Source organism: Pipra filicauda, unplaced genomic scaffold (assembly GCF_003945595.2).
Source record: "Pipra filicauda isolate LSUMZ 115617 unplaced genomic scaffold, ASM394559v2 scaffold1_size10287979_pilon, whole genome shotgun sequence".
NCBI lineage: Eukaryota > Metazoa > Chordata > Aves > Passeriformes > Pipridae > Pipra > Pipra filicauda.
Window position 1 is genome coordinate 4,051,334 of NW_024104310.1, and position 121,896 is coordinate 4,173,229.

Consider the following 121,896-nt stretch of genomic DNA (forward strand, 5'->3'; position numbering starts at 1 on the left):
CATTTCCTATGAGAAACAGTGTTGAAAAGTCCTTGTTATTGAACTATGGAATTCTGTCACATACATTTCTTCCCAAAGTTTCATCATCTAGAAATTTGTCATGACCACTATAAAAACATTTTTTTGGACCTGCTTTTCATGTAACTGGTGAAGGTAAATTTACTTGGTTTTGTTATATTTCTCACATATAAATGTTAGCAGTCAGCAGGACTGACTTTCCTGTTATATGACCAATGCAGACAGGAAAATCATATTAAATAAATAACTGCTATGAAATGTACAAAATTTGAACGTGTTCTTTGGCTCATGTTTCATTATTTTTATATATCGAGTACCAATAAAATCTAACTTGTGTTTATCACTTCTGCAAAAAAAAACCCCAAAAAACAGATGACTCAAAAATTTTTATACAGTTTTTTCTACTTCAGCTGCAAATACTACAAAGAAAGAACCAAATTCTGTCTTAAATTATCTCTGTGTGATACAGAGTAGCAGCACATTCCTTAATTTAATAGAATAATATTGATAAGTACTGAGATGGTGTACCTATTTTGCAAAGTTATGCCTAAGGCTTTGTTCCATTATAGTTAGATAAAGTGTGTTACACTAATGTGCTTAAACCAACAGACCCTTTTTACATTTCCAAGCTGTAGGGAAGAAACTTTAGTAGTGCAGAGCACATTGTTGTAACTGCAGACATATTAGTCCCAGAGAAACACACAGCACACTTGAGCTAATGCAGAGACTTGTGTAGATGTGACCCAAGTTACTGCTACTGCACAAATTATGACACCAGCATTGCTCTATGTGATAGGAATAACAGGCCAATCTCTCATCCACTGGCCAATGTATAGTCCACAATGGGAAACAAAGACACACTTGTCAACCCATTATAGTGCAAAAGTTACACAGAAAAGGAAAAATTGGGGTGAGTTTTCCAGAATTTGGAAATAACTTTAGATTCTGCTCTAAATTAGTAAGGATTATGTGTATATACTTACTTGCTGCTTCATTTTATTAACCTCTTCCCCTACTACGTGCCAACATCAGGCTTTCTTCTGTAGGAGTTTCATTTATCAGATAAACCAAGATATAATAAGAGAGGGAAAAAATATGTCCATATACTTTATAACCCCTTCATCAAGACTTCAAGAGACACTATTCCTCATTACCTTTACAAAGAGGAATTTACTGGTATGCCATATCCTTCCTAGGGGATAATCCCATGCCAGGGGCAAAGCTGAATGCTACAGAACATCACACCCACCTGTTTCTCTGAACAGCAAACATGGGTACCAGCACTTTTCAAAAGGGCTGCCTGAAAAGTGCACTTCTCACCATTGCATTTCTTCAGCTTCTTCATATCAGAACTTCAAAATACAAATTTCAGCTAACTACTTTCCCAATAGCTACTTCACCTGGCTCCAGGCATTCATTTAGAAGGTGCTTAGCACCTTTTGGTCACAGAATCCTTCTGACAATAGATTTTTTTCAATTTTGTTTCACAGGCCATCTCATCAAAGCCACCAGGGAAAAAAAAAATTTTTACAGAGCAGCTCAACACACCAGCAGAAAACTCAGCCTTTCTTTTCTGAGAGCAGTCAGCTCAAAGAGGTCACTGCAAAAGAAGGATAAATCTGGCAGCCGGTGCTTACTGTCATTCTCCAAAGGCAAGAGGATGTCTGCCCTTCAAAGGAGGGAGTTGTTTGTAAAGAATCCTGCTAATGACACTTAGGATAATCAGTGCAAACAGGTCTTTCTACTTCTGGGCTCCATGCCATCTGCTCGTTCAGAGGTCGATAGCTGAGGGCAGGGCACTCCAGGGTTTTGCTGCTTTGGGAGGTTCAGGTGGGAATACACCTCGGGGATGGGAGGGTTTATGATCAGGGAGAGTGATACAACCTTTCATTTGAAAAGCGTGAATTTAGCAAACTTGGACTCTTTATGGTGCTACATGTAAAGTAATGACTGGCTCCAACTCTGAATCTCTTATGAAGTTTCCCTTCAGATCTTTCTAAATGAGAGTTTGCCTGTGTGATAATGAGGTGAAAACTGGATGATGGTCCACTTCTATTGCTGAGCTTGTAAAGGCCTGGTGCAATGGGGTCCTGGCCTGCTTGGTTGGTATTTCCGCACCATATGTTCCTAAAAACAAGCTTCCTTGTCCATGTTCAGTGAGCTAGGTGCTCTACAAACTAGTCACCGTGCACTCAGTGGCACTGCATGCTCACATGTCTCCCAGACAGTATCTCCTGTCTAGTGATGTTCAGAGCCATGGACTGCTCTCTCCTGTCACTTCATGGCCACTCATCTGCACCCTTTCTGCAAAATGGTGTGTCTGTGCTGCAGAGTTCAAGTGCTGTTGGTGGTCTCACATCAAAGAGCTGTATCTGGGAACACAAATAAAGGTTCAGAAGACTGACCGGGGACACTGGCTGTGAGACTCTCGAGCTTTGATTTCATGCTCTTAAGGCAAAGGAACTTTCTTTAAAGAGTCAGTAAAGCATTTTGGTGCAAACAGGGCATGGGGAAAATTCCCAGTAACGGAGTATAAGGTATCCAAGGTACAGGGATATCAAGAAAAACAAAAGAATATCTTAAGATTGGAGTTTAAAGCCTGAACACCAAAACCCTTGGGGAAAAAAAATAAAAACAGCATAGCTGCTCTTCGGACCTTCTGGAAGTGTTTTACTGGTAAGAGCAATTCCAGACTCCAGGCTACATCAGAAAATCCTGGCCCTTCAACTAAGCTAATTGACTTAGTATTTTGGCAAAGTGTTTACTCCCCTTTTTGCCTCTTTTACTACCTTTTCTATTTCGATGCTGTAAAACTCAACTAACTTCTAAAAAACAAAATCACTTTTTTTTCCAGTGTTTGTTAGACCTTCTCCACCTACTTAATGACTGGCTGGAACAGCAGCAAGGCCAGGAATGCTTCATGCTCTGGGCACTCACTAATTGGGTTGTTAGCAGACTAGAGAGACAGGAGGAGATGAGGAAAAGCACTGCTATTATAAGCCACTGAGTGTAAAGAAAAAGAAAGTGAAATAAATATGGAATTGTTATGTTAGGGAAATTACGGTACTTAACGCCCTATTTTTCTGAAAAAATAGCTCCCTCGGGACATCTTGCAAGCACTAAAAGCAAAATGGACCAGAAATATAACTGGTTTTATTTTTTATAGCAAACTGAGGGAAAAAAAAAAAAAAAGATACATTTCCTTTTAGAAAACAAATTGTCTGCCCCCACCCTTCTCTCATTTGACGATGGCGGAGGCTGAGGCTGTGAAGAACCACTTATGGCATCCCGGCTCAGTTTGGGTTAGCTGGGAATGCTGGCCAGCCGAGTCCTTACAGACACAGCGCCAACATGGTGTTGTCAGTACACTCTCGCCTGTAGTTCTTGCTGGCTGAGTGACACAATGCAGGGTCCAGTGTGTTATTTTTGTGCTCCTAAGACTCAATGAAAGCTCAGTGAAGGAGCCACACTCCTGCACACCACTCAGGGCTGCAGCACCATCTGCATGCGCTGTTGCAGGAGCAGAAGGTTAAGTTCTTTGGAGAAGGGGCCACAGGAGCCTGTGGTCCAGGGGACATGTGAGATGGGTGCAGATCAGCTGTGTTTGCAAGCTGTCTGCACAGTGTCTGTGAAAGCACATCAGCCACAAGCAGGTGTGATGGGCTCTCCACTGGCACTGCTAGGGAGACTCCAGGCTGGACACATGTAAAGCTTCGGGAGTAAGACAAAGTGACAGGTTGGTTCATGCCACAAGAAGCACACAGCACCAGCACATGCTGCTGCAGGGCCAGCAGTCAGAGACACCTAATCGCCTTGCTCACTGCACCCCTGGAGCTATGGTCATAGAATCATTGCATGGTTTGGGTTGGAAGGGACCTTAAAGATCATCTGGTTCCAACCCCCACTATCATAGGCAGGAAACCTTCCACTAGACCAGGTTACTCAGAGACCCATCGATCCTGGCCTTTAATACCTGCAGGGATGGAGAGTTCACAGCTTGTGGTCCTTTGCGCCGAGGGAGCCAGCCCTGGGGCAACCAATGCATGGCCAACAAAGCAAAGGTTTTCTCCACTCCCTATCCCTCCTCATCACCCAGCACCAGGAGGGCAGCAGGAATCGGGACTCATTTGGGGGGAATCTTATCCACTCACCCCAGGCTTCCTGATGTTACTGCATGATGGGCTTTGTACACGTGTCTATGGGGTTTGTGTGCCTATAGGTGCCTATAGATGTGTTTGTATGGGCTTGTGTGTCTATAGGGGTGTGTGTATAGGCACACGTGTTTACTGCCAGCCTTCCCTGGCCCCTCTACAAGGTGTGAATTTCACCTCAGGTGAATTATTTCTCCAGGGATTACATAACAAAGTGATTGTGAAAATACCATCGTCTGTGTTATAGAAACTTAACAGAGCCCCTGGAGTCTTTAAATTAAAACATTGCACTCAAGTGTTTTTTGCCATGTATCTCCTCCTACACACGGCTCATTCTAGTCTGAAAAATAAAAGGGCAGGACAGCTTCCTACAGGCTTTCAAAGAGAAGATCCTACCCTAATTAACTATAATCTTGTTCAGACGGCATTTTCCTTCAAGATTCAAAGACTAGCAGGGGGCTGGGGCTAGGCAGAAAAGGAGATTATTAAAACTTTAATAACATGAGCCTTTGAACCTTTCAAATTCTTTACAGTTTTCTCACATCTCTAACCCAGATGTCTGCATTTAAAAACTGTGCCAACAAACATGAACTTTTTGGTTTGTATCTTTCAGTGAACAGCCTTTTTTAAAATGATAGGAAACATCATGCTTGCAGTTTACAAGTCCGGATGACAAGGCTAAAAGATTAAAAAAAAAAAAAAAAAAAAGGAAAAAAAGACAAAGAGGGTTTTGCAGGCACTGTTTCCAGAAGGTGAAGCTGTTTCAGGAGACACAGGCAATGCCTCCACAGAGCTCCAGGCAAAATTGGAACAAGAAATGGTTTTCCTGTTCGGTAAACAATTTTAAGAGTTCAAAAATGTTCTCATGCTGCATCAGAGCATAGCTGAGACCTTGGGAATTTTTTTTTTTAAAGGAAAAAAAAACCCTCTACACATGCCTGTGAAAAAAGTGTTCATAGAAGTTAGCACAGTGCAACGAAGGCTGTTACAACTGATGTTTCTCCAGAGTCATGATAAGTCCTGAGATGTAATATGGGCAAGTTTCCTTCTCTAGGAGACTCTTGTTGCTTCCCAAGGGAAGAACAGCCTCAACAGCAAAGCTGTGGAAAGGCACCTCCAGTGGCCCCAGCAAGAAGGACCAGGGCCACAGGCCTGTCCCACCAGGAAGCCATCAGACCCACCCCATCAACATCATTTCTGCAGAATGATTTTTTTCTGGGCTGGATCTGATATTTCCTTGAGTAGAATTGAGTAAAAATTGGCATGCTGCCATCCAAAAGCTTCTGAATGCTCTTCTGTCCAGTGCTCTCTGCCAGCTCCAATTGCAGTTCAAGAGAAGGACCAGAATCTCACTCATGCTGTAAGGTCCCAAACCCAACGTAACCCTGCAAGATCTCACCAAGAAGAATAAAAATGGCAGCTATTCTGACAGGCACTGCACTGCCAGCTTTTCCAGAAGGCTAGGAGGGAAAAAACCCTTTCCTTTCTTCAAGGATTGCCCTGGAATCCACTAGCCAACAAGTTCAAGTCATCACAATCACTCCAGCTTTTGAAAACATGTAATTGTTCAAACACAAGTATTTGTTATGACTTGCTTCCCAATCCCACAGTAAGAGCAAGGGAATGAGCTATTTGCTAGCCAAAACCTCAAGGTAGCCTCTTTAACACTGCTAGAGCCTGCTGTTGGTCTACGTGCTGGTCTGGCTCCAAGTGGCCAGGGTCTGCAGGGCTTTGCCAAAAATGTAGCAAACAACCTCAGACCTGGAAAGTGCCTTTTCTTTGGGCCAGAGATGGGAAGTTTGAGTGAAGATCCCAAAAAGGGCTCTTAGAACACATCAGGCAGTAAATCCTTCCTGCTTCCCTCAGATGAGCACGGACAGGCGCCCTCCAAACTCCTGACTAGTCACCATGCTGCTTTTGTCAGAAACATTTATTGCTTCACCTTTCGCTTCTGTTTCTTGTCATTTAAGGAACAATGTTTTCAAAATCCAAAAGGTCCCTAATGACAGGACTCCTTGGCAGAGCACATGGCCAGCAGGCACAAGGCATTTTGGCCCAGGGAGAGCTGGAGATGGCAGAAGTCAACAATGTTCCCAAGAAAAAACCTTCAAGTGGGCTTCAAAAAGACCATGCCCACATCCAGAAAAACTGTTCATATAGATCTCTAGTTTAATGGTATTTAATCTTTTCTCCCTAATGATAATTTTCCAGTTGTCTCTCTAAACTTAAACAAAAGAAGTGAAATTGATTTGTTTAACTGTTTCTTTCAGAATATGACTGGTAAAATATATCTGCCAGATATGTGTAAAGATACCCTTTTGTGGTTTCTATGCAAATAAACCAAACATGTTCAGGTTTAATAATGCACCCAAGCAAGACTGAAGTGGGAAGTAGAGTCTGAGTGCTGTGTCCCTTCAGAATTCCCTAAGCAAGTGTTATTGACCTGCACATATACCAGCACCCAGAACTGCAGCAGGGTTTGAAAAAAAAAAAAGTGTTGTGACTTGCACCTCTATGTTTGGACCATTCTGAGTTCAAATCCCAACATGCAATGCAGTAACTCATGGGTACCAGCTCTGTGGAAACAGTGTCATTGCACTCACACTGCAACACCCAGGATCCCCAAAGCCTGCAGCTCAACTCCTGACTTCACTGTTCTGCCCCCAAATTTCCCCCCTCAAAGGAGGGATAATAGCACTTCTGTCCTTACAACAGGTCTACAAGGAAAAAGAAGTTCAAGATCCTGATGAAGGGTTCGGTTGCCACAGTGATGGGGCACTATACATCCCCAAGGGATCATTCTTTCTTTCATGTGCAAGACAAAATATATTGAGAACCGGGGGGCCACCCAGGAGGTCATGGCTGATCAAAGGGTGATTTATTTACCCCTTACTGCAGGGCTGCCCGTGGTGAGACCCAGGTATCTGGTGCACACAAGGCACGGGGTCCTCACCACTCATGGCAGTGGGTGCCAACATCAGTGGCAAAGGAGGGGGAAGGTGACCCAAATGATGTCTGAGTTGAAGCCAGCCTGTCAATCAGAGGTGGCCCTCAAGCACATCAGGAACATCAGTGTTTGCTCCTGCCATAGCTTCTTCCTTTCCTTTTCATCCTGCCATAGCTCCACTGAATCAAAAGGAATGAGAAAATACCCCTGTGCCCATGACAGGAATACCCGTCCCTGCCGTCAGCAAGAGAGGTGAAGGGCTGGGAAAGTCACTACAGGGGATTTGACTGAAAGGAGGAGCAGAGTGTTGCAGCAGCTCCTTGTGAAACCCCTCTGGAGACACATGGTCGCCGCAGCAGCCCAGGAACCTGAGAGCCCTCACAGACCCTCATCCCACAAGGCAGGAAGGATGGAACTGGGCAACACCCCATAGAGGAGTGAGAGCTTCCCATGCACCCATCCAGACTACAGAAGCACTGACAGGCCTTAAAGTATGTGGATTTTGTTCTGAATTTACTGAAGATGAGCAACTGCCCAGGAAGCACTGCTCAAAAGGTGTCATTTGGCTCCTCACCTAGGTTCTTCACCCAGAGAGTGGTTGGGCACTGGAATAGGCTCCCCAGGGAAGTGGTCACAATACCAAGCCTGACAGAGTTCAGGAAGCATTTGTATGATGCTCTCAGGCTCATGGTGTGATTCCTGGGGTTGTCCTGTGCAGGGTCAGGAGTTGGACTCAATGATCCTTGTGGGTCTCTTCCAACACAGGATATTCTATGATTCTATGATTTCTGTGGCTCTTAGAATGTTATATTGTAAACAAATTCATGGTTGGCAGAGAAAGAAAGGGTTCTCTTTTTTTTTTTTTTTATGTTGCTACTGGATATTACACAACTTGGTCCTGAATTCATTACCTCGGGCTTTCAGTTTAAGTGGCTCTTCCAGGCAACCTCCCAGAAAAAGGAAAGCTCATTTCTCAGATAAAATGCGTGACACGCTCACACCAGCCTACCCCATTACATACCATATCCCCCTTAGTGCGAGACATTAAGGCAGGGACAGAAAATCCAGTCCAAGATTTATTCTGCTCTAATCAGCTCAGGCTTTGAGAATGTCCTTGTGGATTTGAGCCTGTGTTCAGTAGCTCATTGACTGCTGTTTTAATACTGAAGCCTTTCCAACCCAGCTGCAGTAATTACCCCCACGGAGAATGAGGAATCTCAGTTATAAACTAGCTGGCAAACTTGCAAGAATACGTCTCCTAGAGGACTTTAGGATATTTCTTTCTGAAGTTAACCCTGTTAAATCATTCCTAAGCTGTCTTCAAATAAAGAATGAACTTTCAGAGTAACCCTTGCTTTGGTTTTAAATACTCTCTTTTCCCTTTTTAAGTCAGATGATCTTTGGAGCCTTCAAATCTATCAAAGCTACTTCAGTTAAATAACCTCTAGTTCTCCTGAAATGGTGCAAACATTCAACAGGAAAGTTGAGGAGAGACGTGAAGAGCTGTTAGACTCTAAGTCAAAGCTTAACACAGCTTGTGCAGAGAATACGTCCTATTATACTTGGCCAGACAGGATACTTTCACTTGGTTTGTATCAGAGAAGCTTTATTGCACAGCAAACACTATCTCAAAGCCTTGGTCAGCAGATCCAAATTCAGCTTTGGCATTCGTGTTCAGCCAAAGTTGGTGCAGGTCTGTCACTGAGTAGAAATGGCTGTGCAGCCTTTCTGCTTCAGCTGCCTAAGTCCAGTCTGGCTCAGAAGTGACTGTGACCATTTGATGACAGCCTCAAAGTAGCTGTGGAAAGTGTGATGCCCAAAAAGCATGCAGTCAAGTGACTAAAGCCATGATACAGCTAATACCCTCCTTGTTACTCAAAGGGGAGAAGAGATGGGTGAGGAACACATACCTGTATGATAATCTGAGTCCTGCAGTCCTGGAGACAACTCCATCCAGGTAAGCACTGAAACCTCCCTGGCTAGCACAGAGCTAATGCCACCCAACCCTATGTTGTGCTTCCACTGCAGAAGCAGAGCTCTTGAAGGCAAACACTACTTAGAAATGTGCACCTGGCCAACTTGCTGAGGAGATGCAGGTTGTAAAACACTGCAGGACTTCCTTCAGAAGTGATTCATACTTATGACTTTTTAAAGCCTTTTTGCTTTGAGCAAGTAACTGAAAATTGAACAGTGTGTTACCTAATCCCATTGCTAGCTCTGGTTCTTGCATATGTAAACTTGACAAGGCTGGAAAGTTCCCTAAGCACTCTGGGCAGCCTTCAGCAGGAGGCAGTGGGGGCTTCAGAGATGTCCAAGGAGAGGGAGGCTGCACAGACACCCATGAAGAAAGAGCTAGAGATAAAATGTCTTCTTCCTACTCAAGCTGCTTTTAAATACAGGCATGGTAAGTTTGGCCATTGATGTTTTCAGATTGTCATACAAAGAAATAGAAACAATTTAAAATTGCTCTTTTCCTATTTCTGCAAGTGAAAAAAACCTGTATTTTTCAAAACATACCCTTTAGTCACTATTAGGGAAAATTCACTAATACTAAGGACAGGTAGTTTTACTGTCTAATGGAGAGGTAATGTTATTGTCTTTTCCAATACACTTTCTTAAGCTCGGTCCCCCAGCATCCTCCACAGCTACCCTCTCTGAATTTGGACAGACTCTATATTGACCTGTGTGTTTTTCCCACTGGTGGACTTCACAGAGAGCCAAGGATGGGATGAGTAAGCAACAGGGACACTAGCACCACTTGTAAGGCAGCTGAGGGGTGAGGAGCCTCAGGGCCACCCCTGATTCTTATACAGACCTGTCAGGAAGTCTGAAGACTTTTCCAAAGCAACATAACTTATCAAACTGTAGAGAAGTGGTTGATAGAAAAACTTCCTGAAAAATGACTAAACTCTTACTTTGTGGGGTATCCAGCATCAGTTATCAAAGCTCTGTAACAGGCAGTGCTGCTGAGAGTGAACTAGGAAAATAAGTCACCAAATCAGCCACACTTAGTTATCTTGGCCCTGCAGCTTTTTGCCAAAGTCAGGAAAGTTTTCTTCAACATGCCAAAAAACCCTTTCTATGTCAAAGAACATCTATCCTGACCCGAAGGGATGGTAGGAAAGATATTTTTCAATTAAAAAATAATAATTAAAAAAATTCATATACACAAAGCAAAATACCTTCTGTATGAATTAAGCAGTTCCTAAGAGACATCTTAGAGCAGCAAGGGAGCTTGGTAAGCTTTAATAAGGGAATTCTTCAGAGACTGGAGCTTTGCTTTGGTTGCTGGCTGCCTCCTGGGGAGAGAAAACACTACGGAAATGAAATATGACCTTGCACCATTGTCACAGAGCATTTCCAGTTCTTTCCCTTGCCCATGCGAGTAACCCTTCCTTGTGTAAGGAGCTCCATTTAGCAGATACCTGCATGGCAGTGCTTCACCACAAGTGACATTGCTGCACTCTTTTGCCTGGCACACACCAGCCTGTGAGCTCTAACAAAACTACTTATTTTTCCCAAAGATTTGAAGGATGTAACCAACTTATGGCATTTGCTCATGGCATCAGAAATTTCACGCAAGTCTGAGTTTTGAGATGAAGCTCTGCACCCACTGCCTGCTCACACATGCACTTCCCAGCCACTCCTGCATGGCATGTCCTGCCAGAGCCAGCATGCACCAGGAGAAGGGTCTCACCCCAGCCAGCCCATGCCCATGCTGCAGAGCTCACCCTGGCACTGCAGAGTGTCCTTGCCAGGGGGCACTGGGACCAAAGTATCCAGTCCCAAGGAATGTGGATAGAAACCTCTACCAGGCCACCTCTCCAGCCTTCCTCCTGATACAGTAATTTCCAGCAATTTGGTACTCTTTTTTACTTTTTTAATCATCCTGCCTAAAATAATTAAAGGGGGAAAGCATTCCCCAGGTAAAAATGTCAACAACATCTGAGCTTCCCCACTTTAATCTGTACCCCTCTGACAGCCCAAGACCTTCCTATTAGCACAGTGCCAGCGTGTGATTTAGTTAAATGAATAACTGATTGTAGAGTAATTACAACCTTCCCTGGGCTCATGCATTTTTTCTGTTTGTTTTAATTTCAATTTCCACAAATGGTGGGAAGTCCCTTTTTTTGTTCCTGCCTCACTCTGCTGTGGTCCTTCATTCCCAATCACAGATTTTTTTCCCCCCCGGTGAAGGGAGGGTTGGATCACACTTTGGTGTAATTCCCGCCTCAGTCATGTGTAATTTCATACAGAATGAGTAAATGTGCCTGTAATTTCACCGTGCAGCTGTCTACCGTCTGGATGGCGGCACCACGATACCGTTACCTGTTTACCTCCTGGAGGTACAAGTACTGCTGGCAAGCCCCTGCCCATCGCTGTTTATGTGCAAGGAGTTAATACCAGAGCATTACAGTGCCCCATGGTGAAACTATAATTAGGCAACCGTTTTATTTTACTGCTTGTGAGCACTCCCTGACAGCACAGCCACTGGGTGCTTTCCAAACTGCTCCAGTTTCAGGTCCCAACCTGAAATTCTCATTTAGAGGATGACTTTCACTGCTGCTAATCCCTCAAGTACCTCTCCGAGGCCCTAGCTTGCATGGGGGTGCCAGGGCATGGGGCTGGACCGGGCAGGGTTGGCACATGACAGGGTAAGCCTCTCTGCTCTGCTGGCTGTGTGGTGGCAGGACAAAGCCCTGGAGGTACCCGGTGATGCTGGTGGGCTGAGCAGGCAGGGCAGGGGGGTGCAGTGCCCCAGCAGCAGTGCTCCTGGGGCCAGCAGGCTGCTCAGGAGCGTTGATATGGGCACAGCAGCTCCACGTCCAGCAGCACCATTGTCAGGGGAAGGAAAGGAGGAGCAGCTGAACAGCAATGCTCTTTTTGTCAGGGGACCTATTTTAAACCATCTTCTTTTTGGTCAGCCCTTTTGGCTCCCAAGAGTGTCTGAGGCAGAGGTGTAGAACATGTTGGAGGGCAGAACATCAGAGCAGCACTCCAGGAGGACAAACACAGTCTGTCTGCTGGAGCACAGGCTTGCGCAGGACTGAGAGGTGCATGCACACTTGCTCATCTGAAACTAAAGGAACAAACATATCCAAGGCCTCTGTAGTTACCTCAGAGCTCCTGTTAATAAGGCATTTATTTGGGGTTTTTCTCCTCCTTCCGACACCAAATGCCCCTTTTCTCACACAATTTCCATGCAAACCATGGAAAGCTGCATGGCCCAGAAGAACACCAGCTCACAAGAACCTAATAAAAGAGAAACTGCTCCAAACCACTGATTTTATGACTAATCAGATGATAGACAGATAAGCACAGCATAAGCAACTATGGAGGAGAGTTTTTGGCAAGAAGAGTGTCGCTAAATCTTTTGTCCACAGTGATAGAAGGAGGAAAGCCAAGAGCAAGGCAGGGACAGACTCTGAGACTGCAGGCAGCCCTGTAGTCACAAAGGTTGCCTAGCCTTGGTGAAGCACCTCTGCCACCTTAGTTGGACTCATGTCATCACTTGGGCACCTAACAGCCCCTGGCCAGGGCCTAAAGTCTCTCATAACAAGACCAAGGGCTGGAAAATTGGACGGGAAGGGTAGAACTGAGCTCTTGAGGTGGGTACAGCTGCCACCCCACAGCACTGCCTGGGGAGCCCAGTCCCCCTGTCTCAGATGATGCCCACAGTGGTGGGACATCTGCTTCCTCATGGCATACTGGGCACTGTAATCCTGACACAGGCCATAAGACCTTCACATATGGCAGGGGGGGTTGGAACTAGATAATCTTTAAGGTCCCTTTCAACCCAAACCATTCTGTGATTCTATCTTGCAGTTCAGCTTTAGGCACAGTCAACCTCATGGCAAGGCAATTCCCAACTTTCAAAAGCCTGTCAGATTGCGTTTCCTTTTCGCATTGACTCATAGAAGTGACTTACATTTTTGGTATATGGGTGACACCCCTGGCTGTCCCGATAAAATATGTCTATGCCTTCCCATCTTCAGCAAAGAGTGAAGGCATTTCCAGCATAAGGCAGAACTGCAGCAACTTCTGCCTAAACTAACATTTCATTTCTTCGCTACAGCTCACTTCTATTGTCATCACTTTCATGCCTCTAATTAACTTGCATCTGTTTCGTGTTTGAAGTTTGTAACACTTGCCCACTTCGGCTACAGTAGTTTATAACCCAATGCTAAACATATGTTTATGTTTACTGCACACTAGCTCTGAATCTTAGCTTTGACTTAGCATTGTATCAGTTCATTATACCACTAATGGAGAGATTCTGAGACAGGGCTGAAGCCTTTAGTGACAATAAATTGGGGAATCATTTGGAAGAGGTTGAAGGGAGGTGGTCAGTGAGGACATGCCTGGCCTGACATCCAGAGGTGTTGAGCACTTGCCACCCACCCTGTGACCACTGGGATTTTTAACACCTCCAAACTTGAAACCACAACAGCTTTCAGCAAAACTGTCATCTGGATCTCAAAGAAAAGACTTAAATCCTTTGCCATCTTTGCTCCAGAGGCCCTCAGCACATCCCACCTACCTATAAACTAATTGGCCATTGACTTTGTATTAGGGCTAATGAGTTCTTCAAAAGGATTTCAGATGGCCAAGAGGGAGGGGGCCTGTACAATGTATCATATTACATATACAATGTATAGTATATTGCTAAGTTATACTTAACACCTGCTCTAGCTGCAAGGTAACAGGCTGGTGTTCTGGCACCAGATGAGGTGAATATTAAGGTCCAGTTGGCCATTCAGACCAGTTTTACATGCATTAGCATCAGCAAAGCTTCTTCTGTTTTCCACCAGGCATGATAAATCATGCCAACATCTGGGTGAAGAAAGTACACCACCACGCCATAGCTGGAGCCATTGAGGTGATGCCTAGATTAATGTGTTTATTTTTCATACAGACAACAGGATGCTCCTTAGAGCTAATAAGTATTTACTTTCCCTTTCATTGCTATTATCTCCCTCATTGAGAACTGTAATTAACATTATTGATCATTTGTGTAGTTTGCCTTCTAATCTTTTTTTTGTGTTATGGTTGACTGAAACTGCAATGTGCATTACGTCAATACAGGAAAAATTATGTTTGGTGTCTGTCTTTACACTGGACTGATCTACCTGGGAGCTGTACATAAGCTGTTCCTATGACACACCACAATACATTACAGTGTACCTCCAATTTAAAAGGGACAATCATGCAACAAAACTACCCTGCCTCCTAAGATTATCACCAAACACTTGAATTGGCTGCTTCCACTTCTCTCATGGTTTCTTGATGGGGATAGACAGCCACATCCGGAGGTTCTTTCTGGAGCAAGTTTCTATCACCAATCCAAAGGGCAGGTGGCATACAAAGTGCTGGAGGTGAAAGGATCTTCCTCTCACTCTCCCTCCGCACAGATATTGCTCTCAAGAGATGGTTTCAGACTGGGTATTTTCTGCAAAAACGTGATCTCTGTCTGACAGTCGAAAACATCAAAAGAGTCTTCCTGTTATTGACTATGTACAGCGAGGATTAAATAAAGCCACTGCCATGACGCATAAAGACATGCCCAGTCACAGCACCTGAGATGCAGAGATCGGTGCTGTCTCGCTGAAGACAATGCCACAAAGCTGGTTTGCAGCAACACATATCTGACCAAGCATCTCTAGGGCCACTGTTCTTCCTGTTTGGGAGAAAGCATCGGTTTACAACCAAATACGGTCATCCTTTTTTTTTTTCTGACAGCCAGAGCTACACAAATAGTAGATTTCCAATAATAAAATTTGTGCAGTAAATTGGCCTGGAAAGTAAAATACTCTGCACAGTTTGGGTTTTTTTCTGGTTCCCATACCCCCATATAGGCGTGAGCACACACTGAGAGGCACACTGTGAAGAGTCTCTGCTTTCCAAAGGGTCTCTGAGGAGAAAAGCCATCCCTGTTATGAGAGCCATTGCAGAAGGACCTCAGCATCCTTGAAGTCTGGCTGTAAAGGATGTCAGCTTTTTCAACATCCCCCTGCAGAAAGGGCCATCATTAGAGGACAACCGGGCCAGTCATGGCATCACCTAATCAAGGACAATCCAACCTAAAACAATGAAGCTTCCCCTCTGTACCTGGCTGTGTGTGCCTTACACCTGGGCTGCTTTTCACTAAGAAGCAAGTTGGAAAAGTCACTCCAGGTTTTGCTGCATCTACCTGCATTATTTCCTAGCCTACTAGAAATCTGGAATGGGAAAGACTCCTTATTTCTTTTGTCTTACTTTTCTCTCATCTTGTTGGATAGGAAACACCCAGACTCTTCCCTAATTTGGCATAAATTCAATTCACCTACTCTCAAACCTTCAGAGTGGAGAAGAATCCATTAAGCTCATTTCCATTTGTTCTAGCAACAAATCAGTATATGGAGACATGAAGAAAATAATTTTGAATTACTTTTTCCATTATCTGGTTCTCACTTCCTGCCATTTCCCATTTGCTTACCCTGGCTGCTTTATTCTCCTTACACCCTGCCCATAGCAATTATCTCGATATCTAGGAAAAAGCATTAGGTTTTAAGATCTCAGGCTCCATTTTGACAAAGGCTTTGTGATCCAGAGACACTAAGGGGAGAGGATTAAACTTCCATCTGTTTGCCTTGAGGGGGCAAAGCAGAGAAATCAGAGAGAGGTTTCAAAAGATGCTCGCGTGATAACACTGCACGCTCAGTAGACAGGAAAGTATCAGGTAAGACAGATCTGCTTGGGAGTCATCCCAGCCACCAACTGGAACAAATTCTTTAAAAATCGCTTTATACACAGCAGGCTGGAAAGATTCCTTCAGGTCCCTTTCTCCAGAGTACCTAATTGCCTCTCTAGACCTGTGTCACCTGGAACTGCAATTTTTTGGACAGCAGTGAGAAAGTGGCTTGATTCTGCATGCTGCTGAAGCTTGAACTGAAACACTAGTGTATCTATGCCCAGAGTGAGCAGAGAGATCCCATGGAGGAGCAATCTCATGTCTTCTTATGGATGAGCATCCCCTGGTACAGGCAGGGCAGCACCGGGCCCCTGCAGCGCCCCAATCCTGGGGCCACTGTCCCTAAGGAGAGGGAGTTCAGGAGCCATTGCAGTCTGGCCCCTGCACCTCATGCTGGCACTGACCTTTCTGGGGACAGAGCTGAGTGGGGCTGTGACTCATCAGTCTCCTCTCCCTCACCAGTGGCTGGTGACTAATTGTATTTAGTCCCATTTTCATGTTTTGGGGAGAACAAACATAAACAGACTTAGCAGTAATTGTTGCTATGTCTCTACTGTTTCCTCCTCTGGCTGAGTAGGGGTTTTCCCACATGCTCATAATGTTAAAGCATCATTTTAAGTATTTTTTCTTATTTTAAAGAAGTAGTGTAGATGTTTCTTGAGTGGTGGGAAAAGAAGGAAGGAAACTTCAAAGAATAGTTTCTAATTTGGTGCAGACTCTGGGGAAAAAGTTTCTCTCATCTGTCCACAGAAGAGGGCTGGTCCCCTCTGGGTGACAACACAAAGCCACAAACACTGCCACAACACAAAGCAGATTGCTTCCCAGCACCTTGGAGGAGTCCAGGTTGGCTCTGGAAAGATCAGATATAAGGATTACTTCTCTAAGGACATGGCCCAGAAACGTGGTGTCCTTGGAAACAGGTCTCCTGGGAGGAACATCGAACATCTTAAAGGCTTTTCTGGAGAACCAGCTTATGTCACACATCCTTACGTACTTACCCACACGCCTATAGTTCCTTGTGCACACTTGTACATATGCAGGTATCATTGCACATAGACACATTTGGTGAGAATCTGCTGCTCATGTCTGGAATGGACCTGAAAAGTCCTTGAGAGTTTAAGTCTTCTCCCTAGCTGGAGAACATAAGATTGGCCAGACAAAGCAGGGAGAAAAGCAAACAATGAGCGCATGATCAACTGGACAAGGCACTCACATAACTCAGGTTCTATTGGATGTGTTGTTAATTATACGAGAATGTCAAAAAAATTGTAAAATAATTTGTATAGTACCAAAATACAAATTAATTACATAATCTTAATCCCGAGCCAGAAAACTAAGATGATTTTATTTACAAGTTTTATGAACAGATATTTTTATGTATTTTAGAATATGTATAACCCAAAGCTCAGCAAGTTGGACGCTCTCCTGAGAGACAGGAGACCTTTGGTCAAGATTTCACTTATGCAATACCCAGAGGACTGTTTAGTGACTGTTTAGTTTAGCCAGGACAGTGACAGTGCCCCAGCAAGGCAGTCTGACCCAGGCTGGCCCCGAGCACAGACTGCCAGCCTCTGCAGCCTGCAGTTAGGTGTTTAATTCAAGGTTTGAGCTTATCCCTGTGTTTTGTCTACAAGTTGGCCTGCTTAAGGAGCTGAAATCTTCCTGCTAGACACCTGCCTGTGTTGTGCACCCGGTGGCTCCCACTGCTGTGCAGCTGTTCGTGGTGATGGCTTTGTCCCTTCTGGGAGTTGTGAGTTTTGGGAGGGTGATGCCTGCTGCACTGTCCGTGAAGCACGATTCACCATGAGGCCCAAACTCACCTGTTCCACATGCTGTGTAGTACAGCATCACTGACGAGCTGTATGTAATTGAGTTGAAGCCCATACACTTCCTTATGCTGGTTGCAGCCATCTCATCAGACCCTTGCCCAGTGCAGTCATCCACAGGCTGCAACAAAAGCCAGTCCTTCATACTCCATGGGAGCACTGAAGGCTGGAAGCCAGCTCATCCATGTTGTATTACAGTGCTGTGAGGAGATCATCTGTTGGTTTTTCTGTTAATTTTGTATAACATACATGGATATTTTCAGGGAATAAAATAGATTTTTGCATGCTCTGAGCTTCCCTTTTTGCCAAATTCTGCCACCTTGGTCCAGACAAAAACTCCCAGTGACTTTCTCTGGTCATACTCCACCATCCTGTCCTGAAACCTCATGTTTCATGGCTCACAATCTCCAATTACCACTGTTCAACTGTACCAGACTTTTAGAAAGCTGTTGGTGAAACACAAACAAAAATCAAGGAAAAATTTATTTAGTATCTATAAGTCCAGGTGGGCAAGTGAGGAAAATATCTAGTTGTGGAGGAAATCAATGAGATAAGATACTTAACTAAAGACTGGAAACTATCCCTGTATAATGCATTTCTGATTCATTTTCACTCAATCATATAGGTAGCAGATCCCTGTAATCTTGCTGTTGGATGTTTCCATCAAATGATGCTGGGACAAAAACCCACTGAAAGCATCCCCAGCTGTGACTAAATAGACACCAGGACATCTGTCCTGCAGCAGCACTTTCCTCAACAGCAGACGACTCAGGCAGCCCAATACTGGCAACTAAATACTTACAGATTTGTCATATGTAATGAAGTACCCTGGAAACTATTTGTGAGCAAACAGTTCCCAGAGTATTTCATTACTCATTACAAATTTGAAAATTGCTCAGGAATAATCAAACATTAATATGTAGATAGGATACAGTACCAGAAAGGATCCACCGTTTTGATAAGAGATTAACCACGTTCAGCAGACACCCGGCCGGTGCTGTACTCAGGACTGTCACACCAGACTCATCGATTGCCGTTTAAAAACAGGAAATGTCATTGAATATTTGGCCATGTATTGAAGATTACTGGAGCATTATAACCTGCTTGCTAAGATGTGCACAGGGGAAAGTGAAACATCTCCCACACACGTGAAGAGACGCTCTGTGCAAAGAGCTGCTGAAGCCCTCGGGCGGCGGGTGCGCTGGCTCCAGCACGTGTGCAGCCCCAAGGTGGAGCAGAATGTTTTTCTGATACCATGTACATAACACTCCACCCAAGCCTCCCTGTGTAAATAAAACATAAACTCAAATTATGCCAGTAAAGAGTGGATTACACTGGTCACTGGGAGTGCTTGTGTATGTTCAGCCATAACCTACGATAAGATACTTGCCATAAAATTCCTCCTGGAGGCTGCAGCTCTCCTGAAAGCTGCAAGATGCCAGTAGAACCACCAGTGTTTTGTTTCACCAAGTGGGGACAGCAAGGGGGGCACCGAGGAATGGGTCAGAGACTCAGAAGACTGCATAAGTCCCTGGGGCCAATGAGGGGGGGGGGTGTCAATCTCTCTTGCAGGAGAAAGACAGGAGTGCTGACTGTCACCAGCAGATATAAGGGGACGAAGTTCATTTCAAGGAGGTAAAGGGTGAAAACCTTTCTACAGACAAAATTAGCCTGCAGTTAGTAAGGCACAGCAGCAATCAGGACAGATAACAGAGCATTTAATGAAGGCAGAGATCACAGAAATCCACAACCAATCCGTCCTTCAGCAAAAAGCTGCTGTAAAGCAATTTTGACCCAACCTACACACAACTAGAAATGTTATGCTTTGGTGCACAATGTTTTTAAAAGCAAAAACCGTATCACAAGTTTCATTTGCATTTTAATAAATAAATAAAAGTCTAAGCAGGTCCCAAATGTGGTGCATTTTTTACAGACTAAAAAAAAAAAAAAAAAAAATTTATTTCTGTCATCTGTTGATGCAGAAAAAAAATGTATTTCCAGCTTCTGATATAAAAGCTTCATGAAAAATCATTTCCAAGAGAGTGTGCTTTATGCTTTTTATTTACGAACAGGAAGACCCCAGTGTTTGAACCTGTCCCATCCTGAGAGGAGACTGCCAGTCAGTGGAGGCTGGTAGAGGCTGGCACTGCTCATCCACCTAGGAGCCCATCATGTGGGAACCACACTACCATCTGCTCTCCCACTGCTGAACAGGCAGGTGCAACTGGGTTGGAAGAAACATAATTGTGGCCGTCCCTACAGTCCCTTAGGGGAAAAAAAATCAAATAAGGGAAAGGTTATTGCAAACTGATAACAGCTAGGGAGGCTGGGAATGGTACCTGTTGCCAGGGAGAGTTTGCTCCAGCACAGGCAGGGCCCCCTGCACCTCTGGCCTTGCTGGGAGAGGTTGAGGAAAGGCATCCAGGGGAGGCAGAGCCTGTGTGAAGCACTGACATGAGATGAGGAGCTGAGGAGAGGTTGCAGCCAGCAGGGCTAGGGCCCAGACAGTCAGGGAGTGAGATTTGAGAAGGGGGTTTTGTGGAAAAACCATTGCATACGTTCATCTAATTAAAACCTTCATCATCATGAATTGTGCGTGAAAGATGGGGATCATGGCTGAGCACACAGCTTTGGGCACTTGGTAGACTTCAAGAGCTGGTTTTCTGCAGGCTTAGCAATCATGCTGTGATTTCTTGTGGGCAAAAGCATAAAAGGTTTTAGGTGATGGAAACGTTTTGCAGAGAGATGTAGAAAAGAGCAATCCTGCCAGCAACCAGACTGCTGCACAAGCATCCCTGCTGCTGTACTTGCTCCTTTGTGCTGCTCTTGTTTGTGCCGTGAGCATGCTCCAGAGTGAGCCCAGGGCTCCTGCATGGAGGTGCGAGAGGATGGAAATGCTTCACATCATGGTTCTGGAAATCAGTCATGTGAAGCCATGTCTTGGCCTGGGGCTCACATGCCGGTGAGGTGCCCATAAGCACAGGGCAGGGGATGGTCTGGATTTGTTGGGGGGCATTGCTTTGTGTTTGCAAAGCTAAACCAGGCATGACTTCAAAACCTGTAAACCATGCCCCTTCCTGAGCAAAATCTCGCTGTGCAGTGGAGCCAGCCCAGCACTCTTGAGCAGTCCTCCTCCCCTTTGTGCTGTCAGGGTGCTCCTTCCTACACCACCTGTGGAGCCAGGTGAGATGCCACTCTGACAAAAACACACATCTACAGTAATTTGGACCCTGAAGTGTGTCCAGCATGGGCTTTTGCTCCCCCACTGCCAGTCACTGCCAGGGCAGCCAGGTAACCACTCTGGGGAAAACACCAAGTCAATGGCCACCAGTGGTGTGACTGAACACTGGCATTAACTCTCAGCCCCCACCATGCTTTAGCAAAGCCAATGCCATGGCAGGAGGGGATCTCCCAGCGTCTGCTGCAGCCCCCCAGCAACAAGCCCACTTCGAGTGCAGGTAACCCAACGCAGAGCCCAGCAAAGCCCTGCCAGCAGCTGGGACAAAACAGCCCCTGGGACTGGAGTGAATTATGCACATCCTTAAGTATTTGCAGGATAGAAGCCTTAGTTCACTGGCCTCTGGTTAAAATACCAGAACAATATAAAACACCTCTGCCTCTGGAACCCACTGCACTTCATAAAAATGCTGGGGACCCTGCTGGAGCTAAGCCATTGTCGATAGCCATAAAAAATTGGTTAATAAATCTTCTTCCACTGATGAAATAGCTACTTCACAGCCAGAACTAAACAAATTGAGCATTTCAAAGCAACCTGCTTGACACAAGCCCTGATTTGCACACCAATAGAAGCATCCCCAGCTTGGGCAGGACCCTGAGCCAGCACTGTTCTTCCCTCCCTGTTGTCACAGCCAAGTGCTAGGGGGAGATTTAGTGCACCAATATTTTCCTCCCCAGTGACAGGAAAGGGATTTACATCTGCAACCCGCAGGCCTTTGGAGTGAAATGATCCCAAAAGCAGAGACTAGCCTGGCACACAGTGGGTGCACTGGCTACCCTGCCAGCACTGCTGGGGTGATGGTCCCCCGCCTCCCAGAGCCTCTAGCAGACAGATACCAGAAGGTCGTCATTGTGTTGCTTCTACCTTTTTTTGATTGAAAAATAGAAATGTAAAAATAAATGTTAAGAGAAAGGCAAGTGCTCATTGCCTTGCTGCTGCACAGATGCTATCCTGAAAGTTTAATCTAAAAGGTAAAAAAGCAATTACAGAAGAGGCTCCACTCTTGACAAGCTGTCACAAGTCAGTATTTTTCAAATGCAGCCGATAGCCAAGGGGAGTGAAACAATACATTTAACTCGTTTTTCCCAACTGCACAGCCATTAATATATTTAAGTAGTGTGATAACTAGAAAGAGAAAAATACTGTAACATTTTGGTTTTAATAAAATCTATTAAAAAATTAAATCACCCTAAATCCATGCCACTGTGGTTTTTCATGAAGTCAGGGCTGACTTCTCTCCCCTCCTGCCTACGGGAAGAGAGCAGAGCTTGGGGGGGGGCGGGGGGGCAGGACCTGCATCCAAGCAGAAATATTTATTCAGTGAAAAGTTGCATCTAAACATTGATGTTTCAACAGAACTTACTATTTGCTTAACTGAATGTTATAGATTTGCCTAGAGATTCACATTGGGGAATAAAAGCCACATTTTTAGTCCCCTTTTAGCAACACTGGGTGACTTCGAAAAATTTAGGATTTGCTCATCACTGCTTCCAAGCCATATGATTTGGGGCTAGATTTCCTGTTAAGTTATTAGGATTTGGATTTGCAAGACAGGTGTTTGGCATTTCTAACTTTCTGCTCCCTTTAGTACACATCAAACTGAGCATTAATCTGCTGCAGTCTTGAAAGTTCAAGTCGAGGTGGATTTTGTTTTGCTTTTCCCCCTGAAGGTCAGTTCAGGATTGAATCCTTTTGTCAAGGTTGGCTGGAGAGCAGGAGGCTCTTAATCTGCAGGCACTGTGGCTCCCTCCCAGCTTCCTTCCCTTGCAGTTTGTTTTACTTCAGGATTCACCTCCTGGGATTGTAAAGGCTGCAGATGAGGGTTAGAGGTGAAACAAAGAAAACGAGGTTGGTTGTTTATTTAGAGGGAGCCAGGATTCATAATGTTGGAGACACTGGGTCCCTCCCAAGAGATAACCATAATTTTACAGCACCTCTCTTTTTTTTTTCCCCAGAAATAAAATACAATGACAGATCCAAAATACTATTTCCCCAAGTAACTCCTAGAATCAAAACAAGGAAGAGTTTTTTCCTGCAAAGTGACCAGACACTGGAACAAAATAAACATGCTTCCAGTCACCTCCATGTGGGAAAACATCTGAAAAAAAAAATTAAGGCAATTTTGCCTCCTTCAGAGACCTTCTTCTTTTATTCAGTCAACTTGTGCCTCATTATGGTGGGGTCTTTTTTGACAGTAGTTCATTTTTTCCTTGGTAAATCTTTTTCACTTGGTAGGTAATCTTCTTATCTCCTTCCCTTTCAACGAGAAGGCCAAATTTTGCTTTCATTTATTCACAGTGGAACCTCACTGACCAGTAGCTAACAGGCACATCCCATCCCACACAGGCAGCCTGGCAATATATTTTCCCTCTTCATACTTTTAACAATCACAACAGCATCACAACAATATATTTTCCCTCTTCATACTTATAACAATCACAACAGCATCAAGGGAAGGTGCAGATGCATCCATTACACCGAAGAAAAAAACTTGCTCTTTTCCCAGGCTTTTTTGGGTGCTTGCCCTCCAAGGCATCATCCATTTGCAATGAGATCCCTGGGTTTACAACAGAACAAGTGGTTGTGCAACAACAAAAACTGGATTCCGGGGTCCTGATAAGAGAAGACAAGTGTCCTGCGATCAGACTCTGACCAGTCACCCCACCACTAATCTGGGTGAATCAGCTGACGTCAGTGGTTTTATGTTAAACACACACTGGGGTGAAAAATGAGAGTCGCGCTCAGCTCCGGCAGCTCAGCTCCAGCAGTCTGCTACCAGAAGTGGCTGCTTACTTTCAAGCTCTCTGCACAGCCTGTAATCACTCAATATTGAAACCAGATTTACAAGCTCTTTAGAGGAGAAGTTTGTGATTTCCAAAGCAGACGCATTTGGTATTTCAGAAAAAGGTCAAGCCCCCTGCGGAGTAAGGGGTTTTTAATAGAATCAGTTCAGCAGGAGTTAAGAGGAGACATACCAACCCAGCAGCTCGCAAAGCCAGGAGAGGCACAGACATAAGAAAAGCCACAACCATTAGTGTTTTGAGGAAAGAATCGAAGAAAGAGAGAGGCACGGGGTATACTAAATCGTGGACTTTTGATTTTATTTATTCCAATCCGAGAGACCTTCTCAGTTGGAAATAGAGAGAGCTGCCCTTCTTACACTCTCAGGCTTGCAGGGGTTTCAAAGAAAGGAGCGTTTGTTATTGTCTGCAGGGGAAATCCGAGAGTGTGTAGCACAATGGCAAATCCAGGCTCTTAACTCAAATGCATTTGAAAAGGACAGCCTTTGCTTACTGTCTCACCTCTTCAGCCTTCAGGCTCTGGCCAGGCTCTTCAGCTGTTAATATTTGTTGTAACACTAGGTTGGGTACAGTGGGTGTCTAGGACTTGTTCCATGCTGGTACAGCACCCAGCAGCAGGGAACATCATCAAAGACCCTACTTGTCACAGGAATACAAGTTTTCTGAATGGAAAGCTGGTGCTTCTGAGGTCTGTAGGTTACATAAGCAGCCACTACAGAAATACTAATCGGCAATGCAGCTGTCTACTGCTTGCTCCGACACCCTTCGGACTCTGCAGTCAGTAGTTTCAGTGAAAAGATTTGGGGCTCGTTCCATAACTCACATAGCTGCTGCCAGACAGACACCAGACTCATTATAATTTCTTGAATACAGAGGCTTTAAAATAAATTGGAAATCCAAATTTCATACTGTCCCGGTTTCAGCTGGGAGAGAGTTAATTTTCGTCTTAGTAGCTCAGAAGACTCATAGACCAGAAACTTCTAAGCCATATCAGCTAGATGTAACTAGATGTACTCCAACAGGTAACAGAACAACCCCAGGAGACAGGAGACGGGAGCTGCGAACTCAAGCCCCGTCCTCAGCGACTCCGTGGCACTGCTCCCATGACTGCAGGGGATGGCAAACAAGATCTTTTCTTCTTTAAAACATCTCCACAGCAAGGGGCCAATTAGAGCATCCTGGTCTTACTAGCCTTTTAATGGCAAGCATAAATAGGCCCTTACGTATTCAAATCAGCAGCAAATGAGTGGTGAAGGTCACAGGATGCTTAAATGACTATACAACTGCTCCATCTGATTCCTGGAGAAAGCACTTAAAAGGTTTAGCTATCAGATCTCCTAACTTGTCTAGTCATAGTAACTACTGGTGCAGCTACGCCTGACAGACAGTATTTGTCTCTTTCAGCATCAAGTTCCCAGTCAGCCATTCCCAAAAATAATACACTTGGTGGAGCAGACAACTGCCCTAGACTTTCAGATCGGTGCAAAGGAAGGGCAGAGCTCTTATAGGAAAGCAGCACTTTGAAAGGTCAGCCAGAAGACCACAGGCCATATTCCAAGAGAAGTTATGGCCATGTAATTTCTTAAACGTTAGCAGCAGAAGGAGGTAGAAATCAGAGAATACAATTTTTTGCATTAAAAGCAACTCTACAGGCACTTTGAGGAAGTAAAAAGGGTCAGCAGCTTGAGGTACACAGAAGAAACTAATCCTTCTAAACTGCACTTTAATATTGCAAACATGGGCACGGTGGGACCTTGGCATTCCCGAGGCTCTCACTGCACTTGGCTGGTGTGAGTGTTTAACTGTAGGGGTAAGTTTGCAATATCAATACCTCTGTTTGCACAGCGAAGTGACCAACTTATCTCCAACAACAACCCTACTGCATAGTTTAAGTGTACTTTCAGGAACGCCAGCTTATGACTTAGAGGGACAGATTTTCCTTGCTTACATCCCTTTGCATTACAGGCTGCATGTCCCAAAGGAATCTACCACAGTAAACAGTACTCAGGATCAGAGCATTGCTGCAAGGTTGTTGTAACCCCGTGTGTGCCATTCCCTTTTTCGCTCCTGGCAACAGTAGGAGCTCAACATCACAGCCAGAACAGGAGGTAGAAGCACTTCTAAAGCTGTTTAAAACATAGATGAATAGTAGACTCCTGCCAAGTTTTATCTTCTGCAGCAGCATTTTGGATGCTTCTTTCACCATGATGTGGCATCAGCCTTTTAAGCAAATCTACTTTAATTACTGCAAAGTCTAATAAAGCAAGAAAAATAAATACAATAAATTCCTTGAATAATCCAGAGGTTGTTTGTTTTTAGCAACAAAGCATTGAATAAATGAAACGATCAAGTGAAGCCAACTAGTTGCAGGAGTAAGAAACAACTAAATGCACAAATATTGGCAGGGAAGAAAAGCCACCTATGCAAGAACATAAAGGAGGAGCCAGAGATTAAAGAACACTGTTGATACTTCAGTCCCACACAAAAGTAGCAGCATGTGATACTTAGTTACACGACAGAAGAGCAAGGCAGATGCTTTCCACTACGCCCAGAAGGGCTATAAACAGGGGGAAAAGAAAAGAAAAGAAAAAAGCAAACCACAGCTGAATAGGCAGTGTGGTTTTGGGGTTTCCCTCTCCTCCCCCCAAAAGTTCGAGTGTAAAACGTGCAGAAGGAAAACAGATCATAGAAACAGGAATAGTGAGACAAGGGAGGAAAACCGGCTATAAAGAATTAGGAGTCTCTTTCTGACATGGTTTGCACAGAGAAAGGAAGTCTTTCTTCATCAACAGAGAAGAAGAAATAGTTATCACACAAAGCTTTGGAAGAATTCATTGAGTTTATGAACAAAAATTCAACAGCCAGGAACTGAGGATGTAGGTTCACTGTTACTTGAAGTATTAAACAATATAGTTGCCACCTTCGTTCTGGAATAACCACCTAATTTCCTTCATGGAGTAGAAAAAGAGTCTGTTTTCAGAATCTAATTGTTATGCACGGCATTACCATGCATATGACCTTGATTTGTTTCCCACTACCACCCCAGAAAAAAATTGTTTTCCAAAACAAAAGCCACAAGCAAGTTTCAGACAAAATATATATATTTTAAAAAAATCTTTACAATAAGTCAGGAAACATAGGAGCTTGCACACAGTTTATTATAATAACTCGGTTCTCAGCTCCCTACAGTTCAGATAACCCTGGTGACAGTGTTTACAGCTTCTAACTTTTGCTTTCATAACTTTGAAGCAAACAATACATTTGAGTGTATTTTACTCTGTGCAAATAAGACAACTTTTGGAATCCTTCAGAAGAAATATCCAAGTTTCTGTTTGCGAGGTCCTTTGTTTCTCAAAGATGATTTATGAGAGTTTTTGTTTTAAGATAAAGTGCTCCTGTCCAGCAGAACCCAAAGGCCTTCTTCTAGAGTTCAGAGAGCAAGTTCAGCTCAGATTAAAAAATAATTGGTCATACAAATTCCAGCTTCCCATGTCCGCTGTACATTCCCCAGTGGACTAGCGAAAGAATTTTATCATTGCTGAGGTCTGAATGTCTCATTTTATCACAGGTCATGCAGCAGTTCTCGTGACCAGTCACAGGCACCATGCATTCCAAGTCCAACTTTGCCACCTGCCCTTTTTTCGAATGATGTCCATGAAAACTATAGTGCAAACGGGAGAGCATTTGCTGTCGTTGATCTTGCAGTCTCTTGTTTTCACTCCTGAGCATCCTCAAGGCCAGCATGATAAGGAGCACCAAGATCAGCCCACCAGCTATAGGAACAGCAATTACAGCTGCCCTGAACCATAACTCTTTTGAAGAAGTCAGTTCCTGCACCTTGGTGAGGAGATTCCTGCTGCTGTCATGTTGGTATCTGCTCCCTTGTCCTGAAAAGGGGAAAGATGTGAAGCTTATTTCAGGATTTATTTACACTGGTTTACACATAAGCAATTCCCCTAAATCCCACACTGACAAGTTTAAGGAGCAACAGCTACACTCTGCAGTATCTACAGAAAATATTCCTGGTAAAGAAAAAAAGATGAGTTTCTAAGGCGGCTTATAACATGGAATTTCTTACTCCAAGAGCTGATTTCACAGTGCAAATCACTGTCACTGATTCTTAGAAATAATGTCAAAAAAGTTGGCAAGAGAGAATTCTAACGGCGGAGGGGGGCAGACAGAATGCTCTTAGGTCAATGTGATCAGGCAAAATGTCTGCTTTATTAGAGGGAAGACAACTTATATGCTGTTTGTGACACAGAGACGTGATTCTTTTCCAGGTTACATTGGATACATAAGGAAAACACACTGAGCTGTACAGTACCAACTGGACCACAGCAGGTGTCCATAAAACTTGTTTTCCTGCCAAAATAACTCCTCCTTCACCTTGGCACAAGGCCTGCAGCCATATTAGTGGCGCAGTATTTTTTTTACTCTCTGCACCCAGCCATGCCAAGGCAAAAGGTCGCAGAAATGCAATAGAAATTGTTCACACAATTTCTGCCCTCCGACAGACTTCCAATATTAACGCAGATAAAAAAAGCTAATTGGCCGAGATGCTCCCCCGCATCCAGCCACCCACCCCTCTCTCTGGTGTCTCTACTTACATTAACAACTAAATCAATAACAGCAGACACACAAGGGTTAGCCTGTCGCCAGCCTGATGGCCAGAAGAGAGATTTCACTGAAGCTTTATTGCCCTACCTGAAGTATCGCCCCTGGAAGGAGACAAAACATCATGTAGTCCTCTGTAATTGCACATATCTTCATGACAGCATTCCAATGTGGACATGGTGGTGGAGCCAGAGTGGTTTTGTGCTTGTTTGGCTTGGCAGATATCAGCTGTGCTTGCAATAGAGTCCAAGCAGCCATGAGTAAGCGGGGAATGTGTATTCTGAGGATCAAGCAGTCTGGAGAAGCAGGCACTAAGCTCAGATTTGCACATATAGCCGGTTGCAACACAGTGTGCAGCATCACAGTAGCATCTGATCTCACCTAAAAAAAAAAAAAAAGGTGTAAGATAGGTAAGAATTTGGTTCCCTAAGGACACCTCACTAGATATTCTTATTAGCCACAAGAATCACACAACCAAACTCAGTGCCAGTTTTGAGGTACACCCAGAGACTGTAGATCCACAAGAGCCTGGGTTGTTTCCTTCCCATCACTGTACAGTGCTTACCTCGTTGTAACCTTAATCCCTGCAAGTGCCTTGGGGCACTCGCTTTAATTACTAGAACCACGGTCCTTTGAATTAAAGCAAAAGCATTTCACTAAAACAGGGACTTGGGGGAGAGTTGGGGCGGGGGATGTTACAGTGGCTTTTTTTTCGAAGGTAAATAACTAACAAGACCATTTTATAGCTACTTCCACTTGCTGTCAGCAGTTGCATTTAACCGCATTTAAAGCGAAATCCCAGTTCTAAAAGCAACACACACCTTCAGTCCTAGAAGAAAGTCACATCTATGTTTTAACCATTACTCCAGGAACAGCATTCTATTTTTATAAAAGTAATATTTTTTTTTAAACCGGGCATAAGCACACAACAAAAATACCAGGTTTAAATATTTATGTGACAAATGAAAAAAAAAAATTCGGAACTGCTGAATTCTTTATTACCTCTCAATACTGTGCCAAAATTTAACAGGTTTAGCTAACACCTTATAAAGCTATTAGCTAGAACCATTACCATCCAAGTCTCCCAGTCAGGAAGGTTTTTTCTGTGTGAAACTGAGCAACTAGTTGTAATTTCTCCAGAAAGAAAGAAATTATTTAAGTAGTTATTCATGCAAAACGGCTCTTTTATCAGTATTATAAAAAAAAAAAAGGTTCCAGTTTACAGTTATTCTGTTCAGAGGCAATGTCTCTCAACTCAAATTTAAAGTCATTAAATGGGGTGAAATTACAAGGCTAAAAGCTCCCCCTTTCCTCTCTCCAATTTCACATGCAATCCAACATGCAGTCAAAAAGGGGAAACACTTGGATTGAAAATCCTCTACCGGCTCTATGAAAAAATCTCAGGAAACCTCAAAAATTTCTGAAGGAAGCGATAAAAAGGTTCCCTTCATAAAACTCTTCATTTTGTGCTCTCCAAACTGCTCTGGTACGAATTAAACATGTCCTGTGCTGTAGTGAAAACTTACTCTTTCTAGGCAAGTTGCAACTCAAACATAATTCAATGCGCCATCGAGCCAAGGTTTAAGAGGAAGCCAGATTTTGGAGTCATCCTTGGAAGAATGGACTTAAAACTACTTCTGATGTGCCCGCTGTACGTGCCATTACAGTGGCACCGAGGCTTTTAAAGTCGATCAAATTGTCAGATTTCTTCCTTCTACAGTCAGCAATTCAAAAATCAAACTACAGGTTTCCCAGCTGCCACCCCTTCTTATGATGCTACTTACCACCTATACCTAAAACAAAACTGTTTCTGCAAGATGTTAAAAATCATCCCAACCAAGTTAGTTTCCCCTCATTGGGCCACTTTAATACTTTCTCCAAAATGCTACTGCAGGCTCCAGGCCTTGAAGTTCCCGCTGCTCTTTAATAACTCTGCTTAATAGAAGCCAAATGATGGAGTGTCTCACTGTCTCCAGTCCAATTCCCTTGGGCTTTTAGACTAAGTAACCTAATTTTTCATGAATTCACACTCACTGTCATCCAGCATGTTACAGAAAAAAAGACTCAATCGTTTTCTAAGCATTCCATATGAGGTCTTCCCCCTACCCTCTCTGAGAAAAATACTCTTCATAATTTTCTCACTGTATGAGAGTCAAAAGTAAGATGCAAACATGGCACAGTACCAGAGCTGACAGTCCTTTCATGAGTTTCAGCACAGCATGGGAATAAAGTGAAACAATATACATATTTTCTTTTTAACTGCTTATACAATCACGTTTAAAAATCTATGTTTTATTGACTTAAGACAATCTTACGAACAAAATCTGACAGGCTAGTCATCAGGTTAATTCAACTGCTTTTTAATTAAAGCCACGTTTTCAGTGAAACAGAATGGACTTTGTATTACTGTATTAAAACTGTATTTCTGTCAATTCATAAAGTTTCTTCCTGTTCTATGCAAAAGGCCAGAAAGGGTATTTAGTATTTTGAAACAGTGAACAATGCCCTTCTGTTCCCTCCTCTTTCTTGTTACTGTATGTAGCTATTAAAGAAAAATGTCTGCTTTTAGTCAAGATGGCTACAGGAGAGACTGCAGGCTTCTCTTAAAGCTTTTGAAGTCAACAGCAGCCAGAAGTCTGTGATCCCCTAATTATATCATTATCAGGCACATAGTTTCAGTATCTGCGACTTCACATCACTCAGTCACTCCCTGTTCTGCCCGCTTTGATGGGGCCAGCAGGCTCCCCCCTGCACGCTGCAAGGCTGTTATTTAGGGTTAATTACAGCCTTCCTTCCAAAATAAATAAATACTGTCGCACATCACCACCGCGCTAACTTATCCCTTAACCTCCTCCCCGGAGCATGGCGATTACCGGCAGCCAGCGGGTCGCCTCTGCCCCGGGAGGGCGCTCCCCGGGCGGCCAGACCACAGACCACAGAGCCCCCACAGCCCCCGCGACCACAGAGCCCCGGCGGGCCGCGACGGGGCCGGGCGCGGCCGCCCCTCCGCTGCCGCCGGGACACCCGCGGGGCCGCGCCCGGACTGACCGGCACCGGCGGCCAGGTGGGAAGGGAGGGCAAGGGAGGGACGGGGCGGTAGGCGCAGACCCGGTGGCTCCTGCCGTCAGCAGTGGCTCGGCGAGGGGCTCCCGAGACAGCGTCGGCCCGGCTGCCCTCGGGCAGCAGCAGCCCCCCGGGCACCCCGCTCGCCCCGGCGCGGCCTCCTCACCCCCTCACCTCTGGTGAGCAGGACGGCCATGGCGCACAGCTCCAGTTGCAGCCAGATGAAGATGTAGCTGGAATGGCGATCCATTTACCCGGCGCCGCTCGCCGCAGCCCGCAGCGCAGGCACGGCCGAGCCGTCGCCCGCCCCTGCCCCACCGGAGCGCCGAGGAGCCGCTCGCCCGCGGGCAGAGCCGTGGCGCGGCCACCGCTGCGGCGGCGGGCCGGGGGAACGGCCGCGGCTCTCTGCCTTCCCTCGCCCTCCCCTCGCCGCTCCGGCCCGGTCCGCAGGAGCGGCAGCGCTGGGAGCGGCCGGCGCGCCGGCTACGCCAGCGAGTGTTGCCTCACTGACACGGCGGCGCCGCCGCCGCCCGCCCTGTAAATACGGCCGGGCCCGGCGCGGGTCGCCCCGCCCCCTGCCCCGCCTCTCCTCCCCATTGGCTACATCTCTCGGGAGTGGGCGGGGAGATCGGCGGGCAGGAAGGCCCGGCACTTCCCTATTGGCTGCGCCGCTCGGAGGTGGGCGGGGACTCCCCTCGCCCCGCCCCGCCCCGCCCGCCCGGCCCGCGGCGCCGCGCGCTCCCCACCAGCGGCGCCCCCGGGCGGCGGCGGCGGCTCCGGGCTGGCCGGAGGGGCGGGGGTGAACCCGCTGAACTCGGCTCGGGGATGGGCGCTATGTGCGGGTGCTCGGATCCCCGCGGCACTGCGGGGAAAGCGGCCGCTGGCGGCCTCGCTCGCCGCGTTAGGTTTGAGGCTCTCCCGGGTCCCCGAGATAGTCCTGTGCGGAGGCAGCAGCGCAGGGTTCCACGAGGAAATGTCACGTCCTGGCTGCGAGTTCAGCGGAGCTGCGATCAAGGGATGGATGGATGGATGGATGGATGGACGGATGGATTGGCAGCTCCTCAGCCCCGGGCTCTTGATGACGGGCAGCGCCGGAGCGGGTCCAGGCGGCGGCCGAGCCCTCCAGCCCGCTCCTGCCGCCCCGGGGCTGTCGCCAGCCCGGCCCTGCCTGTCCGCTCCCGACCCCCGGGGCTGTACGAGGTGCAGAAGTGTTGCCACAGCGGGGCCGCCGGCAGTTCCATTACAGCCGGGGCTTTTTTTCCGAGGTTGTGGAAATCTTGAGTTAGGGCTTGGCGCAGTGCGGAGCTAACAGGCGCCGGCTGGAACTGGGGTGCAGCTGGGATCTCCATCCCTGGCCCCACGCCGCTCTGGAATACACCATGTGGCTCTGGGGGCTTCTGTGCTTCCCGCTCAGCCCCGCAGGGTCTTACCTGCTGCTATCACATCCAAGCAGCAACAGCAGGTCCGTGGGACCGAGCCATTAGCAAACATACCCCGCAGTAACTCAGAATATTCTCTTTCCAGTATTTCCTTTCCAAAAACAGCTACTGGGGATGGAAGCATAAGGTGATGTTCTACCACCGAGCTCTGACACAGCTCCTGTAGGTCATGTTAAGCTTGGACAGTTTTCTTTCACGTGTTGGTCCTGAAAAAAATGTGTCCCTTAATTAAAATTTGTTTGCTAACTTAGTTTTCTTCTTTCTATTCTCATTACATTTTATAAGCCCTGGTTTCTGCAGCACTGACTTTTTCCCATTTATGGGCAGACTGCTTTAAATATTTGGGTCCGCTGCTAGAATTAAAGCTGTTGGATGATGTGCCAATAATAAGTTAATAGCAAAAATTACTTTAAAATTTTTATTTTTTGTGAGTCTTTAAAGACATTTTCAATAGAGAACATTATACCTTGTGACAGAGACATTCCTCCCTGAAAGAGAAAGGAGGAAATATGAAATCTGAGACTGAGATAACTCTAGTTTACTTTGGCAGAGAGGAACAGACTGGATCCCCAGCTAATTAGTGCTGATGCCATCACATATTATAATGGTTTTACTGTGAATCCTGCCATTTGCATATGTATAAGATAGATACACGTGTGCTGCACCACAGTCTTTACACTTATGTTATACATATTTGCACTCCACCACAAAGTAATTTTCTAATTCTTATTTCTGTTTAGAAATTACAAAAACAGCAAGAACAGCCAAGCCATATCTCCCGCTCTGGCACCAGCTATCAGACACTCATTTGCAAACATCCGAAAATATCATTCATTATAACTTAGAATCATTACAGCAACATGTGCAATTCTGTTTCTCCTGTTCCTACCGCTGGTGACAAGCGCATTTAGCAGATCTCATTTGTTACATGTGATACCGACAGACTGGAAATGGCTTTTATTCGTGGAGCCACATTACTGCAATAAGTAACATGAGAGACTCCCTGAGTATTATAAACATCCTGGCCAAGGGAGCACAGACAGACTAACCAGAGGGCAATGTGCTCGAGATCAGTTTTGAACAGCAAATTTCATTGACAGCTGTCAAGTTTGAATTGTGAGGTACAATTTACTGTAAAAAAATTGCTAATTCTGTATGCTACAAGCATGAAATACCACAAGTGAGGGAGGTACAGCAGGGATCACTGCCCAGCCTTAGTTCCCCCCAAAGAAACTAAAGACCCTTCCGGAACCCGTGGATCGAGTCAGGGTGTCAGGAGGCTTTGACTGACATACTGTGTCTCCTCAGTCACTGATACTCTGCTCAGAGAGCAGTGCAAGGGTTGTGTGGGGTCCTTTGACAGACCATAGCATAAACAAGATAATTCAGCTTCTGCAGCGATAATTTGCTTTTGTTTTAGAGGCAAGAGCCAACAGGGCCAGATTGGCCTGTAAAAAAGGGACAGGAGACAGACCCAGCACAAAGCAATAATAACAACATGTTCTGCAACCAGAAGGAATGTGGGATAATGACTACAAGGAACCATCAAGGAAAGCGTCAGAAGCCTGAGGCTGCATTACGTGTCTCCAGCAGCCATGGGAGAGCAGCCTGGAACCTCCACTTGAATGGACTACACAGCCTGTAGTCAGAGCCTGCAAGAGCATAGGGCTGCTCCCTCCTACCAGATACGGTGAAGGCCTTTGAAGACAACATGAACAGAAGGACCTGGTTGCAAAATCAGCCTCTAGGCACCTCAGGGAAAGGGACTGCTTTGGAAGCATCTCATAGGAGCACATTCTCCTCTGCATCAGCTCAAAACTCTGTCACAATGAAAAATTTTGTCTTCAAGAAGATGAAATTGCCGACTAAAAGAAGAGATTTGTCCAATGAGTCTTTGCAGGCCACACAAACGTTTGTTTGGTTCTTTTACTTCATTTCACAAGCCAGTAGTTGCAGAGCCACGATTCTGGCAGGAGGACTTTAGAACTGATGAGTCCTTCTAAAATTCAGATGCTCATCAATTCAGATGAGCATCCAGTGTCCTGAACTATTCCAGACCAGGATTTCTCCTGTCTGGCAAGCAGCTGCTCAGGACAGACCCTGCTCTCCCCTACAATCGCATTCCAGAAAAGGCTCACTATTTTCCATCAGGAGCACGTGAGCTGTGCAGCTATACAAGAGTCTCCTTCCCAATGTCAGCTGGTGAAATGCTTCCAATGAAGCGCTAAACCACAACCACCACCTTCTCCAGAAGGTCCGTGCCTCTGAGAGACCCAGCACAGGCATGAGAGGATGGCTGCCATGAGGGGTTTAGGCCTTTCCTACGTCAAGGAGGAAAATAAGACAAGCCAAGACAGAGGTCAGCGTGGCAGCACTTTCTGAGTACATAACTTTGAACAAGAGAAAAGCTCCACTCTGGCTCTGGGAACCTAGCTTTAGAAATTTCAACCTCCTCTCTTTGTGTTGCTTCTTTCATATATTCCCTGTCTCTTTTTCACATGAAATGGCATTAATGCCTCTCCCTGCTGCTGCTGCCTATTGTTTATGTGCCACTGCAGCAGCATGCCTGCAAAACTGACTAAATTAAGTTAAAACCTCAGCCTGCAGGTGCCCTGGATTTAAGTAACTCACCCTAGAAAAACAGTTTGGAGTGAAAAGTAATTCCTTCATCTGGCAGCTTTGAACATTATCACAAATTCCTCACCCCTCTATAAACTTGCCTGGTATGCTGGCAACTCACCACCATTTCCCTCAAATGATTGGATGCAACCATTCCCTCAGTCTGTATCAAACAACTGTGTTTTTGCAGTATTCTTTGCTTGTTTGAACCTTTCAACCATCCCCCGCAAAAAAAAAAAAAAAAAAAAGGCAAAAATTGAAGTGGATAACAGCTGTAATTTGGAAATCCTTTCTACATTCACCTCTATAGTCAAGGCATCACAGCAGCACTGTCCTGGGGAGAACCACATTCCTCAGGGAGCTGAGTATTTCCATAGTGCTGGATGTGCACACTGGCATTTGCTGGCACTGCCACATAAGATGCTCATTTCACTAGCAAGGAAAGGTTAGTACTTCACATTGGAATAATTTCAAATTGTGTCAAAAGCAACATTTGCACACCATATCTTCCTTTTTGCACCTTGCAATTATGATTCGGCTAAGAATTTCTCATTTGGAAATTACATGAAGTTAAAAGCATTGGGACTGTTTAAAGCATCTTTGGAGCAATATTAATTAGCGTAGTTTGGATTTTTTGTTAACTGTTCAACACTAGCCAACAACCAACTAGCTTTTTTCAATTATTTTGCTACCATTTTGGATATGATACACACAAGTTAATTCTACTGAATTACCTTTATTTATGCTGATTATTGCCTTTAAAAAAATAATTAAGGCTTAAACTAGCATAGCTCGCTATAAAGCCCAGGGGGCAGTGAACGTAAATGACTCTGTGCAATTCTTTTGGCTTCCCACTTCTGGGTCTGGCCATGGATTTAGTGAATCAAGTAGCCATTTCAGGATCTAAGGCTATGCAGAGCCCAAAGGCTGGCTCCTTCCCCAGCCGCTCCCCTGTGACAGACAGGCTGCCGAGCAGGTTCCCACAAGGTTAATAACTCCCAGGGAGTTTTATCCCCATAACTGGGGCAGTTCAAAGAGGTGGATGGAGGCCTGCACACTATTCCCTGCTCACTTTCAGTAGCAATTAGAGTGTCCCCAGTGAAACTTAGTTACCTGCAAAACGGGAGGAGGCGACCTGCGTTCCAGACATGATCAGTGCCACTTGTTCACATAAAATAAGTAGGAAACCAGGTTAGGGTCTGTGTCTCAGGACCCACCTTTCCATGCACATGTGATACATCATCCAGATGGCACCAATCTGCATCCTCCTCAGACACAGGACATGATAAAGAGACACTATTTAAGAGGCCCAGAAAGTGAAGCATTTCCTGCCATTCTCATCACTTTACTTTTTTTCATTTAAAACTAACCCTCCCTCCCCCAAACGAGCTGCACTCCTACTCCTCTCAATCAATAGGACGATTTGCATTTATCCTCCTGGAGGCATCGCTCCTAGGACCGGGGCCAGAGCGATCCAATCGATAGGGGGAAGCTGGAGCAAGACTGGAAAAGAAGCAGCAGAGAGATTTCCCCCAGGGAGAAATGCAAAACACTGGAGAGAGGCAACAATTATTGTAATTGAAGGTAATGAGGCCGAGGCGCCAGCTCCAGCTCTGCTTAACATCATTCAATACAAAGTGAGACACACATGAAGGAGACGGCCCGAGCCCGGCCGGCCCCGCGGCGGCCCAGCCCGGCTCCCCGCACCCCGCACCCAGCCCCGCAGCCGCCGCCCGGCCGGCTACCCGCCTGCGGCAGCACGGATGCTCCCGGGACAGGCCTGTCTCCTGCGCTCATACGTTTGGGAGAGTCACTCTGGATCTGACTGCTGCCGGGGTCCCAGAGTCCTCTTTTCCCTTTCCATAGGAGATTCCCGTGCCTGTAGAATTCGCGGGGTGTTTATCGCAACTGTGCACTGAAACTCACGCGCTGGGCACCGAATCCCTCGGCTCCTCCCGGAGCAGGACGAGCTCAGCCCCAACCCCTTAACCTTCTCCCCTCCCCTGCACAACCCCTCTCTCCCACCGCATTTCTCCTTCCCGCGGCTCCCCGCTGCGAGGGAGTGACTCCCCCGGGAGGAGAGAGGCGGTGCTGGCGAGGGGCTCCACCTGCCCTGCGGCTCTCCCTGCGGCTCTGCCGGGGCACTGTGCAGGTGGTTCGGTACCTCTAACCCTGCGCCCGGCCGACACTTTCCCTGATCCCGGAGCAGAGCTCACACCGGCTTTGAGGCAGGGGGTCCGCACTGGACACACAGCTGCGCCTTCCCCATGGATTCCTCAGGCACGGAGCCCCTCGCAACCTCGGCCGCCAGGGGGTCAGTGAGCCGCCAGTACCAGGACGGGTTCACTAAACCCTCCTTGGGATTAAGGCAGCCGGGGCCAGCACGGAGTCAGGGAGGCGGGGAGGCGGCCGCAGTCCCAGCGGCTCCCAGGGGCTCAGCGCGGGCACCTCTTGCCCTCTGCCGGCAGAGCCAGCCCTAGCAGGGGCAGCCTCTCCTGCAGCTCGCGAGGAACCTGTCCCGTGCTAAGGCAGGGCGAAAAGGTGATGGGGGAAAAGCTGCTGGGTGGAGATAGAGTGGCCTTTGGAACGGGAGGATGCGGCTGCCTGCAGTCGTAGGGATGAGTAATCCCATTGCCAGAAGAGCCAGAGTGATGTGGGACCCGGTGATATACCGGGGCTCACATCAGCTCATAGCCCCAGCCAAATCCTGCATGCTGGAATTAACATCCAGGATTCAGCCACCACCTTCTGAAGCATCCACATGAAGGTGTTACCTGTCAGAATTCATAAACGGTACCTAAAAAGTCAAGCACTGCCTATCAGATCTGAGTTATCAGGTGTCTAGAGATAAGGTATGGCAAATATTAAGAACTTACTTTAGATCCCAAGCATGAGAAACCATTAGTTACGTCCTGTCACAGCATAGTGGTCACACGGGAGAGACCTAGTGCTGGAGTCATGATGTGGCCAAACCCCTGGAAACTGAGCATCACTGTAGCAGGACGGAACATACAGTTCAAGTAACATTTCTTGCAGAAAGCTATAGTTTGGATATAGGACATGTTGTGAAACAGTCATGTTTGTCAGTGAAACCAGAGCCTCTTTTGAAGCCTACTGCCTAAGCAAGAGTCTCCGGCTCATATTTGCACATGCAAGACAGACTGTCCACGTGTCTGAGCACAGATGTCAGTTCCTTGGAGGACTTACCCTAAACCTTGGAGGACTTACACCCATTAGGCAAACCCTGGGTGCTCTGCAGGGCCTGGGGTCTATGTGAGGCTGTTCTCCACTCTTGCAAACCTATTGTCAGCAGCCCCTCCACAATGGCAACTCTAAAAGCTTTTGATGCAGATAAAGAAACTCTCCAGTGATATGTTACTCAGTCAATATTTATTGTTCAAGCTCTGTTTTCTGAGTTGCATGTTTCAGAGCCAAATGCCAGAGACAAGGCAGTCAATGGAAGTCAAGAAAGCCTATACACATTGTAATAGACTGGAGCCTCAGCTACTTAAGTAGGCAGCACTCTGCCAGATTACACCAAGCTCCAGTTCTGACAAGCATTTGCAAATGCAGTAGAAAAGAGCAAAGGCAGAGCTAGATCTCAGAGCAAGGGCCAGCAGCTTAGAGAAGATGGATATGTATCTTAATAAGGCTTTAATAATTCAGCCCCAGAAAGCTGCTGTTTGAAATAGAAGTCAGCAGAACATCTAAAGAGAGATGTGCAATAAAAATAAAACCTTAATTCTCACTGCCATGAAAAGCAGAAGGGACAAGAGTATTTGTGAGATGGGATGTGAGGAGATGTGAATCAGTAAAGGCTGTGGACTTGCTTAAATTCTAGCAGCATGTGATGGTGTGCTCCAAAGGCGCAGTGTGGACGCTTCCCTCCCCCGGCTCCAGGGCAGGATCAGTAACTGTGTCAGAGACAGCTTGTAATTCTGATAACTGTGAGTCAGAACAATTGTAAAAGGGACAAATAACAGGGCAAGAGGAGCTGCAGAGAGCTTTGGCAAATATGTAACAAGCTGGAGGCATTGAATGCCCTGTATGCCAGGCAGGGCAGCATCTGAAGACCCAAACCCACCACTTCTGGTGGGTTTAACCAAGGAGGGTGAAGGTAGTGATATCCTCAGCTTTCTACCAGTGCTCCCTGAGGGACTCCCACCCTCGAGGCAGGGACTGCAGACGGGATCACCCATCCCCATCATCCGCAGCCAGGCACCGAAGCACCCAAGGAACAGGTCTGAGCACTGTCCTGCCCCCTCTGACTGAGAGGATAATCTCAGGCAGAGGAGAAGGATACACAACTCATTGCCAATAACACCTCGAGATGCCACAGGGATTCATCTGTAGGAGCACTGTGAGATCAAAGGCAGAGGAAAGGATGGGTGGAGAGAAGCAGAGTGTTGGCAGAAAGTGATACCAAGTACAGCAGAAATTCAGATTCCTCACAGTCCAGGCCTCTCAAGCAGCAAGGGGCCAGGGGAGCTAAGTTGAGAGAGCTGAGAGTCCTGGAAGGTGGAAGAAGTGTGGCCCCTATGTTTTCACAACCGTGAGTGCAAGACATCAGAGTTACAAGGACTAAAAACAAAATTCAGAAGCCTCAGAGTAAGAAAGCAGTCCTAATTATTCTCAGGATCTTTTGTAATATTATATAGCAGAGTGGGACATTAAACTGAGGTCTTCCCCACAAGTAAAGGCTTGCAAGGCAGTAGTGAAACATGAGACTTAAAAACACTGGAGGTGAGGAGCAGGAGAGCACTGCCCAGACCCCCATAGCCAGAGCTGCTGGGCAGGCATCACCGAGCCCCTCCCCAGACTCCAGCTTCACATCTCTGCACTGCAGAACATGACTGGTTCTTGCCTCCTCCAGGCTGCCATCCTCTTCCTCTGCTATATCTCCAACATGCTGGTCTTCTACCTTTTTGTGTTCACTACTGTCACACGTTTAAGGAGGACTATTTTTCTTCACTTAGACAGAAAGGAGGTAAAAACAGGAGGTAGTGAGAGCAGCTCTGTTACGGTCTGAGAGCCAAAGTGAGATGGGCTGTGACGATAAAGCTCCAATGTACTAAAAGCAATGAAGAGACTAAACTATGTCCTTCAGCAAATATACCAGTCTGCCATAGACCATGACCATGCTGGCCAACTGCTTTGTCTTATCCTCATTGCCTTTGATGCTTATGGTAGCACTGTGCAGCCTGTGCCTGCTGCAGCCCTGTCTGCCACACGCCCCTCTCCCAGCAGGCAGGACCATGTGCTCCCAGTGGCACACCTATGAACACCTCCTTTTTCAATTAATTCAATCATAACCTTGTTTTCACTTTTATCTTCACTATCAAGTCCTAATGAAGCAAAACTCTATCCATCTCTTTAAAGACATATTCAGCCTGATATTAAGTGTGTCTCTTTAGGTCTGTGTAGAGAGCATGACAAGAAGACCGATAAAGCACTTTTTCCTCCCAAGTACAGATTTTAAATTCATCTTGTTCTAATCATGGGAGTTACAGAAGGTCTGGTATTAGGAGCCCCTTAAGGGAAACTGCTGCTGAACACTTAGGTCTGAATGGTTATTAGCATGATAGAAATCAGACACAACAATCTGCATTAATTAGTATCCCTGTTGTTAACCCTAGATACTTGCATTTCTAAATAAATACAGGTAATATTCATCTGAATTGCATTCCCATGAATAAAGCTGGACTCAAGCTCTGTGCCAAACAAAGGAGGACCCTGCAGAGCTCCTGTTTTCAGAGCAGGGGTGGCAGAGGGGAGCACTGGCACCAGCTCTGCCCTGTGCCACATCCAGCCAGCACCATTTCATTTGACCCAATCTCTTTGCCCTTCCTGAAACCCTCAGGTTAAAACAACATTGGCTAACTCATGATTCAAATGCCAACTGAAACACTTCTATTTCCAGTAGCAGGAGGTACCACTTGATTCAGCTCTGAGGAGCCTGGCGCAGGATTTCTCTGCCTGACCTCTGGCAGCTCTGCCTGTCCCCCTTGCTGCGACAGATGTCCCACTCAGATGCCCAAAGTAACTTCGTGTGCACTAGACAACCTTTTTTTTACCATTAAAGCAAAAGGGGAACTCAGTAGAAAGGTAAAGGGGAGACAGAAATAGGGGAGAAGCAGAAGGGAAAGTCACTCATGAAGACGAGAACAGTGCCAACATGGGCTGAAGATGCTCAAGGGCTGCAGACAGGAGGCTGTGCATCCTGCCAGCTGAGTCTTCCCTCAGAGCACTGCACGCTCCCTCTCCTCCCATCACTTCTGGAGAGTTAAAAGATTGCTCAGAGTTTCATCCCCTACATTAAATGATTTACTGTCCAACTACTGTTTCTCCCCTGGCCTTCTAGAGAAGAAGTTTCTACCCTCACACCTTCACCCTACCCCTTCGTTCTCTGCCTCCAGAGAAAAATATTGAAAATGCACACTGGGACTCCTGTATGAGGAGTGAAGCTCTGTCATGTGAAGTTGAGTGTGATACTGTTTGTGGTTGCTTCCCTGTCACAGGGGGACTGCAAGACATGCTGGCCAGCACAGGGGCAGCAGGGCTCCAGGGCTTTGCACAGCTCTGGGGCTGCTCTTTGCTCAGTGCCAGCCTTGTGTCCCCACCCTCAGCAGAGGGGCTGGGGAAAGTGATGAAAATATCGCAGCAGTGGCAAATGGCAAGGAGCCGAGGATAACTACCCACCTGCTTCCTTGGGCTGTTGGACACCCATGTACACCTCTGCTCTTCACATATGGTCAGCACCAAAGTTGCTCAAGATCATGCTCTTCAGGCCTCTCCCCAGAAACCTGAACTTGCCTTTATCCCTTCACTCACACTAGTTTTCCCTGTATTTACACAACACTAGAAAGCGCAACAGCAGGAAGTACTAAACTGTTGAACAATGTGGAGTGAAAATGGGCCATAATGGAGAGGAGTCCAAAAAGCTAGCAGGGAAGAAGGATGAGAAGTGAGCCACGAGAGTGAAAAGCAGCGAGTGGATCTGAGCACAAATCCCACAGTGAGAAAAGCTGGCCCTGGCACCATGCTGAGGGAACAAGGTGTGATGTGCCAGGAAAAAGAGATGTGGTAATGAAGGCTAAGGACATGCTGACTGACAGGCACTGGCACCACCAAACACCCATGTGTGAAAAACTGTCTTCACTGTCCTCTCAACTAGTTTGCAACTTGACAAGCCCAGGAGTCCAACTGGCACTGAGGCAGTGCTTGGAAGAACTGGGGACAAGGGTAAGTACAGGGGGGGCACAAAGAGGCTGAGGTACACCTGAAGTCTGAGGAGCAAATGTTTGTCAGGAGGGCAGAAGCCTTCAGGGACACCCCCTGTGTGGGACAGTGTTGTCAGGATTCCTCCCTCTGCTGAAAGGGCCCCCCTGCATCCTTCTTGGCAAATCTACAACAGCGCTCATACTTTCATTCCTAGAACCTGGTACCGTGGTCCAGAGGCACATCATTATTTCCAGCATGCTAAGCTCAGGATTTTTCACTGTGCCCAGAAAACAAGTCTCCCCATGGCCTACTCCATCCCTGAGTGTCCTACAGGAACACTTGGGTGAGGAATATCTCACTGTGGCTGACTTTTTCCTTTCTGATTTCAATGACGTAATTAGGAAAGCACAAACGACATGGCTTTTTCAGAAGGCATGCTCCTTCCCTCTTAGCTGGCACATCTGGAACAGTCCTCCCCATTACATTTGTGTCAGAGATTTACTTCATTTGTGTTGAAAGAAGGGTTTGTCAGAAATCTGGAAATGGAAACTGTTCTAGGGTCCTACCTTAATCCTTAAAACTACACAGCTGCCTCAGACTCCCTCAGCACAGATTGCTTAAGAATGTGGTGGTATGCAATGACTTACCACCAACAACCAGCAGGGACTGGCAGATAATGTGTCAGGAGATACCTTCAGCTTACAAAGCATGTTTTTTCTAGAAGATCTCCAAAGCCTAGTTTAAAAAACAGCCAGCCAAAATGATTAATTCTTGTGACATTTGATTAAAAGACCTGCACCTTCTCAACTGTGGTGCAGGTGATGATCCTGAATAGAAATGCACATGCCAACCCTCAAGGAAGAGAAATAAATGTTAATTGATTCTCTATAAATTGGGAAACACGTAATTCTGTCACCAGCCCCCATGGCTCTTATCACAATATTAAACTTCACTGGACCATTACCAAGAACAATCCTGCAGCTGATTCACAAATCACAATAACTCATTCGCGAGCTTCTAATTTCTTCCAACCTTAAGGATTAAGAGTGGGATTCTTCAGGGGAATTTAATGGTTCTAAGCTCCCGTTTTCCACAGAAACACTCTTATGTATTACCACAGAGTGATGGTTACAAACTGGGTCTGAACATGATGGACATGGGAAGCACAGCAAGTTGTCAGCAAAAGCTGCGCAGCACCTACAGCCAGAATGAGTCAGTGCATTTGCACACCCAGTAGTGACACTTGTTAAAGTATCCCCATTGGAAAAATCATACTCACTTCAACAGATTGTTCTCCCTCAGCAGGAGGCAGTATACTGTGGACAGCGTTACACTGAAGGAGTCCAGTGGACCTCCATACAAAAGACCTTCTCTTCTCCTGGCTTTCCCTTGAACAGTGCCCTCACAGGAAATCTTTAGGAAATACCAGGCATATCCCTGTGGAAATCATCAAAGACTATCTTGTTGGACTCCTTAAGAATAGAAGAAAGGAACAGAAATTAACTGTATTTCTCAATCCAGCTTCAGAAATAATTCAATTATGCAAAGGGCTGCCCTATACCATCATGCTAGATTCTTGCTTCAGTACATGAAATAATGTGTGAGACTTGTTCACCATCCCAAATTGAAGCCACTGAGATCTACAGATCTTGAAAGTTCATTTAGAATCATCCAGAAATTACAAGGAAAGATCTGCAGGTAGCAATAAAGTATCCCAGCATACATAATCACTTCAGAACCAAAGAAATATAAAAGTAATAGTTGATAAACAAGAAAAAAAAAGGTCATCAAGGCCATTCTCCTTGTCCCACCCAGTGCAGCGACTACACAGCTGTCTAGGGCCGCTCTTCTCAGCTGTTTACTTACTATAAACAGTAACCCCAGTCTTCCTCAGTGCAGCTGAAGCTGCTTATTCCTTGTCTTACCTGTCAAGGACACAGAAAAACTTACGTATCTTGCAACGGACCTCTACATATTTTAAGGTTTGCATATTACATGTTCCCCTCTTTCACCCTGAGGCTGCCCCAGGCTAAGCTACCCCTGTTTTTTCAACTCTCTCTGTCATGTCATGTTTTTGGAGACCGTTGCCCTTGTTCTCCTCCAACTCTTTCCAAACTGCAGTCTACAAATACAAACTTCATACTACACCTCAGACCTTCCTTGCCTGATTTTGCAGATTGGAACATAGTTTATACCTCTGAACTTGCTGCTTTCCTGCAACAGCAACACATTGAGACATATACCGAACAGATCTCTGCAAGGAAGAAGCTAATCTCCCTGTTGCAAATTTAGAGGCTACTCCAGAGGATATTCCTGAAGAGTTCTCTAGCTAAGGCAGTCCAAATTTCTATGTAGTAGTTAACTCTGCTGGCTAGGAAGGGAGTTTGGGAAGGCTGGCATCAGTAGGCAAGGCGTGTCTGACAGAGCCACCACCAGTACCACATCCAGCTTGTCCACAGATGGACTCACAGACACCTTCCAAAGGGCTCCTCCCCAGCAGCTGCTCCCCAGTCGTGCTCCTGCCATGGGTTCTCCCAAATGAATGTGTACATTTGTTTTTTTCATGGAGGAGTGTCATCCCATGTTTTTTCAGAAAAAATACTTTTAACCTTCTGTACATTCTTACCTTGTGAAAGAAGAAACCACACTGTAGACACTATCATCTCTTACTGCTTTTTTCCTTCCTTGGTCCATGCCGGAACCACTTCTTTTGGCATTCTTGGGACTAGTATTATAATTATTACTTAAAGGAATTACCAGTTCTGCTTAATTGCTTTTTCCTTTAGGCTTCCTCCCTGAAATTACCTACTAATTCTGATTTTACTCAAGACTTTTGCCTATAGTTTGCCCTTCTCTCACTGTGTATCCCTGAACAGGTTATCTTCACAGTTAACCTCTTTTGTTCTATTGATTAGACTCAAACCTAGAATTACTTTTTTTTATTACGTTTTATATATATGAAGAAGGTGAAAAAAATAATTTTCCATCTCATTCATGTAGGTAGGAATATACACACATATGTATGAAACTCATTATGGCAACAAGTCCTGGCATTTCTTGCCACTCTGCATCCCACTCATCCTTTCCCAGCAGACATGCAGATGATTATAGCCCTCTGTGACCATCATGTTCTGTGCTTTGGATGACATTGTTGGCTGCTGAAAGGCAACCTGGTCCACTTGATTTTCCTAGTATGGCAGCCTGCAGAAACATGTACAGCCTTAGTGCTCCTTCTTCCCGCATCATCATCACTGATAGAGCCAGTAGCTCCTGTAAGAGCAGTGAAGGGGCTCCCAGCTTTCCTTTCTTCTTCAGTGCAGCAGTCACAGATCACACAGCAGTTAAGGTGTGGGCTGTTTCCTTCTGCACTGAGAATGTTCGGTTCCCACTTTGTGTTTTGGCAATGCTCTAGTCAACCTTTCCTGTTAAGGAACAGGTGAAGAGCAACTGATTTCCCTTTGCACAGCAGCATTTCCTCTCTCACTAGCAATGTTGCTGCAAACCTTCAGCTTCCTAGCTGTTGTGCTTTCAGGCCTCTACATCCACCCTATCTGGGCCTGTGGGATGATGGTCCTTTCTCCATTGGACCTTTTCTTGCCCAGCTCTTGCACTCTGCTTCTACAGAAGTCTGCCCAGCACTACTCTTCACACTGGAGGATGTCGTGTTTGTGGTGACCATGTGGGCCTGGCCCTCATGGCTGCAGGTCAAGGAAGGTTTCAGCTCCAGCAGCACTGTGTCCTATCATTCCAGTTGTTGGCCATGTAAACCCCCTGCCCTTGTTAGCTCCTATTCACTCACAGGTGCTGGGGACTGAGGGATCATAGACCCTCTCCCAGCTCAACTGCCTCCTGCTCTCTTATTAGGTTGCAAAAAGTAGGGCAGAGATGCTACCTCTTATTAAACTGATGCAGCTGAGGAAGGAGCAGCAAATGGCTCTGGCTGGAGGGATTATGCAGCTGTGCTGGGATTCCCTATAAATTCATCTCAGTCAGACCAGCTTTCTCATGATCTGGGAAGGCTGAATAGGAAAGAGTCTTAAAGCAGTTGAGAAGAAAGGGCACCAGAGCCATAACAAATCCTTTTCATCTGTTTCTGAACAAGGTTATTGCTTCTGGCTGCCAGTTCAGCTTGTCTTACAACAACAGAAATAGGGCTGGCTGCATCAACTACAGAGATCAGCTCTTTTCACTACAAGATTGCCTTGCCAGATAAGAGCTAAGATTCCCCTTGGTGAGCTAGTGTCTCCTTCAAATAGTCACCTGCATATGTGTAAGAGAAGCCCAACATTTGAGAGACCTGTTTTTGGTTCAGTGTGCACACCATCATCTTTGTTAGCCATTAGTATGTGTGTTAGGCATTAAAAACCCTAATATTCAAAAGGAGTCTGTGTTATTTTAGCTATTTTTCTCATTGTTTATTTTCAATATCTCTGAAAACAGAATGAGGTTGGTTCTTTCTGTGCTGAACATCATGAGAGAGATGGTAACTATATCCCTCTGTTTCTTTATAGTCCATTCCTCAGACAGCTTATGTTTTGACCTACTACAGGCCACCAAGTTTCTCCAGTCTCAGAAGGACTGAGTTAAGATCAAGGTTATACCTCCCTAGCCCAAACGTGGGTAGGTGGCTAAGCATCAAGCTTACCAAAACAGGGCCATCTCCAAACTGTTTATCAGTTGAGGCCTTAAAATCACTGCCAAAGAAACAGGAATAAATAACCCAAGTTTGTGTCTCATCTCAATGTTGAAAGAAGCATCCCTACGTATTTAAGTCAAGAGATTTCTGCAAACCTCCACGTTTTTTGACATCTCCAGAATAACTTTTGGGTTTGGGTTTTTTGGGTTTGTTTTTTTTTTACTTGTAACATTTGCAGTGGGCATCTGCACTTCTCCAGGGTACCCAAAACTGCAGTTTTGGTACCTCAGCTGCAGGACCCGGGACTGGCTGAGCTCTCAGAGGCAGGGATTGCTGGGGGATGGGGGTGGGATAGTAAAGTGAAGGGAGTTTGTGGAGTTGTCACTGATGGGCAACTTGGATAAAGCTATGTAGGCCTGAGGGGGTCAGCATCCTTAGATTAGGAAATCTATCACAAAATTAGTTACTTAAATGCATGCAAATGATTAGAGAATTTTAGACAAGCTAATTCATCTAATATGCTAAGTTGTTCCAGATAGAAGTTCAAACTGAATGATAATCAAGCTAAGATACCTAGATTCCTTCTTCCTTTCCCAGTACTTTTAGTGGCTGTCAATACATCTTGCTTTATAACATAGCGGGCCATGCAGTGTGAGGGCCATTTCCGGCTTTCTGAAATGCTCCACATCCTTTCTGGGACTCAGAAGCAACTATTTCCTATTCTCAACTAAAATTATGAGGGCCATTCCCATAATTTCTCCCAAATCTAGGCAAGTTTTCATACAGCCCGAGCACTGATCAACTGTTGGCACAACCCAAGCCCACAGAAGACCGTTGTGACCCTTTCAGCTGCATGGCTACATTTGACCCATGAATGAACAAGGGACAGGATCTCCACCCAGGTCACACCCAGGGAAACGTAATGTGAGATATGGGTTTGTGGTTCAGAGGAGCTATTTTGGCAGAGAGACCAGCCTGTGTCCAAGCAGATTTGGGAAGTCTAACATACAGGAGCCAAGTCTGGGTTCTCACACTAAAATCAATCAATTACTCTCTTAATCATCTCATTGCAACATTCTGTTTATGCTGCCAAGCTAGGCTGGTCAACAGAATTTGTTTTCTCTCCAATATACCCTGGGACTATCAAAACAGGCTACAAAATCCCACGTCTTGTGGGAGCTGTCAGGGCCTCTTCCTTTGTGAGGACAGACAGATGCCAAATCAGGGCAGAGAGCAGAGCAAAGAGAACGGGCAGTCACAACATTCCCATCCTCTTGTCCAAATTTTCTGCCTCCCAAATTGCAAAGACCCAAAATAAAACAAACTTATGCAGCCCTATAAGAGGCAAAGGACACGTAGGCAGAAATGCAGAGGAGAGCTGGTGTCATGGAGCAGCAAGCTGTGCTCAATGAGAAGTTACATTCAGGAAAACAAAGCTGACTGGCAAGGTCCAAGGAGACAGTCCCACTTTATTCCCAGTATGGATATTAATCAAAACCATTTTCAAAAGCACATATTAACCTTCCTTCAATAAACAAGGAATCCCCACAGAGCTGCTTCCTCCATGAACTGAAGCACCCTGTGAAAATGTCTCTCTGTGAGTCATTCAGCCTGCAGTCCCTCTCACTCACCAGCTTTGCACTGTGAAAGCACCTCCATCAAGTGCCAGCAGGAGCCAGGGCCTCATCCCAGCAGAGGCTGAGCACTGCCACGCTCTGCCTTCAAGTTCAAATTCTAGGTTCTAAAGCACCTTAGACTTCAAGTTCTCACTGCACAGAATGCCTTTGGTACAGGCCTTTTACCACTGTGAAAGGCATTATTGTGTGAATCATCCCTGTAAGGATCAACTTAAAAAATTAAATAAATCAGATTGCAAAATAATACCTACAGAAGAAAAAGGAAGGATTTTCTTTCTTAGGTGGTGTTGCTCTGAGTAGAGCTCTTAGTCAAAAAACATTTGGAAGAATGTAGCTTTGGAGCCTGACTCTGAAAGGTTCTGAATAGCATCACCTCACCTCTGAGCTGAGCCATAAGCCATAGCCTGAGTAAATGGCACTTTGGTCAAAAAACTTTTTGATTCCTCTGTCTGTAGGTACCTTCAACCCCATGGTATATCCTCTCATGGTCAGAAACCATTAGCTTCACATCACTGTTTTTTGGCATGGTACCTCTGTAAAGAAACAGGTTGCAGCTGTGCCCAAGCATTTGGCTTAGCTCAGCACAGCAGGAGATGCTGGAAGCAGGGGGTTAACATGTCAGAGTAACCACAGCCCTTCAACTTCCCCTTGCAGCCAAACTCAGAACCTGCCAAGCGCTGCGTCCAATAAAACGCAACTCACACAATCTGTAAGTGCAATAAAATAGCTGTTAACAATTCTGTAACTCTCTCTCTCTTATAGCTTGTAAAAGCCCGAAGGTCAGCTGGAAGTCAAGCTGCATTTTTTGGGAAGAGGGCAGGCCAGTCCCGGGTGACGGGTTCCTGTCCTTTTACCTCCTCCTCTGGGGTTTCTAAAGGGCAAGCATTGTACCTGGAGCGGGTCTTCTGCCTTATTGCCACTACAGGAGATCAAACAGAGCAGAAGGCTGTCGGACCAGAGGGGAGTGGGTACCAGAGGACTTTGCCATTTTGGGGCTGCTCAGATCTGCTTTTCATCAGCGGTGACACTGAGTGAACATCTCAGTTTGGTAGTTTAGTGAAACAAGCCGATATTTCCCCTTCTCTGGACTTGATGCTGGAGACTCTCAAGACCATGGAGTGAAAAGAGAAGCCAGTTCACACCCTGTACCTCCAGGTAGGAGCAAATTTTAAAATCACACAGTGACCTCCAGGCTGGCAAACCCAAACACAGTGCTCCTGCAGTTGAAATTTAAGGTCACCAGCCAAGGGACCAAAGCAGCTCTGCCACATATGAAAGTGGGGAAGTCAGACAGATGCAGAGAGGAAGAACAAGGGTAAGGGAGACAGAAAAAATTCATCACAAGACACTCCATTTCTAGTTTGGCAAATCAAGTGAGTTTACTTGTCATCTCCAGGGTCAAAAGTCTCCTCAATTAATCACGGAGATTTGGAGGGACAGAATGTGTCAACACTTACAGTAAAAACAACCAACATGAAAACAATGTTTTCCCCAGTAATTTCCCAGTTTTGTCCCCAAGTATATAAAATTCTTAAAAGAAAGAGCATCCAGACAGGCCAGACAGAGGGCTGAGCCACACCGCTGGAGCAGCCCTGGTGAGCTGCAAAAAGCTGCCCTGGTGAAAGCTCCAGTTGTTGCAAAATGGCATAACCCCCTCCAGTTAATTAACAGTAGTGAGAGCAAAGCCTCGTGGGTGGATCCTTTTATTGTTTTAGCAAATGCTATGTAATTATATTTATATCATATTTTACATTAAAACTCTGATCATTTCAGCTAAGAAAGGAGGGACTCAATGGGGAAAAAACAAAGAAGTGCACTAACCTGCAAAACCAGTTCAAACACAGGCTTTAAGAGCAAGCATTTTTTTTCCAGGATGACATAGGAGTACCCAAAGCCCTGCTATTCCCAACAGGCTTTTGCTTGCCATTACTTTATAGCAGCTGAGGGGAGGGTCTTCAGGGGCAGATTTGGACAAGCACTATGAAGGAGGAGGAAAGGTGAGGCTGAACATCAGCAGCAGGTTGAGCATCGCCCTTCCCTCCAAGTGCTGTGAGCCCCTGTGCAGAGAGGAGATCCTGAGGTACAGAAATACCCGCAACCCTCACACAGACGAAGTACTGATTTTTTAAAACTTTTTTTTTTTTTTTTTTAAGAAGCACCCTTTATAAATTCCATTCACCAAAACATCTTTCATAGAAAGGTACAATGGCAGCTTAGGTAACAGTAAGAAGCCCAAGTAGCACAGTTTTTTACCCAGCCTGGTGTCTTCAGTTCAGCTTTAATCAGATAAAAGTCTAGGTCCCCTGGGGGTTTGGTTACAGGAAACCAGCTGTAGCACTGAAAGAAGATTGAGCTTTTCCAGAGGGAGCTGGTGAGGTTTGCGCCTGGTGAAGAACTACAGAAGTTCAAACAATTGGCCTCAAAACGAGCCTCTCTTCTGGGAAACACCACGGAAATACGGTTAAGGTGCAGGCGGTGAAGAGAAGGGGAAACCAACCGCACACGAGCCCAGAAAACAAACCCGGGATATGCCGGGCAAGACTGGCACCCTGTCACCTCCATCCGCCAGCTGTGCGAGGGGTCCCCGGCCCAGGGGGGTCGGTGGGCTCGGCTCTGAATCAGCACAACCCGCCGCGCTGCTGCTGCCGCCTCTTTCGGGCAAAGAGCCCGGGAAGGTGAAGCCTGTCCCGAGCCCGGCGGGATCCCCGGGCCCCGCTCTCGCCGCGCTGGGCCAGAGGGAGGCGATGGAGACGCGGGAGGGGCGATAGAGGCTCTGAGGGGGCGATGGAGGCGCTGAGGGAGCGGCGGAGGCGCTGAGGGGGCTATAGAGGCGCCGAGGGAGCGATGGAGGCGCTGAAGGGGCGATGAAGGCGCTGAGGGGGCGATGGAGGCGCTGAGGGAGCGATGGAGGCGCTGAGGGGGCGATGGAGGCGCTGAGGGAGCGATGGAAGCGCTGAGGGGCGATGGAGGCGCCGAGGGGGCGATGGAGGCGCCGAGGGGGCGATGGAGGCGCCGAGGGAGCGATGGAGGCGCCGAGGGGGCGATGGAGGCGCCGAGGGAGCGATGGAGGCGCTGAGGGGGCGGCGCCGCCGCTGCCCCGGGCGGGCCCGGACAGACCCGCGCGGGCAGCGCCACCAAGCGGCGCCCGGCGCCCCCGGCCGAGCGAGGAGGCCACAGCGGGAACGGGAACGCTGCTGGAAAACCAACACACATCAACAACAAAAGGAGGGCTAAGGAGGTTCTCCATACTCTGTTGGATGCGGGGGTAAACACAGTGACAAGGGATGAGGAAAAGGCTGAGGTACTTAAGGCCGCCTTTGCTGCAGGTTTTCGAAGCTGTTCTCTGCATACTCAGCCCCTAAACTGGAAGACAGGGATGCGGGGCAGAATGAAGCCCTCATAACCCAAGGGGAAGTGGTCAGCAGCCTGTTACACTAGGCCAACATACATCAGCATACATCAGCAATAAAAGGAGGGCTAAGGAGGTTCTCCAGCCTCTGTTGGATGCCAATGGTATAGTGGCCTGTATCAGCAACAGTGGGGCCAGCAGGACTGGAGCAGTGATCGTCCCCCTGTACTCGGCACTACTGAGGCCGCACCTCAAATCCTGTGTTCAGTTCTGGGCCCCTCACTTCAAGAAAGACACTGAGGTGCTGGAGCGTGTCCAGAGAAGGGCAGCAGAGCTGGTGAAGGGTTTGGAGCACAAGTCTGATGAGGAGCAGCTGAGGGAGTTGGGGGCGTTTAATCTGGAGAAAAGGAGGCTTGGGGGAGACCTTATTGCTCTGTCTAGAATGGCCTGACAGGAGGGTGTAGCAAGGTGGAGGTTGGTCTCTTCTCACAGGTAGCAAGTGACCGGCCTGAAGTGGCACAAGGGGACATTTAGTTTGGATATTAGGAAAAATTTCTTCATGAAAAGGGTGGTCAAGCACTGGAACAGGCTGCTCAGGAAAGTGGTGAAATCACCAACCCTGGAAGTGTTCAGAAGACATGTAGACAGGGCACTGGGGGACATGGTTTGCTGGTGAGCGTGGCAGTGCTGGGTTAACAGTTGGACTCAATGGTCTTAGAGGTCTTTTCCAGCCCTTAGGATTCTACATTTCTATACATGCTGTCCACTGAGAACTCCATGGGAGATTTAACCAGAGGAGGGATAAGGGAATTGCCCTTAAATAGGAGAAAGACATTGACCAAAGGAGGTTAAGAACAGCAGGAAAACAAAGCTAGGCAGAGGAAGATGAGGCCATGACAGTCAAAACTTCAGCACCAAGATCATTAGACTGCAGTGGATGATAAAATCCTACCTGGAAGAAGAGAAATTGCATATCACAGCAAGACACTTTCAGTGTAGGCATGAAGAAGGGACACGATCCCTGACCAAAGATTAAGATCACTATGACAGGATGTAGTAAAGAACTTAAGAGACATAAAAGTGGGGCTGAGAAATAAAACAAACCTCAAATATTAAAAAGGAAGAGTAACATTTCAAATAAAATGGTCTGGATGGTTCAAAATGGACAAAATTATCAGGCTGGTTTCTCAGTTCAGGGAAATCTCTAATACCACTACAGCCTACTTCTGCATGGATTAAAAGGCATTCCTAATCTCTGAGTTTTAGATTAATATTGAAAAGCAGATTCAGTTAAAACTATTTCCCATAGTTCATGAAAGTCCTGTCACTCATCCCAGAAAATTCCACAAAATGGAAAAGCACACAGAAAATGTGGTATTTAATGAAATTGAGTCCAACTTCACTGAAAACTTCAAGTCTGTGCAGAACTCAAGTGTGTAACAAAATGAACAGGCAAATCTGATTTAATAATTAACTTTTTCCTCCCCTAAGCAAAGTAATAGATTCTCACATTTTTTTTTGAATTTGGGGTTTTTAGGATACACTGTTTATGAAGACACTTCTCATTTACGCATGCTTTGCTTGGAAAAAAAAAAAGCATTTAAAAAGCACATCAAAAGCATCACAGCTATGCTAGATTCCCAGGTAGAAATACTTTCTCTTGAATAACTCTGTATAAATGAATTAATCACTCCAGTTCTAAAGAGAAAATCTTATAAAATCTAATATGAAGAGGTACAAGATATGAAGTTATATTAATATTTCTACTTATCAGCCTGGCATACCATTCTTGCTGGAAAAAACGTGTTTAACAAAATTTTCGTTGTGAAAACTCTTGTAATAATCCAAATCCCTCTGGAGTTGAACAAGGCAGCACAAGAGAATAGAACATCATTAGAGACATGAGACTTTTTTTTTTTTTAAGCAACCATGTAAGAAGTTAATGGAAGGTTTCTTTTAGGAGGTCCTCAACTAAAACTGTGTACTGCTGCACAAGCCTGAAGTTGGCTTAAGCCTCTCCACATCCCAATGTTTTCACAATAGATCTGCCAAAATCTAATGCCAGTGGGCACACTGGATGTGAGCAGGTTAATCTTGCAATATGAATAGCTTATTTAAAAACAGTAGCAGCTTTTTGGGTCAATGCTTGATAAGGAAAACCTGGTTTCAGACTACAAAATGCTGAATAATCAATCAATAGCATGCCTGAAGCAAAGTCTCTCACTAAGTACTATCCAGGGATGACATGTATCAATCCCACTCCCCACTGCAAAAGGTAGATTCTTGTGGAACTCAGATCACCATTACGCTGTACCAATGTCACAAAGATCAGCCATGTGAAACTGCAAAAGCACGTAGCAAATGCCTGTGAACCAGCTACCAGAATGTTGCCTTCTGATCAATAAACTATACAAAATTAAACCTCTAATCTCAAGTATCTTGGAACAATTTCTGACATTTCAGATTAAACAAAGTCAGAAAACTACACCCAACATATAAACTCCACTTAATCTTATATTGATCAAGGATGATCAGTACTGAAACTGGGTACTAGAGAATTCAACAAGTTCAAATATATTAAAAGAGAAAGCCATGCATGTTAGCTAGGAGAAAAATACAGAGATTTAGGGGCTTACATCAAAGATTATTCTAGTGAGATATCAGAGCCCCAAAATTGGTGACATTGATTTTTAAGCAAAAGGAACCCAGTTTCCAGAGGAACAGGGATCTGGCCTAGCATTGTCAAAATTAAATCTGAGTTGGCCATAATAGCAATGCTCGATGCAGTTGAGGTGAGCACTGACACACTGACATGCTTTTCTGAATCCTTGTTTTGTCTTGCTCTCACCCTCCAGAGCCAGATCCTTTGTGTGCGCCAGAGAGACTCCTGCACCATGGAGTTTCCTCAGCTACTATAGCACTAAAACCTCCAGTTGAGTAAAGAAGTGCCACCTGAAGCAGAGGCCATGCACTAGTCTGTCTCTGCTGAGCCAAGGGCAGCACTGGACCAGCTCAGATACCACGTTCCCCCTGCCCAAGCAGGCACCAAACAGTTTCAGCTGCCACAGAAGTGAGGCAGATTATCTGGAGCGTGAGAGAAAACACACGGAGAAAGAGCCTGTGTCTCTCCATGTACTGGCTCAAGGGCAGAAGTCTGCCAAGCACCTGAGCTGGCCCCTGAGCCACGAGAGCTCCCCAGCCTGGCAGGCTGCTCAGCACCCGCAGCAAGGGCATGTGCTTGCTCACAAGGCTCCTGCAGGGGAGCCTGCAAAATCCTCACGGAACAACCAAGGAGCTCAGGAAATGCTCCAAACCTGTCAGATGGCAGATGAGGACAGCCAAGCTGATTTTCCCTCATTCTTGAGAGAGGTTTGGTATCTGAAGAAACCATCCAGGGCAAGAATAGCAGCTCACTGCTAGTTCAGCAGGGAGTAGTAGTTGAAGAGGAATAGCATTTCCTTGGAGACACTTCTCCCTTCATATACCAAACCTATTAAAGATGCACTGTTTACTTTGAGATGGGTGCTTTGTTTAAAAAATATTAAGAACATGCTTGACAGTTAGACCCTTACTTATGCAGTAAAGGTTACCTGAAACTCATGCAGCAGTTAATAGGGCAGCTTGGTTGTTAGGATTTTGTTCAGATGCACAGCTGGTACAAATTCACAGAGACGAAATTTTCAGATGAAAGCCTACATGCATAACCTCAGAAAAACATGCCTAACGTGGAGCCGTTTCCATCCCCCAAGCCCTTCTCTCTGCACGTGTATCGAGAGTTTTAAGAGCAGGCAGTCTTTACCATCTGAGCTTACTGCTGACCCAAGAGTTACTGTGACCTGCCCTTCAATGCCAAAAAGTGCCAGCCCTGCCTGTGCTTGGCCCCTTGGTGTGATCTCCTTCAGCCTCTGAAGTCAGTGACACATTTACCAGGCAGGTTTCTGCTGAGGCTTTGCTCCCTGAACTGCTTCAGGGCTGGCAAAAAGGACTCAGCAGGAGTACCTCACCGGGAGCAGGGAAACAGTAAGGAAGAGTCTCTTCTTTTTGCAGGGAGTTGGGTGACAGATAAGCTCTCCCACTGTGCAAAGCCTCACCCTCACCGAGTAATTCTTTTGATTAAACCACCTGTGAAGCGAAAGAGAGTCCTTAAAGATCTTGTCTGATCACTGTGTTTTACATATATCGCATTCTGTGCACATCCACACCTCTGTCCCTAATTGTTCAGGTGAAGAAGGGTCAGGGGATATGAGAATAAAATACACAACAAATTCTCTTTTTTAAATTAAGTGAAATTCAGATACCACCTTAGGTCAAAGTGAACTCTGAGAATTTTTATCCTGAAAACAAAGCGGTATCAAGAGGTTCAGTTATCTGTGTTCTACTGGCAATGTTATTGCAAGCAGAAAGGCAGTTTTTATTAAGCAAGTGAAGACAGGGATGTGCTGCCAGTGGTTTAATAGCTTTTCCCTTTAAAAAAAGATAGAAGACTTACTGTGAAATTGAATCCCCAACAAGGAGTTTAATATACCTTTCAAAATGTGGAAGAAAAAGCCTTTACTCCCAGGATGCAGAGCAGCAGCTAAAGGAACTTGGGTGGAACTGATGGACATCAGAGCTCCTTGGCACCATCACGTAGTCCAGACCTGCTGACAACACATTCACCTTCTGTAGCACCATCTGCCATGGGCTTTGATCACTTTACCAAATAACTTTTCCAGTACAAGCTTTCTGCTGCTAATGAGGATGCATCCAGCAGAAGAACAGGAACCCCAGTCAAACTCTGACAGCACTCCAATTACACTGGAAAAAGACCCAATCACAGATTTTTGCCCATAGAAGTATGTAAGAGCTTGTTAGCAAATCTGCCTGGCCAGGCAGAAGGAAGCTGTCCAGGGTGTTCAGAACTCTGAGCCAACATGCTAACTGACCTCCATGTGCCAACTTTGGAAACTCGGGAGAGAATCAATTTAAGTGACTTGCACCATCCTAGCTGTTGGTGCAGATGACTGTGACAGTACTATCCACAATTAATTTTCTTGTAGCACACAGTGAAAGGGAAGATGAGCCTAACAGATCATTCTGAGCTTTGCCATATTAACAGCCCAAATTCTGAGATTTCAAACTGGAGCAAAGAGACTGATCTTTGAGCGTGGTGCTGCATGCAGGTATAGATGGCATCCCTTGGCAAATGCTCTCTGGCACCTGTGACTAACAGGTGGTAACAAAATACTGTCACACATACTGAGTAACTGCTGGAAAGATAAGGTTGTTCAGGGGCATGTTTGCAAACCTGCTGTGCACAGTCTGGTATATGCATCCATCTAGTACAGCTGCACACAACCCAGGAGCTCCAGAAGGACCTGTCTGGGATGCAACAAGACTTGCCAGGATGTTCCTAGTTCCCGTGGGAGACAATTCATTCTCTAGAAAGTCCTGGACCAAGTGGGTTAGTGTCTTTATTAGGGAAAAGTGCTTTGGGACTTCGAGATTCTCAGCTATCTGGAGCCCTAAGTGGTAGAGTCTACATCAGTCCTTTCCCTCAGTCAGGTTCTCCAAACAAAAAGCCATAGTTGGGAAATACAGGAATCTGTACTGAAGAACATCTGGGAACAATTCCAGACAAATTACTACAGCAGGAGCAATACAGGCATCCAGGGAGGTTAGAAGAATAAAGCTGATGCCTACAGCTACAAACGACTGAATCTTTTCAAGCATCTGTTCTAGTAGGAGACTGAAGAGATAGAAGAACATATCTAAAAAGAGCAATGTGTAACTGGAATCCAAAACTTCATCATAGCTGAAAACAGTATTTTTTGCAGAAGAAGTCAACATATCTATGGATCTCAATTGCAGATGAAAACTTTTGCTTGACTGACTGCAGGAAAACAACTGCCAAAGAAAAAGTTAGGCTAGGCAAAGAAACCAATTCCTCTTACATCAAAAGCTCTACTTCTTAAGATAAAATATAAAACAAGTAAGGAAACCAAAACACAGAAGACACCTCTACATATCATTAATGAGCAATGATGGGCAGAAGATGGGCTAGTGTCAACGAGATGGCACTTCGGCTCAGACCACTTCTCTGCAGGAAACTTTCAAAAGTCAATGCATTATTTTTAAAACATTCAGAATTGCCTATCATCTTACATCTGTAAATGAGATTGCTTTGGTGAGGATGGAATATTTTTCCAGGAACAGCAGTAAGGATGACGCATTCACCAAAACATCCAGCTAAATTCCAAGAACAGACTTGATATTTAACTATACACACAGTAGTCATGTGGTAATTTAGAGTAAGTGGCTGCCCCTTACACACAGCAGACTCCCAAGTCCCCTGAAGCAACGTGACAGTGACACTCGGGGCACAACACTCCTTCCCTGCAGCAGAGAACACAGTATTGGCCACTGCAGCCAAACTCACAGCAACAAAGGACTCTGCCTTGGTAAGTTCTCAGGTTGTCATCACAGGCAAGGTGACACTGGAACAAACAGGTGACAGGACACATGGCACAACTACCCAGTATTTTCTCATGTATCTCTGGGGATACTCCTGCAATGAAGCTGCTCCAAAAAGGAACGGATACTTTTTCTGAATGTGTTTTTAATTGCAACAGTAAAAACAGCACCAGCGTCTATCAAAAGGTAAGATGCTCTTACCAAAGGAGATGTAATTAATAAAACAAGTCTGAAAAGGAGGCTGCAGTTGACCCAGGTTGAGCAGTTGACCACAGCACCTTCGGATCAAGGCGAGGGCAAAATGGGAGTCCCTTGGATCAGTCATGAGGTTTTATAATTGTATTAAGCTTCTCCTGCTGTAGTCCTTGACCATACCACCACACGTGATAAAATATTGCCCCCAATGGCACTGCTTGCAGTATGATTGTACAGGCTCAGACAATCTCTTCAGTAATTCTGAAGACCATTTCTCTATTACACTAAATAGTTGTTTAGCAAATGCACAACAGGAAAACAACGAGCAACATAGGCAACAACAGTTCTTTTATCAATTTCTCATCACTTTTCCTCGACCACCTATATTAAGTAATTAATATAGAAAACACATCCCACTGCTCCAATAAACACCTTCTTAACACCTGCCTAGGAAAGGTTTGATCCAGGGCAATTTCACTTGATTTGACTTACAGGTGTAAAGCAATTCAATAAAGCCCCTTCCATTAAACAATGTGAAGGACAGTATCAGTTTCAGTATGGATAATTAATGACAAGCTGGTAATCTAGTAACAGGTCTCAGTGTACCTGCTTATTCCTTTGTTGTCCAGCTTCAGATATAAGACAGGAAGGAGAAAAATTGGTGCTTTTTCCCCCACCAAGCAATCTACAGAATGCCAGCTTCTGCTTGTCACTACAGAAACCACAAGTAAAATTAACTTGTGAAGCTCACTGATACAGGATGTTATAGAGGGCAATATAAGAATCAAAAGGAAACAAAAAGCTTTTTAGCTCACATAAATTAAATATATTTAAGTATATTAAATAGATGCAGCATATCTATTAAGATGGAAACAACCTTTGCCTCAGCAAGAAACTAAGCAGCAAAATACCTGAACTAAGGACACCCACTGGGGAGAGATCCCTTGTACATCCACGCATTGCACATGCTATTTCCCTGCGCTTGGGCGACCTCAAGATAATGAGCACCACATGACATAGGATGTAAGGCAAATACGAGTCTCAGGAAGCCTTCTGTCACTCAGCTCTGGGTCTCTAAAAATGCAGATACAATGTATGTTCAAGATTACTCCCATTTTCTGAGAAAAATCAAACATTTGCGTGATATGAAACACAACAGCACATACTGGGTTAAAAGTGAAGAACAATTACAAGTTCATCTATCCTGATTTCCCACTGTTGTTTTTAGTTAGGTATTTCAACTTGTTCCATTTGAAATGTCTTGTTAGGTCAGAGCATTCAGCTTCCACTGATGAAAACCTCATTTTTAAAAATAAGTCCAAGCTCACTCAACACAAAAATCAAGTGACATTTCTGGTGCTGAAAGTATTTGTAGGAACAAAACACATAGCATCACATGCCAACACCTTTAGCATTCTTTTTTTTCAGTATATCCCCTACAATCTTTCCTACTTAACAGACTGCTGTGACATATACACCTCTGCAAATATTAAACTAGTACTGCCATCACTCCTGTTGTTTTTAAGCAAAGAAAAAGTCACATTTATTTTGTAGTAGCAATAGTTTCTTTTTTATTTTTAATATACTTTAGGAAACAATATACAAAGCTGAGCTTTGCCACCATTTTCAAACGGTGGGTTGCTCCAATTACACAAATTCAGCGTTTTGTGATGGTTAAGAACAGCAGTCAGCACCAGACTTAAACAGTTAGCTACAACACAAACATCCTTCGAAATGAAATGTCATAATATCAAGACAGGTAAACCAGGAGTTAACATATGACAACTTTCGGGGAGGTGTCTTAAATCATTCTTGTTGAATTTTATATTTCATTAAATATTTTATACACATTTTCCTGTTTACAAGTTTTAAACAAAACCTCCCTTGAGGAATTATTTAAGTACAAAAATGTTCAACAAGAACAGTTCTAATAAAGAGTCCCCAAACAGACCAAATTTTAATGTGTTGACCAAAGGAAATGAAAACCAGTGTTTCTTTGCTTTTAACATGTTTATTACAACAGATACAATTCACATCTGACTAGCTTTTTTTTTTCCTCTTTCCCCTCCCACAACCATGTTAACATGTTCATTGGGCTATTTCCTTATATTTGAGCAAGTAATGTACTTTCAGCACACATGCCCAGCAGTACTATAAGTCCATTCTTACAGGGTGCAAATGGAAATACGTTTCAATAATTTATACAAACAAGTGGGTTATGCTCAATCACTGCAATTTTAAGCTACTGTACACAGGAATGAAAAGATTATAGAAAAAGTGCCATAGCAACAGTGCCTTAAGAAAAGAGAAAATTAGAAGCATTAAAAAGCTGGTAAAATCAGATTTAGGATTTCATGGGGAAATGGAACACAGAAGATGAAAAACATTTCTCTGTAAAACAGAAATGGAGAAGCACTGCTCTTGACTCGGTGCAAGTGTGGAAACAGTTGTTTCGTGGTAATTTGTACATTGCCCAAACTGTTGCAGCCTTAGACACAGATCGCCTGGCGCTTGCATTGAATTTTAGGAAATGAAAGATCTTTGAACGATAAATTAACTAAAAAAAAAAAAAAGAAAAAAAAGGAAAAAAAAAAAAGAAAGCTAATTTTGCAGACAGGTTTACATGTAAGAGGCTAGGTATTTAGCCACCTCAGCATTGATTAGTTTTGGATGTCTAAGCTCTGATACACATGGCTTCCCATGGCTTCACTCTACAAAATATATTTACAACGTGAAGAATACATCTACAAGAAATCTACATTTCAAGGGTTTTACAAATCATTCTTGTATCTTTCCCCTGAATTTGACTCCCTCCTGTCCCCTTCCCCATGTCAACTTTTTTTTTCTGCCCAGCTCAACGGTCCAAAGTCTACTCAAATGCAGCTCAAAAGTGTTAAGACTGGGCATCAGTTTAATAGTTCCTGTACTCAAAACCATGTGCAATTGTTTACAACTTTTCACACCATGAAGGAATTCTGATTCTTTAGCTTTTCAAGTTCTTTAATTTGTTGCCTCAAAAATAGTATCCTGTAAGAGAAAAGAAATAAATTAGTATAAACATTTCCATTATACAGATATATTAAATAACATCTACACAAGTACTTCTACAATCTCAATGAAAGATACCAAGTTCTTTAGCTCCACTAATAAAATTCAGATATTAAGTTAATTCCCAACCTCTTCAATAACTTCCAAATATTGTATGCAGATGCATAGAGACCTGGTGTGTTTGAAACCTTAGTTCCAAAAATTAAGTTGTTCTATTTCATTATGCCTTTTAAGTTGCATATAAATATTCTATAAAGTCCAAAGCAACTTTAATCAATTAGGAAAAAGCATCCAATTCAGGAGACTTTTGTAGAACACTTTTCAAATATGTGCCCAGTTCAGTAAAGATGAATTTTCTACCAAAAAGTAGGTGAAAAATTATTAAAATAGACACACTGAAAAAAGCCATTTAACTTAAAAGGTATGGGCATAAAAAATATAGCAATTAACTAAAAGAGCCTTTTCACATGCTGTCAGTTATGGTTAAAACAACGTATTTGCTTTGCCTAGAGATGAAGTTCCTTCTCAGGAGAAATTAAATAGTTCTATTCTGTGCAAAAGTACAGAAATAATATCATCATTCAAATGTATTGCCTTTAATAATCCCATCCTTTGCAAAAGCCTTCCCCCATCAACTTGTTACTTATGCCACGTATTCCACATCTTTGGGATTGCAGCAAAAATAAAAGATACATGTTACCATAGATTCAGAGTCATAATAATCGTTATTCATTGACAGCTTAAGGATACACAGTGTACAAGAAACAAGATGCTATTCACTGAGCTGAACAATGACATTTGACATGTTATTTCAGATCAAATGCTCACTCAGAAATGGAAGTGACACCTTAAGAAATAAACCCTGTAAAAACCAAGCAGTTCATTAAATATACTATAAAAATTGTAATTTATGTAGTGAAGTTATGAAATAAAACTTCACAAAGAATGGATGTTTTCAATTCTTTATCAGGAAATATTTACAAATATATTATAGCCTGCTTCTGACTAAAGGATTGCTTTACTAACTGCCAAAATGCAAGAGCTTCTAGGATAATGGTAGCTATTTAAACATCATGCAATGCTATTAAGGTAGCTTCAAATACTAAATCAGAATCACTGTGTTCAAACTGCAGTGTGATCTAATAGCTGGGATGACATCACTCAGAAAGGAAACTGAGTACGACAGCAGATTCAGGATCATGACTACTGGTGAAAAGTTTGAGCATGTATTGTAAAACTAAAGTTTTCAATCTTGCACAACAGTCTTTACAGCGTGGTTGTGTATCGCTTCAGTGATACACAAGACACCTGCTATTACTGACTTAAGAAGCAAACAAAGTCTACTTTGCTATAAGCAAGCATTAGCTTTTCCTTAGCTTGTGATGTAAACTACACCTGTTCAAACTTTAGACCTATTAGATGTCTCATATAACCTTCAGTGTTTCACACCAGCATAAACTGTGCAGATGTGTACCGATGTGGTCCATGCATCGTGTACGGGCAGATATTCTAGAAGCATGCTGAAATACTGAGTTAGCCAGTTTTTTGTAATGCTCTACAGTATCTGCAAAGATATTTTTCTATGCAAGTGGAAACAGACACAGAAGTTGCATATCTGGTTCTATCCACTAGAGGCTAAGAGGTGTCTGTGTGGAGAACAGGCAGAATGTACACTGTAGACAGCTTTCAAATGTGGCAGGTACCAGCATATTTACAAAGTCACCAGCAAACAGAACTCATGAGAAACAATGCCAGAATGCGAGTTCTAATACCATCCTGAAAACTAAAGATAAATACAGAGCACACACTTACCTTTGCTCACGCAAAGTTGCTTGAATTTCACATACTCGAACTAAAGACCTTAAATTCTTTAATTCAGTACAAATTTCTGACATATGGACACTTCCCATGTTATGGGCTTCCTCACGTAATCTTGATGCCTGCAATGGTTACACATAAAGGTTAGGATTTTGAATCATGCATTGGAAACAACTGGCTGTAGCCAGAGGATTGCTGGATGAGTGCGCCTTGGAACAGCAAAGCACTCTAATTTCGAGAGAGTACTGAATCAGTACATTAAATTCTCTATAAAAGCCCGTTTAGAATCATAAATTAACAACCCTAGATGCCAAGAAACTAACCCAGGCCTATGCTAAGGCAGGGATAGTTTAGATTTTCTTGGTCCTACCAAATGTTTACCTGACCATCTTGAAAGACAGTATGTGACAGGACTCTCGGTTTCCAAAGCAATTTGTTCAAGCAATTCAAACTCTCCATCCATTATTTCAATGGCAAACTTAAATCTCCCATCTAAATTAACCCGCAGTGACAAAACTAACTGAATGTCATCTACTTTCCAGCTACCTTATACATGAAAAAAAACCTGCAACCCTCTTCAGGTGTTTTCTTCCAGATAAACTCCATTATTCCAATATCCCCACTTAGTCAACTGGAGACAGGCAGAAGTATAAATTTAGAGGGCAGGACCTATTACCAATTCCCAATTTGTGCAGTCTTGTCACTGAACTGGATATGACTCCAGAGAACTCCTCAACAGCACCAAGGAGACCAGTATAATTACTCTGAGGTCCTGTGCAGTACACTGCAGTAAGGAAAGGGAACTTCTTGCAAGCGGCACATGGCAAAAATTATTTCAAATACAGCCTTCCCTGCAGCATTACTGTTTAGCAGTGTTATTCTCTGCTGTACTGGGTCTGGCTGGGATGGAGTTAATCTTCTTCACAGCAGTCCATGTGGTGCCATGTTTTGGATTTGCGACCAAACCAGTGTTGGTAACACACCAATGTTTTAGCTGTTTCTGAGCAGAACCTACACAGCATCAAGGGTTTTACTCTTTCTCTGTCTGACCCCCGTCCATGCAGCAAACAGGTTAGGGGTAGACAAGAGACAGGGAGGGAACAGTACTGGAACAGCTGACCCAAACTGACCACAGGGATATTCCATACCATACAATGTCATGCTCAGCAGTAAAACTGGAGGGCTGGCTGGTGGTGACTACTTCTGCATCACTATTCCCCACCCTCCCTCCTTTTACTCATCAAGCTGCCTTTACCTCAACTCAGGAGTTTCCACACTTTTGCCTTTCCAGTGGTCCCCCAATATCCTCCTGGGGGAGAGCGAACAAGCGGCTGTGTGGTGCTTAGCTGCCTACTGGGATTCACCCACAGCATCTGCTTAAGTACTTGTATACTTGTTTTTTCCTTCCCCAAAATAGTGTTATTTAGCACAGATCTTCATCAGCTTCTGGCATTTCTCCAGTTCAAAGAAGCACTTTGTGTTCTAATTCCCTACGTTTAAAGTTTGCTTTTCTGGACTGTGTTAACATCCAGGAGTACCCTGGCCTCCAGTAGGATATCACTTCACATGTCTTCACTGCACAAGTCTAATTACTGGATTGTTTTTCAGTTTTCCATATTAACTGCTTTTTTTATGAGTTGTTTGAGATAACTGCTAGTGGTTCAAGAATTGTTTTAGCTACTAATTACTGCGCAGCACATCTCTTCAAGTCTGCTGCTTTAACACATACCTGTCCTGGCTCATCTAATTTATTTACTTATTTATTTTTTAGTTTACTCTGGCATGTGCTCTTATATCCTAATTTTAAATTACACTATGCACCTGGCATCTACCTGAAGAAACCAAGGCATTACATATTTTAGTCTTTCCACTTTGATCTCTCTCACCTTCTTCACTATGTAGTGCACCTATACTTTCATTCACTTTTTCTTTTATATCAAATATCTACATTATTGCCTCAAGTTTTACTATTCAAAACTAGTCTATAAACAACACTGTCATATGAAATAATCTGAAAGAGCACACAGAACAATAAAGCACATAACACTTGGCTTTACCTTTACAAAGGTAAAAATATCCAACTGAGTACATGATTGCCTACCATTAGCTGAATTTTTTTATCTCTTTATTACCAATAAGAGAAAAAAAAACCCTCAAAAACCTAAGCACTACATAAATCATATATGCCTGTGGTGCACCATTTCTTTAAATGCACTCCACAGCAATGGCTCAGTGGTCTGACTCAGTGCAGGTTGGTAACGTCTTAAAATTTTAAAAAAATCAATGAAAAGAAACAAGAATACCTGAACTGATACCTAATGGGGTATCAGTCTAGACCGTGCTTTTAAGAGTCATCTTGAAAGTTATCACCCAAAAGTCTCCCTACAAGTGTAGGCTTATGCCAGCATGCAACCACTCTTCAAAAGACCAAAGTAAACTGGGCTAGGTAAGATTAATATCCCGAACAGACTGCACCAGACAGGGCAGCTGGTAAAAGGACTTGAACCAGGTTCAACAACCAATAGAGTTCCTTTGAGTAATACATTCCAAGCAGCTGACATGCATCCAGTTTCCCTATATTACAACAACAGGATAGGTTTCTTGCAGTTAGTTATAAAATATGGATGGCAATTCTACTGGGTTTCCCATTAAGTAAAAATAGCCCAAATTCAGTCTGAGTTCTCCATATCATCTTAAAAATTGGGTACAACAAGCAAGGCAGAGTACCTTTTTCACTGTGTACAGCTAACAACTCAGTAAGTAAAACTGTGGAGTAGTCTCAAACAGTTTAACTCTGTCACCTAATTCATAACATTTTCCACGTAATGAAAATATAATTATTAAAAAAATCTGCTGAAATTCAAAAGCACTGGAACCTTAAGCAAGACTGAAAATACTCAACTGCTGAAAGGCAATCACATGTAAAACCAGCAGGTCTAGCCTAATCTCTCTTCCTTCTCCTCTCTTCTGGTTAAGGACAAGCATCAGGCTTTTTTTTTTTTTTTTTTAATACTTTTAATTCCTACAAAAAGCAACCTGAGTAAGAAAAGCAATTTTTAAGCTACACGTTATGCACTCTCACAGGGAACAAAGCACAGGTGAACTCACCTGCTTTTCTGCGTGGTCTGCAGGCCAGCCTTGAACATGCTTTATAAGGTTTTCGTTGAAGTGTGCTGCTAGCGTAGGTGTCAATGAACAGGTGGGTCGTACAGATGGATTCTGGGGTGCAGGTGTTGAGTTTGATGCACTACTGCTAGAGGTATGATTTGGACCTGGTGATGGACTTCTTTGACTACTACAAGAAAGAATGAAAAAAAAAAATAAAGGTGAACATTTAAAAACATCTGTGACCCTACAGAGAAATAAACACTGAAATTCATTGCTTCCAGACACAAAAATACATAAAACATTCAAACCACAAGTAAATCCTTCTCGTAGACCAAACCTGTGCCACTTTTCTACAAACCTTCTACGTTTAGGGGAACAGTTTAAGTGCTACAATTTAACAGCATTGGGTTTTTTCTTGTTGTTTGGTTGGAGTTCTTTGTTTGTCTGTTTTTTTAATAGTGTTGCAATAATTATTAAGAACAAAGCCTTAAGTCCTGATCTAAAAATACAGTCATATGGGATTTGAGGAGTAACCATCTACTACTAATGCCAAAACACAAATACCTAGACGGTTTTGTGACATTGTACATCCTCACTTAAGGCACTCGAGAGAACAGAAGTATCACAGGAGCAGTATGTTTGTAGTCACCGATTTGACTGCTTTACTGGAACATACTCATGGTAACAAAGGTGGTACCTCACAGTTACATGCTCTTTGCCCCTACATATACTGAGAAATACTAGTATTAATTGTGTAAGTACTTAGACATTATTCCTAACAACTTTCCCACTGGCAGCAGCTTTCAACACAGGCCATAATTACAGTCTGTTTCTTAAAACTTTCTATCACTTGCAGGCAACAAGTAAGAAAGTATTATGAAGGAAAACCAAATTTTAAGTGCCTCCTGATTCAGCACCTAACCTGCTCCCTTCAGGACTGAAAACATCCTAACAAAATGCAACTTTGTAGTCCAATGCCCAGACATTTATCCTAATCAACTTACACTTGCAAAGAATTACAGCACTAAGAATTACAAACAGCCAACAAATTGGCTCTGACATAGACCTGTTGGAACGAGGCTAGAGAAGCCACTAAGTTGATCAGAGGGCTGGAGCACTTCTCCTGTGAAGACAGGCTGAGGGAGTTGGGGCTGTTCAGCCTGGAGAAGAGAAGGCTCCAAGGAGACCTTAGAGCACCTTCCTGTACCTAAAGGGGGCCTGCAAGAAAGCTGGAGAGGGACTTCTCACAAGGACAGGTAGTGAAAGGACACGGGGGATGGCCTTAAGCTGAAGGAGGATAGATATACATTACATATTAGGAAGAAATTCTCTACTTGGAAGGGTGGTGAGGCACTGGAACAGGCTGCCCAGAGAAGTTGTGGATGCTCCATCCCTGGAAGTGTTCAAGGCCAGGTTGGATGGGGCTCTGCATAACCTGATCTAGTGAAAGTGTTCCTGCCTATGGCAGGGTCAGTGGAACTAGATGATCTTTAAGGTCCTTTACAACCCCAGCCATTCTATGATTCTATGCAATTACACTGATACAGCACACTGGTCTGCAGCATCAAAGACTTTAACCTCATTCCTTTCATCATCCCCAAACTTGTTTAAAAGCTTAGAATATGAAAAAAATATCGTGCAGAAAAATTTTGGTAGGCACTTTACTAAATTTCCCTTCATTTCAGGCATCAGAAGTTGCAAAAGTTACATCCCTTTAAAGTAACTGGGAGAAAAAAGTGTTCCGTGTTCTCTTCAGTAATTGGCTCAACTTCTTTCAATGCCACTTACACTGCAAACACTTAATTGTAGAAATGTTCAGTTGATTAGGAAAAAATGGCATTCAGATTCTTAAGCTGTAGTTGAAAGTAGCCGAGAAGGTCAAGGGCAACAAGGGCTGTACATCAAGGGCAAATGAAAAGTTAAGGAACAAGCTGGTTTGCCCCTCTGCAAGGCAAGGGAATCTAGAGAAAAAGGACATGAAAAAGGCTAGGACAGTGCAACTTTTTTTTTCTGCTGTGTTTTTACGGGTATGGTCTACCCTCAGACCTCCCACAGGTCCAAGCACATCAGCAGTCGGTGAAAACAAAGTATTACCTACCGCAGAGGACGAAGTCCAGGAGCAGTTAAGCCAAGAGGACACACGTCCGTGAACCAGGCAGTAGGCACCCAAGAGCAGTCAGGGAGCTGGCCAGTATAACTCAGGTGCTGCATCACCTTGAAGCAGCATGGGGAACAGGCAAGGTTCCAAATGTTAAAGCCATCTTTTAGAAGCACAAGGATGACAACCTGGGGAACTATAGGCCAACTGACCTTTGGGAAAGTTATGGAGTAAGTCTTCCTGGAAGGGGTTCCAACTACATGAAAAACTAAAAGGCATAAAAAAAAGCGATCATAGAGTTACCAGGGAGGTATTATGCCTGACCGACCTCACTGCCTTCTATGATGAGATGACTGGCTCAGAGGACAAGAGCAAAGCAGTGACATTGTTTCCTTGACTTCAGAAGGGCCTGTGCCACCACCTGCCAAGCTGTTCGCTTATCCAATCCACCTTTCATGTGTACGGTGGAGAAAAACTGGAGGAACTGCTGGGCTCAAAGGCTGCAGTCAGCAGTATGAAGACCAATCACAGGAGTGACTGATCAACACTGGGACCAAGAGTGTTTAACATTTTATTAAAACCCCAGACAGCGGCACACAGTGCACCTTCAGTGAGGTTGCGCATGACACCTGCTTGGGGGGAGCAGTCAGTCTGCTGGAGGGTAGGCTGTTATTCAGAAGTACCTGAATGGGCAGACAGGAACCAAGTTCAAAAAAGGCAAATGCAGAGTCCTGCACGGAGGGTGGAATAAACCTGTGCAACAATACTAGAACAACCCACAGAACAGCACAGGCTGAGTGGGCAGAAAAGGACCTGAGGATCCTGGTTGACAAATTAAAGGTGAGTCAGGCCAAGCACATGCTGGGCTCTATTAGCAAGAGTTCGGCTGAAAAAAGCAATTCCTCCCCTCTCTTCAGAGCTTAGGAGATTCACAGTATCTGGAGCACTACATAGCAGGGAGCCCAAAACCAGACAAGAATTGAACTGCCACACCAGAGGAATCTGGCAGAGGACCACACAGGTGACTAAGGGCTGAAGCACATGCTGTATCAGGAGAAGCTGAAAGTTTATTCAGTCTGGAAAAGAGAAGGCTGAGGGGAAGGGGGTTGACGGATCTTCTTACAGATTTTTACTACTTGTGGGGAGAGTAGTCAGTCAGGCTCTTTTCAGAGATGCATAGTGACAGGACAAGAGGTAGAGACACAAGTTGCAGCAAGGGAAATTCTAATTAGGCATGAGGGAAAAAAAAATCACCATAAGGGTAGTCAAACATTAGAAGAAGAAGCTCGGAGACATTAGCAATTCAAACTTGCAAGTCTTACTCTAAGTTGAGACTTAAGTAGATCATAACTAGAAGTCCCGTCCAATCTAAATTATTCTAGGTTTCTATGTATTCATACAGCATCAACATGGTGATGGTGCAGAGAAAGGCTACCTTTATTAATGAAGTAGAATTGAGGAATAACCTTCGATGCTTATTTCCTCCTTAGTTCTAATAGAATTAAAGTTCCCCCTATGATTTACCTTCTCTCCATTTATCAACCTGGCTTCTCTTACTCCTACTTCATCACTAAAAAACAAAAAATCAACCTAACACATCAAAAATGCTTCAGAAAAATTAATAAAATCTGTGTGTTTCTCAAAAATACAGCTGTGTCTTAATTATGACTAAAACATACTGTCACAAGATATCCTAGCACTGCTGTGTTAGCAGCAGGGGGAGCTACGAATGCAGCAATGGTAGTTCCAAACTACCACTGTATTTTTGAATGCTTCACTAAAGGCAAATACCTGCCTTAGCTTAGTTAAAGACTGACTATACCACAGATAATGGAATGCCCCCAGAGAAGCAGTGTAAGATTACTCTGTTGAGTACAAGGGCATGAGGACAGGATGGTTCTGATATACATTTCTACAAACTACAATATCTTACAACCTAAAAAAGATGGAATGAAACATGTTCTCCCTCCAGCACTTTTCCAAGACAAAGGAAAAATGTTCCCAGTCCTTTTTGGAAACAAAAAGAAACTACCAACCTGATGAAACTATTAATTATAGAAACAGTTTCATTTTTAAAGCAGCCATAATTCATGGCATGTCTTTGGAATAATCTTTAACAGACAGACTCGCTGTATGCCTGCACTGTGTTAACTTCCTAACTTACATGGCTGAAATGTTCACAACTTTAAAGTCAGCAATTGCTACTAAGTTATTTTTTTAGACAGTGTTTCCTCCCCAACAAGTTAAAAATAATTTTATCTCCATTCACTTTAAAATTTTAATAGTAAGAGCAAAGGGAATGTACTTGTGATTAACTTCTGCACAATTAATCTGTATTTAATGTGCAGAAAAATGCAACCTTAATTCACAGAGCTGAAAAGATTTTGGACCATCTGTCCATAGTTCAGGTTGCCAAGCTGTTGTTTACTCCTATACAAGTAAAAGACATTAGCCCCCAAGAGCAGTCCTGAATCCAACTGACTGCTTGCACCTCCAAAGGAATAATCTGTTCTCTATCAATTCAGAAATACTGCCTGGACACAGGAAATCTTTTGCAGAAAGTAAATCTACACCTGAGCTGGTCCACTTTCATTCAACTCCACTGCATTCAACAGAAGAAAATACAAGTTGCACAGGTTTTTCCAAGTCATCCAGTTCCCTAATCTTCCACTTTTTGCAAATGAGGCACTTCCAAAGCAAACTGAAACACATGAACTCATGATGCACAATATACCAGTCAAAAGGTGTATTGATTTGAGACAGGATACAATACTCACACTGTCACAGTATCTCACACTGGCCTTCACTGCCTCCTGCGCTGCCTCCCCCTCAACTACGGGATGGTTCTACCTTCCACCCCCCCCTGCTGCAGCAGTGCAGCTGCTGGGACAAACTCAGCTCTCTCCACCAAAATGCTGGTGCCAAATGGAGCAATGGTTTGGAAAGGGCCAGCAGATCTCTAAAGGGAACTCACTGTGGGTAAGGGTTATGCCAGAGTAGAAAGTCCTGTACTCAGGAGGGTGGGCTACGGATTAGCAGGCCAAATGCCCACCAATATCAACTCACACAGACTCCAGGCCATGGTGAATGTTTCCAAGGATAAGACTATCTTTCTTAGGACAATTTCCTATGGGGAAAGGATGACAAGCAAAGAACAAAAGGGTCTGTGACTGAGAGCTGTGCCCCTAAACCTCACCACTCCTCATAAAAAGGTTTAGAGTGCTGCAAAGTATAATTTTACTTTTGGTACTGTAATTTGGAAAGATTTAAACATCCATAATTCCATCCTTAATTACTACAGACTGGAGCTGGTACACTTTGTCTTTATTCTCCTCAAAGAGATAAATGAGTTGTAGGTTTGTAACCTGACAAAGATTGGAATCAAGTGTCTGTAAAACAGCTAACATTAAAAACTCAAAAAATTCTGACTTGCTTCCATCCTCAAACTCATCAATATCACAGGGTCTACAGTAAAGCCAGTTACTGGGACACAACTGCCAAGCAAACAAAAACCCAACACCTCAAAAATCCCAAAACACAAACCAGATCCCTTCTCCCCACAAAACAGCCAAAACCAACAACGATTTGAAAATCTAACAATAAGTTAGTGCATTGATGATGCACAGACAAAGGTCCCCTTTGTTATTAGTCCCAGAAGGGCAGACAAAAGGACCTCGCTATTTTATGATCTGGAAAGCACCACTGTGTAGCTTCAGGTATGCTGACAATGAAAGAGTGATGTTTGTTTATTTGCTTTTTAATACCATACCCCACACCTTATTCGACCACTCTTAAAATGCAGCTTTTAAGTGCAACACCTTGTAGATTTACAGAACTTCTAAAAAAAGTCAACCTGCAACTTCCTCGTGCCACAGTTCTAGACTGTAACTTCCATCACAAAAGGATCTTATGACAGATCTTTGATTAAAGCCCCTGGAACCAATATCATAAAATGCACAGCATCCAACACTACAAAAGGCCTACCTTCCCAAAAATAAATTTCAAACAAGATACAGATTCTAAACCCAGATTCTTGTAAACCAGTGGTTAAACATTCGTATCCTGCAACATCTGAATATGTTGCAATGTTGACAACAAAGTCTGGCCAAGAAAAAGCATTTGTGGAACTTACTTAATTTTTAATGTTTTTCACTAAAGCAGCAAAATCACCTGATAAAAATTCATATTAATTTAAAAATCAAATTACACTACAGCAAGACACCACAAACATCTAATGCTAACAAAATCAGAATTATAGCATTTAATTCCATAGCTGCACAGAGAGACAAAAAATCCAAACTCAGAAATCACAATACAAGGAATCACTCAACAAATCCTCTGACTCCAAAGTGACAGGGCACAAATATGAATTCTATTTTGCTTCTATGAATGGAACTCCTGTGGTTATCCTAAAATGGAGAATCTACCACATTATTTGTAACAAAGATATTTAGCTGCATCCTCTCAGTAGCAACAGCATTAAATCGTATGTTCAATAAACAGGCCAAAGAAGAGTCCACTGACTGCAATATATACAACACACATTGATCCAGAGGAAAAAACTGAGGACAGAACAGAAGTGTTACAATGTACCTTGAACGCTGAAGACTTCGTGGAGAGGCAGGTTCATGACCTGCCTGCTTGTCAGCTATTACTGGCTGCTGAGGTGCTGCCTGGGAAGCTGGTCCTTGTTTAACACCTGGAGTAGCAACCTGCAAAGTTCAAAACTTCATTAGATTTCCTCCACAGTAAAGAGCAAGCGTTAAGAACCAGAGAAAACCAGGGAAATTAAAAATTACAACACTGGTGGGGCTTTTTATTATACAAGGTCTTTTGTTGATAGAATTTTTATTCTCTTCATGAGGTGGGTTTTTTTTGAAATCATCTCTAGTTCCACAGCTGTGATAGAGAGCTTTTTTCCTAAAACAGAAAGAGTACTTAACAGACATAACGGAAGCAAATTTACATCATCTGACCTGTCAAAATACTGCAAGTTTATTAGGTAAAATAGTTCAACTCAAAATCGCTTCTGACCATATCTTCCAGCTGAGAACCAAGTTCATTTTCAACTTTGGAAGAGGTGTCCATTATCCGAATAAAAATTTTCACTTAAAAATTTAAGAGTTTCCTACTTGAAAATACATTACACAGTGCCAAGAGCAGAATTACATCACAACCACATTATAACATCTCTACCAGAAATGGAAAAGAAAATCGAAAGCATATTTATCAGTCTGCTACTCCCCCGTTAACTGTTCTGTCAGTTCTCTACTCATGAATGACTAAAAAAATAGTCACCAGTAGCTTCTTGCTTCTCCTTTGTAGAGCACATTCAGTACAAGAGACTGAGACACCAGCAGTGAGATACAGACTTTTCGTCTGTGAATTTCTGAACTATAGCTGGATGAAAAGTTTGGGGATACACTAATGTCTAAGTTACAGTAAATGACATTCAAGATACTTGTTTTTGCCCAATGCTTTTCATATCTCAGTCAATTTAAAGTACGTACAAGAGAGGATCAGATTCAAAATTTATCCCCCACTCTGCAAAACCAAGCTAACAATTTTGAGAGTGAGGGAGCAAAGAAAAAAATGGGTTCCAGGGCTCCATGAAGACAAAAAACAAATCATGCAGCCTGTCTGGCATCTGCTGACATCAAGTTAGTGTAGATCGCTAACTACTGCTCACCTGAACCTCCAGAAATTCTCTGTTTCAGAAACAGACTCCTGTGAAACACACCATGGCAAGCCAGACAGTATCTGCTGAGGTAAACTTAAGACTTAACTTGATTTATTTAAGTACACTTGGAATCTTAATGTAAATTCAAACCTACTTATATGTCTGTGAGGAAAAGTCACCTTTTAAAATTATCATCAGAGTGAAAGTGTGTTCCTTCTGGTTTTTAGATTAATAGACATATATTAAAAAAAAGTCTGAATAGTACAGGAAAAGGTCACGGTTCTAGAAAGATACAGCAAGATCAGTGTAAGATTACTCTGTTGAAACCAACACAACTGTATAGTTGAGGGGGGTGAAACAGTAGCAGTTCCTAAACTGATTTATGAAAACAGACTACCCAAGTACCTTTATGAAATGTATGACATGAAGAGCTAAATAAATTTAAAAAAAATACCACAAGCAATATTCTGAGTTTGACAGGTCTGTGTAATGTGCTTTACACAGTTATTATGCAGAAATTCAGAGCAGTTTCTAATCACACAATACAGGCCCAGCTAAAAAGCAAAATGTGACACCCAGGATCCTGAGTCTGTGGCACTCAAGCTGCCGTGTGCACACAACACACCTCCATCCAGACACACGAGCTTGAGCTTAAAAGCAGCACTGACGTGTTCAAGCAGCCCTAAGCAACAGAGCCAGCCCAAGTATCTGTGCATCTGGCACTGGGCTCTGCTTGCACAGTGCCAGTCCAACCTTGTCTGCCCTAAGCCCGTGGGCCTGTGCTCTGAAACCAAGTGTGTCCTGGCAGAGCACCACATCTTGATTAGGCATAATTTACTCAAACTCTTAGAACAGGATAAGCTAGCCTGCCTGACATATCTGAAGGACTACTAAAACAGACATGCTCACATCACACTGGAGCTATCACCACCTAAGTTCTCATCTCAATCCCATCTCATGGAACTGAATTACACAAATACAAGAACTATCAAGACAGTTCTTTCCCTAGTAAGCTGGAAAAGTATGTGCTACTGAACCAAAATTTATTACTTCTGGGACTAACACACAAACAATTCATGTTAATACTTCAACAGCTCTGTTAGCAGCAGATTTGAGGAATATAAAACTGAAAAAAAGATCCTGCTGTCAAGCATTATCACTAATTCTATTTAGCTATCTGTGAAGCTACTTGAGGTAATGAGAAAATTGAAAGCTTTTATGGTTATGATATCTCAGGATAGTAAGAGTTATAACTTCTTTGCAGAAGGATGAAAATAAAAACTTGCCAATGTCTATAATAACGAACAACAGTCCATCAGGATTAACAGCGTTCTGCATCAAAAACATTACAGCTTAGAATGAGTAACTCGGAAATTTACTGCACTTACCACTTTGATTGCAAACACATTATACCTGCTTCAAAAATAAACCAGATGTGCAATCTCACCTCACTGAAGTGCAATCTTAACAAAAAGGTGGATTACAATATAATAATTTCAAAATGTGCCACTGTATGTCAAAATACAGCTATCGCCACTTTCAGAACTTCTATATATGTATCAATAAAATACAGAATACCCTATTTTAAAAATACCAGAAGTGAAACCCTGCATGCCAAGTCACTTAACTACAGGCAATCACAGCTCTTGCATGAAAGTGGAGATTCTCATATCAAAACAAAAAATAACCAACACTATGTTGTTGTTTTGAGCAGTGGTAGCCTTGCTGCAGTTACAACTCGTATCAGCTCTTCTCAAACCCGCATTTAGCATTTAAGTTTTCTGCTTCTACTGAAAACCTGAGGGAAGGCTTGTGTGTCCAAAAGCATATTCAATTATATAGTTGGTCTACCAAGACAGATTGGCCCTACTTAGAACACTTGGCTTGCCTTCACTTTCTCTTAAAGGTGCAGTTTCCTATCACTCCACCTACTTCACAGGTACAATGCTGGCCTCTATACCGGGGAAAAGGCAGCAGGTTCAAGATTGCATGCACAGTTCTAGGAAAACACCTGTAGCAGGATGGTAAATACTAAAGAATCTAAATTCAAAAAACAAGAATAAATTGAGGGGAGTGGGGGGTGGAAGGGGCTGTCCTTCCTACAAATTTTCTTTCAGAACACACTGTAAATAAAGATCTCAAAGGATAACACTTTTACCATGTTTACAGTGTAGCTGATAATCAAACTTCATTTATACACAGATCCAGATCTCTGCGTTGTAGAGACCAGAATAGATCAATTTCCAGTTAGTGACAGTAAATAACTTAAGAAGATCCTTCTTCATATCTCAGGATTTGAAAGTGCCAAATATCTTGAGACTGCTATTTGATAATTTCATTACTTATCACCTAGCTATGGGATGTGAAGACATAGACTAAGGATGTAATCCAAGGGCAGAAACAAAGACAACAACCAGCATTAGTACACACAAAGCTTTAACAATTCATTGTATCATTGCCAAACACAAGAAACTGGGAGAATCACTTGGTTTTCTTTGTACCCATGAAAAAAAATCAAATGTAAGGAAATGAGGCATTTTGACTAAAATGAGGAATGCAATGTGTTCTCCTGAAGATAAAAGTACTCCTCAAAGGCCTTCAAGACATGAGAGGTTCTCTTGTGAGCAGAAAATTAAAAAAAAGACACATTAGCTAAGCAGAGGTTGTGGTAGGGAACAGGGATTTTAGGCAGGGGAGGAGGAGTGTCTCACCCTAAAGTCTAGAGTCATGCTTCTTAGGAAGAACCTTAGGAGCTATTTTATGTTAACTTCAATTAATGTTTCCCAGTCGCTGATCCAATTAAAGAATTTTGAATGAATGGGGATGAGGGGGCAGGAAGAGAAAGGGACATCATGTTATTGACCTGTAAACACCTAGAACATTTCTAAACAAAACTTGGGACTACATCAAATCAACTTCCACAAGAATTTCTCTCCCATTCTAAAAATCTTTTATTGGCTAAAGTATAGAAAATTTTATCAGCTGGTGCCTTTGAATTATGTTTTTTGGGTTTTGTATGGATTTTGTTAAAATACTGATGCCTTGATAGTATCTGCAGACAGCATCTGAAGCCAGCACAAAAATTTCTTCTAGAAAAGAAAAGTGTACTAGAATTTCATGCTGGAGTTGCACTGTCAAAATACAGTCAAGTAGTCGCTTCCAGTTGTTTCTGTTTCTTTTGGGAAAGACAACATACAAATTTTATCATCCTATATAAAACTGCTAGCATATGGATATGTAGGAGCAACGCTTAATATTATGTACAATAATTTCTTACTACCACATGGCATAAACGAAAAGGATCTCACCTTCTGCTGGGATGATACTGGTGGCGTAGTCATCAAAGGTTTAAGTGGAACAGTGTTAGTCTGTGGCGTGCTTATCCTGGGAGATACGTATGATCTTGGTGATGAGGCATCAGATGTTAAAGACATTGGAGACTGATTAGATGGCTGGGCTGTAAAGGAAGGAAATTCTTTTAAATAAAACCATATCCTATCTTATATGTGAATTAGATTTTCTTCCGGTACTTTGGAGTATGCTGTATTAGGTAACATACAAACATGTTCATCACCTTGACATGGCTGCAGGGTGAACAACTGGAACAAATGTTCAACAACAATCCTAGCTAAAGAATTGTTTTCCCCAAACTCCACTTCTAAAACTTCAGGGAAGGGAGAAAGAGAAGAAACTATCAGGCAATGCTTTTTACACATGCAGAGACTAAATTATTTGCGACTCCTATTTTAGACCGGTCAACTTAATTTAACTGAAAGAATCCATAAACAGTTTATCTAGAAACCTATTTACCCATTCTAGGCATCCACCAACAGTTCCCCAGCCATGGTTAAAAATTAGCATTAGTAATACTGATTACCTACTCAATAAGATGACTGCATTTAGTTTAAGTTTCTAGCTTTACTAAGTTACGAGGAGAACATATTGAAGGTATCTGAAAGAATATCTTGCCTGGAAGCCAAAAAAAATTTCCCACCAGACAGAACAAACTTTCTTTTAAGAATTTAAGGCCTCCTCCAAGAGTCACAGTTGCACAGTACTACAAGAAGGGTGTTCAAAGAGTTGTGTTTTATACTGAACATCAAGTAACATCTAATTAATGTCCAAAATAAATTGAGAGGGCCTTGCACAGGTTTCACATTACTCATATAGAGTTAGTTAACATACAAAGAAAATCCCAAAAGGCAAGACAGGGAAGCAGATTTACTTAGTTGTGTGCTTCCCTGCTCCCCAGGTAATAATTTTTTAACCTATCTTTGGAAAAAGAAGTCATTCAATATCCTCCAGACACAGTGGCCAAAGATACAGCAACACACAGCTTCTACAAACTTAAATTGTATCAGCCTTTTTAAAATGCCATGTAACAATTTTATGTAAGTGAAAAGAAGACTGAATACCTTGCGTAGACAGTTGTGCAGCTTGAGAAATTAGGGAGGTGATATTGAAAGCAGATGGTCCAGCAGTAAGAATTTTATGGAGTATAGACTGCAGAGAGGCTTGTGTCACAGCTGCTGTTAGAACTGAAAACAAACGTTCTGTTTTACTGACAATTCTAGAACATCACTTTAAACTGTTCAAACTGGCTCATTATATTTAAACCACATTTTCTTTCAGATTTTGTTCCTATATTCACAACGACCAAAGATCTATCCGATCTATTTTTCAATGACTTGAACTCAAGATGACTTGGAATGTCAAACAAGTCCTTTATTTAGTAGTTTTATCTTTAAGACATGCACGTAAAAAAAATTCTTTTAAAAGTAACTTTGATTCTTCGGCTTGACCCTGTGGATCAATAATAATTCTTGTAAACACCAAGAGAACATTTGTTCAATTTACTACTGTAGTAAGCATAATGTGTGGGGGATTTTTTTACACTAAAATAATTTTTAAAAAAGCAAAAAGCAGTATCACTTTAACCCAGTAAAAGAGATGGGGGCAGACTTTCTCTTCAAGGGGAAAAGAAGTATCTTTCCAGTTAAAAATCTGTGTTTCTTCTTAAAAGCAAAACAAAAAACCTGTATCTGTTCTGGGTTTAGCTGTCCCATGTCATTCCTCCCAGTAAAAATCACTTTTAACCATTTTAAAACTGCACTACACAGGAAGATCATCTTATAGGATGAGCCACTGAGACTCTGAACTAACCATGAGCTTCTGAACTAATCTTTCCAAAAAGATCTACAGGCTCTGTGGGATACTTCCTGAACATACAATCCACCCAAGCACAAACCTGAAAAAACTGACTCACCAGCACAAGCACAGAATAACTCTGAGTCATGTGCACAGTAAGGGCAGCCCTGCCGTGCAAGGTGAAGTCACTCTGCCCACATGGACCCAACCAGGCCCTCATCCCACCAGAACAGTTCTAAACACTCTTGTTCCAAGACAGACACAGCTGCTGCTGAGATATGGCAAGACAAAATGACTAGAAATTTCACTTGGCAGCTCTCTAATAAAATACATTTGGAGTCTTGACTGGATCTTTCATTTTTCAACCACGGTAACTCCTACTTTTTTTAGACATTTTTTTAGTGCACTAGAATTTTAAAAGTTTCTCCCTGCACAGGAAAAAAATCAAAACAGTAATCCACTCACCTATTAGTACTGAATGAAGCCAGAACATTTGCTAATTAAAAGGCAGCAACTGAGAGCTTTTTCTTATAAATAACTGTAATGTACAGAATATTTTGTACATATTTTGACTGTCATGGTTTGCACTTTTAGAAAGTTACTTAACTCTGGGCACTACATGTAAATGTTTTGCTTCCAATTACAAACGGTGATCTATGCACAAGTTCAAAGAAGCAAACAAAAAAATCCCACACCACTTTCTTCATCAGTAACCTGCCACACGCAGACACCACATCAGATAAAATTGCATTCTAATTGCATCAACCCTACCTCTTCTTGCAGCAAAAGGCATTATAGTTAAGTGATAAACTGTCTTCTAATAAACTAGGCCAATGTGACAAAAATCTAAGGGATACACTGATTACACATACAAAATTTAACTTGCTAGCACAGTTGCTGATATGCTACTTTTATTCAGAGGCTAACTTGTTATGCTAAAGAAAAAAGTTGTTAGGCAACAAGATTTAAGAATCCCTAGAAGTTTCAGTATTTGTAAACACACATTAATAGAACAGCAGTGCAAACTACAGAAAACAAAGAACAGCACACGAAACAAAAGAACAAAGAGCTTTAACGAACTTTTGTGCGGCAGACGAATGCTGACACAGCGATTAAGTCACCCATCTCAATTAGACTGCTCATGTACATCAACATTTATTAATCTGAAAACCTGGAGGGTTAAAAAAGTCTAACAAAACCAATCCCCACTTTACCTAGGGATTCATTTATGCACTTTTCAATTAAAATAAGGCTTTCATTTACTAGAGCTTGGCATCCAATAATATACTAACATGTGTGAGAGATTACATCAACTTTAAAGAATCCTTACCTTCATTGATTTTGGATATATCTACGCTAGAATTATTAAGCTGCAAGGTTGCTTGCAGAGCAGGCAGCAGCTGTCGAAGGAGATTTGGGTCCTGAAGTAATGGAGGAATTGGTGATTGTGGGACAGGTGAAACAGGAACTGTAGGAGCAGATGAAGCAGGCGCAGAAGTTGGATTCAGTCCAGAAGCAGAAGATGTAGAAGGAGTTGTGCAAGAATGGGATACAGACTTGTCCACAGATGCAGACTCTGAACAGAAGATAGACAGTATTTTTCATTTTCCTCAATATAACCTGACAACTTCTCACTAATACAACATTCATATTAAATATAGAAGAGTAAATGCCTAACTATAGTTATAAGAAAAACACCCACATCATTATTAAAAGAAGATATTTGATATCTAGTGCAATTTATGCTACTGGACCTAATATTTATTAGGAATGCACACACACAACTTTTCCACTTCAACATACTGGACAGAAAGCTGCCAATATTAAAAACGGGACATTTTTCCCCTAGCTTTTAGGACGAAGGCAGGCCAAAAATTCCTTGGCCATCTTTTTCTTTTACTGTGCATTTACTCATATTCTACATTTTCACTTATGATTTCAATCTTTCTTTGGAAAATATACTATGAACAAAAACCTTATAGCCCATGGACTTCACATATAAGCTACTATGTCAAGTTTGAGGGAGGGTATAAATCATGCTTCATTTATTAAGAGACCCGACTACAAGAAGTCGCAAAATAAAGACTAGGTCTCGTACAAAATCCAGCTACACTGCTGAGGATTTAGACAGGAAAATGAGCTGTACTGGAAATGTAAAAAAATGTGCTGTTAACATCCCCACAGCAGAGTGGAAAAATATCTAAAAATGCATCTTCCCATAATTAATTTTTAACTTGTCAGCTTCTCGTGAAGCATCAAGACCTATATCCTTTATTTTATTAATATCATTTTAGCAAATATCACCACTTATTATCCACAGAAATAGGTAGTACTTAAATTCAATTATACTGTACAGCAATTGGTTCTGATTGAGTAATTCCATTAATTTTGAATTTGACTTCCAGTTAACATAAGAGTTGCTCCTCCATTCCAGTACTGTGAGAAATTTCTTCAATTAAAGTATTTCAACTTACTATAGGTGTACCATCAGTGATTTCAAATATCCCTCCTTTAAGAAGCCTGGTCCACTGTATTTCAATCTTAGCTCCCCCTTCTCTCATCCTCATTAAACCCTCAGAGATGTCTGCCCCCAAAGTCAGTCAAGACTAATGGTTCTATAGCACCAAACAAGCTGGATGCTGAGAGTAAAGCTGTGGATCCAACATCTCACCCAGGACGTTCTCCCATAATACTGAAGAGTTGGATTTTAAACCCACCTCAAATGGGCAGAGAAAGTCAACTTGGATATTCCACATTTCAGGTAAAAATCCAAATGAAAACTAAAATAACTGGCTGGGAAATTCTTTTACTTTAAAGGCATGCTTGTTTGTTTTCCTCTGAAGATACGGTCAAGGTAAGAAGATGCTGACTTTACTAATAAAGAAGTCAGAAAATCTTGTTTTGTTTTACTACCTAAGAATAAAGTGTTACAAAATTTCTAACAGCTTTAGTTTTCCCAATAACCTTAACTGAAACTTTTAAAACTAATCTGGAGAAGAACCCTAAAAAAATAAACATAAAATATTATAGAAGTGAGTATCAATATGTAAATCCAATGAGACTAGAAATCTCAGTGAAAAGAAAGGGGATTTCTGCTTCCATGCAGTCACGGTATAAATAGTTTACAAAGGTCACAAATACTCCAGAAAACTTTTTCCAGAGAAGTAACTGAGAAATCTGAACCAGAAAAAAGCCACTGAAGAATCCAAATTTGAGAGCTCGCAAGGATGCAACAACCAGAGCACAAACACCCATTTTGAAGCTTCAGGTAAACTTCTGGAAAAGATGTGGCCTTATCTAATTACAGGCTCCTCAGGGCAAGGGGTTGGTTCATGTATCTGTTGAGAGCACCTGGTCATTTGGCCAAGAGCTTTCTTAAGAATAACTTACAAAGAGACAAAAGGGGTTACAAGGACTGAAGATGGGGAGGGAACAGTTACAAAATTTCTGCGTGGTTTTCAGTAACACATGAACTAGGACAGCTGATCAGGTATTAGCCCCCATTAAAACAGTAAGTCATTAGTAAAAGTCTCTGTTAAAAGCTATTGCATATAAAATCTTAGTGTTCAAAGTAAATGTTAAGACAACTGCAGGTCAAGACACATCTAACAAACATGAATCTTATCATACTAAACACAAACACGTGGAATTTAAATTGAACTTGGATCCACCATAGTCCAAATAAGGACAGGATGCACTGGCAAACAAAAGCAAGAGAAATAAGCACAATGGGCCACGTTAGTACTTATATACACACAAGCCTCCTACTCTACAGTTTTAAGAACCTTACAAAAACAACCAAATAAAAAAACCCTGAACAACAAAATATCCTCATTTCAAAACAAACAAACAAACAAATACTGAGCAACTGCCAGCACTAATTTCAAAAGGTATTTAATGTAGTTAGGCTTGTCTTCACAGTTAAATATTGAGTTATTTTAAGTAAAGAAGCAACTCAGTACTATGTTATTAATTTACATAAGCAATACCTGACCCTCAAACCACACCAATGCCAAACAGCTGGAAGTGTTTTTCACCCACCCTGCAGCTCTGAACAGAAAATACAATAAATCAACGGCAAACTCAAGCTAACAATGCAGTGAAGACAAACCTTAAGCCCAGTTCTGGGTATTCACTCATTTCTTGAATAACAGAACTCAAAACATGTCACTCAAAATGACTGAATTCCATGAGGTCTGTAAAAGTACTTTAGCTTGGGTGAGTTTCTATGCTACAAAAATCCACAATGAACTACCTCAACTTAACACAATCCAGTTATTTCTTTTAGACAATATGGAGACACTATTCCATACCTGTATTATTGTAGGTATTTTAAGTATGTGTTAAAATATACCTGTGAAAGGTATTTTTTGTACAATCACCCACATCAAATACCTAAAGATGCAAAACAAGAACGGTGTTTAACATTCCAATCTTCTGAGATGCTTTACAACACAAAACCAACAGCCTAAATGGTATGAAAAAATACATCTCTATGATCATGACTATCTACATGTATATCACATAACTCTGTTATTTAACATTATAGAGGATGCAGAGTACAATAACTGTCCAAAGCATCACTACACTACATAAATTAAGTCATTTCAGTTATTCATAGTAAAAATAAAACATATAAACTTGTTTCTGCCAAAAAAACCCTGTAAAAGATATTTGTGAAAATACACATATTTCTTGTTTCTATTAAGCATCTGTCCTGGTTCCAGTCAGGACAGAGTTAATTTCTGTAGTGGCCAGGAGGGGCAGCTATCCTATATCACCTCACCATTGCTTGGGGGAAGGGGGTCTTTTTGCAGTCAGGGCACTGTGGCAGTGGTTCAAGTATTACAGCTTCCCATGTGGTGAGCTTTTTTTTTCGTGTGAAGCATTCACCTCTCTTTTACACCCTTTTATTAATATTGTTGCTGTTACTGTTTCTTATTTCATTGTTGTTTCCAGTAAGCTGCTCTTATCTCAACCTCTACCTTTTGTACCTCCAATTCTCCTCCCCAGCCTGCCACAGGGGAGGGAGCAGCAATGGAGTGTTGCAGGGGGAACACTAAACTGGGGAACATCATTCCTAAAACTCAACAGCCTTATTTGGTATCCAACATGGGGTACAAAGGGTTGAGATAACAGATATGACCAGAGCAGTTGGAAACAAATTTGATCTGAGCATTTGTTGTATTAGATACAGAGACATCGGTCACAGTGTTGCTCGGTCTGTTCACGTGGTTGTGGTACCTAACCCTGTACATATTCTCATACAGGCAGTGTGCCCATCACAGTGCTCCTCTTCAGAGCAGGGAGAGGGATTGGGATTGCTTTGTTACTGTACTGTGGGGTATCAGTTTACTATGTGATAAAATCAAGGGCAATGAGGGTCATGTGGGATGTGCATTGAGTGCTACTCTGCTGCCCTTACCTCAGACACTACCTTTGTGAGCACATTAATAATCATACAGTCTGTGCAGGGAACAGGGGAGAATGATCTTCCCCAGCTTTTCACCCCCTTTTCCTCTTTCAGGCCTGTTACAACAGCTTTTGTGAATTCAGAACTTCCTCTGGATGTTAAGGAAAGCATGGTCTTATTGCTATGTCTGCTATGTCTCCTCAATATGGTTTACATCATGTTTAGAGTCAGGAGAGATATTTATAGGAAGGCCATTCAGAGATCTGCCCTGAGGGTGGATAGTCAAGAATGGCACGGAAGGTGGGAGAAAATGGGCCAGTTTTTGGGGAAATTCTCTGTTCCAATGGTTTGAAAGTTCACCCCTGAACAACTACAGGAGCCTGCTGAACTGAACTGAATACTTGCAAGGAGAATGCCGTGCCAACTCCAGAGCAGCACCTTGCTGTGGTGAGCTGGGCCACAGCTATTCTTTGCCAGACACATTTCCATAGTAGACAGCACCCTTAGGAGGAAAGTAGACCAATGGGAACCGTGGCCACTCAAACTGCAGCTGAACATGAGGAACAACCCATGCTTGGCAACAATCACCCCTGTACAGAAGAAGAAATCCAAGACCAAATCAGTTTGCTTAGTGAGGGATGAAGAGGAAGCACAGTCCTTGAACAGGAGGAAGAGAAAGAGCCAGAAATAATCACCCAATCCCTATCCCCAGGTGAGCTGTGAGCTATGCAAAAAGACTTCAGCCACCAGTTGGGTGAGCCCCTGCTGACTGCCAATGCTGGGCTGCATGTTAAAAGGGAAAGCCCTTTCCACACATCAGGCCCCTGATGCTACACGGAGTAAGTGGGTTGGGCTGATCACACAGTGAGCTCGAACTGGAAATCCCAGTCACTCAGGGATCTTGGAGATCATCACAAACTGGCCTGAAGACAAAAATTTCAGACTATCATCAGAAGAGAAGGGGGAAAAGGTGACACATGCTGAGGAGGCCCCACCATATAATCAGCTACCTGAAAATGAAAAGCGACACGCTCTCTTTACTGACGGTTCCTGCTGTACCACAGGGATCCACTGAAAAAGGACAGTTGCCCTATGGAGTCCTACACAACGAGTCGCAGAAGCTTTTGGTGAACAAGGTGGATTAATTCCCACTGCAGAGCTGAAAGCATCCAGCTGGCTTTAGATATTGCTGAACAATAGGGACGGCCAGCATTCTACCTCTACATTGACTTGTGGATGGCAGCAAATGCTCTTTGGGGTGGCTGGACCAATGGAAAAAGACCAACTGGCAGTGCAGAGGTAAATGCACTGGGCTGCCGAATTGTGCCAAGACATTGCTGCCCAGGGAGAGAAGGTGGCTGTAAAAGTACATCACGGTGTTGAGTGGGGATATCATATCCCCTATCACACACCAGCCTCTGGAAAAGCTGAACAGTACAACAGACTGTTAAAAACACTTTGAAAGCAATGGATGGTGGAACCTTCCTAGAGTGGGACTGACATTTAGTCACAGCCACCTGGTTAGTTATCACTAGAAACTCCACCAATCAAGCTGGCCCTGCCCAGTCAGAACCTATATATGCTGTAGAAGGGGGTAAAGTCTCCGTGGTGCACAGGAGGAATGTGCTAGGGAAGACAGTTTGAATTAGTCCTGCCCCAAGCAAAGGCAAACCCATCCATGGGATCGTTTTTGCTCAAGGACCTGGGTGCACTTGATAGGTAATGCAGAGGCACAGGGAAACACGATGTGTACCTCAACGGGATTTGATTTTTGGGTGGGAATAGTCTGTAATGTTGAATTGTATAATACTGGTTGCTGAATGACATTGCCACTAATGCTATAACTTCTTCCAGTCATGGTACCGTGGCAGCGGTTCAGGTATTGTGGGTTCACATGGGGTGAGCTTTTTTTCATGTGGCATTGTTTGCCTCTCTTGCACACCCTTTTATTAATATTGTTGCTGTTACTGTTCATTTCTTAGTTCATTGCTGTTTCCAGTAAATTCTTATCTCAACCTGTAATCTTTACCTTTTCTTCTCTACAACAAGAAACTCCTTTGTGATGGAGACAAACATGCTAAAAATACAGACTACTGACTCTTTGCGTATAATCATGAAGTTTTTTACAGTGATTTAAACCAATCTATTTTATTCCATGGTTCCAGACTGGACGCTTCATTTCACATAACTAAATCCTAGAAATACTGCCAATAAAACAAAGCTGCTAAATATTTTCACATCCATTTTTGTATAATATAACTACAAAGGTTAAAAATTGATTTAATTTATGATGCTATACAGAGCTTGTAAGTTTTGCTTTTTGAAGGTAACATAACTGGTCAAAACTTTTCAAGATGAAATGTCTGCCTGACAAAAATCCTCAGGTTATCACTCACTGGAGCGTGCACATTTCCCTGTTTTTCCACAAATAGAAGTAAAAACTCTTCACTCCCTCTCTTTCCTTTGTAATTTCCCTTTTCTGATCTGCTTTGAGAGACTGTTTCATTGTACATTTTGCCACACAGTTAAGTTTACTTTCCAACATCTAAACACCATTTTCTAGTTTCTAAAACATTTATTAGGATTTTTAAAAAATGCTTACTAATTATACAGTCCTGTAGTTCTTAAGTGCACTTGAAGCATCATGAAACACAGTCAAGATGAACAGAGCACGCTAAGAAAAGTTACGTAGCTTCATAAATCTAAGTCCTGTAGTTTTACAACTCCAATACACTGGTCACTACACCTGTGTCAACATCAAGTCACATTCATTAACAAGTTATCTACCCTATTATTGCAAAATAAGGATTTGGATTACATGGCAATCATTCATAAACCCAGTCTGAATCATTACGCATCAATCAGACTAATCTTGAACCTACAACAGGAATTTTAACAACAGAAATTTAGTCTGTGTCTTAGAAAAAAAAATTTTGTAAATAAATGACTATGCTGCAAGGCCTGCAAAAGTCTTAGACCATGACTGGAGAATGAACAGGGCAAGTCTGCAGCCTCTTCGTTGTCAACACCAACTTCTATAAAAATGCCATGCAAATAATTCTTCAACTTCACCTAAAATTTCAGCTATTATCATTAAAATCCCCAGGAAAAGTTTTGAAATATTAAAAAAATGAAGTAAAAACCAAAAGTAGAACATAGCCTGCTCTGATCTTTCGAAGTATTAAAATCTTCATTAATTAAAATTTATTTTATCTCTTCCTCTGAATAACAACAAAAAAATCAGATTATTTTTTAAATTTTTTGTGATTTTAAAAATAAGACTTTGTACAAATTTTTCCATCATAAGCTACACACGTTAAAGTTTTAATGTCTGGAGCTTTTAAGAAAACTTCTAAAAAAATCTATTCACTTGGTTGAAACAATGTGAAAATACAGTATGCTTTCTGACAGCCATGCAAACAAGTTTATTAGATGCAGTCTACACACAGAACTATATTATAGAACAAAACAAATTTCTGGGCCATCGACTTTAATCACAGGGGAAAAAATGAGCAGGAAATAAAGCCATCCAAAACAAAAAGGAGGAAAGAAAGTAATCGGATGGCAAAAAGAAACACAACTAGATCTGGAGATTAAGGTAATGTGAAGAACTATTCATTGGTTTAACATTAAAATGGAGTCAGAAGAAACTTTTCTGTAATGAAAATAATTTTTTACGACCACAGTGATTATGGAAGAGCTTTGTATTCATAACCTGCAATCACATCTTTTGGACAAAAAGGACAGAATTCCAAGTCAGCAGTCAGTACTTCCTACGACAAGAACCTGTATAACACAGGTGCATCTTTTCTCCAAGTTTTGCAAAGAGGTATCTGAAGCAGAAATACCATGTCAAGTCAGAATGGAAATATTGTGATTTTTCCAAGTAGTGGGAATTTTTAAATAACATGGCCAAGCAATCCTTTCAGTAAAAAATAAAAGATCATTTTCAGCAGTTGGGCCACAATGTTCTTCAGTTACAACCTAGACACCTCAGTTTCTCAGAGTTTGAGGAAGTACATAAAAACGCTGCTGCATCTTGCCATCACCAAGCTCCGCCTCTTATGACAAGAATCCTTGGTCCTAAGCAAAGAGCTGATCCACTAGTGACCAACATTCTGAAACACAATCCTAAGCCTACTATGTTTAATGCAGAGGGGTGAAAAACTAAGCATTCTGACTGTTCAGCTACTCTGTTTGCATGAAGTCCTGCACCTCTGCTGTGCCTCGGTCACCCTGTTCTGTCGGCTGGAGTCCTTCGAGTACCTGTCCCCAGCATTTGCTTACTCCCTTCTTGCCTACAGTGTGCTGAGTTCAGGAGGCATGTCAGTGCCACAGAGAACTGCGTGGGGAGAGAAGAATCAAAAAGTGGAAATGCATTTTTGAGGAGGAAGGGCCTTCCTTCACAGTGCTCTTTGTGACACCTATCACACTAGCACTCCCTACATGAGCTTTAAAATACTGCTATATGTGGCTTGCTCTTCTAATTTATTTCAATGACGTGGCAAATACTGTTGACTAGACAATTTGTAAATTATTAAAGTGACCCTTTGAGTGTTCCAATAGCTTTCACTAATGATGTAATTTTTATGCCATTTAAAACAAAACAAATGGATTCAAAGTCCTTTGGATTCAACTGTACAGTTTTACCCAACCACTCTATTGTGAGCTGGAGCTGTTCTCTTTGCACTGCTAGCAACGACCGTGCACGTGTGCTCTCTGTGGGAGGAAAACCACATTACTAAATTTTCAGAAATTCATGCCTTATTGCCCCATAAACCTCATCTCTGCTCCAATGATTAAACAACAGAACAGCTAACAGAACTGCTCCATTTTCTGCTGATGATTAAGAATCATAACACATTTTCTTTGCTGAAGTACCTGAAGTGTACAGTCCATCAACTAAGTTCTCTGAGCACTGACAGTCACATTTATCTGTTTTACATACTTCAGTTCTGATCTACTAAGGGCCTTAAGCCACAACAGAAATAAATAAATATTTAAAGGCAATGCATTCTGTAAACGCATTTGGCCAAATGAAATTATGGCAACAAGAGTAACTGCATTCTCAAATACATTCAAATGATCTAAAATACAAAAAATTCCCTCTTTTTCACATTCGAATTATACCAGTCTTAAAACCAAATTTTTGTATTTTACCTCTGCCACCGAAATAAATGTAACAGCAATGCTCAGCAAACAAGTAGAAGGTACTGGAAGAAACTTCCAACAGTCTCACACACGTAACTTTTTCTAACCACCACATGGATTGAGTAATACGCTTAATAATACACTTAAAACTGCAAAAGTCAGCCAAAGAAGATGCAACGATACCAGAAGCAATGTTAATAACTGACCGCTAAAGACTAGCAAGTGTTACAAGTAAGAAAACCACGGGGGTGAGAAAAGGATCAGAAGCATCAAGGTCAAAACCCACCCAGCATTGCACTGGCCAGCTTGCTCTCTTCTGTCATAAGTTTTAGAATATTGCTGCTCTAGAAACAGAAGTGCTGCCTGATGGGATTTGGAGTAAAGGTGTGAGAAGTAGTATCCTACAGACAGACACACTGTTAAGATATGGACAATACAACATTTCATTCAGTAACTGAATTAGAAATAGGAAAATGGGATGTGCCCTACAGATAAAGCAGCCAAAAAGTAGGAAAAGCAACCCCACACTTTACCTGCATAAAGCACTCACAGTGAGCACAAACAGAAGCAGCAGATTCTGACTGGAACATTCAAACCAAAGGGTAGAGGTCAAATAGTTCCCCAGGAACTCTCCACTACTGCCAGCCATTGAGGGCAGAGGACTACTGCTAACAGCTGAGCTATAGTTCAGCCAGGGATTTTATTCAATCTCCTTGTGGGACTACAACATACCCCTGCAGCAAAAGAGATTGAGCTGAAAAAAGCATTGTTTTTGGGTTTTGTGGTTTTTTGTTGTTCTGCTGTTCATAACTATTACTGCATTAAAAAATACACACACTGAAACCAGAACTATTAAAACAGTGGTACACATATGCTGGCATAAGGCTGCCAGCAACACATTGACAAGAAGCAAGAATTCATTTAAGCAAGGACTACTGCATATATTATTCAGTCATTTGGACCAAGCTGTTTTTATAGGCAAAAAAATACAGCTTTACCTCTTTTTAGAAAGACAGAGGGATGGTACAGTCAGTGAAGAGAAAAAGATCAAAGGCTGTTTGTTTGCTTTACTAGTGTAAAAATAAACCTCTCAAACTATTTTTCAGTTCTACAAAGACACTTTTATAAGACTGTTCGAACCAAGTGTCTCAGGACAATTATTTTCATTTAGTATAACAGCTACAAACAAATACCTTGTAAGACTGCAGGTTCACAGTCACCTCTGAGAGAATGAGTAACAGAAGTAAACCATCCAAAACACTGCTTCTTTCCTTCTTTTAAATTTAAATAAGCAAAATGCTACAGAAAATTTACTGGTTACATTTCCTTAAAAAGAAAGTCCAACACTCCCAAAACAAGAAAAAGCCAAGTCAACCGAATATACTCTCTGAATGATCTCTTATCATGACAGAACCTGCACTGAATTTTTCTGTTTCTGTAAGAGGTAAATTCAACCAACATGTAAAAACTCACGTTTTCTAGAACAAGAATTTCAAGCCTGACATTCACCTATTCTAATTCTTCAATTATTTACTAACTTTCTGTAATCCACCCTGTCTCAACAAGTACAATATTTGCTCACAATCAAGTGCCATGAAACACTTAGATCAATGAGGCATGAGTATTACACAGAATCTACCCATTTAACCCATACAGAATTAAAAAACCATCTACCTAGGAATAGAGAAGTTAAGTGAATTATTTAATATGGAACCATGCATGGTAACACAGATTCTAAAGTAAGATCTACAGTGTCAAGATTGCTCTGAGTGATCATTTTCACTCTTCATATCCAATTGTATGCTCTCAAATTAATGTTGTATGCAAGAAATATTAGAACACACTGACAACATTTGTAGCAGTTGTCACAATGGGAAGTTTCTTCAATTGCTGAAAGAGTCAGTTGCTCAGTTAATAAAGATGTACAGTAAAGCAGGGAAAGAATATCCAGTCTGAAGTCTGATCACACACCAAAAAGGAAGCAAGAATATGCCAGAACTGAGTCTTAATAAGGGTTTTCTTAAAGTGTATTTTAGATATAGATATAGAGTAGATACACTAAAGAAGAGAATGCTTGACATGGATGTTTTGCACTGTAATGTTTAGAAGTGCATCAAATTGTGATCAGAACATAGAGCTTTAATTGAAGTAGGTAACTACTGTACTCGAGATAAGAACCATGCATGAACTAGTACACCTTACTTCACACTTTACTGTGTTGACTAGAAAAAGGCTTGCTGAAAATAGTCTGTTCCTCTGTAGTTTACAGTCAGCATTTGTGACCCAAGTCATGCAAAAATTGCATGAAGTCTCAAGAAGCATTAAAAACATTTCTTTACATGCACAATTGTCTTACACTGCAGTATTTGTCAACATGTAGTATTGGCTAAATATTTTGGATGGTCAGGTACTCTTATCTCTGTGTAAAAGCTGGAATTCTTTAATAAAGAAAACTGGAAGGCCCTAAAACAGAATACAAGACCAGTGTCAGACCAGAGTCTGTTCTGGTCGTCTTTTTAAAACTACGCTATTTTTCTCTAATTAAACCAACGTGCAAATATGAACAGGGGAACGAGCCATCTTCCCAAAAAAAATACAGTGACATACTAATTATGCAATATTTTAAAGTAAAACCCACCATGATTATCAATAATTATTTTTTTCTCTCCCAAAGACCTCAAAATATCATTTTTGTATACAATACCACTCCGAAAAAACTCAACTATACCAAGCATCACACTATCACTAATGACACAAATCTCATTCTCACAATCTTCTTGAGCTCTTCTTTCCTCGTAATGAAGTAAATCTAACCAAAATACAGACTTTTAAAGGGTCACAGACAATGCACAGTGAAGTCCTGATCTTCACTTCTTGACTCAAACTGTTTATAATCGGTATTACACAGAAACACAAACTTTCAGCAGCTTTATAACTGAAGATCCAATATTTCACAAGATACAGATCAAAACAGAAGAATTGCTGTTACATGGAGAGAACTGTCTCACTTCCTCTAAGAATTGCACTTGTGTTGATTGAAAGATTTGACACTGGCATTCCAAACAGTAACAGCAGTTCATAAAACATAATGGTCCAAAATGACTTGCAAATAGTGTAACTACATCTATGTAAAGAAGTCAAATAAATGGCAAAGATCCAAAACAAGAGAGAAGACAAAAAATAAAATATGTCCTACTAAAATACATTTTTTCAAATTACAATTTGAAATGTTAATTTGCAGAACAAGCTAGTAAATAGCAAATACTGCAGTGTCAATTTTAAGTTGTAGAAGATACAGCAAACGTGGTTTAGGAGGAAATAAACTCATCAAACAGTAATCAGGTTCTAAGCACACACAATCAAACAGGAAAAATATCTTTCAATTCTAGAACTAGCATACTTTGAAGAAGCAATGTAAATGCAATACATCACCTTGAATACTAGAGGCAATTTCATCTGACATACCTTTTCTCTCTGTTTTCTGTGCAGGGATGGAAGATGTGGATGTAGACAGTTTTGATAAAGTAGATGCTCCATTAGCATCAAAGGATTTCTTTGGCTGGTGATCAGATTGTAGAGAAAATGGACTAGGAGGAACAGTGCTTGGGGTAGCAGTTGGATGAACCACTGGTTTGATGGGATGCTGTACTGGAGTAGAACTACTGTGAGTCTCTGCCCTTGGCAGTCTGTAGTCTCTGTCATTGTGCCTGCTTGTCTGGGATAAAATATTCTGTGGGAGCATACTGCTGGTGTCACTGGAATGCTTGTCTTCCACTTTTTTCAGGATTCCCCAAGTAACGTTGCAATAAGAAAAAAAGGAATAAATTAGAAATGAGTCAAAGTGCAGAGACTTTGATTAATACAGCTGCACACCAACAACTAGAGCTGATTGAACTTCTTATGATTAAAAAAAGCTTTTAGTAGATCAGCATCAAAAAAGGCAAAATTTAATTCTACTCACTGACAAAATGCATTTTCTGACCTTTGCTTGATTTAGAGTTCCGGTTAAGCACTGTGTTTTGATGAAAGCTGCTTTATAACAAGTGTTACAATCAAGTTAACTTTTGAAGTCGCCTAAAAAAAATCTAAATCAAAATCTATTATTTCCATCTTGTATTTAGTGTGAAGAGATAATTTGTGCCATTTTTCTTTTGTTCGCTGAAAATCCTGAACATCAAGTATAAGTTTTAAATTCTAGCCTTCAAAGAATTCCTCTTCACGTCACTTAAGTATTAAAACAAATTTACTTACAGTTGAATTAATTCAAGACAACTATATATACTAAATGAGTGACTAATCTGCATTTGTCACACAATCATAAGACTTTAAAATATGCTCCACAGGGAACACACCAAGCAATACAGAGTAAGTCTTTTTATAGATTCTTAGATTGTCATCTGTCTCAAAACAAATACTGCATTATGCATGTCTGCTATCTTTTTGTAGCATTCAGTATGTTTTAGCACATGCAGTACGTTTCACTATACACAGAAAAACAGTCCTTTATACATCCCTACGTCGTCAGGTCCCAAGATTGTGGGGGAAGATTAATACTCTGACTTCTACTTTTAAATCATCCTGAGAACTATGCTACAAATTCACCCAAACGACATCAGCATACAGACAGAATCCCACAGTACAACTATTTTCCACAAAAAAATTGAATTGACAAAGATTAAAGCTAGGTATCAGGAAAAAAATTTCAAAGTTACAGAAATTCATAGTGCAGGAAAGGTTTTGCTAAGAGTATTGGTGCAGTAAAAACATACTTGCAATAACATATACAAGCCTCTAAAAACTCTGATATCATAATCCACTAAATTAGCCTATTATTTTCAGATGTGAAATCAAGGCTTTAAAAGAGACCTCTGCATCTCTATTTTTAAGCTCAAAATATGACATTGGTAGGTCTCAATGATCACGACAGTCCAACTAAACTATAAATTGTGCAAGTTTTTTAGATAACTGCCCATGAAGATAATTAAATTAGGCAGTAAAAGCTGCAAAAAGAAGAAGCACCACGAACAGCACTAAGCAAGTGTTACACTAGTAAAGGCTTAAAGTTATTTTAAGAAACAACATTTGGGAGAGCTGACTGTGCTATCCACTTTTGCTTTTATACATAAAAAGGTGAGAAAAACAGCTAAGAAAAGGGATTTTTTAAATTTTTTAAGTTTGGAAAAGAAAACAGTAATGCAAACAAGGCAAGAACATATTGCTGTAAAAAAACCACATACTTCCACTGGCAAACCCACTGGCAGCTGTCGCCTGCATCACCTCTCTTCTGTAATCCCTATCTTTTGGAAAACTGTTAACTGACATTTTGCTTGCTTCTTTTTGTCTCTGCTCTCTGAAGAAAAGAAAACAAAAGTTAAGTAAGAACTTAGATCATCTAATAATATAACAGTTTCTACGGGTGAAGTTAACATGAGATGAATTAAACTGCTCTAAGAGCTTGCTGCTACAGGCAGGGTTGGCAAACTCCGGCCACTGCTTCCTTACACCCGTGCTTGTTGAAGCCCACAATGAACCAGTTCAGCTCACTAACACTGACAAAAAAAAAATGAAAACAGAACAACTCAAAACAAAACTTAAAAAAACATCACTCACCAAAAATCAAAACAAACAAACCAACCATACTTCCCCCTCAGGCTTTGGATTGTTATGGGATAAAATAAGTGCCAGAGGTCACAGTAAGGGTAGAAACACGGCAGACTTAGACCACAATCTGTTATAGCAGTAATCTATTAGATAAGCTCAACTCTTAAACAAACTTAAGAATATTTGTTCCTTATACAATTAAAACAAACACAAGCACATACCTTTCCAGCCACTCTTTTGGTTTTTCCCATTGTGAAACTTCTGTTCGGCAGTTGTAGTAGTATTTTTTGCCTGAAGAGCTGATGTGTTCAGACCAATCATCCGCAGAATCATAAGCCTTTAAAGTACAAACAGTGTTGGACAAAAGACCACTTGAGAGTTTTAATATACAAATTTAAGAGTTTTCATTGTTTTTAAAACTACACGGCATCCTTATATCCATTTGCATCACTGTTTTCCATTTACACCATCTCTAAATGCCTGTTTCACTGACAGCCTGAGGATGTGACCACTATGCTCCCACTGCATTCTGCAAGTTTCCTCTTAAACAAAAATCTAATAGTATGTTTAGTGAGATGGAGTAATGTCAATATTGATAATATTAGTTTCCTTCACCTTAAAATTTCCTCAAAAATTATTGCATTTTCAAAATTTTTCTATACATTGCAAATTTACCTATTTTGTTTTAGTGCAATTTTTAACAAACACTACCTTAACTACTAAACCTTGGATAATAAAGTGACTAAAATGCACAGTGCATCTTAAATAAGTAAAATCATACTGTCTTCTCCGGATTTACCATAAAGGTCATGGAAAGTATTTCTTCTTTAATTTAAATAATCTAGTATTTTAAAAGTAAAGGTAGGTAGCTCGAAGCTCTAATGATTATCAATCAGAATTGTTTTACAACAACTGCATCTTGAATTTATAGAGTGTTTATAAAATAAAGCCTTAAGTTGTAAAACTCAGTGAAACAGGTAATGTACATGCTGCTTGTCTTACATAAAATTATAAAAATATAGTGTGTATGAATGGGGTGGCACAGGGATGAATACCAATCACAAATACTCACTGCATCAGAAGTTTTGCTTGGATTATTGCTGGGATTAGAAGAATGTGAATTTGAACTATGAAGAGCACTGTGGTTGTGTGAATTTTCTTGTGGAGAGTAACTGGTCCCTAAAGGAAAAAAGAAAGACTGTTCACAATGTATGTTTTCAAAAAAATTAACAGTCTACATTCTAAGGAGGTAGAAGGGCAATGAAGAGGGGAGGGGAGGGGAGAAAGTAAGTTGTCCACAGCCTGGACCACAGCATAGTTCAGATGCAGAAGTATTTCAGGAGACCACATGCATATTTCTTTTCACATAGAGTAAAACTCACTTTGCCTTTCTAGTTACAATAATGCAGTTATGTCCTTTCACTGGTCTTACTCTCAAACTTTATTCCATTACAAGCAAACAAGTAGCCTCTATAACTTTTGACACTTTGAAGAGTCCTAACATGCCAATTCAGAAATTAACAGGCATTTTCTCCTCAACATTAAGTCAGAAAGTTTAACAGGCTTATCAACAGCCTACACAGATGCACAAAATCAGGCTGTAAGTTCACTGAAGCAATGCTGTTTTCTTAACCACTGAGACTACTTGTAACTACTTCTAGGTAACTCTTTATGCATACAGATCAGACCAAATTTTCCTGCACCTCAGTCTCTGCAATAAAGGTATTGACATCTAGAATACCAAAAGCAGCATTTCCTAAACTCCTCCTGCTTCTGGCCTCCCTACCAACTACTTCTCAAGGTAAGCCAGTTTTCCTCAATATGAAAACACTTAAACACAAAAAATCCCAGCTGAAATGGAAAGAGATAATTCTCAACATCTTTTAGATCTGGATCTGTGCCTAAGCTCAAATCATCTGAACAGTTCCACATATGAAGTCAAAGTGCTTTGCAAATGGCAAAGAGTGGATCTTATGGGCAACTACAGTAAAGAACAGTCTACTTAAGTGGACTGATAAGTGTGAGCAAATGGAGTAATAAAAAAAAAAATTGTGTTAAAGTCTTCCAAGAGCGACACAAAGAGACAATGACTAAATGACATAGCATGGTGCAGAATTAGAGATATTATAATCCAAATTCTGTCTTCTGAGCCTTCTGACTACACAAGCACTGACAAATTACTATTTCAAAAATTTCTTCCTCCCCACCTCTAACCCTGCAGGTTAGAAAAACAGTCCACCACAAAAGCAAAGAGGTACAACACCATGATTAACCTGTTCAGTACCTTACAAAGGTTAAAGGTCATTCTGCACACGTGTTACAGCAACCTGAACCATCAGTATCTCAAAACCTTTCCCCACACCGTCTTGACTAAAACTGTATGTTATTCTCTTTAAGGCTATGGAGGGTGACAAAAAAAAGGAAAACAGAGTAAGTCTCATACTCAAATAACCGCCTTCCAGGAGCTAGGTAATTAGTCCTACACCAAAAGTATCTTGCACGCTTAGAAGCCAGGTAGAATGACTTACCATTGGGCTTGTCAAAGCAATACCCACAACATCACACACTCGTGATGCACAGGCATAACAACAAAAAATATATTTATAAAAATAGACATATTTAATTCCCCTAAATATAAGTAGTATATTGTAATTACTAGTCTGTATTCCTCAGTCACACCAACAGCCTAAATTTTTTTTTAGACACTGATTAGGGAGTGAGATAGCTGTTTAATATTTTTGTATCAATCATACTGTTAAGTTTTTATTTATTTACTATACCCTTCCACTGAGATAAAATAATTAAAATTTCTTTATGTATTTCCGTAGGTTGCTCAACGCAGACATATTAATTAATTTCTACTACGAGATAAAGTCATCTCCCTTTTTTAAGGAAAAACAAGATGAAAATTTACCAGATGGCCTGTTTGAATAGTTTGATCATAGTCCCTTCAAAATGTCAGAAAACACCAATGTACTTAATTTACTGTAATCCCATAGCATGGATGCAGGAACACTGCATGTTGTTCAACATACTGAAGAGGTACATGGTTATACTTAAATACTCCAGTGGTCTAAATACAGCACCACAGTGAATCTAACACTCATTTTCCAAACACGAGTAAGAGCCAACAACATACCTATTAAATCAGTGAAATATTTTAAAGCCAGTTCTACCCAACGCACAAACAAACCCCTCAAATTCCCTGTGCAGAGTTTCAGACCTCATGTGTTCTATCAGCTCAGCACATGCCCCCTCCATCTCACACTGTGCCCGGCCCGAACTGAGTCACCAAGCAAGTATCAGAGCAGCCGCAGCAGTCACACCCACCTGCAGCTGGCCCCGATAGCAGAAACACCTACTACACAGCACTTTATTCACAAGGGGCCCCTGGGCCCCTCTGTGCTGAGCTGCAATCCTCCCAGACTGCACACCCAGAGGCTCCACCCAGCAGGGATCCTGTCCGAGCTGACGGGCCTCAGCTGTATAAAAACTGACCGTGGCTGCTCCAGCAATACCTACTGCCTCAGGTCACCAGGACAAGCCATGTGGGCATTTACAGGGCCAACCATAAATACATTCCCGATGGTGCCCAAGACAATTACACAGTACAATTACAGGTGCAGGTTCACCACCCACACCTCCATTTTATTTTATGCATAATACTGCTTTACGTTTGGATCTGTACCTGAAATTCAGAAATGAGCATATGAAAGGACTTCTGAACTCATGTTTGCTGCTGGGAAGCTTCCAAGACCAAAGCAAATGTACTCTGGAGAACAAGAGTTTTAGGCACTTCATAAAAGTTAAGACCTTAAAGATTCTACGTAAACATGAAAACCATATTGCCAAATTACCTTTTTATACTGAGGCAGCAAGGTTTTAGTATGCAGTTAAATCCATGCACAACAGTCATCTAGGAATCTGACAACCCAGCCAAGCAAGCAGTGCCAGCTCAGGCTGCCTGGGAAAGTTGTAGAAGATCTTTTAAAGGCCACTAAGTTAAAACGGCATGCAGAAAGCAACCTGCAAGTGGAGGTCTACCTCTGAAAAGATGTGGGGGTTCCCCTGACTTGAATGCCTTCACCTTTAGCAAAGCCTAATCCCAAGTCATCTTACAGTGGCTGTGACTTGCAGTCAGCTCTGCATCTCCCAGCTGCATGCCTGGCAAAGTAGATCATGAGAAAAGACTAATTCATATTCCAGAAACAGGACCAATAAGGTAGACAGCACACTACTGTCCCTCAAGACAGTCCCTTATAGCACTTCTCACCTTTTCCTCTTACACTTAGACATTCGTTACTGGTTCCACTTTCTTCAAGAAGAAGGGACAAAGACTTATTTTTAAAGTTCTTGTTAATGTATCTTAAGATTCAGCAATTGCAAATATATATTTTTGATGCACCACAGGGAAATTCACATTGTGTTATGAATACTCCAACTCAGTTACAGAACTCCCCATGGAAATGTTTACTGCATCATCACGCTGAGTTTCCTCAGCTTAATCATTATTTTGAAAGTTGGAAAGAGCTACTCCTAACTGGAAGATGGCCAAGAAGGGCATCAGCACTACAGTTACATAAAACTGAAGTGGTGCAACTGTGTGAGCAAGCCTTCACTAACACTAATCCTAATGATGAACAAGTCCTAGTGCCGGTCAGAGTCAGGGTTAATATATCAAAGCCATCACCTAGTCTTTCAAACAATCACATCCTCCTTACTAATGCATGAAAATCACCAGAAAGCACAAAGAGCAAGGTTCTGGGAACCAATTAAAAAACTGGGCTGTGACTTAATGCCTACTACATATCTGAGATTCTGTCATGCCAAGACTCACTTTAAGTAGTTTCCAGATCCAAACTGCTGAATCCAAGACAGTTTGAACTGCAACAAGGGTTCAACACTGTGCTGAACTTGAAAAACAGATATAACATAGAGAGAAGTAAGAATATTCCACTTTGCAACACAGTCAACTTTCTCTAGTAATTATCACATTTAATTAATATCTCCATTAACACCACTTCAACTCTGAAATTATGAAAAACTCAATATTCTGAGTTAGTTAAGGATTGGACTGTTCTAATAAAACAACTGATAAAATCCCTGTCAATATCCTAACTCTTACAACCATAATAAAACGTGTCAGTGCAGATAATACCAAGAAAGTTTACAAATGCTCACCAGCTGGAACTCAAAGGCAATCCGCCCCTTCAGTCCCTCCAGAGGGAACAGGGATTTAGGAAGGAGAGTCATCTTTTCTGTGCCCAGAAACCAAGCATGTGGAAAGAAACACTGGGCAGCAGAAAAGCAAGGAAGTTCATTCCATTTGTGTCAATGTCATACATACTGTTCCATGAACCTATGTTCCAACTCTCAGCTAACATGCAATCAAATCCATTAAACTGGAGACAATATCAGAACCTGAACTTCCTCAATAGAACAAATACTACCCAACTGACAGACACTAACTAGTTGTTAACAGAGAAAACAGCAAGATGATATTTTATGGAGATAACTAATTAAGACTTGTTTAAACAGTGAAAATGATAGAAACTTATCTAGGATAAGCCTAAATTAAAATGTCTTAAGTATTTCAACTGGCTTTTTTAGTTCAGTGCAAATCTTTGTCCGGAACATTTTCTGAAGTACTGCATATGGGAGTAAATAAAGCAGCACAATAGGAACACAATACCCAATGTCCCAGCAGTAACTACACAGCCTATCATGGCCATTTTGATTTGCCACATGTAGAAGTAATAAGACAAATCATAATTTTTCTTCACCGCATTTTTATGTGGCCTGCTGTATTGAAATAAATATGGTTGCCTTCCACAGGCAAACAAAAGCATAAAAACTTGCCATCTTCCTAACAGAGCAGTGGCCTCAGAGAATACACCAACTGCGCAGTAACATTTTCCAGAAATTCATAACATACTAAGTTGAATGCACAATGCTCTGCCAAAAGAAGGAAAATCTAGCCTGATCACTGTACTGCCCAACTGCCCAATTACATACTCATTATGCCCCCCCAAATAAATGTTTTATACCAGTCAACAAGTAGCTCTATTGAGCATAAAAGCTTACAAAGCCTCATTTCATTCCCTGCCTTCCTCTCCTGCCACACTGCCTATCCAGGACAGCAGTCTCTGTTCTTTTGCAATATCCAATTCACAGGGTAATCATTCCAATATAAAGAAGTTTTCATCTTTTTTTTCAAGTTGCCATTCACACAAAATTTAATGGAAATCAGCCAAAAACATTACTATAAACAGACCAAGACTCGTACATACATGGAGTTGCAAAAATGACCAATAAGGGATGGAAATGATACTATAAGCATACAGTTTTATTCATAATAGAATTTTTCTTCTAAAATGGCACTAAGAAAATGACACCTTCAGAAGGAAAAGTCAGGAGCAGTAACCAGTGAAAGTTAAGGACTCGTATTGTTTTACTAATGCAATACTCCACACATGCCAAGATATTACTGATTATTGAAATGAAAAAGAAAATTAAATCTTACACACTACATAATGTATAGTATTTTATTACTTTGCTGTCTTCTGTTTACATTTTTATTTTTAATTAAATCTACTCAATTTATTTCAGAAACTGAAGTTTAATTTTAGGGCAAACAGACCAAACTGCTCTAGAAAGAAAACCAGTTATCCTGCACATCAAAAAGGAAAGCAAAAGGTAGTAAAATGTTAGAAAGTTAACACTGCTAGAGCAGATATAAACTTATTTTGGTCCAACCATCCTCTTCTCATTTGCTCCTTTCCTTGTTACAGCTACAACTAAGAAACTAAATAAATTTGGGGTTGTTTTCTTCCTCCCCTCAGTCCACCTCCCTGTAGCAGTGAGAAATCATTTTTCAACTTAGACATAACTTTGAAAAGTATCAGGTTCACTAACAAGGTCCACTGAATCCACTGAGTTTCTGTATGATCCAATACTCAAATGTCCCAAATCATACCATTCAAAAAAGCCTAAGGGATGAAACATGCATTTCCACTACATTCTAGACAGAATCCCTACCAACTTCCTTCTTCAAAGAAAACCAGTATATTGTCAGTTTTCTTGATATCTCAACTACTGAAATAACAATAAGCCAAAGACGGGACCAATAATTTTACCATCATCTGTATAAAACATTTATTCCTAACTTCTGAAGTGGAGTAAGCAATATCATTTGAAAGAATTTGCCTCTTTCTTATGAATTAAGGCAAATTCCAACCAGCTTCTAAACACTTCTGATAAGGCTCAAAGGTTACTAAAGTAGATACTTCTAAACAAACTGTAATCTAGAAGGTGGATCTACATGACATTGATAACTACAGGTGAACAACAAATTCTTCAGATTTACAGTTGAGACTTCCTCCCTTTAAGGGGGCCTTAGGTTCAGGTCAACTAATAAATTAAAAAAATGCTAGGAACATCCTCAACACTGCTGAACACTTACTAAGGCACCCACTTCATTTGAGATCAACTGACTTGAAAAAAGCATCCTAAGCAATTTTACCCATGGAAAATGTATTTCAGCAATACAAGTGTCATATTCCTAACACTCAGAAGATTTCAGTGTGTTAAATAAAACCCAAACTCCCTGTTCAACATGACTAATGACAGTCAATTTTAAAATCTTTTTAAACTTGCAACACTAATTACCATTACTAGGCCTGATGAAGTGGAGTGGGACATTCTTCTGAAAAGAAAACAGAGGTAGGTTAAGAATAAAGCCAAACTCTGCTTTCATTCTGGACTGTAGCTCATAAAACTTTTACATCTCTAATACAGTGTCAGAGACTGCTCAAGAGAGGTTCCTCTCTCCTCAAACAACAGCTTCATGCAAAAAGAGGCTTTTAAATTATGACATGCAAAACCAGACATGTTAAACTGACAGCTTGAATCCTTACCAAGAACTAAGAATGAACTGAACTCCACTGAGTCATCTGAACTCCAGCCTGGATCAGCACAGCAAATGGACTGAAATGTCCCCTTCCAAGCCATCCCCAGCAACGCACCACAAACCCAAATGAGCAGCCCTCCCACGAACATACTGTAATAGAGCACTAAGAGATTCAAGCTCAGTAATGGAAGTCTAACAGCAGCACAACAACACACCATCCTACCTCTGGCAACAACACTTCCACAAACCTCCTCAACTAAAAGTGAGCAGTAGATTGTCTGCTACTGGTTCATGCCTCAGACTGGTCTGGTACCTCTGCAAAAGATAACTACATAAATAACAGCAAGAAAGCTGTGAATAGGTTTTCAGGATATTACTTGAGTCATAACTAACTAAGCATCTGATAATAAGCAGTTACCACAAAGACGGAGAACAGTGTACGTGTAAAAGTATATTCAGTGCACATCAGAAACAACCATTTCACTTCTGATAGATCCCCTGAATATCTATTTCTGTAATCACTGGATACACGTTAAATAGTGTAGATAATTCCAAATTTAAAGTTTCTTCCTCTCAAAGCCCAGAAAAAGAAAAACTAGAGAACTCAAGACGTTTCTAAAAATATATTAGTCATCTGGGGCAATAGGCACATGCTCAAAGGATTTCTGAAAATTAGGCTCAAGGGATACTAAAACTGCATAAAGAAATCCCTTAACATTAACAGGGGAGCATCACAAATTTTACTTTTTATTCAAGGAGCTTCCCAAAGAACATAAAAAATTGGAAGAATCACCGACGTCTAACAACACACACCTCAGATGGAAGTTACTCAAGTGCAGACACTGTGTAAGCACTGGGTATTCCAATATTTTAAGATTACAAACAGCACAGTAATTCACTATGAAAGACTGATACACCATAACCTAGTCACCACAAACTGTAGTTTTATTAAAGTCCGGGGTTATGCAAAACAATTTCTGCTTACAAAGGAGAAAAAAAAAGCAGTGGCCTTAACACAGTTCAGAGACTACTTCTCCTTTTCTGTATATCCACAGCACCAAATTAGTACTCCCACTCAAAAGCTCCAAACAATTAAGCAAGATATGACAACTTAATCTCCCTGACAAAATCCTCTGAGCAAAAACAAGATTAAGTAAGAACAAGGCCATGCTGTTTAGCAACTCTCAATTTTCTTTCAGTGTTTTGAGTAGAGTTTCTTGAAGACAAAGAACTTTAAGGAGAAGACTCTGTGAATGCAATACTGCTTACAAATGAACTTTAAATGCAAGTTTCCATTACTCAGTTTAAAATATGGAAGATGAAGCTGCAGGCTTTTATGACACAGGTAGTGCTATGCAGTGACAAATGCTTGCAACCTTCGTCCCATCTTAAAAGTTTCTTCATCTCAGTTGAGCACGCTCCACTCAGTATCAGCAATTCAACAAGTACATGGTGTTGTAGAAATCTAAAAAAGGGAGTCTCTCTTACAAAACATTACTGCAATCCTGCAAAAAGATTAGTCACAGACATAAGTAACACACTTAAATCCTTAATAAAAGGGCTGTGGCAGAATGAATGTCTAAGCGTGTTAAAAAATAGGCAAGAGTAAAAAAAGGCAGCGTGTATGTCCCTTCTTAAATGTGTCTTAAAAATAGTACCTAAGTCAGATTATCTCAAATTCGTATCTCAAGATCAAATACAATAGAAGAACCAACCTACACTTCAATACCAGATCATTCCTTAAGTGCTATTAATATTTGTCATATGAAGAGAACTTGGCTTTTCTTCTAAGACTACGCAATGTCCATGTCTCAATAAAACAGAAAAAGTACCACTTCACCTAAAATCTGAATATTGACTGATCTGCTCACACAGAATTCTGGAATATTTCTGGTTTCAGCATGATTTTTTTTTCCCCTGGACATGTTATTTCTTCACCATAAATGAGCAAGCTAACTAGAAAATATTTACAATTAAAAGCAGCAATTACTCAATAAACTTTTAGATAACCTGAGAAATGACTAGGCTTAGACACACTACATTTTCAGTTCTGGACATGCAATGCCACCTATGTATTTATTACAGTATAGATATATAACAAGTATAAGGATTTTAATTTCCTGCTTATTTAATTTTCCACTGGGAATTGTTTTTGAAAAGAAGAGACACTAGTAACAATCAAAAAATGAAAATAAAACAAACAAACAAAAAAAACAAACAACAAAGCAAATCAATTTCTGTCGCATAGAAGTTTATCATTAAAATAAAGTAACACTGGCCCAGATCTCAGAGTGTAAGTGGAGCCAGCAAGGATTGACCTAAGAATTAATATATTTAGTGTTGTGGTTTTAATAAAACAGATTCATAGCCTTATTTCAGGTTGGCCCATCTCAGCTTAACAAAGCTTAGCTCAGCTTAACAAAGGTATTGTGCAACACAGCTTTCCAGTATCTAAAGCACAATAGGTGACAACACAATTTATTCCTCTTCCCATTAAGTAATTCTTAAATATATACATAAAATTCAACTGGTCTTTCCTGGAATTTCATTACTACAGGACAATATGCCTCTTCACAAAAGCTAATGTTATGTTTACAAACTCAAAATCTATTTTACAATTGTTTGATTACCTAAGTGTCTCATTTTATTTCCCTAGTTAAGTAAACACTCTCAAAAGGACTATACAAAAACTGCAATCATTACTGTAGGCAGTGTTTTGCCAGTAGAAAGAGGTGAATTTTACACCTCTTCAAGAAGATCATATTATTCTTATATTAAAGCAAGAAGAAATAGCATTCTTTCAAAAGAAACGAGGGGTTTTAAAAATTAAATCTGTTAATCTGTCAGCAGGTGTCTGAATGAGGAAACTACTCAAATGACTTCCCCAGACAAGATCTGAACTCCGGCCAACTTTACTCAAGAGCAACAGCTGACATGAACACACCAGCATCCAGAAGAATATAATTATGTGGAATAACAGCAGAAAATAGGAAAAGCACATTACCTAACCTGTATTGCAGAGTTAATGCACAAATGCATGTTATTTATTACATGTCTTAATAAATAAAATTTCTTGGTGGTTTTTCCATGTTTGGGAGTGAATAGGTATGTTTGAAACATAAGAAATGAGATAAGCAGGACAGATCATAATTTTTCTGGTTTTGCTACTGATAAATAAGAATAATTGATAACTCTGCTGCTCTCACAAACTCAGTGACAAATCCACCTAGAAAAGCACTGAGGAAGACTGTTGCTTTGGAGGACATAAAACTGTAATATTTAGGAAATCCAGGAAACCAAGAGAGAGGAACTAGTCTGTGTAACTGGAATGGAGCTGTAAATCTGCTTCTTAAAAATCTTTTCAGAAAGCCTGACATGCCTAAATATATATAGCAGGTCAGAGAAATTAGTCAACATGTATCATAAAAATAATGATAAAACTTTAGACAAAAAAAAGACCTGAAGATTTCTGCTGCCCCTCAGACACATGGAATTTAGCTCATTTAGCTCTGAAAACTAATTGTTCATATTTCTCGCTGCCTTTTCTTTGTCATGAAGCACTTGAATACTGTATTACATCTCTTTTTTTGAGTGATGACAGGAGGATATTAGCATTTTTATCATACCTCTGCTGTAGAAACAAAATGAGTTATGTTTTAAAATTGGGACAGAAAAAATTATGACACTGAACTCTGACATACTGTTCCTTCGCAAGTCTCCTCTGTAGCAGCAGTCACAGTAAGGAACAGATGATTATCCCAAAGCACTACAGGGCCTAATCAGATGTCTTTAGGCCCCTTGTTTTCCATTAATTTCTAGCACAATGTAACATTGCTGCATTCATTGAAACCTAAGTTAAGGCCACACAAGCTGAACGGATCTTAACCCATCTGATAGAAAGAGGGAAGTCTCGTCAGCCACCTGCTCAAAAATTTATCTCCTTTGCCAAAGACTTGGAGGACAGACTTTCCAACTGGATACACCAAGCAGAGACCTCATCATTGTCTATAAGTATCTGAGTGAAGAGTGTCCAGAGGATGGAGCCAGGATCTTCTCAGTAGTCCTGGGCAATAGAACAAGAGGTAATGGGCAGAAACTGATGCACAGGAAGTTCCCCCTGAACGTGAGGAAGAACTTCTTCACTGTGCAGTGACTGCACACTGCAATAGGTTGCTCAGAGATGATGTGGAGTCTCCCTCACTGGAGATATTCATCTGGACAAAATCCTGTGCCATATGCTCTAGGATGACCCTTCTTGAGCAGGGAGGTTGGACCAGACAACCCACTGCGGTCACTTCCAACCTGACCCATTCTGTGGTAATTTTTGAATACCATTCCACAAGTCTACTTCCAATCAGCAGGGAAACACAATTTGTGCCTTAAAATATGCATCTCGCTTCACAAGCTTGAAAGTAAGGAGAAAAGGGAAACACTGCCCAAGAGGAAAAGGAGGGATGCAAAACTATGTAGGAGAATTCCTGGCTATTTCACTGTTTGTTTTCTTTTTTTGCTGTTGAAAGTCTGAGAAAAAAAATTCTGGTGTAGGAAAATAAGTGAAAATCAGATTCAAGAGGTGTCTTTGAATAACTTAGGAAGTGTTTAAAATTTGCAGGATCAGCAATTTATTTTAGAAGCTTACACTTCAAAAATTGATGCAATTTTGTTCCCAATATATTCATTGTCACAGACTTTCCACTTATTACAGATTAATGAATTTCAAAATACTGTTTCACAAAGCAACACTTCCCACAAAAATGTCAATAAATAAAAATGTTAGCCTACAGTACAATTCTGAGATTACTCCCTGTACATATAACTGTAGGCAGAAAGCTCTGATTTCAGGAAAAGGATAAAATATTAAGGAAAAAATTTGGTAAGCCACAAGTGCTCTGGTTAATATTCTTTAATAGGCTAAAGTATTGAAGAGATACAGGTTCATGTCAAAATCTAGACATGAATTCCCTGTATGATTAGGCTTGTGCCATCAATGGAAAACCACACCATTTTAGTAGGAAAACAAACCTGCACGTGTAAAACAAGAAAAGCAGCACAGAAATAAATAGCATCCTTATACTACTGGCCATATCATTGGGATAAAGCAGCAGCTAGAGGACTTACATGCTTTTTTAGGGAAATCTGTTAAAGGTCTTTAAGAAAGAAAACAGAACCTTCTAATACTGACATTACAGCAGAGAACACTTGCACTCAAGTGTAAGAAAGTCTGATGACCCCTTCGCAATTCAAGAGAAAACATTAAGTATCGATCTTACTCTAAATATAAAGAAATGCTTCTCTCTTTTTAAGTGCTACATTTAAGTCCAGAAAGGGTTTATTTTTACAGTACAACAAACTCATGACAAAACATAAGCATTAGTGCTGAGAGCTGCCTTTCATTGCCAGTACAATTTTTTTTTACTGAAGAACTACATAAGGAACGATGTCTCTCTACATCAAGACATTTTTCTTCTGGAAGTGCCAACAAAATTGCACAAAAGCCTGACTTGGTAAACAAATGCAGTTAACATTGGAAGTTGGGTGCCATTAAATTACTATTTTCCACAGCAAAGTTATTACAGCATCACCTCCTCTCTCAGCCAAAAGAGAGGCAGAGCTTTCTCTTCCAAGTTCTGCATAGCTTTGATGATACTTGGCTTACTCAATACTTTATATTGAATAGATAGAAATGGCTGGGAAAACAAATGTAAACTGTCAATAAACAGTATTTCTCTTAGCAAGCAGCCATGTCCCAAACTGTGGTCAAGGAATTAATTCTAATTCGGGGACCATTAGAGAATACAGAGCAAACCCAGTAAAAAAAGCTACTTTACAATTTACAAGTATCTATCTTTACTATGGCCTAGAAGCAGGCAGCTCATCAGAAACTTAGAGGTTTCATTACTTCTTTTTGCCTTCAGAACAGCACCCAAAAAGTACAAGTTTAGTAAGCTGTATATTCCATTTCTGCCAAGTCAGAGGAGAGGAACATACAGTAAGAAAGCATGATGCTAAGTAGAAATCATTCCCTTATGATTAGCTTATGTACCAAAGACAAGCAAATTTACCAAATCTTGTCTATAGACACTATTTTCCCCTTTCCAAAACATAAAATAACCTTACACATGAAAGCTTAACATGTCTAACAGGTAGACTGACATGAACATATTACACTTACAATCCAAGAATTGAGTTTATGAGTTCTTTAAGATACATATTTGCTTAAACAGAACAACTATAAATGGAAACCTTCAGAGGACCTATTTCCAGATCTGAATTTTATACATTCACAAGGAAAAGAACATAAAAACAGTAACTTACAATTCTCAATGTCAAAGTCCTAATAGCAATAGATTTGGGGAAGCAGCTGCATCAACAGGTGACAAACAAACAGCACTGCTTATTAACATTTGATGCAGCTTCCATTTCAGATCAAGTCTCCCACTAATACATCTTTACTCTAGCAACCTACACCAGATACTTGAACTTCATCAAGAGAAACAGAGGACTCCATCCACTTAAATGCATGAAGACTTAGCATTTAATACCATCATATTAATATCAGAATTCTTACCTAATACCAGTAGGGGTTTATATCTTCCATTCTGTGCCATTTAAAAACAAGCTTTACAGCTTCTTTTCAAAAGCAATTTTGGATATTAACATTCTAAACTTCTAAATTTAAAAAGTACATACACAAGTCACATACTTTTCAATTTCTATTCTATTAAAGATCCTCACAACAGACTAACACAAAAAAAATGGTTATACAACCAATCAAGCAAAAACTCACTTCAGAAATATCACCAAATATACTGAGTAAATGGAAAGCTACATTCTATCTAAAACTTCTAAACTCTGAAAGCAAATTTAAAATTAAACCCACCGTCTGAACATACTAGTAAGACTTGAAAGGAAGCTTTTATCAACATCATAAAACAAAAACCTACTTTTCACAATTTTTTCTTTTAATCCAGAGAAAAGCTTCTAAAATGTGAATGGTCCTGGAAGCAATTCCATTTCTCTTAAAAAACAAACCTACCATCAAACCTCACCTCCTTTAGAGCCATCCTAACACCCAACACTCATGGAAGAGGGAAGTGAATCACTACTTCTACACCTGGGTGTTAGGGAGTGTTCAAAGCAGATGAGAGAGCTTACTCTCCTTTGTGATTAGACTTCTCTCATCCCACCTTTGACTGTACAGTTACAGTGAGGAAACAGTTTTTACAGTAATGAATAATTACTTTACCAGCAGTTAACCCTAACTACATATATAGACTTTATTCCAGCTTCTTCCCTCAACTCTTCACTACATTTCATTACTCTGACTTGGCTCTTTCCATCTACCCTGCAATTTCCTCTTTACAATGCAGGTAGCTTCCATGCTCTTGTACCTGCCCTAACATCCCATTTATTTCTGACTGCTGGTCAATGATCACACGGATTTAATAAGGAGTTAACCTCCTGTCCTCCTCTACTGACAGATTTCTAACACAGGAACCTAACACAGCTCTCTGTTTAGGGCTGTTTGCTGTCACTTTTCCTATGAGGACTCTGAACTCCTTCAGGAATCACTAAAAACAAAGCAAGCCAACACTTCATGAAAGAAGCTCCCATCACTACTTCAATAAAAATAGGAACTCATTATTTAAAGTATTCCATTCAGTCTCTAACAGCAGTAGGATGTTTAATCTTAGAAGTGTATTATAGTCATTAACAGTGGTCACTGACAGTATTCTTAACTGCCAATTTAAAAAACAAACAAACAAACATGCAAAAACACATTCACAAAGCTTCAGTTATACTTTGGAATTTAAGTATCACAAGTTATAAGCAAATTTCATTCAAGTAGCCTACCCAGCACAATAGCACACAGTCCAGCAAAGATTTCATGCTATGTACATTAACGCTCTCTGCTTATTATTTTAAACAATTCAGTAAGATCATGGCATGAAACCAACAAAGTTTTAAAGTCTCTTAAACATAAATGTAGTGAAACACAGTATTTTCTTCACAATAAGAAACAATTGAGTACAGGTAGCTTAACTGTACTAACCTTTTTTGCTTCAAGTTCTACTGTGTCTTAGTGGGTCATTCCGCTCCGTACATTTAATTACAAAGAAATATCCTTTTCCCTTTTTTTACCAAAGGTTGTATCTTGCATTTTTACTCCTAAACTATATATATATACACACCTCCCTTACAGTATTTTCAAAGCCACTCTACTATATGGCCTCTTTGTTTTCTTTCCTGTACACCAGTATCTCCCCATTTATGCATATAAAAAGAACTACAACGGTCATCCATGCTCTCAGTTTATCCATCTTCAAGCATGAGAACCCTCAAATCTTTGTATTTCCCTTTTTCTTTAATGGAAACATTTCTTCCACATCTACACAGCCCTTCGTAGTCCTATTCCCCACAAACAATGCTGGCTTTAAGTCCCTATTTGTTACTGTTAAGAAACTTCACACTTGAGTTGGTCTCATGAGACCCCCTAATCTCTTCAAACCCCACACTTGCCTATAGCAGCTGATCTATAAATAGGAGATGCACTGAGGGGGGGAGCTGTTCATTATGTTTTAAACACTTGAATACAATGTGCCCACGCACAAGGACCTGAAAGCAAGAACAAAGTTAAGGCAGTTTTTTGATATGCTGGATGTACAAGTATTCTTAGAAAACCAGGGATGTGACAAAAACTTGCAAGTACTTCACTGTGTTTAGGCCAAGATAAACCTGGAAGTCTCTCTCCAGAGAATGCCTCTGCATGCAGTCAGTCTCTTTCCACAGAAACCATGCAGTAAGCAACTTTGAAACATGCTTTGTTTGCACTGTATCAGTATGGAGGGCTTATCCATAACACGTTTTAAAACTTTAACTGAATTTCTTACTATGGATTACAGTTCTACAAACACATAAGTTTCTGCCAGGAGTATTTAAAAAATAAGCTGTAACAACAAATACCTTTATACAGGTACCAAAGATATTAATAACTCAAAAATGGCAGAACCACCTCCTGTTAATTTTCAATCAGTTTAATTATAGTTCTTATATTTCAAATGTGCACACTTCAATCTTTAAATGACACTTAGCCGGTTGTCTTTACCACAGAAAAGTGAACCAGTCATGACTAAATCAGCATGTTACACCTGTGAACCTTCCTGTTTCACTTCAGAGCAAAAATCACTAAGAGATATAGAGAAATGCTCTCTTAACATTGACTTGAGAGGGAGAGATCAGGTTAAATTGGCTTTGTGTTCAGTATTAATACTGCAGATTTCTGTCCTATTTTGTTTTCTGAGGTATGAGAGAAAATGAGATTGTTTGGGACTATAATGCAGTTTTGGGAAATAAATACTAGAGTTGTTTCAATGAGGTTTGTGTTTTTAAGTTCAGCTAGATCATAAGGCAGTAACATCTTTGTAGTAGTTTCAAATCAAGCACCACTGGTTTTAAAATAATGCATGGCAATTACAAAAAATAAAGACCACACAACTTTTTTCTTTCCCTCAGAATGTAAAAAGAAAACAAGTTAGAATACTACAGTAGCATCAAAGCAAATCAGTACTCTTCAGTCATATTAGAGCTTAGATTAGCACTTTAAAATTTTAGCACTTTAGTATTTTTGGGGTTTTTTTCCACTGTATGTCTATAACTGCAAAACTAAGTGAATACTATAGCAATAACAGCACTTCAGTGTAATTCAGTAGACAGAGAACATGGTAAATTATTGTCTTTTGCATATTAGCAATATGCAAATGTCCATTATAGCATTTCACTTACATTCTAACACCTACCTTCAGTTCACACTGACAGAAATATTCAGTAAATCAAAGACAAACTGAAATCCTGCTGCCCACATCTGCTCAGCTTTGGTTTTACCATGTACAATATACAGGATTTAGTGCAACTTTGATGTTTGGAATATATTTTACAAAGGTGAAACTGCATCCAAGCTAATCTTACTAACAACACACAAAAAATATTACTTACTTCCATTGAATAGTACAAACGTTCAACTTTGAAAATTAGTAATTTCCCTCAGACTGTTGAACACTACTTCCTTCTTCCAGTCTGTTAACACATGATGTGCAAACAACTGCTTTCAGATCAGAATAAATAAAACTTTCCCCTGTGTTAGCAGCCAGGAGAAGGTACAGGGGGGGATAGTTTTCCTTCCATTTACAAAATTACAAATAATTCATTTTCCTTCATCCTTACTGTGCACATTCATGCTCCAGATCATTCCCCAACTATTATATCCAGCTGGACTCAGTAAGAACTTCAGAATGTCTTTCCTATCTTAAAAACAATCCCAATACACAAATAAGCAAATACACTCCCCACATAGAGCCTCATCCTCCAGATGTTTTCATATTTGCATAACTCCACTAAAAGTAGCTCAGTTGAAGCATAAAAAATTACTGACTGTAGCAAAACTAAGCAGAATTGCAAAAGTATGTAGGATGAATATCTCTGGACAGGTGAACAGGAAATAAAAGAGGATGCCTCTGTAACCCAAAAAGTAGCACAGAATAGCAGCCTGTGGGCATTGCACATGCATTTAGTACTGAGATTACACTTCCAATTATGATGAGATATAATGAAAACGAGTGTACTAACAAAAGATACATGTTTTTATAATCCATCTACACACTTCTATGACATTATCAGTGGTCTACAGAGCCTCTGCATTAAGCCAAAGAAGGAAAACAAATAGGAATTGTAAGAACAATTGAGTATCATAAACACATTTGTGGTGTGGAACTCCTATTTTCTAAAAGGTACTCGAAAGTATTTCCTTTATTTTATTATAACTATTATATCAGGTGAAACTAGTGCAGCTACAAATGTATCTGTATATCACAATTTGTTAGCTTTATACAAAAAAAAAGCACTGATTTAAAGCTGCAAGTTCTCTACTTGAAGACTCCACTTTATAATTTGATAGAGAAACCAAATGCCGAAACAGAGAACACTTTTCCAAATTCAAACAGTAACCACAATTTTCTAAACTACAGCTGTTTGTTACCTTAATACTATTTACTACATGGAAAACCCTACTCTTTCCTTTTTCTACAAAGTGGGGATATAAAGCAGTATCAATTAAAAAATACTGGGGCTATGACTACTGTCTTATAATCCCGTAAAAACACAGAAGGAAGACTTGACTGTGAACATACTTCTTCCAGCTTCTGTCAAGAAAGGCTCTAGTATGTGCTACCTTTGATTATCATCTTCTGATTTTATTTAGAGTTCTATAAAGCAGCTAAACATAAAGAAGCTCTTTTTCATTTCTGATGGAGTTCAGTCTATGAAACATGTACGTACACAATATAGCACCACAATACACCAAGTTATTAATAAAGTACCCAAAGCAGCCTATATTTATTGCTAGTGAAAAATCCAGAAAATTATTTCATGTTATTAAATGTTGCAGTATGTCTAAAGTAAATGAGACATACCACTTTTTAAAAAAAAGTTTATTTAATCTTTGGGGTTGTAAGGAAAACTACCATACCTGTAAAAATTAGAAAATTAATAGGTTTTACAATGCCTAAATGAAGCCCTTTGACTTCACTGCAGTCTTCCAAGCACAGCACAAGGCACATTTAGAGTAAGACTCATCACCTGAGTGATAAGGGCTAAATTTTAATATTAATGAGAAATTAGTAATTGTTTAAATAAAGGTTTGTTAAAGGTAACTCACCACCATCCCTCTCTCTAACTCTGTGAGTATGCACACTTTTTGCTTTACTGTGCCCTGTGTTGTCACCATATTTGTTTTCAGGGCTGTCAGAGCGTCGCAGCATTTTATTTGGCGGGGAAGGATCTGTGGTGTCTCGCATCTTGTCATGACGGTGATCACCACCACTGGGGTGACTCTTGGATGAGTACTTAAGAGCCTGCAACAAATCACAGGAAAACAGACATTTACATTAGATTTGAAGTTTCTGGACTAATGTTAAAATGTTGTTTCTAAATTTTACATCTCTTTCAAAAACTTTTAAAAGTTAATTAATTTTCATCTCCTATTTAAGAAAAAAAAATCAGCATTAGTCTTTCTAATTTTAATTACCTACAATAAAGCAACAAGTTCTGTAATTAGAACTCAAACCATTTTCTCCCACTATCATATCCAACATAACACTTGCTGTTACGAAAAACCTAGTTTCCTTGTCTTTTCACTGATGGACTACACACTTTCAACAGTACACAGTTCTTCTGCACTTTTGGGAGAAGCACAAGTCTCCACTTCTTATTAAGCATACGAACTGGAAGTTACACTGAATCAGTGTCAACTTTGAGTATGTTCTCCATACTCTTGTCAAGATCATTTTACCTTGAACTTCTGTGACCTTTTTTTAATACTTTCAACACTCTCAACATATGTAATTAAAAAAAAATAATTCTGGAGGGCCAAAACATACAATGTAATGACTCATTTTTAAGTATTTACCAAAAATTACATGTTCTGCCTCACTTTGACCTGCTTGGTTTTGCAGTGTGAGCTCCTGAATGGCCAAGTGTTTACATTTACATGAGCTGTCACTGACAGTTGCCTTGGACTGCTATATTGCACTTCACAGCCATACAAATACACAGAAATACAATGAAACAGGTCAGTTCTGGGCCTAAGGAGAGAAGTATCACAACATACAGCTCTCCACAGACTCACACACCTACAACTGTTTTTTCAGTGGACACAGCAAAGAAATAAGAGTATCCACCATACAGAAATTGAGGTTATTGTCAGAAGCCCGAGAATTTTATGGCTTCTGAACATGCCCAGCAGCTGGCAACTGCAGAAATTAAGCCTTACTGGCAACCCCAAGTTGTTCAGGGTCTAAACCCATGCCCTGCTCAGGTTACAGCCCACAGCAGCAGTTTTAGGGAGAAGAAAGGACTTTGGGCAGGGGGGCTGGGGGGGGCAAGAACAAGACACCTTTTGTTTTTAGAAGGAAAACACTCACCTCCCCCTGGTTCTCCGCTCCGCCGCGGGTGACCCCGGCCCGCTCCCCCGCCCCTCGCACCTCCCCGGCTCCCAGGCCCGGGCCCCGCACGGCTCGCACTAGGCCGCTGTTGCTCGCCCCGGCCCCACAGGCCTGTGCCGAGCGCTGGGATCCCGTTCCCCGCTCCGCGGCCGCCTCCCCGCCCCACGGCCCCGGGAGCACCTCCGGGAGCCGGGCAGGGCCGGCCGCGGCACCGCGGCCTAAGACGGCCGCCGGAGCCTCCGCCGGAGTAGCTCCCCTCCGCCCCCCTGCTCCTCCTCCCGGCCCCGCGGTACCTGGTAGGGCTGCGAGTCCCCCCTGCGGTCGTGACAGCTGAGGAGAGAGCGAGAGAAAGAGAGAGGCGTTAGCGAGCGCCCGTTACCGGCCCCGCGGCCGGGCAGAACATGGCGGAGGGGGGGGGGGCGGCCCCGGCGGGGCGGGGGGGGGGGATTTACCCATCACTGAGTCTCTGCTGTTTCCTCGCATACATTACCATCAATGCCCGGCCTGTGTGTGTGAGGGTGAGGGGACCAGGAGGGCACGGCCGCGGCCGGGCCACAGGCGCCGAGGGGGGAGGCGGGGGCGGCAGCGCTCCGGGGGCAGGGACGGGGGGAGGGGGCGGCTCGGGCAGCTCGGCTGGAGCGGCGCTCACGGGCCCATCGCCTCGAGAGGGGAGACGCCGGCAGCTCGGCCCCGCGCGCGCTGAGACACACCGGGAGCACCGGGAGCACCGACTCGGCCGCCGCCTCCCCCCGCCGCGCCCGCCGCCGCCGCCGCTCCAACTACATCCGGGGAACTCGGGCGACGCCGCGCTCGGTCAACGTCGGCTCTTTCCGGCTCTTTCCGACGCGCTCCGTCCCCTCTGTCCCCTTTGCTCTCGGGCGACTCTGCCTTCGGCAAACATCGGCTGCGTCCGCCGAGCCCGACGCCCCTCAGTCCCTCCCTTCGGCAAACATCGGCTCCTTCCGTAAAGCTCGTCCCTCCCTCCCCCGCCTGCTTCGGGCCCCCTCTCCCGAGCGCTACCTGTCTTCGTAAAACATCGGGTATTTCCGGAGAGGCGCTTCCGCGCGGCCGGTCAGGGCGGCGCCGCGCTCGGAAGCGCTCGGGTATTTCCGTGATCCCTCGCGGGCCGGCGCGGCCGTTGGCGGGCGCGCGGGGCCGGCGGCCGCGAGGGACCGGGTCCGCGGCGGCAGAGCCGCCACCTCGGTGGGGAGGAATCGCGATCCCGCCAGGCAGGTGGGAGCAACAGTGGGGAATTGTGGGGGGAGGTAGGCACGGGAAGGTCTCCTCTTATCTACCCCCTCCTCCTCTTCCGCCCGGGGGCTCGGTGCACAGGCAGGAGCCATTTTGTGCGCGGCGCGTGTTCGGCGGGGCCGCGCTGGGCGGCCAGGAGGGTGTTAAGATGTCCCTGGGGCCGCGCGGGTCGGGCCCTGGGCCTGAGGGTGTCCTGGGGGATGGCGGGTGAAGGGCTCGTCCTGGCCCTAGCTCAGCATTCCGGGTCGTCCCGGTGTGTTCGGGGGTCCCCGGGCCCTCTGTTGTGCCGGGATGGTTCTCTGTTGCTCGCTGAGCCCCTCACGGGACGAGGTGGTGCCCGGAGACAGGACGAGAAGCGATGGCCATAAATTAAAAGATAAGTTTCTTGTCAATATGAGGAACTTCTTAACGATGAGGGTGGTAAAGGACTGGGACAGGCTGCCTATGGAAGGCATGGAGTGTCCCTCTCTGGAGACATTCCAAACCCACCCGAACGTATTCCTGTGTCACCTGCTCCAGGTGACCCTGCCTTGGCAGGGGGATTGGACTAGGTGATCTCCAGAGGTCCTTTCTAACCCTGACAGTTCTGTGATTCTGTGATTCTTGGTCATTTCTGACCACACCCTCGAAGTATGTGGTACAAAGCATCATCTATTCAGAATCGTATTAAGATATTATAGGAGCCAAAAATTTTCAGTAAAGGTATAAGTGCAAATGCCAAATTTTGTCCTGTTCCCTTGTTGAAAAGGGAAGAGATGTGGCACATCTCAGAACGAGCATGTTAACCTTAAACAGAGCATCTTGCCCCGTCGCTCTGAGCTGTTGCAGCATTATTCGTGGTAACACTGAGAGAATTTTTTTTTCCTGTTTTTGTTGTATTTTTCCTATTAGAGTGCAGAAGGCCGTTGCCGAGCAGGAACTTCTGGGAGCGGTGGCAGAGCTCAGGGAGGGAGTGCAGGATGACTCAGCAGGGAGCTGTTCTTCAGGGTTACAATAATGAACTAGTGAAATGCATTGAAGACTTATGTATGCAAAGAGAAGAGCTGAACAAACAAATCCAGCAAGCAGAAGAAGAAAGGAATAAACTCCAGCATGAAATTCAAGTCCTGAGTGAACAGCTGGAGCGTGTATGTGAAAACCTGGCCCAGAAGGTGGCTTCACGGAATGAGCTTGATAAAATTCTTGCTGAAACTGAAGCAGCTTACATGAAGATTTTGGATAGTTCTAGAACTTTACTTAATGTCCTGAAGAAGGAAGTGGGAAGCTTAAGGCATTCACCAGATCTGAAACCCAATGTAACGTGAAACAGTCAAATGTTTGGACTCTACAGTGCTAAAATTCCACTGGGTGAGAACTGTGGTTAGCCACGGAACCTTACAGCAACAGTATAAGCGGAAAGGGATTTTCTTCCAGCCTTTCTGTATGTTTTATTACTATTACTTTTAAATGCACTAGAAAATAGATTAAATAAAGTTGCTGTTTTGCTTTAAAAAATCTAGTTACTTAAACACTACAACATTATATTTCAAAGAGGTAGTTGAGGCAGATAAGAGACTGTCAGTTTTGACATGGTAGCGCTTCAAGACTTCCAAAGACAGCAAAAAAAAAGTCATGTTTTATTAGTTGGCTTCAGATGGCTACTGGTAGATTCCTGTTAGAAAACTAGTGGATACAAGTAGATCAGATACTACTTCTTTTTACTTTACAAATGGTTAGGCTTTACTGTTGAACCAAGTAGAAATTAACTATTTAGCTTTCTCTAGGAGCTTGGAGTTCTGTCTGATGCATGCACAAAGACAGCCTTTCTTTACTATCATCTCCTATCTGGAATAATGGAGGGACAAGGTAAGGAAACATGACTAATGCAGAGCATGGAGGCTTAAACTGTAAGACTGTATGTGATTCATGCATCTTCTGAAGCTGTTCTCAAAAGCTTTGTTTAGGAAGGAGATGTGCTGTAGTGGAAGACAGGTTTGGTGCAAGTGCACATGCCTCCAAATGCAGGGCACAGCAACAGAGGCAGCTACACTATATAAACCTGGACCAATAACTCATGGGTAAGGAAAAGGTGACTATTTCAATAGTGACTAGAAGTCCTGAAAAAGTTACTGGAGTTCAGTTAAAAATATAGAGATAAATACAAGGCCAAAGAAGACAATCCTGGCTAAAAGCTAGTAATAGAATTTCTGGAAACCCTTTTAGTGCCTTTTAGCTCTATACTGATGTATTAAATAATTTTAATAAGGTTGTAAAGAATAGTGAACATCCTGGAATGGTGAGAAATAAATACAAATGAAAGATGAAAATGAGAAGTGGTTTGCACCTTGTCAGGCATTCTCACAGGTGACATTAAAGTAGAACTTAGTTTAGAGATCAGGGAGGACAGCAAGGCAGAAATCTTCATTTAATCCTGTTTTCTATTCCTGGTGAACCTCTCTGTAGTTATGTGCTTGTACATACACGTGCATTTTGTCCTGCACATTTTCTGTTATAGCGGTAACTTTTTAAGTTGTAGTCAAATCTTCATTCAATACCAATTAGCTAAATTGAAAGAAGTGCAATTGTGATCTCCTTACTTGATAATAGTGTGTCTCTCAGGTGCAAATAGAGAGGACAGTGTAGGTGTGAATAGTTTAATAGCTCTTCCCAAATCATAGGAAACAAATTTTATGTTCTGGTTGCCATGCTACATCAGGGATTAGTGTACCAGGCTAATCACAGTTTACTTGTATGGCATTTCCACTGGCTTTCCTCGGGTAATGCTGAGGTGATAAAATTAGATAATCTCAGGGCTACTGCTGCTGTTGCAGTACCACAGCATTCAGGACCCCCTTGTTTGTGTTACATAAAAATTTTGCTATGTTTAGTAGCAAAAAAGTTTTATTTGACTGGCTGTTTTATGACATTGTCTTCCCTTAGAATGGGAGTAGTAACTGATTTACAACAAAAGAGGAAGAATCAGGAAAAAGTATTAACTAAAGAGCAGGAACTGTCAGTTGCATGTGTAAACTGCTTCTTACTATCTGCAAGGTAACTCAAAATTGTCTGTGAAAAAGAATTCGTGTCATGGAAAACTCATAGAGAACAGCATAGCTAATTTCTTGTATTAATCTCACACAATAATTACAGGTTTCTTTGTCTTAGAATAGTCATAAATAATGCCTCTTGTTCTACTGAGGCTGTTAAAACTAAAGTTTTAAGAGAAGCCTTTTGAGTCTTTAAAGAAGTTTACTCACAGCCATTATTACATGTAATTGTAGCTATTACAAGGTCAAAACTAAAATACTGGAGATGCTTGAATTTTTTGTTACAAAGCAAGGGGAAAATGTAACTGCTGGCTAGTAATGTAACTGCTGGGGCCTCCCAACATTCAAATAAAATGTTGAAATATTGTTAGAATTCCATTCAGTGATCCCAATCTGTAAAATTTCATTTAAAATCAAACTTAAAAATGAGGAGAAATAACATATATCTCTAGGGCTTGCCTATTTGTAGAATAACTACAGTGTTACATGACAGTCATTGCACACATGCAGAGCTGTTACTCAAAAATAGAACTTACCATTATATTCTGTATTGACCCAAATGAACTTACTATATTCTTTTATTGAAGTGGTAAACCTTTTTCACAGCTTTTTCAGGTAGTATAAATCTTGACAGAAATAGCTTTTGTTAAACAGCTCCAATTTGTTCAGAACAGGAGACCTGTAAACTCAGTTGGTACATTGTATTGCTAGA

The 121,896-nt window shown here is 42.1% G+C and overlaps 3 protein-coding genes across 5 annotated transcripts; 1 reads left to right on the plus strand and 2 right to left on the minus strand.

Moving 5' to 3' along the window:
* Window positions 1–26,795: 26,795 nt before the first annotated feature.
* BAMBI (BMP and activin membrane bound inhibitor) lies at window positions 26,796–31,919 on the minus strand. The gene is made up of 3 exons (XM_027717434.2): window positions 31,564–31,919; window positions 28,417–28,707; window positions 26,796–27,599 (listed from the first exon to the last, which is right to left on the minus strand). The coding sequence occupies exons 1-3, from the start codon at window positions 31,637–31,639 to the stop codon at window positions 27,181–27,183; spliced, it is 786 nt and encodes a 261-aa protein (XP_027573235.1). The 5' UTR covers window positions 31,640–31,919; the 3' UTR covers window positions 26,796–27,180.
* A 28,820-nt stretch (window positions 31,920–60,739) lies between these two features.
* Window positions 60,740–117,833, minus strand: WAC (WW domain containing adaptor with coiled-coil). The gene is made up of 14 exons (XM_027717297.2): window positions 117,360–117,833; window positions 117,201–117,237; window positions 115,623–115,818; window positions 97,076–97,182; window positions 96,225–96,340; window positions 95,640–95,752; window positions 93,868–94,176; window positions 81,169–81,414; window positions 79,106–79,228; window positions 77,999–78,147; window positions 73,604–73,722; window positions 66,913–67,099; window positions 63,799–63,926; window positions 60,740–61,965 (listed from the first exon to the last, which is right to left on the minus strand). Exons 1-14 carry the CDS (start codon window positions 117,398–117,400, stop codon window positions 61,896–61,898), a joined length of 1,941 nt encoding a protein of 646 aa, XP_027573098.1. The 5' UTR covers window positions 117,401–117,833; the 3' UTR covers window positions 60,740–61,895.
* Window positions 117,834–118,061: 228 nt separating this feature from the next.
* Window positions 118,062–121,031, plus strand: LOC113986004 (Sjoegren syndrome nuclear autoantigen 1 homolog). 3 transcript variants are annotated; one of them, XM_027717298.2, is made up of 2 exons: window positions 118,062–118,140; window positions 119,050–121,031. In XM_027717298.2, exon 2 carries the CDS (start codon window positions 119,118–119,120, stop codon window positions 119,460–119,462), a length of 345 nt encoding a protein of 114 aa, XP_027573099.1. In that variant the 5' UTR covers window positions 118,062–118,140; window positions 119,050–119,117; the 3' UTR covers window positions 119,463–121,031. The 3 variants fall into 3 exon arrangements, with proteins under 3 accessions (XP_027573099.1, XP_027573100.1, XP_027573101.1); XM_027717299.2 differs by having other exon boundaries at window positions 118,063–118,136; XM_027717300.2 differs by lacking the exon at window positions 118,062–118,140 and adding an exon at window positions 118,149–118,172.
* The last annotated feature ends 865 nt before the right edge of the window (window positions 121,032–121,896 follow it).

Bases quoted from the DNA above. Each gene is read 5' to 3' on its own strand.
- BAMBI (XM_027717434.2), bottom strand. From the start codon at position 31,639: ATGGATCGCCATTCCAGCTACATCTTCATCTGGCTGCAACTGGAGCTG. The intron at 28,708-31,563 runs GTGAGGGGGTGA...TTTTTTTTTTAG, and splicing joins GGCCGTCCTGCTCACCAGAG to GTGAGATCAGATGCTACTGT. The intron at 27,600-28,416 runs GTAGGGCAATAA...TCCCCTTTTCAG, and splicing joins TTCCAGGGGCGATACTTCAG to GACAAGGGAGCAGATACCAA.
- WAC (XM_027717297.2), bottom strand. From the start codon at position 117,400: ATGGTAATGTATGCGAGGAAACAGCAGAGACTCAGTGATGG. The intron at 115,819-117,200 runs GTACCGCGGGGC...GATTTGTTGCAG, and splicing joins GGGACTCGCAGCCCTACCAG to GCTCTTAAGTACTCATCCAA. The intron at 79,229-81,168 runs GTAAGGATTCTT...GTTTGTTTTCAG, and splicing joins TATATCCAAAATCAATGAAG to TTCTAACAGCAGCTGTGACA.
- LOC113986004 (XM_027717298.2), top strand. From the start codon at position 119,118: ATGACTCAGCAGGGAGCTGTTCTTCAGGGTTACAATAATGAACTAGTG.